This window comes from Taudactylus pleione, unplaced genomic scaffold (genome assembly GCF_031769625.1).
Source record: "Taudactylus pleione unplaced genomic scaffold, aTauple2 ptg000154l, whole genome shotgun sequence".
In the NCBI taxonomy this organism is placed as follows: Eukaryota; Metazoa; Chordata; class Amphibia; order Anura; family Myobatrachidae; genus Taudactylus; species Taudactylus pleione.
Window position 1 is genome coordinate 26,358,125 of NW_028284556.1, and position 144,179 is coordinate 26,502,303.

At 45.5% G+C, this 144,179-nt stretch overlaps 2 protein-coding genes across 2 annotated transcripts; both read right to left on the reverse strand.

Annotated features, from left to right (window-relative positions):
• Nucleotides 1-8,303: 8,303 nt before the first annotated feature.
• LOC148521959 (protein kinase C delta type-like) lies at nt 8,304-48,736 on the reverse strand. The gene is made up of 9 exons (XM_088474324.1): nt 48,685-48,736; nt 14,444-14,544; nt 13,457-13,597; nt 13,175-13,266; nt 12,278-12,340; nt 11,926-12,064; nt 10,147-10,419; nt 8,481-8,714; nt 8,304-8,369 (listed from the first exon to the last, which is right to left on the reverse strand). Exons 1-9 carry the CDS (start codon nt 48,734-48,736, stop codon nt 8,304-8,306), a joined length of 1,161 nt encoding a protein of 386 aa, XP_088330450.1.
• Nucleotides 48,737-48,805: 69 nt separating this feature from the next.
• On the reverse strand, nt 48,806-70,899 carry LOC148521960 (protein kinase C delta type-like). The gene is made up of 8 exons (XM_088474325.1): nt 70,506-70,899; nt 55,745-55,845; nt 54,738-54,908; nt 54,451-54,542; nt 53,556-53,618; nt 53,204-53,342; nt 50,429-50,695; nt 48,806-49,084 (listed from the first exon to the last, which is right to left on the reverse strand). Exons 1-8 carry the CDS (start codon nt 70,897-70,899, stop codon nt 48,806-48,808), a joined length of 1,506 nt encoding a protein of 501 aa, XP_088330451.1.
• Between the last annotated feature and the right edge of the window lie 73,280 nt (nt 70,900-144,179).

Sequence of the window (144,179 nt, forward strand, 5' to 3'; positions counted from 1 at the left end):
GGCTTTTTCATCCCACGGACAACAACTGTCTCCCCCGGAGCCTGATTTAAACAAACCACATCACCATCAGAATCCTCCTCGCCAACTTCCTCCTCAGCGCCAGCTACACCAGTATCCTCATCCTGTTGTACTTCAACAGTGACATCTTCAATTTGCATATCAGCAAGTGGACTGTGGGTGCTCCTTTCAGCACTTGCAGGGGGCGTGCAAATGGTGGAAAGAGCCACCTCTTCCCGTCCAGTGCTGGGAAGGTCAGGCATCGCAACCACCACCACACTTGGACTCTCCTTGGGGATTTGTGATATCTTCTTAGAAAGCACAGTTCTTCGCTGTGCTTTTGCCAGCTTAACTCTTTTGATTTTTTTAGTGGGAGGAGGGCTTCCATCGTCATGTGAAGCTGAACCACTAGTCATGAACATACTAGGGATCGACCTTAGCCGTTCCTTGCCACTCCGTGTCGTAAATGGCATATTGGCAAGTTTACGTTTCTCTTCAGCTGATTTAAATGTCTTTTTCAAGGTCATTTTCCTGAACTTTGCCATTTGGGATTGTATGTGCCCTCTACTATGACATTGGGCATCGGCCTTGGCAGACGACGTTGATGGCATGTTATCGTCTATGTCATGACTAGTGGCAGCAGCTTCAGCACTAGGAGGAAGTGGTTCTTGATCTTTCTCTATTTTATTTTTATCGGAGAAAGTTTGGTCCTCCATTTATGTTATATCGATTTGATATATACGTGCGGCTAAACACAGAAAATAATTTTTTTTTTGGTTTGGACTGGAGTGTACTTTGTGGGTTACAGCACCCTTTAACGGTCAAGCCAGCCGGCCCTTTACTTATGACACAGGCGCACGCTTGGCACTACTTTGTTGATGCACGTGCGGCTACTGCGCACACAATTCACAAACACAGAAAATAATTTTTTTTTTGGTTTGGACTAGAGTGTACTTTCGGGGGTTACAGCACCCTTAACGGTCAAGCCAGCCGGCCCTTTACTTATGACACAGGCGCACGCTTGGCACTACTTTGTTGATGCACGTGCGGCTACTGCGCACACAATTCACAAACACAGAAAATAATTTTTTTTTTGGTTTGGACTGGAGTGTACTTTCGGGGGTTACAGCACCCTTAACGGTCAAGCCAGCCGGCCCTTTACTTATGACACAGGCGCACGCTTGGCACTACTTTGTTGATGCACGTGCGGCTACTGCGCACACAATTCACAAACACAGAAAATAATTTTTTTTTGGTTTGGACTGGAGTGTACTTTGTGGGTTACAGCACCCTTTAACGGTCAAGCCAGCCGGCCCTTTACTTATGACACAGGCGCACGCTTGGCACTACTTTGTTGATGCACGTGCGGCTACTGCGCACACAATTCACAAACACAGAAAATAATTTTTTTTTTGGTTTGGACTGGAGTGTACTTTCGGGGGTTACAGCACCCTTAACGGTCAAGCCAGCCGGCCCTTTACTTATGACACAGGCGCACGCTTGGCACTACTTTGTTGATGCACGTGCGGCTACTGCACACACAATTCACAAACACAGAAAATAATTTTTTTTTGGTTTGGACTGGAGTGTACTTTCGGGGGTTACAGCACCCTTTAACGGTCAAGCCAGCCGGCCCTTTACTTATGACACAGGCGCACGCTTGGCACTACTTTGTTGATGCACGTGCGGCTACTGCGCACACAATTCACAAACACAGAAAATAATTTTTTTTTTGGTTTGGACTGGAGTGTACTTTCGGGGGTTACAGCACCCTTAACGGTCAAGCCAGCCGGCCCTTTACTTATGACACAGGCGCACGCTTGGCACTACTTTGTTGATGCACGTGCGGCTACTGCGCACACAATTCACAAACACAGAAAATAATTTTTTTTTTGGTTTGGACTGGAGTGTACTTTGGGGGTTACAGCACCCTTTAACGGTCAAGCCAGCCGGCCCTTTACTTATGACACAGGCGCACGCTTGGCACTACTTTGTTGATGCACGTGCGGCTACTGCGCACACAATTCACAAACACAGAAAATTATTTTTTTTTTGGTTTGGACTGGAGTGTACTTTCGGGGGTTACAGCACCCTTAACGGTCAAGCCAGCCGGCCCTTTACTTATGACACAGGTGCACGCTTGGCACTACTTTGTTGATGCACGTGCGGCTACTGCGCACACAATTCACAAACACAGAAAATAATTTTTTTTTTGGTTTGGACTGGAGTGTACTTTCGGGGGTTACAGCACCCTTAACGGTCAAGCCAGCCGGCCCTTTACTTATGACACAGGCGCACGCTTGGCACTACTTTGTTGATGCACGTGCGGCTACTGCGCACACAATTCACAAACACAGAAAATAATTTTTTTTTGGTTTGGACTGGAGTGTACTTTCGGGGGTTACAGCACCCTTTAACGGTCAAGCCAGCCGGCCCTTTACTTATGACACAGGCGCACGCTTGGCACTACTTTGTTGATGCACGTGCGGCTACTGCGCACACAATTCACAAACACAGAAAATATATTATTTTTTTAGCACTTGGGGGAGCACCCCTGATGGACAGAGCACCCCCTGGACAACACTACAGCACTCCTTTAGGACTGGGACACTGCACAGGACTTTGGAGTGGACACAGCCCCTATGGAGAACTGACTGCACAACACAGTCCAGCCAGCCCCTATGGACTTTGAAGTAGTGGACACAGCCCCTATTAACAACAGCAGCACAGCACAACACAGCCAGCCCCTATGGACTTTGAAGTAGTGGACAACAGCAGCACTACACTACACTACACTACACTACACAGCCTTAACTCCCACCCTCCCTCTTCACTGTCCACAGCCGAGTGAGAAAATGGCGCCGACGCGGGTACCTTATATAGGATCCAAAACCCGCGAGACTCGGAAGGCGGGATGATGACGTTTTGCCTCGATTTCAGATCCGAGTCAGGCGGGAAAAGTCGAGCCTGACTCGGATCGGACTCGGATCGGGGGGGCTCGGGGGGGTTCGGATTTCAGAAATCCGAACCCGCTCACCCCTAGTTTGTATATATATGTATATATATATATATATTTCTAAAAAAGGAGGTGAGAAAAGGCACTCTCTGGTGTAGTATTTCTAAAATACTACACCAGAGAGCGCCTTTTCTCACCTCCTATTTTAGAACTCTACTACCATTTGAGACGATACAACAACAGTCTCTCAGGAGAAAATTGGCGGCCACCTGTCATACGGGGAGTGTATTTTTTGAAAACTTCAATATAAAGGACATATACACAGATATTTTTTGGTGTAGCACTATATACAGTACCCTTGTTTTGCATATATATATATATATATATATATATATATATATATATATATATGTCTGTGTATGAATATATATATATATGTATAATATATTAGGGGCATTCAAAAATATTAATAATGGTGGAATTAGAGAATTAGTCAGAGCCTGGGGCATGATTTCATTATTTATATCAGAGCCATTAAATAATTATTAATACTGGGGACTAGATATAGCTTTTGGAGGGGCATATCCAAACTTAAATCTAAATTGTAGTCCATCATTTGTGAGCTACAGTACATGCAAAAGAAGACAGTATTTACCCTGCATGCAAGAAAAATAATGTATTTGCACCATTTGCATTTCAACATGGTATATCCAGGTGCAAAGTTACTACCAATTCAGAAACAGCCATTAAATGTTATACAAAATCCATTAATGCAATTTTGTACAGTAAAGTTATTCATTTGGGTTTGTATTTTTTGTCTTGCTACTTGTTTTGCTATTATGGGGTCTAATCATAGATCAGGGAAAAGCCCTGTTTTGCGGTAAACAGGGCATTTCTCTGTTTGGTGCTAGTCACAGAGCTGGTTACCATGGAGAAGTTTATTACGTCTCCAGCGGCACCCCCGCATCACTTTTGTATGGTGAGTGCAATTCATAGAAGCACAGAAAGCTCTGCTTTCCATTTCGCTTCACATAATCCATTTACTATCTTAGGATGGCAAATGGATTCTTGTTAGGGGAGAAGAGCATTGAAGACGGCTGTCTCCCTGCCTTCTCCCTGGTCTCTCCTCCCCCTTCTGTGCCAGCAGCCAATCATAAAGTCCCAGGGCATATGCCAGCTGACCTCCTGCTAACTGGCATTAGGGGGAGGTGTATGATTAGGGGTAGGGTTAGGGTACTTACCACTAGCTGTTGGCATTCTAACCCAGTCGGGATGTCAGCATCTGGATCATACTTACCGATGCTTAGGCTGCCCCCTCCAGGAAGGTTCAGCCAGGTCAGCTCTCTCCTCACAGCTGGTGGGCTGTGCGTGGGGTCCGGCTGCTCAATCGCGTCAATGTGACCCTGCCCCCTGCTGTACAGAGCCGATATTCAAGCACTGTTACCTAGGGGGGCGACGATGATGTGATTCAGTGCGAACCGCGTCATCACCCTCCTCGGACTGCCCACTTTTGCTCAGTGGAGGAAGGGAGGTGCGGGTGAACACGGTGGGGGTGCAGGTTGGGGCAGCCTGTTCCAAGAGACTTGCCTAGTCTTCCAGGGGGTCGGGACCGACAACTGATTTTCGGGAGCCTCCCGGCCATTTCGGGAGAGTAGGTAAGTATGGTCTGGATTCTGAACGCCCTGATCCTGAGCGCCTGCATCCTGTTCCCAACCCGTCCTCAAGCAAGAGGGTAGGAGCCGCTGGTGGTCATAATATACCAATTAGTTTTCATCTACAGGACTATTAACCAAACCCCAAATAATGTAACAAGCAATGCCAAACCAAACATTTTTTATATTTTGTATATTGCCATTCTGTAGGACGCCCATTATGCAGAATACTTATGAATTTACAATAATTAGTAACACAGATATGTACTGTCAATATTTTAAAATAAATGAAACAAAAACTGATGGTTTTACAATACTATGTTTTATTTAAAACCCGGCCTCCACCACCTTTAAATAGTCAGCCAGTCACACTGCTTTGATATTTTTATTATTATTGTAATGATTATTATTGGTTAAATAACAAGTTTATATTCTGGAACTAACATATCTAGTAATAAAATGACCTATTCATCTTCCTCCTCAATATCACTAAAACCTGGCTTCCTCCCTACCTCTTTGTCACTCTCTCAAACAGGTGATGGTGTGTTCTCCAAGGCCTTACTCTCCTTCATATCTTCCAACTACCAGTGTCTCATCGCCACCTTCTCTGCCCTCCCCCTCCTATAGCTCCTTCTCTATCTTCCTTTGTCTCTGTCACCTTTTCATCTCCAAAATAGAATCAGACAGGAAATCTCTACCTGCCAGACACCTTCTGCCCCTGTCTCCCTTCCTACTTCTTCTCCCTCTAGCTATTACTCTATTTGCTCCTTCATCCCCCATCATGGGGAACAAATCCAAGTTCTTCTCTCTTCTTCCCTGGTCCCCCTAACTCATCTCTCCCCTATTCAATCTATCCTTAATTTTAAGTAATATTTCTTTCATATGCTAATAATAATAGCAATAATAATAATAATAATAATAATTACACAGATATGTACTGTCAATTTTTTTTAAAATAACTAAATCACAAACTCTTGGTTTTACAATACCATGTGTTAGTTAAACCCCGGCCTCCACCACCCCTATATAGCCAGCCAGTCACACTCCTTTGATAGTTGTTATTATTATAATTATTGTTATTAGTTTAAATAATCTCTCTTCTCCCCTGGTCCCACCTAACTCCTATCTCCCCTATTTACTCTCCCCTAAACCCCTCTCTTCAGCAATAATAGTAGTAGTAGAAGTAATAATAATAATAATAATAATAAAACCTGGCCTCCACCACCCCTAAATAGCCAGCCAGCCACACTCCTTTTATATTTATTATTATTACTATTAGTTTAAATAAATCTCTATTCTTTCCTGGTCCCCGCAACTTAAACCACCCCTATTCAATTTCCCCTAAACCCCTCTCCTTATCAATAATGCTTGTAGTAGTAGATATAATAATAATAATAATAATAATAATAATAATAAAACCCGGCCTCCACCGCCCCCAAAATAGCCGGACAGTCACACTCCTTTGATGTTTATTATTATGATTATTATCATTAGTTTACTTAAATCTCTATTCTTCCCTGGTCCCCCAACTTATCTATCCCCTATTCTATTTCCCCTTAACCCCTCCCCTTATCAATAATAATAGTAATAATAGAAATAATAATAATAATAAAATCCGGCCTCCACCACCCCTAAATAGCTGGCCAATCACACAGCTTTGATGGCTATTATTATTTCTATTAGTTTAAATAAATCTCTCTTCTCCCTTGGTCCCCCCAACTTAAAACTCCCCTATTCAATTTTCCCTTAATCCCTCTTGTAGTAGTAGAAATAATAATAATAATAATAATAATAATAAAACCCGGCCTCCACCGCCCTCAAATAGCCGGCCAGTCACACTCCTTTGATGTTTATTATTATGATTATTATTATAAGTTGACTTAAATCTGTATTCTTCCCTGGTCCCCCAACTTATCTATCCATTATTCAAGTTCCCTTTAACCCCTCCACTTATCAATAATAATAGTAGTAATAGAAATAATAATAATGATAATAATAATAATAATAAAACCTGGCCTCCACCACTCCTAAATAGCCGGCCAGTCACGCTCCTTTGATGTTTCTTTTTTTATTATTATCATTATTTTAAAAACAAACCCCCTAACTCACCTATCCCCTATTCAATATCCCCTTAACCCCTCCCCTTAGCAATAATAATAAGAAAGATAATAGTAAAAATGAATAAAAATAATAGCAATAATAATAACATTTGTAATAATAATTATAACAATAGTAAAAATAATATCTAATGAATATTAAATTACTTCTAGAAAAAGTAGAAAATATTAAAAACATAAACATAAACTTTTCTTTGTCATTGCTCTGAAGTGCTGTACAAAAAAAGAAATAAAAAGACTTTAAAGAGAGTTTTTTTGGTAAAAAAGCAATATGGTATCTTATTCTGTTTTGTTGCTGTGTGAACCTGCACTATGGATGCAGAAGGCCTCCAACATGCATTGTCATCTCCTGCCAATATGTCTCATCTTTACAACCAGCACCTTCATCATGTTATTGTTCATGTACTCATTTAATCAGTATGTGAGGGAATATATTCCCTGTCCTGCATTACCACTTTTCACATAGACAGTAGGTGTGTATCCAAGTAGAATAGGCCATCCCGTTCCCCAAGTGCAGTCATACATTGTGTGGTTGCACAGTTTTTGGATATGACATCATCTTATACAGTAGCAAACTGATTGGTGGATGGTGCTGGTCATTCGCAAGACACAGTAATTGGAGGTCCCCATACTTTAATTAGTGAATGTCTTGATCTACCCACCAATCATAGTGCAGGATGCTGTCACATGGCCTGTACAATGCACAGAGACCACAGGAGGGGCAAGAAATTTAATTGTTTCATCCTACAGATATGTGGTCTATAGCTGGGTACACATTAGATGATATTTTGGCCGATCCAACATATTATCAAAATCGTCTACTTTGTACCCACAATGTCAGCAATTGCATGCTCCCGTGGTGTTGTCAGTCGCATCCTCAAGTTGGCATGCAGCTGATTCTGGCAATGCGACTGACAATCCCATGCAGCAAGATGCGGCAGGGGCTGACATATCAGATGGAAGGGCGCCAGATTGTCTAATGTGTACCAGATTCCCAATACAGTATGTTGGCCCGTCGGCGGGGGGTTATCAGTCGCAGGTAGGGTGGTGGTGGTCCCTTCCCTCTCCTGCACTGGTGTCCTCTGGAGTTTGTCAGTCACAAGCTCTACCCCCTAGATTACATGAGGAGCTGCTGCTGAAAGAAGCCCAGTAAGTTATCTCTGTGATGGCTTTCTGATGAGGAGAAAATATTGGTGAGTGTATGCCTTTTGTTACTCAGAGGATCTCAAGGAACATTTCAGTGAAGATCCGATCAAAATTGGTTCAGTAGTACTCAAGTGTATTGCGAACATACATACAAATGAACGAATACATATATATAGGTGGATTTATATATAATTATGCTGCTAGAGCTATATGGTCTCATTTAGCATTATTGCAGAGATTGAAGGATAGGGGTCTCTATATTAAAATGCCAACAGAGATCGTATGAACCATGGTTGTATATGAATCTAGTAATTAACAAACTTTCATAGAGGAGCTGACTTTAAAGACTCAAATAAAATTCAATGTTATTATCAGTATCAATCAACTGATTTGCTGAGTGACAGACATGAGTCCTTAGATGTATAAGTCATCCTCTTAGGATTTACCTTCTTCATCCAGCGAGAAGTCTAAACTATTCCTGCTGGGAGGTGGTGACATAATCTGTAGAGCACATCCTCAGAGGTGACCTCAGAAGAATAGAAAAGAATATGTGTTAAAATTATACTCTTAACTTATAAAGAGAATATACATATAAAATATAAACATGAGTACGAAAACCATCAGCTTAAAACCATCTTTTCGTTCCATAACCATCTTCCAGGTGTTAGGCCATCTCGCTCCATGCAGTTGGAAGGCTGGTGTTCTGGTGATGGTCCTCCAGTTGGAGCCCACATATGAGAACCCTCTGAACAGCTCCTGGTCCATTGAGCTCAGTGGTGTTATCTGAGCCTCTGCTGCTTCCATCTCCTCGATGTTATATCCTCGGGAGCTGTGTTCAATGGTGGGCTACAGGAAGAAGAGACAAATAAACATCCATGTACTAAAATCTGATTTCAAATTCATAAAAGCTAAAAGTGTTAGAAAAAAGTAAGATGTGACATGTATCTATGGATCCGCTGATAGCACAGACTAGTGTAGTGTGGTTCTGCTCAGTGGCCTCTCTATAAAGGGTGCGGGGTGTGCGGTGCATATATTGTAGGCTGCAAAGTCTACTGGGGCCCAAACCATACCAGGGCCAAAACTAGGATTTTTCTCACCCACGGGAAGGCAGTAATTTGGCCCCTACCCCCAAAAAAACAACAAAGAAGACATTTTTTTACGTGCAATGCATGTGCACTCCTGAAAAGGGTGTGTGGTTTCATGTATTACATTACGCCACACAGTAATGCCCACAACACATTATACCACAGTAATGTCCCTTACAAAGCATTATGCCACACTAATGCCCCTTACACATTATGCCACAGTAATGCCCCTTAAACATTAAGCCACCTTAATACCCCTTACACATTATGCCACACTAATGCCCCTTACACATTATGCCACAGTAATGCCCCTTAAACATTAAGCCACCTTAATACTCCTTACACATTATGCCATAATAATGCCCTCTTACACATTATGCCACAGTAATACCCTTTACACATTAACCCACCATAATGCACCTTACACATTTATGTCCCCCTTCCTTCCCCGAAGCCTCTCACCTTGTTCCCAGGATTTTAAGCCCCTCAGCCTAAAATTTGGAGCTGCACGCCGCATTGGCAAGCTTGCTTTCCAGCTAAGGATTTGGGGCCACATGTCTGTATTGGCAGGCAACCGTTCGCAGCCCTTGAGAGACAAACACCACCATCATTCTAATGTGACACCGGTCACGGGCCAATCAGAACTTGCAGACCAGCAGCCGCTGCTGATTTGCAGCTGGTCCACGAGCTCTTATTGGCTCTCGATTGGCGCTACATGAGAATGATTGCAGCTCTGTGTCTCTGCAGGGCAGCGGGCGGCTGCCTGCCAGTCCCGGCGTGCAGCTCCAAACCCACACTAACCATCAGGTACCAAGGCCCCCGCTCAGCAGCCTGTTCTCAGTGCCCCCAAGACCTGCATCAAGGGCATGTGCCCCCCTAGTAGCTGCCCTGACCATACACCCTGCACCCATGTTCAATACTTAGCTCTCCGGAGTTCCATGTTGGCAGTGGCAGGACTCAATATAATAATGTACATGAAATCACTTACTACATATGGGTGCAATGTGATTGCATTTATTTCACTAGCTAAATAAAGCAGGTAATGCCACAGTGATCACCATGTGGATAGGCTGAGCGATGTCCTCTCATCATAAAATGATAGTTGACCTTCATCTTTTTATTATATCTGTAAATGACCCTTATTATCTTTAAATGCATTAATTGTGCAAAACTGCTTTTTTTCCTATACTTACTGGGTCAGGGACATGTGGTGGTGGGAGTCTAAGGGCTTCCAGCGAGACCCAATCCATACGCTGGAACAAAGGATGCTGGCGGATGTTTCCGGTGACTCCCAAACGCCTGGATGGATTTTTACACAGGAGCTGCTTAATGATGTCTTTAGCCACAGCTTCTGCCTCGTGGAACCGTCTGGGATGGAAGCGACGGGTTCCGGTAATCATTTCATTAATGATGACACCAAATGAATACCAATCCACTCCAGCGTTGTACTCCTCTCCTGCCAGCATCTACCATAAGAGAGATATTATAGCACATTGTTACTCTATCATTATCTACTATATGCCATGTGTCTGTGTCTCATTGGCACTAGCTCTTTGCTATTATCATCCCACCTCTGTCAGTAGGTAACACTTTTGGCAGCATTCTATTAGCTGAGTCTTTGCTGCAAATTGCTTGAAGTGGCTCAAAACATCACAGGACTAGGAATGGTCATATAGGGCTTTCTATTGATGGTCACCTTCCATGGTGCCATCGATGATAACCATCGATGGTGCAAAACAAAACATCTATGGAAAACCATTAATGGTTTGCACCACTTGATGGCCACTGCTGCCTAGTAAATAGTGGGTCGCGGGCCAATATAAAACGTGGGGTGGGACTTAGCAGGCTACCAGGGGGCGCAGCTAAGCTCCTTGTCTCTCTGTAAAAGAAATAAACATTGAGCTCCATTGGCTCTCTGCAATCGATAGCAAAACCGTCACCCATCGGTAGTAAACCAGGGTGCCACAGAGTACTTCCCCAGCACTGCTGTCACACATGCTTGCTCCTGGGTAGGCAGGTGAGTGACACTCTTATTAAGAGTACAATAAAGGTATGATGGCACAGCTATGAACAGATGGAGGCCAGAATTATTATTTGGGGTAGGTCAGGGACATGTGCACATTCACTGATGATGATGATCACCAGCACTAGCGAACCCACTTGTCAATGAATGATGGCGAATGCACCACTTATGCTGACGGGACATATAGGGCCTGATTCTGAGTTGGACGCAATGCCGATGGTCACAGAGTTGGGCAATGTTTTGCTACTGCGCTTATCCGAAAATCCTTAAAACTCCTACGGCGCATGTGTTATGCAGTGTGTGCGCACAAAGACACTGATGAGCCGCACACCATCAGACATGTCTAGGAGAAGTGCTTGGCATTCCTGGGTGGTGACAGGGAGGTGGCTAAACAGATGCACAGAGATGGTCTGTCTTATGGGTGTGTCAGTAACGTGTTTGTGTACATGGGTGCTCAATCACTCACAGCGAGGCCATACTTGTATAATCTGCACCTGCCATAGGGCTGGTATAAGTTTCTATGGTGTGACCGATGGTGGTGACTACAGATGCACCAGGCAGTATTACAGTATCTACATATGCCCATAGTGACGTCTCAGTCCTTGCACACACAGATGTACACCAGGGAAGGGCTGTGTAGTGGCATTACATAGTATCACATACGGGCGATCACCAAAGACACAGTCACGTCTGCTCCCACCTCTGACTTAGGCCCATAATGTTTTATTTGTGTGTGGTGTAACCATTTTTTTCTCCATATGGAGAGTTTTTTCTATGTTTTAGAAAAGATTTTTACATTTTATGCCTAAAAGTGATGTATACACTGTATTTTGCAGTCAAAACAAATGGCAAAAAACATTGATTAATAATGTAATAAGTGTATGTGATATCTGCCAGGCGTAAGCCGGAGCATATGCTGCTGATAGTAATAATATATTATACCCCTCACCTCTGGTGCCATATATCCAGGGGTTCCAGCGTAGGCTGTGGCTGTCTGGTCACCAAAGATGTTATCGATTGCCAGGCCGAAATCAGCAATTTTCAGATGACCAGACTCTGCCATCAGGATGTTATCTGGCTTTAGGTCTCTAAAAAGAAAGATTTATAATAAATGAGAACTGTTTTGTCTAGTGAGAAATATATACTGTACATGAATTACCAGTAGTAATACAGGAGTCACATTTTGCAGACAGCGCCACCTAGTGATTACAGTGATTTCAGTTCTTACTTTAAGCGTAATAAGAAAGTGCACATCACTGTGACCTGATTATGTATGAAATTGGAATTATTAGTATAATTACCGATGGATGACACCCTTAGAGTGCAGGTGTTGTACACCACATGTGATCTCAGCTGCGTAGAACCTTAAAGAGAGGAAATGACTGTAACTTGTTGACATTAGAAAAAGGTAGAAAACCTGATATCCCCACTTACCCCCTCATGTCATAACACTGCCCCTGTCACATGACACCCTGTTATCACTGACACATTCTCACAACTATGCCCCCACATGATCAGCACATTGACATATATGCAAGACATTCCATGATCTAATAGGCCATATGTTAGCAGGGCTATCAAGACAATGGTGGGACCAGGAGATATATAGGGGGTGTGGTCAAATCCCCCTGAAAAAAATTAGTGGAAAATACTATGTGCACCTGCAAAGGGGGGTGTTTATCCCCCTCGACAGCTGGCCCAGGCACCCTGCCAAGCCCCTCAAACAAGTCCAGGCCCCGGTAATTAGTATCTGCTCCCCCTTCTCTCTGTGCCCCTGCATGTTATTCTATCCATACTCACATTCCACATAAAGACTAAATTAAGGTGATCAGACCGTACCTTAATGAAAAGATTACATTGAACATTTGCCATTCCCTGGAGAGGATGGCCCAGGTATATGGGATGGGGGCATGTACATTAAAGTCTGCATTTTATTTAAGTCTAACTCATTTCAATGCAGATGTAATGCAGCTCAAAACTGAGTATTATTATCTTAAACAAGCTCTATTGATAAGGACAAGGTACCCCAGTAATGTTATCTGCTGGGCCATCTAGCATCCCAGCTTTGGGTAAAGGTGTAGGGGTAGGAAATATTAAGGGGAACTTAGAAAAGGTGTACAACCCTTATACTGTCCCTATCTCTGCACACCCTGTTACAGTTCATTTCAGTACATGTCTGTTGTATTTGAGGTGCTTATGTTGCGCTGGTGATGTCCAAGCAGCCTTTCCTCTGCAGGAACTGGTATAAGTCCCCGCCACTCGCGTATTCCAGACCCAGAAATAGATGGTTCTGTTTGATTGGACACACACAATAGTCATATAATACATTTTATTAGGAGAACATGGCAACAACTCCAAGTGAGCCTACTGGCTCATAGTAACATTATTACCCAAGAAGAGATGAATCCTGTATTTATGTTAAACGTGTAAATATAAATAAAGAATCCTAACTAATGATCCTTGTCTAAGATACACTGTACCATGGTCTGGAAGGCAAGGTGACCATCGATGAGGAAGGCACTACCAGACGCAACCTCTAGCACCTTCAATAGCAGCTTTCTCTTCTTGATGACCTTCACTGCCAGTCGCTGACCAGTCAGAGAGTCCTCAGCCAGCAGGACCTACAGGTGATAGAGGCATACACACACAATCATATTTCTACTTACATTTTATTACCTCCACACGCATCCAGGTAGCTCCATATCTTTAGAGGTTAGCGGTATATTGTATTTCCAGTGTCATTAAAGTAAAAAAAAATGTCATTTTTAGATATTATTTGATTCTATAACAGAGTAGACTGTGGATGACGTTTCTGTAAATGACAATAGTAATATGCAGTCAGCCAGCACAGGAGTAAGGCCTACCCGGCTACTTTCCTGGAATGAGACTCCAGAATATTCCCAGATTAATGATGTGACTGAGGGGAATAGTGCCATTAAGTCCTGCCCCCACTGCAGGGCCGGATTAATGGGGGGGGGGCGACAGGGGTGGTCGTCCCTGGGCCCCACACATGGAGGGGCCCCCACACAGGATCAGTGTGACCCTGCCGAGAACAGGTGTCCAGTGACAGTGCCACTGCATACAGCTCAGAGCAGCTCCCGAGTCTTCTTCTCACCGGCGCCACGTGACACATTCCGTCCGTGACGCTGATTGGAGCACCAGGCAGCAGCTCTGCCGGGAGGAGGTCACGCCCGCACGCCATCACTCAGATAAGTCAGCGGCAGAGTCTTTGGGGGTAGGAGGGCAGAAGGCTTAGGGGAAGGGGCGAAGCTCCATGTGGCTTGAAGGGGCCCCCGCAATTTAAGGGGCCCCCACAAGCCTTAATCTGGCCCTGCCCCACTGCTTTATGGTGATGCTTAATGACGTACATGGAGTGAATGATAATATATTCATTATGCCTCCTTTACGACAATGTCTGAGTCACACAGTTGTTACCTGAGTTATGTATCCACAGTCACATGACTTACCTTCCCAAAGCTGCCCTGGCCCAGTAGATGGCAGAAGGACAGCCTCTTGATGTATGTAGAGACTGTTTCTCCAGGAGCAGCTTCCTGAACACCACTTCCTCCTTATAGTGATAAAAAAGTGAACAATGTAACATTAACTATTCAGAGTTAGGGCTCTATTTATTATCATTAGTTTTACTAAAATTAAGTGAAAAAGGGTGTTTTCACACCCTTTTCACATTATTTTAGTTTCACCTAAAGTTACTACAGGGCAATTGGAATAGAATTCGTAAAATTCTACTCCAACCCCTACGTATCATTTATTTTTAGTAATCAGATCACATTTCCCATAATTGTGTGCAAGTTACTAAAAATAAATTGTGAAAAATATACCTGGGGAGGCCCTGTGATAATAACGCCACCTGGAGGTGGCGTTATCCAGGGTCTCCCCCGGTTACCGGACTCCTGCTCCACTCTAACATGCAAAGCAGAGCCCGGAGTCAGCCCCAGTGATCAGCTGTGTGGTCTAAACAGACCACACGCTGATACACTGCAAAAAAAAACAAAGTAAAAAAAAACAATTTACTTACCTGAGTCCAGGGACCGGAGTTCGGGGCTCCGGTGATGTCCTCCCTCCCGTCAGCTGGTCTCCCTTACTGCACTGCGGCCCGGTCATCGAGTGACCGGGTCCCAGTGCAGTATGGGATGTCAGCTGACCGGAGTAATATCACACTACAATCTGCATTCCCAATGCGGATTGTAGTAAATAGAGCTCTTAGAGGCACATGTAAAATGCATGTACATTATTGTATTGTATTACACCATTATGTAACTACATAAACAGACAAATCTCAGGTGTACAACTCCAAATTGTTAATAATATATATAAATGCAATAACATTTTGCAATCAATAGAGGTTTTTAGCATAATCATGGCCAAGGTTATGGGCTACCCTCCATATCCAGGTAACCTCTTTAGGGTAGGTCCCTAACATACTAGGGTTCAAATGCAGAGCACAGGACCCCCCAAAACTGGCCCAGCCAAGCTGCCCCAGGGCACCACCATAGTAAGAAAAGTGCAGTGTAAAGAGATAGTTAGGAGCAGCTGCAGCTGCATATAAAGAATGAAAAAAAAAAAAAAGTGAAGTACATATATATTAAACACACACAGTGAAGGGTTAAAATGTGTTATAAAGGAAAATGTGTTATAATGCGGTGCCCTGAGATATATTAACCAATGCAATGCGGGGGGGCCCACACCCCAAAAATGAACCAAAGTTGCACTACAGTATATAACTTGTAGGACTTACCTAGAATTGTGCTTAATACAGTGTGCATATACATTACCATACTCCATGCTTTTAAACCAATAAGGAAGGGTGCTAATCCAGAATGGGGGTGTCTCCTTTCCCTCAGAAGTGCAATAAAGCACATTAAATGGAGTATATGGGAAAGATTTCTGGACTGCATAACCTGACTCTATATATGATGGGAGGTGCTACCTGATGAGACGAATTGCAGGCACAGAAACAGACAAATCTCAGGTGCACAACTCCAAATTATTAATAATATATATAAATGCAATAACATTTTGCAATCAATAGAGGTTTTTAGCATAATCATGGCCAAGGTTATGGGCCTACCCTCCATATCCAGGTAACCTCTTTAGGGTAGGTCCCTAACATACTAGGGTTCAAATCCAGAGCACAGGACCCCCCAAAACTGGCCCAGCCAAGCTTCCCCAGAGCACCACCATAGTAAGAAAAGTGCAGTGTAAAGAGATAGTTAGGAGCAGCTGCAGCTGCATATAAAGAATTAATTAATAATTAACCCCGATAATTAACATCATGAATAGGCCCAATAATGCTAATTGATAAGATGGTTGTTATACTGCTAAAAATAAATAATAGTAGCTCATCACCTAGTGCTCCAGCTTGTACTGAAGTGTCAATACAGCTATTAAATGTAATCTAAACTGAGGATAACCCCAATTAACTTTTTTCTTTCTTGTGGTATTAACAGCTTGGTGTAGATATCCTTCACGTATGTCTGCCCCAAGGGTGCCGTGAATAAGAGGTCAGTGGGCCTGATTAACAATGGATACAATGGCGATTATGGACGCAGATCAAGCTATTGTTTGCCATCGCGCATGCGTATAAGCCACACTACAGGTGCGCATCGATCGCATTGCAATTAGGGGTGCACAGATGAATCCATTGCAAAGTGAGTGACAGGCTGTCAGCATTTGGGGTGGTGACTGGGGGTGGTCCTGAAAAAACACAGACTTGTCCGTCCGTTTGAACCATGAAGTGGGTAGATAACAGCAGTAAATGTTACTGTTAATCCCATCAGTTACAGCTGCAGTTAAACATAAACACTGGGGGCAGAATTCAATTGTTTAGCTCCCCTACGCGCCCGACAGGAGCTATTCAATTGTTGCCCCTGTCAGGCACGATCAGCTACCGACACACCATTTCAGTTCGCACCCTCGGGGGTGCGAGCTCAAATGGGCGGAAAGTGACCTGTTTGGTCGCCCAAATGGCACTTTAAATGGGAGATCGGGCGTGCTAAAACAATTGAATCCCACCCTTAAAGTATAAGAATGTGTTTAGCCCTTTTCAGAAAAAGTGTGATGACCTCCCTCTTGCATCAGACAGTAAATGTAGAGTCTGTCCCTACCTTGCCCTAAACCGGATAATCTCTTTAGCACCTCAGCCTGTGTCCTGAAAGCTGTAATTTGCAGTGTGCTGTCAGGCATTTGCTTTCCAGAAGCTGTGGGGAACACAGAGGTAGCCTGGCAGCATGACTGCTTGCTGTATAGGCTGCTACAACAGCATGATGGGACATGTAGTTCTGCATATATTGATTGCCCTACAGGGATATAGCAACAAGACTACAACTCCCAGAATCCCCTGCAGAGCCATAAGCCAGGTAACTAGGGGGCAGAGTAGTCTAGCTGCTGCTGCAGTCCCAGCAGGGGAAGAGATAGATCCCCTTCCGTTTCTGTACGATGACGTTATCTGCCAGTGTCCAACGTCACTCCCTACCATCCAAGTGGGCATAGAGGGGGAATATAATCATGTGGCGAGCCACCGAGCCTGCAAGGGGGATAACTTTCTTATTTTGTGGAAAGTGTGGGCAGATTGTGGGGATTTATACTCTTCCGTCCCAGCAGTCCCCCCGTGATGGCGGCCCTGTGTGTATGTATCTGTGCAATGCTTGCCTACCCTCCAGAATGGCCGGGAGGCTCCTGAAAATCAGGTGGTGCTCCCAGCCACCCGGAAAGGTAGACTAGTCTCCAGGTTTTGGGACCACCCAACTGTGCACAGGAGGCTGATGATGCGATCACGTAATTATGCCTTGAGCCCTGCCCACCTCTGCTGAGCCCCGCCCACCTCCACCCAGTCCCCCACAGTGCCAACCTGGCTGCCCCCTCCCAAAGGAAGCAGCCAAAAGGTTGGCAAGTACAATCTGTGTATATTTATAGATGGAGATATATAGATATATATCTACAGTATATTATAAAATGTGTAAACATTTTTTAATGAAGATGGTAGAAGTATAAACTACAGTTTATATTTGAGATTAAAAATGGGTAAAAAACACTGAGGAGGAAATGTAGAGGCTATCTACAACTCTTATCTCTGCTCTGAATGCTGCCAAACAAATATATTTTCAATCTCTTATCTCTGCTCAAGCCTCTAACCCCAAGTGACTTTTTAATACATTTAAACTGCTTCTTACCTCTCCCTCACCCAAACCACCTGCTACTATCTGTGCGCAAGATCTTGCTTCCTATTTTAATGACAAGATTGATAAGATCCGATAAGAAATGGTGGGCTCTTCCTCAGCTAGTGACCTGCTCAATTCCCTACCTGAACCCTCTGGCCCATTCTCTTCATTTGACCTCACAAATGAAGATGAAGTATCTACACTCTTCTCATCCTCCTACTCTATTACCTCTCCTCTTGATCCTATACCCTCACAAATCAGTAAAGCTCTGGCTCCCGTGCTCATCCCAACCCTAACTAAAATCTGTAATCTCTCTCTCTCTACTGGCATCTTTCCATCACTGTTCAAGCATGCAGTGGTTACTCCCATTCTGAAATAACAAAATTCTGACCATAACAGACTCTCAAATTACCATCCTATCTCCCAGCTCCCATGCCCCTCCAATCTACTTGAGAGACTTGTCTACACCCGCCTCACACACTTTCTAAACTCACACAACTTATTGGATCTAGTTCAGTCTGGCTTTCGTTACCAACACTCCACAGAGACAGCACTGACTAAGGTAGTTAATGATCTGGTCACTGCCAAGGCTAAAGGCCATTACTCCTCATTCTTCTAGATCTCTCTGCTGCTTTTGACACTGTTGACCACTCTCCTCTCATACAAACACTACAATCCCTAGATCTTAAGGACACAGCCATTTCTTGGTTTTCTTCCTACCTATCTGATCGCTCTTTTACTATTAGTTTTTCTGATTCTGCCTCCTCTTCGCTACCTCTATCAGTTGGAGTACCACAAGGCTCTGTCTTAGGTCCTTTGTTATTCTCAATCTATACCACCTCTCTTGGCAAACTAATCCGCTCTTTTGGATTTCAGTATCATCTGTATGTGGATGATACTCAAATCTACCTATCCTCCCCAGATTTATCACCATCTGTATTGGTCCGTGTCACTGAATGTCTTTCTGCCACTACATCTTGGATGTCATATTTCTAAAACAGAATTAATTATATTTCCCTTGGCCAATAACAGTTACCAACCTGATCTCTCTATCACTGTTGATAACTCGACAATCCACCCTGCCCCACAAGCTCGCTGCCTAGGTGTCATCCTTGACTCTGAACTGTCCTTTGTTTCCCACATTCAATCTGTCTCAAAATAATGCTACATACATCTAAAAAACATATCCAAAATTCGACCATATCTCACACAAGACACTGCAAAAACTCTAATCCATGCACTCATTATTTCCCGAATTAACTATTGCAATAGTCTCCTTACTGGTCTTCCCAAAAACAGGCTATCGCCATTACAATCCATTATGAATGCAGCTGCGTGGCTTATCTTCCGTGCCAAACGTTCATCGTCTGCTGCCCCGCTCTGTCAGTCCCTCCATTGGTTGCCGGTTTTCTACCGTATTCAGTACAAAATACTTTTACTTACACATAAACATCTCTTCACACTACTCTGCTTTCTCACGCCCACTCTATAGCAAAGAGACTCCACCCCCTCCACAGACTCCAGCTCCCCATTTAGGGCTGCTTCCGATATTTCCCGGGCTGGTTTTCCATCCTAATACGCCCCTGGCAGGAGATCTTTTGCTCCTGGCCTGTTTCTTAGGCTTGGCTGCCTTCTTGGCCGTGGACTGTCTAGTAAAGGATTGCCCTTAAAATTTTCCTTGGGGACGAATGGACCTAAAAGAGGATGTTCGAGACTTTGAAGGAGCAGATGGCAGAAACGCAGATTTTGATCTTGCCAACGTGTCAACAATCTTGTCCAGGTCTGGAACAAACAAAATCTACCCATTATAGGGTAAGGCTTTTCTTAGAATCGGTATCTGCGCTCCAAGAGCGCAGCCACAGGGAAAGGCGAGCAGACACGGATGCGGTCGAGACCCTGGAGGTAACACTGTTACAGGGACGTGCATAAATTATCCACTGCAATGCCATACGCAGCTTGAGTACTCACAGCGTACGATGAAGTTAGCAATTTCTGATTAAGGTCAGAGCTTGGGCAACTGTGCATGAGGCTGCAGTGGTACTCGATGTTACCGATGGTTTTGCAGTCTTGCTAAGGATTATGGGTGTGTGTGAGGTAAAGTGGGGGCCCTTATGTAGTGCTGCAATGACATAGCGATCGCAATGGATTAGCATACTATCTGCGATGGCATAGCGATCGCAATGGATTAGCATACAATATCATGAGACTGCATGCGTAATCGCTATTGCAATCGCAGTTGCGATCCATAGTGAATCAGGCCCTATCTCTGTTGTTAGTTTGGCTGTATTGGACTCTAGAGCCGCTACTAGGTAATCGAATTTAGAAATTAGGGGCCTAATTCAGACCCACTCGCAAGCGGCTGTCCGCTCGCAAGTGGGTCGATGGTGTGCACTGCGCATGCGCACGACGGCGGGAGCTCCGTCGTGCGCATGTGCCAGATGCGACGAGCGAAGGACTTTCCTTCGCTCGTTGTGTCTGATCAAAGGGGACGTGCTGTCGATGTTGATTGACAGCACGCCCCCTTTGGTGGGCGTGCCAGGGGCGTGCCTCCCAGACGGGGGCGTTCCCAAGGGAACGCCTACCGTCAGAAGCCGGCCCACTGACACTAGTGATGTCAGTGGGAGTGATTTTGGCTCTGATAGAGCCAAAACCACTCCGGGCCTTGCGGTTGAGAAACTCAACCGCAGGCTTCGGCTCGCAGTGGCGATGGTCGCGATGGTCAAGACCATCGCGGCCATCAACCTGCACGCTCGTATAGGCTGTGGGTGGTGACCCACAGCTATACGAGCGTCCAGGAGGACGCTCCATAATTATGGAGGACGGCCCTCATTCAGAGCGTGCGCTCTGCTCAGAGCGTCCGGCTCTGAATGAGGGCCTAGATTCTTTATCTTAATACGCTGCCTACAGGGCGATCCACATCGGTATACAATTGGGAAGCCAGCTGCTGGAATCCCGACAGCCGGCTTCCCGACTGCTTTATCCCGGCGTGGGATAAATGACCGGCGTCTATATCTAGACGCCTGTCATTTCCCCTTGACGCCGGGAGACCAGCGCCCGGCATCCCGAACGAAGGGATGCTGGGCGCCGCGAGAGGACAGCCGCGGGTGGGGAGTGTTAGGTTTAGGGCACCCGGGGGGGACTTAGGGTTAGGCATCCCCCTGGGAGAGTTAGGGTTAGGCTAGGGGGAGGGAAGGTTAGGGTTAGGCACCCCCGGAGGGGACTTAGGGTTAGGCACCCCCCGGGGGAGTCTTAGGTTTAGGCAGCTGGGAAGGGGGGGTTAGGGTTAGGCACTTAGACGGGGGATTAGGGTTAGGCACAGGGGGGGAGGTTAGGGTTAGGCACCCCTAAGGAGAGTTAGGGTTAGGGGGGTTAGGTCAGATTAGTTGATACTTACCTTACCACGATCGGGATTTCCAGCGCTGTCGCGCTGCCGCTGCCGGGCTCTGCTGTTTTGTCTGGCTGCCGCTGCCGGGATTTGAACTCCCGGCCATGCGGCAGCCGAGATATCATACCGATTCCTCCACATCACATGCGCTGACAGATACCTGTGAATAATGAAATAAACACATTAAGCCTATAGTCCCCATGGCTCTATCTACGTACTCAGGATTAGAATTATCACCTGTATTAGTTGTGATCTTCTATAGCCTCTCACTCATCTCCATGCGAACTTCCATGTGGTATAATTCTCTGAGCCTCTCACCTTGATGAAACTCATGCTGGATGTTGCTGCTTTGTACATGCTATGTGCTGAACCAAACACAGGTTCTGTGTTTATTGATAACAGCAGGTGCAGGGTAATGCCGTGGTATACACACAGTGCTATAGGGGACATACAGTGGCAGCCTGAAGCATACAGGGTGTGCTGGGTATTGTAGTGCACCTGTGGCAGAATGTACCATCAGGCTACTTACTCACTGTGGGGTGGTACAACGTATGCCTGCAGTCCTTTGAGCCATAGCAGAGTTCAGAGAGCCTGAGGTGCGTCCGTGTCAATAGGGATACATTCACAGTGCAACTTAGATGCATGCATAGCAGCAAAAAATGGTGTCAAACACCATTAACATCCGCATTGAGTGCAACTCAGAATCAAGACTCCTAATGGTGAGGATGCCAGCGTGCATAGTATATCTAGGGCCTATTTCAGAGGTGAATGAAATTCGAATGCAATGCAGATGCTCACATGGTTGAGCGATTATTTGCAACAGCCGGGAGCCATTGTTTGCACTTCCGAGCACCCTATAAAATAAATAGAACACAGCACACAACATGAGCGTGAGCCCTGAGTCCACTAAGAAATATCACCTCCCCAACTCTCTCTCTACTTTTGAGAGCAATCAGAGTTCAATTTGGGATAAACTTCTGTGGTTGCCCTGTTTGCATGGAAGTAACTATGGGAAAAAAGTTTCCTTTGTGAGGATGAGGTATAGGATTGTTTTTTTTTGTTTACCCCACTTGGTTGAATTATTGTTTTCTTAAGTATTCATTTTAATTGAAGACTTAATTATCTTCATGAGATATTATAATGTCCCTTGTAAGTTAAATCAGTCATTAAGTTCAGTAGGTACAAAGGGATGCTATCCTAGCAAAATACAGAGCTTATATTTTCCTCTCTTATGTCCACCAGCCGTGGCCATGCAGTGTGAATTAGGCAGCATCTAGCATGTTGATTGGAGGATGATGATAGATATTTACCAATCAGAGTATCAGGAGATCCCCAAACAGATTGGTGAATGGTTGAAACTGTCCACTAATCAGTGTTAATAAATCTGTCTACTGGTGTGACATTGTCCCAGAACAGCAAAACCTGTTACCCAGCGTGCAGTGAGACCACAATGTGGTAAGTCATTTATTTGGGTCGCCATCATAGATCGAGGATTTGATTTTTACAGCAAGAGAATTTTTGGGCTTGTATTATAAAACCACCAGATATCTGACATTATTATGGTAAAGCCAGCATAGGTCGAAGTAGATGATAAGATAAACTCCAGAGATTGAGTTGGTCAGTTTTTAAAGCTATCAGAGGTATTGGGTCAGTATAGTACTGCCCCAGATGTTCGCTTGGTCTGTGTTTTAAAACAATTAGAGATTTTAGGGGTCTTCACTCTAACACCACCAGTGATTTGGAGGACCTGCATTGTAATGCCAAAGCAGAGTTTGGTGACCTGAATTGTAAACTAAAAATGCAGAATGATGATTGACATTGAGTAGGAGCTACAAGTATATGATGTCTTTTTATTAGCTGTCATGAGAATTTTCTGTTTATGGTATATTGGTCTATAGAAAGCTCTCTGTATTGTAAACCAGTCTGTAGAATACATTAGCCATAGGATGCTCTCTGTAAGGCTTATTGGTCACTAGAATGCTGTCTGTGTTGCCTATCAGTCATTATAATGCTGTTTTAAATTGCAAAGGAGTCACTAGAATAGTCAATGCATTGATTGTAGTCAGATGAGGCTGGTAAATGTTGTATTTGACTATAGTTTGAGGCGCTATTCATTTCATATTCCCATGCAACCCTCTCCCTCTTCTGCAGAGGGCTACCCCCTTTTACCACCAGAAACTAAAATAAAAAAGTGCTTTTGTTGCAAAGAGGAAAAGACATAATTTTAATCATAAAAATAATGCACCTAATTTGCAATAGTATTTTACTTGAGTTTTGACTAGCGACATTATGTACAAATTATCTGCATAGTTTAATATATTTTATTTACTATAGATCACCGTTCATATTTATAAGGAGTTTCATGTAAAGGTCTTAACAGAAGCTAATAATAACATGACTGTTTCTTTACCGAGGAATTCTATGCTATCTATAGAGACTATAATTATTGTAAGAAAATCCATATACTAATTCCCTGAAAGAAAATAGAAATAGGTCATTATCGTTTCACCTATTCAACCCCTAGATTGTAAGCTCCTAGGAGCAGGGTCCTCCTCCCCACTGTATCACAGCCTTCTTCTCTAGCACTTCTATGACAGCCTTCACCTTCCCAGCTGTATTGTGTATGGAGAATTGTGTTGCTAATTGTTACATGTGCTCTGTTCATAAGTTTGTTACTGTATTGTAATGTAATGTTCTGTGTACCCTTTACTGTATGTACGGTGCTGCAGACCTCTTGTGGCGCCCTATAAATAAAATGTAATAATAATAATCTGCAGTAGCAGGTGTAGTGCAGCATGAAGTAAGTACTAGTATGAGGAACAGTGGGGTTTACCTCTTATATAAAAGAATATGTAACTCATCAAATATTCAGCAACATGTAGGAGTTAGAGTGTAGTAGTTACTCTATTCTGAATTTTATTGGATCACAGAATTTCCAAATTGCTTATTAGTGTAACTCACTGCACTAATGGTGCATACACATGGGACGATCGTCAACGATTACGATATGGTTGAACGATCTCCTGGGTGTGCTGGTTGATAATCGATATCGATCATCCAGCACACCACCAACAATGGGCAACGACCCGCGATCAACAATCGCGGGTCCCTATAGTAACCTGGTCAATATTGACCAAGTTGGCCTGCATGCAAAGTCAATGGACAATATCTTTATTGTCCATACATGCCCACACATCACAGGCCGTTTGTGGGTTGGAGGCACCGAAAAATGCACGATATGAACGATAACGATATTATCGATAGCGTTATCGTTCATATCATACATTTTAATCGTACCGTGTGTACGCACCATAAATGTTATTGGAAATGATCAAACAATCATAAAGGACCTCGGTAGGAGAGTTTCGATAATATACTTTTTCAACACCCAGGACTGCAAGGTATTACGGATGTACGAAAGCGGTAGTGGGCGTCTCTATGCTGCCTTTGTGCTCTATAATCTACCTGAATGGGCCATAGATACTTGTTAAATAATGACCTTCTGTATCTGAATACACATATTATGTTACTTTATGAAACATAGCAACATGCACTAGAAGATACTAAACTCACAGAAATTAATTTAAATGGCTGTTTGAGGTGAACAAGGTGGGCAGTGTGAAAGATGGGAGTCAAATAAGCAGATCATATAGCACCACACCAGCCTCCACATGGCACTAATATACACCCATTTTCTTTTCTGAAGATTTGCAATCATCACGAAATGCATTGAAGTAGTCTGAGTGTCCAGCAGGATAGAAGAAGCTTTATTCTGCCCATTGGACAGCAGGTAAATGCTCCAATGTTTAAACTTTTAATTTGACTGAAGATTTATTCTGAGCCATGTGAATACAGATACTTATATTTACACATATATTTAGTTATTATTGCAGTGTTATTTTCATTGTTACAGAATAAAATAATATAATACATCTCGTGCCTTGATATTTAGCTGTACATTTTAATATGGACTATTTCATTCATATAATTAGGTATTTTTACACTTTGTACATTATGAAGGTTCTTCATTCATTTGAACACGTATCCATGTGATGGTTATTCCTAAATTGTGACTATCTCCTAGATCTTTATTGGAAATATCACAGAAAGGTTCCCGGAGACCCTCCTTCCTATGGGGCAGCTGCGCACATGTGTGAACTCAGGTCACACATGCACAGTTGGCCGGATCGGGCAGTGGTAAGTGTCACTGTTACTTCTATAGCAGTGATAGGGATCATGGGGATAGCTGCTTTTCAGTGCATCTGCCCCTGCACTGATACAATACTGAATTGCTCAGGTAGTTAAGTTTATGGCAAGTTGGATACATAATTATCGGGCTCCCCTCTTCTCCCATGATGAATAAGTCCATATATGTCCTAATGTTGAACATGCCCTCTTCATCCATTGTTTTCCCCTAAAACCATTAAATTTCAAGGTGAAGATCAACATTATGGCCCCTATTTACTATTAGGGGGCAAAAACACAGATTGTCTTTTGCAGCTCACCACAGTGATAAAATATCAGATACCTCCACAATTTATGATTATAATATCCTCAAAGCAACCCAGTGATGCTGGCTGGCAGCGGTAATGCTGGCCATACACTAGCACGATTTCGGGCGGCCGATTGCCCGATTTCCGACACGTTGTAAGATGAATCGTGTAGAAATCATGTATTTTTTTAACTAGGATATGATCCAATGCGCGCTCTCGCAGCTCCTAAAATGTATTGTATGATCAGATGTGCAGCCCATTTGATCCGTTGTATTCGTATGCTGATCGTGCCGTGTTTTTCACCATGCGATGTATCGTGCATCCGACCGCTGTCATTTCAGTGACGTTTTGAAGAATGATGATCAGTTTTTCAGTAGGCACACGATCGATCGTAACGTTAGATTGTATGTACATCGTGTGTATAAAGTGCGTTCGGGACTGCCAGGGAGCTGCCGGGGAGTTCAAGGGAAATCATAAGATGAATCTTATCTTATGATGGTCGTACTAGTGTATGGCCAACATAAGAGTACTGTTACAGCTTCACCAGTCAGTCCTGATGCTTCTGCAAATGAACTGATCAGTTTCAATTCAATTATTATTGGGCTTATTTGGGTACCATCACAAGAGGAAGTGTTTACTTATGACATTGCATAACAAGAAACAGGAAGTGAGTTATCACACAGAATACAGTTTGGAGTGTACTAGGTTAGTGCAGAGTCTCTTTGATTGCGATTATAGAAGATTTTCTATAAATGTAACGATTCCTGGAGGGAATCACCAAGGTTATGTAGAGTTCCTGATGACAGCCTTGAGGGCAGGAATGTATTGTACTAGTTGTGGCCAAGGGTTAAGGATTTGGTTGCAGCCTTTGGGCTGTTGATGCCACCTTGGGGCTGGTTTGCTTTGACTAGTTGTGCCGAGGGCAGGAGGTGCGACGCAGCCTTTGGGCTGTTGGAGCAGCCTTGGGGGCTGATTGTGGCCTTTATAGTCATGGCTAATGGAGTGAAGCAGCCTTTGGGCTGTTGCTGTACTGGGCTGGCTGTACTGATGCTGGCTGTCCTTTCACTGTAGATCTTATTTTATTAAATAAGAATTTTCTGCCAAAATGTATGGACACCCGCAGTGGGAGTATATTAGTCCTCTACTGGTATATAAACAAAGGTTAAATCATAAAGGATTCATCTGATAAATGAGCATTGTGACTTCATTGACACATAATTAATAAGTAATTACCCACTATAACAGTGCCAGGATTTCTTTTCAGCACTCTCACACGGCTGCAATTTTACAGACTTGCATACAACGCATACAGGTTATACTCACACACATAGACACATCCAGCATATTTCCCTCCTCCCAACCCCCCACCACCCCCCCTGACATATACCCCATTTGCTGTGCTGTATCAGACACTATAAAAATCTTTATGTATACTATTTATCGCTGTTTGACTTTATGACATGTACACATGACATCTTTCAGCCAATAGAGAATGTAATGGCGTGTTTTCACCATTACATACAATATTATTGTTATTTTATATTCTGATGGCAAAACCGCCACAAATCAGCATATTTGAAAATCATCAGCATAGTAAATACAGCCCAAGGACTCAAACAAATCATCACAAAAAAATCTCTAGAAATGATGTGTATGCCCCTGGACGGCATTCAGCAATAGACACAATTTATGAGCCGTATTCAATTAGAGACGAAAAGCCGTAATAGGCGAAAAAGTTTCGCATATAGACGCTTTTCGCCTGGTCAGAACTTATCTCCAAATTCAATTCCAGACGGAATTTGCCTAAATGGAAACTCAATGCAATGTACTGTAATAGGCAAAAAAGTTTCTCCAATGAATAGCAGTTAAAAAGAAGTGCAAAATCTTTATTTTGGGGTGCAAGCGTGAGGAAACAACCCAGAACCCTTGGGACAGTCCCCCAAAGGACAAATCTGGGGGGAAAAAAAACAAAAACCTAAGAACACCTCAAAAAAGTACTTTCATTTTTGGGGTGAAAAAGTAAAAAGTGGGGGGACAAGCATAAAAACTAGCGAAATAGACTTCTTGGGGGTCTGCAATGATGGGTCAGGTGTGTTTGGGATTGCAGGTGTGCTTTTTACATTTTTTAAAAGTTCATTTTAGAAACATTAAAATAAGCTAGCACCCATTTGCAAGTACCCCATATGTGACTGGACTACTTATTTTCACCAAAAATTACTGCTTTATGCCATTCTTCACCACTTTTGCAAAGACACTAATAAGAAGCAATTTAAACTACTTAAGTACCCCAAACACTTTTATTAGGGTTATTAGTACACATCTACAGTGATTCCCTGTTAGTGCATCTTTTTTTGGGGTACAGACTGATTTCCCCACTGCTGACAGTACTTTCGGCCGGTTCCGAATTCGCCGCTTTCCGTTTTGCCGTGTTTAGGAATTGAGTAGGGCGAAAAGCGGGGACACGCACGAAAAGTTTTCGCCTCTGAAACAGGCGAAGGAGACGGAAAGTTGGACAGGCGACACTTGTGTGAGAATCTGGATGTGGGTATATGGGGGCAGAGGGAGGCAAGTTGAAGCCTTGCCTAGTGTGCTGAAAAACCTTGCACCAGTCCTGCATATCCAAACTTAAATCTAAATTGCAGTCTGTCATTTGTGGACTACATGCAAAAGTAGACAGTATTTAACCTGAATGCAAGAAAAAAAAAAAAATAATTTCACCCTTAGCATTGCTTATGGTTTATCCAGGTGCAAAGTTACTACATTTATTATAAGGGCCCTTATATTAAGGCTGACTCGAAAAAAACTGAATTCTCCCATAGAGAACTCCTGAGGGCTGAGCTGGGGGGCATGGTGTTTAAGGGGTACACCTCAAAAGCTATTGGAGGTACCGAGCGGAAATTTGGCATGGATGGGTAGAACCGTCGCTCGGTGTTGCATGCCAAATTTCAGGGTTTTTGTTGTTGTTGTGGAACTACAGGTACTAGGGGTGAGCGGGTTCGGATTTCTGAAATCCGGAGCCCCCCCGATCCGAGGCCGATCCGAGTCAGGCTTGACTTTTCCCGTCTGACTCTGATCTGAAACCGAGGCAAAACGTCATCATCCCACCTTCCGGGTCTCGCGGATTTTGGATCCTATATAAGGTACCCGCGTCGGCGCCATTTTCTCACTCGGCTATGGACAGTGAAGAGGGAGGGTGGGAGTTAGGGCTGGGTGGGCTGTGTAGTGTAGTGTAGTGCAGTGTAGTGTTGTGCTGTGCTGCGCTGTGCTGCTGTTGTTCATAGGGGCTGTGTCCACTCCTTCAAAGTCCATAGGAGCTGGCTGGACTGTGTTGTGCAGTCAGTTGTCCACTCCAAAGTCCTGTGCAGTGTCCCAGTCCTAAAGGGGTGCTGTAATGTTGTCCAGGGGGTGCTCTGTCCATCAGGGGTGCTCCCCCCAAGTGCTAAAAAAATAAATATTTTTTCTGTGTTTGTGAATTGTGTGCACTGTGGCTGCACGTGCATCAACAAAGGAGCAGCGCCAAGCGTGTGCCTGTGTCCCATAATTAAAAGGCCAGCTGGCTTGTCCATTAAAGGGTGCTGTAACCCCCAAAGGGCACTCCAAACAAAATAAAAAAATATTTTTTTTTGTGTTTGTGAATTGTGTGCGCAGTAGCCGCACGTGCATCAACAAAGTAGTGCCAAGCATGCGCCTGTGTCCCATAAATAAAGGGCCGGCTGGATTGACCGCTAAAGGGTGCTGTAACCCCCAAAGGGCACTCCAAACAAAATATTTTTTTTCTCTGTGTTTGTGAATTGTGTGCACTGTGGCTGTACGTGCATCAACAAAGGAGCAGCGCCAAGCGTGCGCCTGTGTCCAATAAGAAAAAGGCCGGCTGGCTTGTCCATTAAAGGGTGCTGTAACCCCTAAAGGGCACTCCAAACAAAATATAAAAATATATTTTTTTGTGTTTGTGAATTGTGTGCGCAGTAGCCGTACGTGCATCAACAAAGTAGTGCCAAGCGTGCGCCTGTGTCCCATAAATAAAGGGCCGGCTGGATTGACCGCTAAAGGGTGCTGTAACCCCCAAAGGGCACTCCAAACAAAATAAAAAATGTTTTTCTGTGTTTGAGAATTGTGTGCACTGTGGCTGCACGTGCATCAACAAAGGAGCAGCGCCAAGCGTGCGCCTGTGTCCCATAAGTAAAAGGCTGGCTGGCTTGTCCATTAAAGGGTGGTGTAACCCCCAAAGGGCACTCCAAACAAAAAAATATATATTTTTTTTGTGTTTGTGAATTGTGTGCGCAGTAGCCGCTCGTGCATCTACAAAGTAGTGGCAAGCGTGCGCCTGTGTCCCATAAATAAAGGGCCGGCTGGATTGACCGCTAAAGGGTGCTGTAACCCCCAAAGGGCACTCCAAACAAAATAAAAAAATATTTTCTGTGTTTGTGAATTGTGTGCACTGTGGCTGCACGTGCATCAACTAAGGAGCAGCGCCAAGCGTGCGCCTGTGTCCCATAAGTAAAAGGCCGGCTGGCTTGTCCATTAAAGGGTGTTGTAACCCCCAAAGGGCACTCCAAACAAAATAAAAAAATATTTTCTGTGTTTGTGAATTGTGTGCACTGTGGCTGCACGTGCATCAACAAAGGAGCAGCGCCAAGCATGCGCCTGTGTCCCATAAGTAAAAGGCCAGCTGGCTTGTCCATTAAAGGGTGCTGTAACCCCCAAAGGGCACTCCAAACAAAATAAAAAAATATTTTCTGTGTTTGTGAATTGTGTGCACTGTGGCTGCACGTGCATCAACAAAGGAGCAGCGCCAAGCGTGCGCCTGTGTCCCATAAGTAAAAGGCCGGCTGGCTTGTCCATTAAAGGGTACTGTAATCCCCAAAGGGTACTCCAAACAAAATAAAAAAATATTTTCTGTGTTTGTAAATTGTGTGGGCTGTAGCTGCACGTGCATCAAAAAAGGAGCAGTGCCAAGCGTGCGCCTGTGTCCCATAAGTAAAGGGCTGGCTGGCTCATTTCTTAAAGGGTGGTGTAACCCACAAAGTGCACGGACCAAACTTTCTCCAATAAAAATAAAATAGGGAAAGATCAAGAACCACTTCCTCCTAGTGCTGAAGCTGCTGCCACTAGTCATGACATAGACGATAACATGCCATCAACGTCGTCTGCCAAGGCCGATGCCCAATGTCATAGTAGAGGGCACATACAATCCCAAATGACAAAGTTCAGGAAAATGACCTTGAAAAAAACATTTAAATCATCTGAAGAGAAACGTAAACTTGCCAATATGCCATTTACGACACGGAGTGGCAAGGAATGGCTAAGGTCTTTCCCTATGTTCATGACTAGTGGTTCAGCTTCACATGACGATGGAAGCCCTCCTCCCACTAAAAAAATCAAACGAGTTAAGCTGGCAAAAGCACAGCGAAGAACTGTGCGTTCTAAGAAGATATCACAAATCCCCAAGGAGAGTGCAAGTTTGGTGGTGGTTGCGATGCCTGACCTTCCCAGCACTGGACGGCAAGAGGTGGCTCTTTCCACCATTTGCATGCCCCCTGCAAGTGCTGAAAGGAGCACCCACAGTCCACTTGCTGATATGCAAATTGAAGATGTCACTGTTGAAGTACAACAGGATGAGGATACTGGTGTAGCTGGCGCTGAGGAGGAAGTTGGCGAGGAGGATTCTGATGGTGATGTGGTTTGCTTAAATCAGGCTCCGGGGGAGACAGTTGTTGTCCGTGGGATGAAAAAGCCCATCACGGTCATGCCTGGGCAGAAGACCAAACATTCCACCTCTTTGGTCTGGCAATATTTCTATCCAAATCCGGACAACAACTGTCTTGCCATATGTAACATATGTAAAGGTGAAATAAGTAGGGGTAGGGACGTTAACCACCTAGGAACATCCTCCCTTATACGGCACCTGCAGTGCGTTCATAAAAAGTTACTGTCAAGTTCAGAAACTTTGGCTAAGACCGTAAGCAGTCCAGGGACACTTAAATCCCATTGTCCTGTTGTATCAAAGCGCCTGCAAACCACACCGTCAACTCCCTCCTCGTCAATTTCATCTTTAGTCAGGATCGGAAGTAGTCGTGCAGGCAATGTCACTGGCATGACTGACTCTCCTATCCGGGATTCCTCCGGAGGATCCTGCATTGCTACGCCTCCTGCTGCCGCTGCTGCTGTTGCTGCTGCTGGGAGTCGTTCATCATCCCAGAGAGGAAGTAAGAACACCACTACTTTTACTAAACAATTGACCCTCTAACAGTCCTTAGCAAGGAGGATGAAGTACGACAGCAGTGATCCTGAAGCAAAACGTATAACTGAGGCCTTGACTGCTATGTTGGTGTTAGACGTGCGTCCGGTATCCGCCATTAGTGCAGTGGGATTTAGACAATTGATGGAGGTAGTGTGTCCCCCGGTTCCAAATCCCGTCTAGATTCCACTTCACTAGGCAGGCGATACCGAGACTGTACAGAAACGTCAGAAATGTGTCCTCAGTGTCCTGAAAAATGCCGTTGTACCCAATGTCCACTTAACCACGGACATGTGGACAAGTGGAACAGGGCAGACTAAGGACTATATGACTGTGACAGCCCACTGGGTAGATGTATCACCTTACGCAGCAACAGCAGCAGCGTCACCAGTAGCGGCATCTCAGAAACGCTAGCTCATTCCAAGGCAGGCTACGCTGTATAGCACCGGTTTCAGTAAGAGGCACACTGCCGACAACCTCTTAGAGAAACTGAGGGAAATCATCGCCCAGTGGCTTACCCAACTTAGACTCTCCTGGGGATTTGTGATATCAGACAACGCCACCAATATTGTGTGGGCATTACATCTGAGCAAATTCCAGCACATCCCATGTTTTGCTCACACAATAAACTTGGTGGTGCAGAATTTTCTGAAAAGCGACAGGGGCGTGCAGGAGACGCTTTGGGTGGTCCGAAAAATTTCTGGCCCCTTTCGCCATTCAACGACTGCGTGCCGAAGACTGGAGCGCCAGCAAACACTCTTGAACCTGCCCCGCCATCACCTGAAGCAAGAGGTTGTGACGTGGTGCAACTCAACCCTCTATATGCTTCAGAGGATGGAGGAGCAGCAAAAGGCCATTCAAGCCTATACATCCACCTATGACATAGGCAAAGGAGGGGGTATGCACCTGACTCAAGCGTAGTGGAGAATGATTTCCGTGTTGTGCAAGGTTCTCCAGACCTTCGAACTTGCCACACGTGAAGTCAGTTCAGACACTGCCAGCTTGAGTCAGGTCATTCCCCTCATCAGGCTTTTGCAGAAGCAGCTGGAGAAAGTGAAGGAGGAGCTAAGACGAAGCGATTCCGCTCGACATGTGGGACTTGTGGATGAAGCCCTTCATTCGCTTTGCCAGGATTCCAGGGTGGTCAATCTGTTGAAATCAGACCACTACATTTTGGCCACCGTGCTCGATCCTAGGTTTAAAGCCTATGTGGTGTCTCTCTTTCCGGCCGATACAAGCCTGCAGAGGTGCAAAGACCTGCTGGTGAAAACACTGTCAGCTGAAGCGGAACGTGACACGTCAACAGCTCCTTCTTCATTTTCTCCCGCAACTGGGGCTGCCAGGAAAAAATGTAGGTATCCTAAGCAACCCGTTGGCGGTGATGCAGGGCAGGCAGGACCAAGTTTGGACATCTGGTCCGGACTGAAGGACCTGGCAACAATTTCTGACATGTCTACTGTCACTGCATATGATACTATCACCATTGACAGAATAGTGGAGGATTACATCAGTGACAGCATCCAAGTAGGCATGTCAGACAGTCCGTACCTGTACTGGCAGGAAAAAGAGGCAATTTGGAGGCCCCTGTACAAACTAGCTCTATTTTACCTGAGTTGACTCCCCTCCAGTGTGTACTCCAAAGAGTGTTTAGTGCAGCCGGGAACATTATCAGCGAAAGGCGTAGGAGGTTGCTTCCACAAAATGTGGAGATGATGTTCATAAAAATGAATTATCAACTCTTCCAGGGAGACCAGCCTCCAGAACGTACAGAGAGACCTGTGGTGGTGGATTCCATCGGGGACGAGTTAATACTCTGTGAGGATGAGGATGTACACAACACTGAAGAGGGTGAGGAATCGGTGGATGAGGAGGATGAGGACGACATCTTGCCTCCGTAGAGCCAGTTTATGCAGGGACAGATTAATTGCCAGCTTGTTTTGTGGGGGCCCAAACGAACCAATCATTTCAGCCACAGTCGTGTGGCAGACCCTGGTGCTGAAATGATTGGTTTGCTAAAGTGTGCATGTCCTGTTTATACAACATAAGGGTAGGTGGGAGGGCCCAAGGACAATTCCATCTTGCACCTCTTTTTTTTCTTTGCATTTGCATTATGTACAGTTTGGGGCCTAGTTTTTCAAACTGCCATCCTGTCTGCCACTGCAGTGCCACTCCTAGATGGGCCACGTGTTTGTGCTGCCCACTCGTATCGCTTAGCATAGTCATCCAGCTACCTCGGTGCAACCTTTTGGACATAAAAACACTATTGTGAGGTGTTCAGAATAGACTGGAAATGAGTGGAAATTAAGGTTATTGAGGTTAATAATAGCATAGGAGCAGAAAAACCCACAAATTCTGTGATTTTAACTGTTTTTATGCTTTTTTAAAAAAAAAATACAGATCCAAAACACAAAACCCAGAACCCAAAACACGGAAGGGTGGTTTTGGCAAAACCAATCCAGATCCAAAACACGAAGAAAGATCCAGATCCAAAACCAAAACACGAAAAGTGGCCGGTGCACACCCCTAACAGGTACCAGTGGGCCCGTAATGTGCATGGGAGGCTTGCTGGGACCTGTAGTTCCACAGCAAAAGACAATAACTCTTTCACATGCACCACACTACATCAATCAACCCGGCACCCACCGGCCAGGTGTGCCGCGGTTAGCGCCGGGCTATCAGCCTAGGCCTGGGGTGCCCTGGAGAGGGGGACCACTTTATTGGGGGGGTCCCCAGCTCCCCCTAGCCTGGGCTGACTAGCTGTCAGGGTTAATGCTTCAGCTGGGGGACCCGGTGAAAGGGCTCCCCTGATTGTGGCATTAGCCCCCCACTAGAAAAAGTCCGGTGCTGGTTCTGGAATTACAGGGGGACCCTACTAACTTTTCCCCCTGTATTTCCAGAACCAGGACCAGATCAGAGCCCGCTGTTGGTTGCGCTTAAATACAGGGGACCCCTAAGTTGTTTTTTCCCCGTATTTTGCACAACCAGCCCTGGGTGCCGCACGCTGCTCTGGAGACCCCAGAATCAGACCCCGCCACTTACCTTTACGGGCGCTGACCCGCGCTGTCTTCCGGCTCCCATGCCGTACTCCTCTCTCAGGGCGGTCTTCTCTTTTGTCTTCTGGAGGGTCCCACTGCTGGGCTGCTTCCACGCTGGCTCCTGCTGATCACTGGTCCCCGCTGGTTACATCCAAGAAGCGCTGTCCTCTGGTCCATGGGCGCGGCCATCTTGGATTGCCCATGTGACTCCATTCTACCAATGAGGAATCTTCTCCTTCTGTCTCAGACTGTCAGCTCTCAGCGTCTACTATAAAAGGATCCCCAATGCTGACACAAGTTGCCAGTGCAACTAGTTTCTTAGTTTTACTAAGTGAGCCTTCCCACTGTGCTCCAAAGGTGTTTCCTGCTACCCAGCTGCTCCACGTAGAATCCCAGCTACCAACGTCTCCACACGGCTACCCAGCCGCTCCACGTAGCGTCCCAGCTACCAACGACTCCACATGGCTACCCAGCCGCTCCACGTAGCGTCCCAGCTACCAACGTCTCCACACGGCTACCCAGCCGCTCCACGTAGCGTCCCAGCTACCAACATCTCCATACGGCTCTCCAGCCGTTCCACGTAGCCACCCAGCTACCAACGTCTCCACACGGCTACACAGCAGCTCCACGTAGCCACCCAGCTACCATCGTCTCCACACGGCTACCCAGCCGCTCCATGTAGCCACCCAGCTACCAACGTCTACCCACGGCTCTCCAGCCGTTCCACGTAGCCACCCAGCTACCAACGTCTCCACACAGCTACCCAGCCGCTCCACGTAGCAACCCAGCTACCAACGTCTCCACACGGCTACCCAGCCGCTCCACGTAGCCACCCAGCTACCAACGTATACCCACGGCTCTCCAGCCGCTCCACGTAGCCACTCAACTACCAACATCTACCCACGGCTCTCCAGCTGTTCCACGTAGCCACCCAGCCACCAACGTCTACCCACGGCTCTCCAGCCACTCCACATAGCCACTCAGCTACCAACGTCTACCCACGGCTATCCAGCCGTTCCACGTAGCCACCCAGCTACCAACGTCTACCCACGGCTATCCAGCCGCTCCACGTAGCCCCCCAGCTACCAACGTTTACTCACGGCTATCCAGCCACTCCACGTAGCTTCTCAGCTCCTAACGTCCACTCAAGGCTATCCAGTCTTTCCAAGTGGCTTCCAAGCTACCACGCTACTTCTACACTACTCAAACTCCCCATCAGTTCACTGCTCCCTCTCATGCGGAGGAACTTTATTAAGCCAAGTCTCCTCCAGCGAGCGTCTGCGCCAACTAGTACAGGTTCAAGGCCCAGTCTGGGAACACAGCCTCTAAATCCCACGATTGTGACACTGGGTCACTAAAAGCCCGGGGCTCGTTGCTCTTTTAAGTGGGAGGGTCACGTCATTTTTTTTTTCATTTTACACAGGTTTTTAATTTTTAGGCATAGATGCATGCATCTGTGTCTTGATGCTTGCAGCATGGATCTCCCTGATCCATGCCTACAAGCATCATATGCGGATCCGAATGACATATTGTACAGGCATAAACACTGAGTGATATGCTGCTGGATCGTGTACAAGATTGGTGGATCTTGCTCAGGGCCGTAACTAGGGTAGTGCGACCAGTGCCATGGCACATAGCACCGCAGGGGGCACTGTTTGGGCCTGTTAATTTTCCTGTTTATTATCATTCTCACTTGTAGCTTACTCTTCTTTTATCCCCAGCAACTCCTAGCCTACTCTATCTCTTCCCTGGCCCTTCCCCATAAGGCCATGACCCTTTTTCAGGTGCACTTTCTTATCTCCCTATTTAAAAAATGCAATCTCTGGCACAGGGCACCAAAAAATATAGTTACGGCTCTGATCTTGCCTGCTGTAGGCAAGATCTGCAGATGTGATGTACGACCTGTGGGAAAGCGCATCGTGATCATGAGTGGACACGATTTTGACATATTTTACATGATTTGACGTTCCAATGCGTCACAATCGGGCAAATTGTGCAAAATATCATCTAGTGTGTACGCACTTTAAGGACAGTACTACCCGAATGACGGCTTAGTGGCGGGATTTCACTGATATGAAATGTCAGAAAAACCTACTGCATTTCTTCTACTCAAACCTAAAAAAGCAATGAAATTCTGATCATTAAGGCTGATGTCTTGATGGACGTGTTCCTTGCGCAATACAGATATGGTATGCCATCACACCTTGTGGTTAACTGTAGATTCAGCACTCTCACAGAGTGAGTTTGCTGTCACTCACAAAATGGTAGAGCTGCTAATTCACAGAATGGCATGCTCATTGGAATACACACATGCAGTCTATGCAACTGAGGTCTGAGCAGAAGATAGAGCTGCACAGATGGAATAAGAGTGGAGTGGATGAGGGAAGAGACAGAGTGTTGTGGATGGGAACAGATAGGCATGGAGAGGGGGGAAGATTAAGCAGCACATATGGAAAGGTGCCAAAGTGATGCAGATTGGGTGGAAAACAGTGTGGCAAAGTTATGCAGATGGGTGGAAAACAGTGGTGTGGATGCAGGGTAGACAGATTGGCACGGTTTGGGTGAACAATGTGACATGGATGGGGATAGAGATGGCATGGATTTGGGAACACAGAGCAGCACAGATGGGTAAAGACAGATTGGTATGAATGAGGGAATACAGACTATGGGAGAACACACATAAATAGGGATTGGGGAAGACAGATTGGTGCAGATGGGGTGAAGACAGAGGGCCTGATTCAGACCTGCTCGCGAGCGCTGAGCACTCGCAAGCAGGTCGATGGTGCCCTAGTGCGCATGCGCACGATGGAGGGAGCTCCGTCGTGCGCATGCGCGAGACCCGAATAACGACGTGGTAGCTGTCGTTATGGGTCTCGCACCAAAGGGGGTGTGCTGTCGATGGTGAGCGACAGCACGCCCCCTTTGGAGGGCGTGCTGGGGCGTGGCTGCCAGACGGAGGCGTTCCCATGGGAACGCCTACCTTCTGGGTCCGGTCCCACTGACATCACTAGTGATGTCAGTGGGAGTGATTTTGGCTCTGATAGAGCCAAAATAACTCCAGAGCTTGCGGTCACCGAGACCCTATCGCAGGGTCTCGTCGCAAGCCCGATGGTCGCGATGGTCTTGACCATTGCGACCATCATCATGGACGCTCGCATAAGCTGTGGGTGGTAACCCACAGCTATGCAAGTGTCCAAAAGGCCGGACGGGAAAAAAAAAACACGCCCTTATTCAGAGCTGGCGCTCGTTCAGAGCATCTGGCTCTGAATCAGGCCCAGATTGCCATGCTTCGGTGGGCAGAGTGGTGCAGATGGAGAAAGAAAGAGTGGCAGAGATGAGGGGAAGACAGAGTGGTGTGGCTGGGGGGAAGGTAGTGGTGCATTTGGACAGGGTTGGACTGGCCCACAGGGGTACAGGGGAAATCCCCGGTGGGCCCCACTGCCTGGGGCCCACCCCCTCCTCTAGGAGTCATGTTCCACACTGTGTACTGAATTGTACATTTTTACTGTATTAGATGGTCAGTTACCTTGTGGAGCAGGAACATGGATGAACATCAGTTATTGGTTTGCTTCTATAGAAACTATACCAAGATTTGCTTGATAGTTAGCCAAGCAACTGTGGTGGCTGGCCACACCCCCTCTGGTGGATGACCACACCCTTTAAGCATGGGCTCCTAACACTGCATTCCCCTGGTGGGCCCTTTATGCCAGCAGTAGGGATTGGGGATGATAGAGCAGCATAGAGGTGCAGATAGTGTAAATGTATAGACAGAGTATGATAGTTTTAAAAATTAGGGAGCTGAATATGTATTCTGAATGAGATGGATGTATGGAGTGAGAAGGATGTTGGAACCCACTGGGATTGTTGTGGTAAACGAATGGGAAGATTGTGGGCACTGAGTGGAATGTGTGTGCCACATAACTGCTCAGACCTCAGTTGTATAGACTGTATGTGTGTTTTCCAATGAGCACACAAATCTGTGAATTAGCAGCTCTACCATTTTGTGAGTGACAGCAATCTCACTCTTTGAGAGTGCTGAATCTGCAGTTAACCACACGTGTCATGGCATACCATATCTGTATTGCGCAAGGAACACGTCCATTAAGGCATCAGCCTTAATGATCAGAATTTCATTGCTTTTTTTACTTTGAGTGTCAGGAATTCAGTAGGTTTTGTGAAATTTCAGATCATGTCTAATGAAGCTTTAATGGGACATGTGATACCGTAAGGTTTTTTGTCTATGGAATTTATTTATTATTTTTGCTGTTTTGCTCCAAAATCAGAAACAGCCCCTAAATGTTATAAAGAATCCATTAATGCTATTTTGTACAGTAAAGTGATTAGTTTGGGCTTGTGCTTTTTGTCTTACTACTTGTTTTGCTATTATGTTTTTAATAATGTATTAACCTTGTTTTAAAAATATAAAAAATGTCGGATTGGACTGCATGTATGGAAGATCAGATGATGCGACCAATGACCCCACAGGAGTGCGCACTGCACACAATATAGTGCATACACACTGGGCGATTTTAATGATTTGTCGTTCCGATGCAACGGAATCAGGTCTAGTGTGTAGGGGCCTTTACAATGCATTAAAATAAGCTTAAACACTTTATAAAGCTCTACTTAGAAGAACATACTTTTTATAGTAGTCACAAGTAGCACTTTCAGTGGTCATATTACACCATTTAGTTCTCATCTACAGTCGGGGGCAGGGTGGCATCTGCCCCCTGGCCGATACACTTTTAAGGATTTAGGGGCACGCCCATGAGGCAGGCAGAGGATGCTCCCAGGCAACAATTAGAGCTGACAAGCAACATTCTCTGCCTTTCTACCGGCATCTGTCATGTCCGGACTTCAGTCCAGAGTCTGTCAGACTGTTACCCTAGGCACACGCAGCGAATCAGCGATGCAGCCTGAGCGGCTGCCGCATCACTAAACTGTAAGCTACTAGTATTATTGATTGGTGGATGGTGCTAGCCATCCACCAATCACAGTTGTGGGAGTATCTAAATGCTGATTGGTGGATGGCTGGAGCTATCCAACAATCAATGGAAACTACAGTGCAAGTGGCCAATCAGGCTCAGGTTAAGAGCCAGAAACAGAAGAACACAGAAGGGACTGCAGCAGCAGGAGCCTGTACTAGGGTATGTAGATGTATTGGGCAGTCCCCATAGAACTGAGGTCTCATTTAATATTGATCTTTTATCAGCAGTTGGGGCATGATTTTAATTGAGGGGGAAGAGGGGTTGTCACTTATAGGGGTGTTAATTGACAGGATTTCAATTGACAGAGAAGGGGGAGGTTGTTAGGTCTGCGGGGGGACAGTGTAGAATATGATTGTAATTCTAGGGGAAGGGGTTGTTATATTTAGGGGCAGTTCTGGGACATGATTTTAATTGAGGTAAAAGAAGGGGTTATCAGGTTTAGGAGAGGCAGTTATTTGACATGGTTCGGGGCTCGACTTGGGGGGCATTTCTGGGGTATTATTTACATTGAGGTAGTTGTCAAGTTTGAGACTGATTATAAAGTAATTGAGGAAGGAGGGGTGATTGTAAGGTACAGGGTATGTTTGCAATTGAGGTAGAAGGGTTGTCAAGTTTGGGGTATGATTATAATTGGAGGAGTGGGGGAGGTTGTCAAGTATGGGGTATGATCATAATTGAAGGAGTCTGTGTGATCTGGGGTCTAATTTTAAACTAGAGAGGAAGGGGAACTGACCTGTCAGATCTGGGAACTAATTTTTAATGAGGAAGGGGTGGTGTCAGATTTGGGATCTACTTGTTAATGTATAAAAAATTGGGAATGATCATTTATTTCTTTTACCAGTAATATACTTATTTATTTTTACCTATAGGGGTCGATTCAATTAGCCATGAGGTGGCTTGCCCCGCGAGTAAGTGCAGCTATATAACGCAGTTTCGGTGGCTCTGAACACGCAGCTTTTGTTTGCAGCGCTGTGTACAAAAAAATTGAAGTCTGGGGCGGTAGTGAGCCGGGACTGGGCAAGTTTAGCTGCCATTGCTGACATTTCTACACCATTTCAACTGAAGCTTTCTTCTCTTGCGACTAATTGAATTGACCCCATAGAGTGGCACTTTACTAACTCCATGTATTAGTCATACTATTAATTATTTGATTTGTCCTTGTTTGTGTTAGTGCCAGCGCTCACGTTTGTATGTTGTACATCTTGTGATTCACCTGACCACTACGCATTTGTTTAGCTTTTGCTAATTATCATCATCGTACATCAGACTACACTTGTTGCAGAAGATGCACCAGGCGTATTTACACTTAGGACCAACTCAGTGGCTGCAGTTCCATCAATACACCCTCACTGAACATTATCTACATGAAATTGCTCATTACAGCCCAGTTATGCCTCCTCAGCCATTAGTGGAAATTCACTTGAAATGAGTACTACCCTGTGTCAGTTACACTTGCATATGCCTGGTTTGTGCCTATTTTTCTTTTGCCGTACGCTGGTAGAAAGCCAGGGCCACTTGCTTGTATTTTCCCCCAGGCTAAAAGCTGCCAGACCCTGACTATTACCATTCACCAAATAATGTAACAAGCAATCCCAGACCAAACATTTTTTTGTAATTGCCATTCTGTAGGACTTCCATAATGCAGATTACTTGCAAATGTACATTAATTAGTAACACAGATATGAAACATAATACACAAGAAAAATAAAAGATTTGTCTAATATTATTGAACACTTGATTGGAAAAAAGGAGAGAAATTCCTCTTAAAATATAACCTTTATTGATACAGTATAAAACATCATACACATTAAAATATTAAAAATATATAAACACGTAAAAAAAAGTGATCCAAAGTTGGAAATGTGAGGTAATAAAATGTCACATTGAATGCTGCTATTTTTGTATTAAATTATACAGTACTGTACTAAATTGTTTCAGTAACCATGACTATAAATAAAGAAATCCCCAATAAAGTATATAATAAATAAAAAAAGAAAACATATATATAATTATAAGAGAGATAGAGATCATATATGGTTTATATACTGGAAATAACACAGTTTAAACTTATAGCTAATAATAAAATGGCCCCAATTCAAGATGTATTTATCTTCCTCTTCAACATCACTAAAACCTGGCTTTCTCCCACAGCTCTCTACTATGGTGACCTCTTTTCTACTCACTCAACAGGTGATGGTGTGTTCTTCAAGGCTTTCATCTCCTCCAAATCCTCACACTACCAGTGTCTCATCACCACCTTCTCTGCCCTCCCCCACTCCTATATCTCCTTCCCTATCTGCCTATATCTCCTCCCCTATCTGCCTATATTCCTTCCCTATCTGCCTATATCTTCTCCCCTATCTGCCTATATCTCCTTCCCTATCTGCCTATATCTCCTCCTCTATCTGCCTATATCTCCTCCCCTATCTGCCTATATCTCCTTCCCTATCTGCCTATATCTCCTCCCCTATTTGCCTCTATCTCCTCTCCTATCTGCCTATATCTCCTTATCTATCTGCCTATATCTCCTCCCCTATCTGCCTATATCTGCTCCCCTATCTGCCAATATCTCCTTCCCTATCTGCCTATATCTCCTCCCCTATCTGCCTATATCTCCTCCCCTACCTATATCTCCTCCCCTATTTGCCTATATCTCCTTCCCTATCTGCCTATATCTCCTCCCCTATCTGCCTGTATCTCCTTATCTATCTGCCTATATCTACTTCCCTATCTGCCTATGTCTCCTTCCCTATCTGCCTCTGACTGTCATCTTTTCACCTCCAAAATAGAATCTATCAGACAGGAAATCTGTACCTGCCAGACACCTTCTGCCCCTGTCTCCTATCCTAGTTCTTCTCCCTCTAGCTATTACTCCTTTTACTCCTTCATCCTCATCATAGGGAACAAATCCAAGTTCTTCTCTCTTCTCCCCTGGTCCCCCTAACTCATCTCTCCCCTATTCAATCTACCCTTAGGGCCATATTCAATTGCCAGCGAAAAGCCGAGATCGGCGAAAAGTTCTCACTGGTGATGTCATTTCGCCAGGCGAGAACTTTTCCCTGTATTCAATTCTAAAGACTTTTTGCCGGTGCGAAAAGTCTGTGCCTTGTAACCAGCGGAAAAGATTTGCCTCTGAATGGAGGCGGAAAAAAGTGCAGAACTGGGAGTTTGGGGTGCAAAGTTGCGGGAACACACCTTCAGCCTGTGACAGTCCCCCAAAGGTAAACTGTGTCCAAAAAAGCTTAAAAAATATTTTGTTTTGGGGGCGAAAAAAACTAAATTTGGGGGACAAACTTAAAAACTAGTGACATAGACTCCAGGGGGTCCCCCAAGTATTCCCCATGTGTTTTTTGGATTGCAGGTGTTTGCTGAAGGTGCATGTTTTATATTTTAAAAAAAACGCACTTTAGCGATTTTTAACCATGCTTGCACCCATTTTCACGTACCCCAAATTTGTAGGGACTACTTATTTTCTCCTTAAAAACCTGCTAGATGCTATTCTTCACCACTTGTGAAAAGACGCTAAATAGCACTAATTGAGAGCATTTAAGCACCCCAAATACCTTCATCAGGGCTATTCGGGGGGATCCATAGTGATCCCCCATGTCAGTGCATCTTTTGGGGGGTGTCAGGATTATTTCCCCATTTCTGACAGGACTTTTCGCCAATTTGAGTTTCTCCGGGATGCGTTCTCGCATATTTTGCAATTGAATAGGTCGAAAAGCGGTAACGAGCGTGATACTTTCCCGGAGGCAAAGCAAGCGATGACGGCAAAATCTCCGGCATGCGAAAAGTCCGGGACTTTTCGCTGGCAATTGAATACGGTCCTTAATGTTAAGTAATATTTCTTTCAGATAATAATAATAATAATAACAGTAACACTGATTTGTACTGTCAATTAAAAAAAAACTGTAATACAAACTGTTTTATAATATCATGTTTTATTTAATCCGGCCACCACCACCCCTAAATAGCCGGCCAGTCACACTCCTTTGATACTGTTATTATTATAATTATTATTATTAGTTTTAATAGCAGGTTTATATACTGGAAATAACACAGTTTAAACTTGTAGCTAATAATAAAATGGCCCCCATTCATGACCTATTCATCTTCCTCCTCAACATCACTAAACCTGGCTTTCTCCCACAGCTCTCTACTATGGTGACCTCTTTTTTACTCACTCAACCAGGTGATGGTGTGTTCTTCAAGGCTTTCATCTCCTCCAAATCCTCCAACTACCAGTGTCCCATCACCACCTTCTCTGCCTTCCCCCACTCCTGTATCTCCTTCCCTGCCTATATCTCCTCCCCTATCTGCCTCTGACTTTGTCATCTATTCACCTCCAACATAGAATCTATCAGATAGGAAATCTCTACCTGCCACCTTCTAACCCTGTCTCCTATCCTACTTCTTCTCTCTCTAGCTATTACTCCTTTTACTCCATCATAGGGAACAAATCCAAGTTCTTCTCTCTTTTCCCTTGGTCCCCCTAACTAATCTCTCTCCTATTCAATCTACCCTTAACATGCGGTCATATTTCTTTCATATGCTAACAATAATAATTGCAATAATAATAGTAATAACAATAATGACAGTAACAGAGATATGTACAGTACTGTCAATTTTTTTGTAAATGACTAAAACACAAACTGTAGGTTTTATTTTTATATGGACACATCTGTACCATGTTTTAGTTAAAACCCGGCCTCCACCACCCCTAAATAGCCGGCCAGTCACACGCCTTTGATATTTATTATTATTATTATTATTATTATAGTTATTAGTTTAAATAGTCTCTCTTCTCCCCTGGACCCCCTAACTTCTTTCTGCCCTATTCATTCTCCCTTTAACCCCTCCCTTCAGCAATAATAGCATTAGTAGTAGTAATAATAATAAAACCAGGCCTCAACCTCCCCTAAATAGCCGGCCTGTCACACTCCTTTGATGTTTATTATTATTATAATTATTATTATTAGTTTAAATAATCTCTCTTCTCCCCTGGTCTCCCCTAACTCCTCTCTCCCCTATTCAATCTACCCTTAACCCCTCCCTTCAGAAATAATAGCAGTAGTAATAGTAATAATAATAAAACCCGGCCTCCACCTCCCCTAAATAGCCGGCCTGTCACACTCCTTTGAAGTTTATTATTATTATAATCATTGATATTAGTTTAAATAATCTCTCTTCTGCCCTGGCCCCCCCTAACTCCTCTCTCCCATATTCACTCTCCTCTTAAACCCTTCCTTCAGCAATAATAGCAGTAGTAGTAGCAATAGTAAAAATAAAAACAATAATAAAACCCGGCCTCCACCACCCCTATATAGCCGGCCAGTCACACTCCTTTAATGTTTACTATTATTATTGTTATTAGTTTAAATAATCTCTCTTCTCCCATGGTCCCCCCTAACTCCTCTCTCCCCTATTAACTCTCCCCTTTAGCCCTCACTTTAGCAATAATAGCCATAGTAGTAGAAGTAATTATAATAATAATAAAACCCGGCCTCCACCTCCCCTAAATAGCCGGCCTGTCACACTCCTTTGATGTTTATTATTATTATTATAATTATTGTTATTAGTTTAAATAATCTCTCTTCTCCCTTGGCCCCCCATAACTCCTTTCTCCCCTATTCACTCTCCCCTTAAACCCTTCCTTCAGCAATAATAGCAGTAGTAGTAGTAGTAATAATTAAAATAATAACAATAATAAAACTCGGCCTCCACCACCCCTATATAGCTGGCCAGTCACACTCATTTAATGTTTACTATTATTATTGTTATTAGTTTAAATAATCTCTCTTCTCCCCTGGTCCCCCCTAACACATCTCTCCCCTATTCACTCTCCCCTTAACCCCTCCCTATAGCAAAAATAGCAGTAGTAATAATAATAATAAAACCCGGCCTCCACCGCCCCTAAATAGCCGGCCAGTCACACTCCTTTGATGTTTATTATTATTATAATTATTGCTATTAGTTTAAATAATCTCTCTTCTCCCCTGGTCCCCTAACTCCTCGCTCCCCTATTAACTCTCCCCTTAAGCCCTCCCTTTAGCAATAATAGCCATAGTAGTAGAAGTAATAATAATAATAATAAAACCCGGCCTCCACCTCCCCTAAATAGCCGGCCAGTCACACACCTTTGATGTTTCTTTTTTTTTATATTATTATTATTATTAATATTAGTTCTATCCTAACTCATCTATCCCCAATTAAATCTCCCCTTAACCCTTCCCCTTAGCAATAATAATAGTAGTAATAATAGTTAAAATGATAATAAAAATAATAGGAATAATAATAGTAATAACAATGAAATAATAATAATAGTAATAACATCTAATGTATCTAAATTATTTGTAGAAAATGTAAAAATACTAAAAATATAAACATGTTTTAAAAATTCTAAAAACATAAACATGTTCTTCTTTTCTTCATCATGGTTCTGAAGTGCTGTGTAATAACAAAAAAAAAAGTAAGACTTTAATGTGTGTTTTCTATGGTAAAAAACACACACACTACAGTATCTTATTCTGTTTGTTGCTGTGTGATCCTGCACTATGGATGCAGAAGGTCTCCAACATGCATTGTCATCTCCTGCCAATATGTCTTATTTCTATACCCAGCACCCTCATCATTAGATCTCTCATATTGTGACTATTCATGATATTAATTATCGGGGTTCGGACCCCGATAATTAACATTCTATCTCGATGCAAGCGCCGGAGCAATTCATCATTGCTCCAGCGTGGAGACAGCTGATCCGAAAATCAGCTGTCTCCCCGAACTGTTTCACTGTTCCTTTCAGACCTACAGGTCACCTATGCGCACAAGAGCCCCATCATCTAGAGAAGGGAGTCGAACAGGGGTGAAGGGATCCGAAAGAACCCTCTTCGCTATCCGGGACTGTTGTAAGGCTGGAGCCGGAGCACTTGTCATCTAAAGATGGCGAATGCTCCCGCACTCAAGCCCTGAAAATATTGATTAATTCTGACCCCATACTAGTGTATGGGGACAGTGGCCCATTCAGCAAGAGGAAGGTAAGCAGGAGATATCACAGATACCTTCTTGATGAATGGCCCGATAACTTAATTTCTACAATTGCAGTTGGAAATGTTCATTTTCCCCTGCTTTTGTAGAAATTAAGTGATGATGAATAGGCCCCTATATGATGAAACAAGGGATGCACAGGATGTTATTGTTCATTTACTCATTTAATCAGTATGTGAGGTAATATATTCCCTATCCTGCATTACCTAATATCACATAGACAGCAGGCGCGTTACCAAATGGGATAGGCCATCCCTTTCCCAAGTTCAGTCATACATTGTGTGGCTGCACAGTGACTGGGTATGAGATCTTCTTACACAGTAGCAAACTGATTGGTGGATGGTGCTGGTCATTCACAAGATGGAGTAGCTGGAGCTCTCCATACTTTAATTAGTTAATGTCTGAAACTATCCACTAATCAGAGTGCAGTCTGCTGTCACATGGCCTGTACAGTGCACAGACAGACAGCAAGACACCACAGGAGGGGCAAGTTATTTAATTGTTTCACCCTACAGATATGTGATCTAATTCCATAATAATTATACCAATAAACTTTTGGGAGTGGGCTCAGTCCAGGGGCGTATCTATAATGGGTGCAGGGTGTTTGCGGGGAACATGGGCCCCTGGGTCCAAGGGGGCCACGCACCGCACACCCTGCACCCATAATATTACGTACCTCTCCGGAGTCCCACGTCGGTGCGGGGGTCCTGCGCTGTAAAACGACTGGAAAATGGCCACGGTGGCCATTTTCCCGTTGTATGCGCATGCGCAGTACAGGCAAAATGGACGCCGCTGCAGTGCCCAGAGTCTATAACTCCAGCGCTGGCCGCGAACAGCTCAGTGCGCTGCCGGCCGCCGGGCGGAGAGGAGGGGGCCCGTGTCGGAGACTGCACACGGGCCCCCTCCTCTCTAGAAAACGGCCCTGGCTCAGTCTCATAATTATTTCAGAGATCTGATTTTATATTATATTATATAGAAGGTAGATTTAAATTATATTATGCTGTATTATATTATGTATATTATATTGTGCTGCTAGAGATCTACGGTCTCATTTAGCATTACTGCAGAGATTGGTAAGGAGGGGAATATTCTACATTATAATGTCATCAGATATATGGTGCCTGATTTTGAATTACAGAGATTGAAGTATGGGGTACTCTATATTAAAATGCCAACAGAGATCTCATGAACAACCATGGCTGTGTATGAATCTAATAATTAAGACACTTTCATAGAGGAGCTGACTATAAAACTCAAAGTTCAATATTATCACCAGCATCAATCAACTGATTTGCTGAGTGACAGACATGAGCCCTGAGATGTACAAGTCACCCTCTTAGAATTTACCTTCTTCATCCAGCGAGAAGTCTAGACTATTCCTGCTGGGAGGTGGTGACATAATCTGTAGAGCACATCCTCAGAGGTGACCTCAGAAGAATAGAAAAGAATATGTGTTAAAATTATACTCTTAACTTATATAGAGAATATACACATAAAATATAAACATGAATATGAAAACCATCAGCTTAAAACCATCTCTTCGTTCCATAACCATCTTCCAGGTGTTAGGCCATCTCGCTCCATGCAGGTGGAAGGCTGGTGTTCTGGGGAAGGTCCTCCAGTTGGAGCCCACATATGAGAACCCTCTGAACAGCTCCTGGTCCATTGAGCTCAGTGGTGTTATCTGAGCCTCTGCTGCTTCCATCTCCTCGATGTTACATCCTCGGGAGCTGTGTACAATGGTGGGCTACAGGAAGAAGAGACAAATAAACATCCATGTACTAAAATCTGATTTCAAATTCATAAAAGCTAAAAGTGTTAGAAAAAAGTAAGATGTGACATGTATCTATGGATCCGCTGATAGCACAGACTAGTGTAGTGTGGTTCTGCTCAGTGGCCTCTCTATAAAGGGTGCGGGGTGTGCGGTGCATATATTGTAGGCTGCAAAGTCTACTGGGGCCCAAACCATACCAGGGCCAAAACTAGGATTTTTTTCACCAGTGGGAAGGCAGTAATTTGGCCCCTCCCCCCCAAAAAAACAACAAAGAAGACATTTTTTTATGTGCAATGCATGTGCACTCCTGAAAAGGGTGTGTGGTTTCATGTATTACATTACGCAACACAGTAATGCCCACAACACATTATACCACAGTAATGTCCCTTACAACACATGCCACACTAATGCCCCTTACACATTATGCCACAGTAATGCCCCTTAGACAGTAGGCCACAGTAATGCCCCTTACACATTATGCCATAATAATGCCCTCTTACACATTATGCCACAGTAATACCCTTTACACTTTAACCCACCATAATGCACCTTACACATTTATGTCCCCCTTCCTTCCCCGAAGCCTCTCACCTTGTTCCCAGGATTTGAAGCCCCTCTACCTAAAATTTGGAGCTGCATGCCGCATTAGCAAGCTTGCTTTCCAGCTAAGGATTTGGGGCCTTATGCCTGCATTGGCAGGCAACCGTCCACAGTCCTTGAGAGACAGACACCACCATCATTCTAATGTGACACCGGTCACGGGCCAATCAGAACTTGCAGACCGGCAGCCACTGCTGATTTGCAGCTGGTCCACGAGCTCTGATTGGCGCTACATGAGAATGATTGCAGCTCTGTGTCTCTGCAGGGCAGCGGGCGGCTGCCTGCCAGTCCCGGCATGTGGCTCCAAACCCACACTAACAGCCAGGTGCCTAGGCCCACGCTCAGCAGCCTGTTCTCAGTGCCCCCAAGACCAGCGTCACTGGCATGTGCCCCCCTAGTAGCTGCCCTGACCATACACCCTGCACCCATGTTCAATACTTAGCTCTCCGGAGTTCCATGTTGGCAGTGGCTGGACTCAGTATAATAATGTACATGAAATCACTTACTACATATGGGTGCAATGTGATTGCAGTTATTTCACTAGCTAAATAAAGCAGGTAATGCCACAGTGATCACCATCTGGATAGGCTGAGCGATGTCCTCTCATCATAAAATGATAGTTGACCTTCATCTTTTTATTATATTTGTAAATGACCCTTATTATCTTTAAATGCATTAATTGTGCAAAACTGCTTTTTTTCCTATACTTACTGGGTCAGGGACATGTGGTGGTGGGAGTCTAAGGGCTTCCAGCGAGACCCAATCCATACGCTGGAACAAAGGATGCTGGCGGATGTTTCCGGTGACTCCCAAACGCCTGGATGGATTTTTACACAGGAGCTGCTTAATGATGTCTTTAGCCACAGCTTCTGCCTCGTGGAACCGTCTGGGATGGAAGCGACGGGTTCCGGTAATCATTTCATTAATGATGACACCAAATGAATACCAATCCACTCCAGCGTTGTACTCCTCTCCTGCCAGCATCTACCATAAGAGAGATATTATAGCACATTGTTACTCTATCATTATCTACTATACGCCATGTGTCTGTGTCTCATTGGCACTAGTTCTTTGCTATTATCATCCCACCTCTGTCAGTAGGTAACACTTTGGGCAGCATTCTATTAGCTGAGTCTTTGCCGCAAATTGCTTGAAGTGGCTAAAACCGTCACAACCGTGACTAGGAATGGTCATATAGGGCTTTCTATTGATGGTCACCTTCCATGGTGCCATCGATGATAACCATCGATGGTGCAAAACAAAACATCTATGGAAAACCATTGATGGTTTGCACCACTTGATGGCCACTGCTGCCTAGTAAATAGTGGGTCGCGGGCCAATATAAAACGTGAGGTGGGACTTAGCAGACTTCCAGGGGGCGCAGCTAAGCTCCTTGTCTCTCTGTAGAAGAAAAAAACATTGAGCTCCATTGGCTCTCTGCAATCGATAGCAAAACCGTCGCTCATCAGTAGTAAACCTTTAATGCTTGTTAAATATCGATGGTCGATGGCCATCCTTAGCCGTGACTTCCACGGACAGAACTCACAGTGAATCTGCCACTCAGTGATGTCAGGGCCGCAACTAGGGGGGGGCTAGAGGTGCACATGCACCGGGTGCCGGAATGCAGGGGTGAAAAAGGGATGACTCACAGTGGCTTGGGGGCTGGAGAGTCAGAAAACGGCCATCCAAAAATGGCCGCCGCCTCGGAGGAGGCAGATGCTAGAGGTCCTTACTGGACCTCTAGTGTCTGTTAGGCCAGAGCAAGTGCCAGGAGAAGATGCTGAAAGCTGCATCTTCTCCCATGAAACCCCCTGGCAACGAGCATAAACCCCATGGCAATGAGCATGTAACCCCTGGCAACGAGCATAAACCCCATGGCAACGAGCATAAACCCCATAGCAATGAGCATAAACCCCCTGGCAACGAACCTGAAACCCCCTGGCAAAGAGCATGAAACCCCCTGGCAACGAGCATGGAACCCCCTGGCAATGAGCAAAAACCCCTGACAACAAGCAGGTAATTTTAAAGTAATTAGAAGCCTTTCTGTGGGGTATAAAATGGTGTCGGGCAAATATGTAAGTGGCACTTTGGTAATAGGCATTATAGTGTGTGGCATAATGTGTAATGCGCATTATTGTGTGTGGAATAATGTAAGTCACTATACCAGGGACGTTTGACTAGTGCACTGCCTTATGGAGGAGCAAGGACAAAATCCAGGTATGGGAAGGGAGGGGGCGCAAAAGTACTACCTTGCACCGGGTGACAGATATCCTAGTTTCGGCCCTGGTGATGTCAATAGGGAAGTGTGAGCAGTGTCATTGTGCAGGGACCTTGGTATGGCACTGTCTCTGTCCCAGGCTCCTGTATTTGGCTTGCAGGGTGCCTGGTCACTACAAACACACACCCTGCAGCCTGTAGAGCTGCCTGGAGTGTCGTAACACCATGAAGTCACATATTCAGGGGCGGGGCTGGCACAGGGTGCCACAGAGTACTTCCCCAGCACTGCTGTCATACATGCTTGCTCCTGGGTAGGCAGGTGAGTGACGCTCTTATTAAGAGTACAATAAAGGTGTGATGGCACAGCTATGAACAGATGGAAGCCAGAATTATTATTTGGGGTAGGTCAGGGACATGTGCACATTCACTGATGATGATGATCACCAGCACTAGCGAACCCACTTGTCAATGAATGATGGCGAATGCACCACTTATGCTGACAGGACATATAGGGCCTGATTTTGAATTGGACGCAATGCCGATGGTCGCAAAGTTGGGCAATGTTTTGCTACTGCGCTTACCCGAAAATCCTTAAAACTCCTACGGTGCAAGTGTTACGCAGTGTGTGCGCACAAAGACACTGATGAGCCGCACACCATCAGACATGTCTAGGAGAAGTGCTTGGCATTCCTGGGTAGTGACTGGGAGGTGGCTAAACAGATGCACAGAGATGGTCTGTCTTATGGGTGTGTCAGTAACGTGTTTGTGTACATGGGTGCTCAATCACTCACAGTGAGGCCATACTTGTATAATCTGCACCTGCCATAGGGCTGGTATAAGTTTCAATGGTGTGACCGATGGTGGTGACTACAGATGCACCAGGCAGTATTACAGCATCTATATATGCCCATAGTGACGTCTCAGTCCTTGCACACACAGATGTACACCAGGGAAGGGCTGTGTAGTGGCATTACATAGTATCACATATGGGTGATCACCAAAGACACAGTCACGTCTGCTCCCACCTCTGACTTAGGCCCATAATGATTTATTTGTGTGTGGTGTAACCATTTTTTTCTCCATATGGAGAGTTTTTTTCTATGTTTTAGAAAAGATTTTTACATTTTATGCCTAAAAGTGATGTATACACTGTATTTTGCAGTCAAAACAAATGGCAAAAAACATTGATTAATAATGTAATAAGTGTATGTGACATCTGCCAGGCGTAAGCCGGAACATATGCTGCTGATAGTAATAATATATTATACCCTTCACCTCTGGTGCCATATATCCAGGGGTTCCAGCGTAGGCTGTGGCTGTCTGGTCACCAAAGATGTTATCGATTGCCAGGCCGAAATCAGCAATTTTCAGATGACCAGACTCTGCCATCAGGATGTTATCTGGCTTTAGGTCTCTAAAAAGAAAGATTTATAATAAATGAGAACTGTTTTGTCTAGTGAGAAATATATACTGTACATGAATTACCAGTAGTATTACAGGAGTCACATTTTGCAGACAGCGCCACCTAGTGATTACAGTGATTTCAGTTCTTACTTTAAGCGTAATAAGAAAGTGCACATCACTGTGACCTAATTATGTATGAAATTTGAATTATTAGTATAATTACCGATGGATGACACCCTTAGAGTGCAGGTGTTGTACACCACATGTGATCTCAGCTGCGTAGAACCTTAAAGAGAGGAAATGACTGTAACTTGTTGACATTAGAAAAAGGTAGAAAACCTGATATCCCCACTTACCTCCTCATGTCATAACACTGCCCCTGTCACATGACACCCTGTTATCACTGACACATTCTCACAACTATGCCCCCACATGATCAGCACATTGACATATATGCAAGACATTCCATGATCTAATAGGCCATATGTTAGCAGGGCTATCAGGGACAATGGCGGGACCAGGTGATATATAGGGGGTGTGGTCAAATCCCCCTTCAAAAAATTAGTGGAAAATACTATGTGCACCTGTAAAGGGGGGTGTTTATCCCCCTCGACAGCTGGCCCAGGCACCCTACCAAGCCCCTCAAACAAGTCCAGGCCCCGGTAATTAGTATCTGCTCCCCCTTCTCTCTGTGCCCCTGCATGTTATTCTATCCATACTCACATTCCACATAAAGACCAAATTAAGGTGATCAGACCGTACCTTAATGAAAAGATTACATTGAACATTTGCCATTCCCTGGAGAGGATGGCTCAGGTGTATGGGATGGGGGCATGTACATTAAAGTCTGCATTTTATTTAAGTCTAACTCCTTTTAATGCAGATGTAATGCAGCTCAAAACTGAGTATTATCTTAAACAAGGTCTATTGATAAGGACAAGGTACCCCAGTAATGTTAGCTGCTGGGCTATCTAGCATCCCAGCTTTGGGTAAATGTGTAGGGGTAGGAAATATTAAGGGGAACTTAGAAAAGGAGTACAACCCTTATACTGTCCCTATCTCTGCACACCCTGTTACAGTTCATTTCAGTACATGTCTGTTGTATTTGAGGTGCTTACGTTGCACTGGTGATGTCCAAGCGGCCTTTCCTCTGCAGGAACTGGTATAAGTCCCCGCCACTCGCGTATTCCAGACCCAGAAATAGATGGTTCTGTTTGATTGGACACACACAATAGTCATATAATACATTTTATTAGGAGAACATGGCAACAACTCCAAGTGAGCGTACTGGCTCATAGTAACATTATTACCCAAGAAGAGATGAATCCTGTATTTATGTTAAATGTGTAAATATAAATAAAGAATCCCAACTAATGATTCTTGTCTAATAAGAAATACACTGTACCGTGGTCTGGTAGGCAAGGTGACCATGGATGAGGAAGGCACTACCAGACGCAACCTCTAGCACCCTGCGCTCCACAAACACCAGCTCCGGGTCCTTCAATAGCAGATTTCTCTTCTTGATGACCTTCACTGCCAGTCGCTGACCAGTCAGAGAGTCCTCAGCCAGCAGGACCTACAGGTGATAGAGGCATACACACACAATCATATTTCTACTTACATTTTATTACCTTCATACGCATCCAGGTAGCTCCATATCTTTAGAGGTTAGCGGTATATTGTATTTCCAGTGTCATTAAAGTTAAAAAAAAATTCATTTTTAGATATTATTTGATTCTATAACAGAGTAGACTGTGGATGATGTTTCTGTAAATGACAATGGTAATACGCAGTCAGCCAGCACAGGAGTAAGGCCTACCGGCTACTTTCCTGGAATGAGACTCCAGAATATTCCCAGATTAATGATGTGACTGAGGGGAATAGTGCTATTAAGTCCTGCCCCCACTGCAGGGCCGGATTAAGGGGGGGGTGACAGGGGCGGTCGTCCCTGGGCCCCACACACGGAGGGGCCCCACACAGGATCAGTGTTACCCTGCCGAGAACAGGTGTCCAGTGACAGTGCCGCTGCATACAGCTCAGAGCGGCTCCCGAGTCTTCTTCTCACCGGCGCCACATGACACATTACGTCCGTGACGCCGATTGGAGGACCAGGCAGCAATTCTGCCGGGAGGAGGTCACGCCCGCACACCGTCACTCAGATAAGTCAGTGGCAGAGTCTTTGGGGGTAGGAGGGCTGAAGGCTTAGGGGGAAGCTCCGTGTGGCTTGAAGGGCCCCCCGCAATTTATGGGGCCCCCACAAGCCTTAATCTGGCCCTGCCCCACTGCTTTATGGTGATGCTTAATGACGTACATGGAGTGACAATGATAATATATTCATGATGCCTCCTTTACTACAATGTCTGAGTCAGACAGTTGTTACCTGAGTTATGTAACCACAGTCACATGACTTACCTTCCCAAAGCTGCCCTGGCCCAGTAGATGGCAGAAGGACAGCCTCTTGATGTTTGTAGAGACTGTTTCTCCAGGAGCAGCTTCCTGAACACCACTTCCTCCTTATAGGTATAAAAAAGTGAACAATGTAACATTTACTATTCAGAGTTAGGGCTCTATAATCATTAGTTTTACTAAAATTAAGTGAAAAAGGGTGTTTTCACACCCTTTTCACATTATTTTAGTTTCACCTAAAGTTACTACAGGGCATTTGGAGTAGTATTCGTAAAATTCTACTCCAACCCCTACATATCACTTATTTTTAGTAATCAGATCGCATTTCCCATAATTGGAATGGGAAATGCGATCTGTGTGCAAGTTACTAAAAATAAATTGTGAAAAATATACTTGGGGAGGCCCTGTGATAATAACGCCACCTGGAGGTGGCGTTACCCAGGGTCTCCCCCGGTTACCGGACTCCAGCTCTAACATGCAGAGCAGAGCCCGGAGTCGGCCCCAGTGATCAGCTATGTGGTCTAAACAGACCACACGCTGATACACTGCAAAAAAAAAAAGGTAAAAAAAAATGTACTTACCTGAGACCGGTGTTCAGGGCTCCAGTGATGTCCTCCCTCCAGTCAGCTGGTCTCCCTTACTGCACTGTGGCCCGGTCATCAGGTGACCGGGTCCCAGTGCAGTATGGGATGTCAGCTGACCAGAGTAATATCACACTACAATCTGCATTCCCAATGCAGATTGTAGTAAATAGAGCCCTTAGAGGCACATATAAAATGCATGTACATTATTGTATTGTATTACACCATTATGTAACTGTAATGCAGTCAGAATACTGTTGTGTACAGAGAGAGCACATAAACTCAGCCATACAGAGGAAAGTGGGTTATAAATTGCTACTGTTGGAAAAATGGTCAGGGATGGGCTGTGGAGGGGTATTTGCACCTCAGGTTGGTGTCAAATTGCATCACCTTGTGCCGGTCAGTTGCTTAATATTATTTATATAATAGCTGGATGGGCTGACCATCAGTGTATCTGGGATATCCTCAGTGGGCCCCATTGCTTAACCATTTAATTGGCTAATATTTTCCAAAAATGACCCCAAAATTGTTGATTTTTTTTAAATGATCAAATTATGTAAATAACTATTTACACCTGATTTGGTAAAACGCAGTTAATAAATATGTAGATTATTAATGACATTATATTGAATAAGGGTAATAGTTCTTACTTACATAATTTGATTATCTAATAAATCAATAATTTTTGGAACAATTTAGAAGAAGAGTTTTATACAGGTAAAAAAACTTTATAGTGATATATAGTGTGTGTGTGTATATATATATATATATATGTATATATATATATAATTTTCATAACTGTATAAAACATAATTTTACTTACACTTATCAGCCCTGTAAAAAGCCAGCAGCAGTGAGTGGGCAATCCTGCGGGGCTGGCCAGGTGAGCAGTGCATGTAAACAGGCCCGGACTGGGCTGCCGGGGATTCGGGGAAATCCCCGGTGGGCCCCGATGATTTGTGGCCACGCCCTCTATTTCAGGAAGGCGTGGCCTAGCCCCTGTAACCTGTACCCTTTCACATGAGGTGGCCGGCTTCTTCTCACACCACACATTCCGTAAAAGGAATCAGCGGTGACGCCACGAGGGAGGAGTTTACCACAGGCTCCTCGCTACTGTAGACGCTCACTTCAAAAGATCTGCTGTGCTTGTGACTGTCCTGGCTGGGGGGGTGGTGTTGATGCGATTGGGCAGGCAGCGGGCTGTACATTAACAAACTGTTGAACAGCAGCAGCTGCACTACGCTGATCCAGCGCTGTGGTGATGTCATCGGGGGCGGGGCTGAGAGGAGTGGGCTGACCTCAAGTGAAAGAGAGCAGCTGCTGCACATTACACTAATTCCAGCGTGGCGTCAGCGGGGGGAGGAGCCCAGACACAGAGACAGAGGAGCCTGGAAAAGAACATGGATCCATCGAGCCTCATCATCTGCACCCGGCAGCCTGAATAGATAACAAGCCTATAAGGTTAGTGATTATGGGAATAAAGAATGGACTCAGGAGAAAATATTTGATTTTAAATGTATTTGGCTAGTTACAAAAATAAAAAGGCAGTGACTGCCTTAACAGTCTGTCCCCTCTCATCCAGCCTGCCCCCCTCTCATCCAGCCTGCCCCCCTCTCATCTAGTCTTCTCCCTCTCATTCCAGCCTGACCCCTCTCATCCAGTCTACCCCTCTCATTCCAGCCTGCCCCCTCTCATTCCAGTCTACCCCTCTCATTCCAGCCTGTCCCCTCTCAGTCCAGCCTGCCCCCTCTCATTCCAGTCTACCCCTCTCATTCCAGCCTGCCCCCTCTCATTCCAGTTTAGCCCTCTCATTCCAGCCTGCCCCCTCTCATACCAGCCTGCCCCCTCTCATTCAGTCTGCCCCCTCTCATTCAGTCTGCCCCCTCTACTTGTGCAACACATCCTCACTACTTCATTAGTCCACTCCCACTCTTCATCCAGCAGTACCCACTTGGTAAAATATACATTACAGCTAGCACTGTCCTGTGTATATTTTAAAGTATGTTCCATGTTAATGGGAGGCACCGACAACACGTTAAAATTGTGTGCTGTAAATGTGCACTTGCAGGGGGACCCAGAGAACAGGGTCTGTGCTCTCTGTGTCCTTCTCTTATACTGGGTACACACCTAGTGATGTGTACCTGGACAAAATATATATCATACCGCAGATAATAAACTATGCAGGACGGCCGACCAGACGATATCGCATGTGACCACAGGAGCGCGCAGATAGTACGTACACCCTGGACGATCCAGCTAATATGTTGTTCTGATTCGGCCAGAAACAACATATCGGGCCAACATCGTCCTAGTGTGTACCCAGCCTAAATCTGGCTCTTGGTCTGTAGATATCGTAGGTAAACGGCTCTTATTTATTTGCACATTAATAACAATAAATAGATGATTGTGATAAGATTATTTTCTAGAAATATGAAGGGCCATCTGAAGCATGACTGCAACTTAGGGGCGTCTTAAGAGAGGAGGGGGCCCGTGTACACTCCCCAGGCAGGGCCCCCTCCTCTCTACCCGGTGGCCGGCAGCCGACTGATGCGGCTGGCCAGCCACCGGAGCATTAGTAGACTCCGGGCACTAGAATGTGCCCAGAGTCTACTGCGCATGCGCAGAATGCCAAAAAAATGGCAGCTGCGCCCATTTTCCGGCGTTCTGTGCATGTGCAGTAGACTGCGAGCACACTCCAGTGCCCGGAGTCTACTAATGCTCCGGTGGCTGGTCAGCCGCATCAGTTGGCGGTGTTCTGAGCAGTGTTCTGAGCAGCGCTGACACCAGACGCAGGACCACGGACAGGTGAGTTTAAAATAATATGGGTGCAAGGTTTGCAGGGCCCCCCTGGACCCTTTATAGATACGTCACTGCTGCAACTGTATAAAAATATCTTACAGAATACACACTCTTATCAGTGAAACTGAAGGGGTTGGGGCCGTTACAGTGCCTAGAAGTTAAGAGGCCTCTGGAAAAGTTGCTATCCCGAAGCCCACCCCCAAAGTCGCCACTACCCCTGTGTCTTCATCATTACTTTGTGACCTGACTGTGACAATACTGTTCTGCCCATGCACAATGTGTATCCCCACACTGTTGGGGATAGAGATAAGAGGAATTATGTAATCAAAATAAGTGCTGAACGCATTATGTCAGAGCTTGTGCGTGTATGTTAGACCTAACATGCAGGTGGCCTGATTCAGCGTTTTACGCTATGCTTATGTTTTCGCCAATGCAGTGATTTTTTTTTGCAACTGTTCATGCGTCTTAGTGGTACTGTTCATGCGTCTTAGTGGTACTGTTCATGCGTCTGTGTGGTACTGTTTATGCGTCTGTGTGGTACTGTTCATACGTCTGAGTGGTACGTCTGAGTGGTTCATGTGTCGGAATGGTACTGTTCATGCGTCTGAGTGGCACTGTGCATGCGTTTGAGTGGTACTGTTTATGCGTCTGTGTGGTACTGTTCATACGTCTGAGTGGTTCATGTGTCGGAATGGTACTGTTCATGCGTCTGAGTGGCACTGTGCATGCGTTTGAGTGGTACTGTTTATGCGTCTGTGTGGTACTGTTCATACGTCTGAGTGATAAGTCTGAGTGGTTCATGTGTCGGAATGGTACTGTTCATGCGTCTGAGTGGCACAGTGCATGCGTTTCAGTGGTACTGTTCATACGTCTGAGTGGTACGTCTGAGTGGTTCGTGTGTCGGAATGGTACAGTTCATGCGTCTGAGTGGCACTGTGCATGCGTTTGAGTGGTACTGTTTATGCGTCTGTGTGGTACTGTTCATACGTCTGAGTGGTACGTCTGAGTGGTTCATGTGTCGGAATGGTACTGTTCATGCGTCTGAGTGGCACAGTGCATGCGTTTGAGTGGTACTGTTTATGCGTCTGTGTGGTACTGTTCATACATCTGAGTGGTACGTCTGAGTGGTTCATGTGTCGGAATGGTACTGTTCATGCGTCTGAGTGGCACAGTGCATGCGTTTGAGTGGTACTGTTTATGCGTCTGTGTGGTACTGTTCATACGTCTGAGTGGTACGTCTGAGTGGTTCATGTGTCGGAATGGTACTGTTCATGCGTCTGAGTGGCACTGTGAATGCGGCGCACACGGTGAGTATTTATCTGCAATGTGAGTGACAGGCAGGAAGCTTTTGGGGGAGGCAACGTGTAGTGTCAGATAAAAACGAAGGCGTGTCTTGACCATTTCAGGGGCATCACCATAGACTTACTGGACTGGAGGAGTCGATGTTTGAATGATCTGCGTCCGATATGTGTACGTAGTTGAAGACAGACTGCCATGACTCAATTGGGCTTCTTAGTACAAGTCCCAGCCACTGTTGCATTAGCATATCTACAGCTACAAAAATTGCAGCAGCAATAGCGTACAATTCTGAATCAGGTACCTGGTGCGAACTCGCCTATATACAGTAGGATCCAGATTTCAGTAAAAAAAAGAAATACAAAATGCTTCCTTGCTCCTATACTGCTCAAACCAGTGAGTCTCTTCTACAAGCTCCTGACCAAGTTATAAATTGAGGGGCGGGGGAGACTGTCAGAGAAAGTTGCAGAAAAAGGTTGAAAAATATGGAGATGGGGGGGCTTATGTTATAGGTTGTGAAGTGCACCTGCTTCGGAAACTCCTGCGAGTTTTCCCGTATTATAAAAGCGGCAATCATTTTAAGTGCACAACCAGCTTGGTTTTGCCTTTAAAAGGATTGCCGCTTTAAAAATATGGGAAGACTTGTAGGAGAAGAGAAAGGGAGACACTGGAGAGAGGAGGAGGGAGAATAAAAGGAAAGACAGAGGGGACAAAAAGCCAGAAACCACCTTTAATTTCTTTATATTTGTGACTCAACAATTTATAGAGATATTATGCTGTTATGTTGCACAGAATGGACACGTAATAAGAGGAAACGGATGCCTTCATTTCAGTTCATGTAATGTGCTAGTGGCAGGGAAAATATATTGTAAGCTCTACTAGGTTAGGAACTGATGTGTCTAAATTATGATACTCATTGAAATATTAAAAATGAGCAGTCCAAATAGTTGACCAGGACCATGTATTGTGTTGCAGCGGATAAAAAGGCCAGAAATCAAGGGACTACATTTTTATTTTTGAGCTCCCGTCAAAGGCCATAATGTTGTAAAGGAAGAATAGTGAAAACAGAGAAAGGTAGAACAGTCCAGACAGGCTCAGGTCTGCCCACCGGGTTACCACCGGGTCCTATCGCATATGGGTAGGGTCAGACTAACACAGAGATGTACAAAGGAAATCCTGTGTGGGACTGACACTCTCGTTTATTCATCAGGTTGCAGATAATTTATACATTGTCACTCTGTTAGATAGTTAGGTACCTGGTGGAGCAGGAACATGGATGTATATGGGTGCTTGGTTTATTTCTATTGAAATGATGCCAAGATTCGCCTTCCTACCAAACTAACATTTAAAATATAGCATTTTGCAGACTATGAATGAAGTTCTAAAAACAACACATTCATCCTAGTAGTAATAACTTCAATTGTTAAACCATTGTATAATGACATGTGTTTGGCCTTTACTAATGCAGTTTTTATTGAGTTTTAGACACTGGCTGGTGTATACGATGGTCTCCTGTAATATATAGTGTGTTAATGTGCTATATATAGACAGGATCACCAGCACAAGCTTTATTATTATACATATGTAACATTATACAGCTTTCCCAGGACTATGGTATATTTACTCTAGTGCATAATCTGGTACATTGTCATGCATGCACTATCAGTATTTATTATATATATTTATAAAGGGGCCCTAGACCTTGCACTGTAGTATTCATGTTGTCTGCAGGCTTTGTCCTTTCTAATGTTTGGCCAAGGCTCTGAAGTGATTGGCCACACCCCCTGCAGTGGCTGGCCATACCCGATAAGGTTGGGCCCCTACCACTGCATTCCCTGGTGGGCCCTTAATGCCCCAGTCCGACACTGCATGTAAATGGGGAGAGACGAGAATACACAGCATCCCTGAGCCCCTTGAGCTCAGGCTGCAGGAAGACTTTTTAAAGCAGGGGACTGAGCTATTTTATTATTATTTTGTGGGTTAGTAATTTAATGTTATTGGATAGAGGACTTGGCTATTTATTAGTGTGGAGTTATTATTTAATGTAATGGGGATGTGGGCTGGGCTATTAATTTATTGGTGTGGTGGGGTAATCATTTAGCAGTGGATGGGAACTGTTTATTTAATGATGAGGGATATTAATATAATAGTGGCATCTTGGCAATGTCTATTAATTTAAGGTGGGGATGAGGGTTATTTATTTAATATTGATGTTATTATGGGCTTTATAGGATGGAAGGTATATTTATTTATTGGGGATGGCTACATGGGATCAACAGTGGTTATGTTTATTATGTTGATCCCAGAATGGGAGATATGAAATGATTGAGCAGTGAGCGCTGTATACCGTGATCACTCGCACCGCCGGTATTCTGTGCTGACTGCCCCAAGTCCTGACAATGCGCCTGTGCTGCTGCGCAGTGTGTAACTTCCCGTATCCCCATACAACTGCATGCCTGAAAACTCTCTGTAACCCTGGTTGTCTCTAGAATATGTGTTATTTATTAATGGCAATGTGAAGGCACAATTGTCCCGTGGGCTATATTGCACTTTATACATTATATTGTGTAGGAATAATGTACTATAACTGTGAGGGAGGAGTGCTAGTCCCTTATTTTGCCAGGGGCCATCGCCATATAAACTGTAGGTGGAGCCAGGGGTGTAACTAGGTATTTGAAGACCCCATAGCAAAAGTTTGAGAAGGCCCCTATGTAGCACCCAATGGAAGTGTAGGACTGGCCCACAGGGGTACAGTGGAAACCCCTGGTGAGCCCCACTGCCCAAGGGCCTACCCTCTTCTCTAGTGCTCAGGTTCCAAACTGTACACTTAGCATTCCTGCTAGGAAGGCTGGAAGGCAAAAAGCGCCCTGCCCTCCAGAAGGAGGGCAAAAAGCGCCCTGCCCTAACAGCCTGCGGGAGCCGCCTTCACCCGAGGGTCGCAGTGTCCCGCGGGTGAAGAAATGTGCGGTGACCCGGTCACCCCCGGAGAATATAGACGCCGGGCTCACTGTCCTTAGGGCTTGGGGGCTGCCCGGCGTGTCCGTAAGTTTACTATATAGATTCTTTAAGGGACCCAGACCATGCACTCTTAATGGTTAGCCAAGCCTCTGTGGAGGCTGGCCACAACCCCAAATATGGGCCCCTATCACTGCATTCCCCCGGTGGGCCCTTCATGCTCCAGTCCGAGACTCCCCAATGGTAAAAAATATAACACATATAACTTTGACAAGGTAGATCAGCCCCCATCAGCACTGGGCCCTAAAGCAGGTGTACCCCTTGCACCTATTGTAGTTAGTAGGGATTAGCACAAGATGAGAAGTCAAGGCTAAAGCAACATGCAGGGCCGGCACGAGGCATGCTCAACCATTGCAGTCGAACAGGGGCGCCACCCCATTGAGGGCATACCCCTTCCAACCTTCCGGATTTTCAGCGGGACAGTCCCGTTTTTTGGGCACTGCCCTGCTGTTCCACCCGCGGGCCGAAGTGTCCCACTGTTGGTCGGCAGGTTGGACACTCCCACCGCCGCAGCTGTGCCAACCCCATAGAAAAGTAATGGACAATTCAGTGCAGGAAGAGGGCTGGGGGCAGCCCAGCTACTGAAGGAGTGCTGGGCTTGCCCCCAGCCTGATGTTAAATGGGAGACGTGCCATACAGGCATGTCCCCAATTAGCGTCACTTAGGGGGCATGGTCTACGATAATTAGGCCACGCCTCCTCTTTGGGCACTCACGACTTCACTGAGTGCAGGGTGAGGGGCATCGTATTCCCTCTCCACACAGGGCGTGACTCCTCCTAGAGCCGGCCCTGGTAACATGCAATAGTATGTGGAGTTGCAGCAACTCAAGGGGGAGCATATTACAGTAAACAGACCTAAATACATAAAAAACGCTATAAAGTATTCAGTTATACCCCATGTATTTCATTAATGTAGAGGTCAGATTGTATGCTGTGCTCCATTTTGTTATGGCTAAAGAGTATTGTCATTTAAAATACTCCCTGGAACTACAGTGAAACATCTTACAATGGAATTGTTTCCTCTATGAGTAACAAGTAGATATAGCTTATTAGGAGCATCTCCACATAATTGTGGTCTATGCAGGGATTGTGCATATGTGTAAATACACCTGTATATTCAGGTGGATCTTTTGCACCAGGGAAAGGGCTGATGCAAGTGAGAACTGAAAATAATGACAGCTATGAAGCCAAGCATACAGATTGTAGCAGTCCAGTCACAAGGATGCATACAACTCAGCGTGTGGGTGATATCTGTATTTAGGGCCTGATTCATTACAGATCACTATTGTGATCGCAGCTGCGATTATGCATGCAGTTCTGCTGTGAAATATGCTAATGTTTGTAACCACTCAGCCAGCATAGAGATGCCCACTACCGCTTTCTCACATCCATAATACCTCTCAGTCCTGCGTATAAATCGGTAACAATGAGTAACATCAGCCCCTCTAACAGAATTACAGCAGGTCTGACCTGTCCCAGGAATTGAAACAAACAGATCTCATGTGCATAATTACTAATTATATATAAATACATTTGTAATCAAATTTTGCAATTGATAGAGGTTTTTAGCATAATCATGGCCAGGGTTATGGGCCTACCCACCATATCCAGGTAACTTCTTTAGGGTAGGTCCCTAACATACTAGGGGTCAAATCCAGAGCGTAGGACACCCCCAAACTAGCCCAGCTAAGCCGTCCTAGGGCACCGCCATAATAGGAAAAGTGAAGTCTCAAAGAAATAGTTAAGAGCAGCCACAGCTGCATATATATATATATATATTCAGGGTGTGCAGTCCAGGAATCTTTCCTATATACTGAATCTTTCCTGTCTCAGGAATTGCAGGTTCCGTTGCATGCAGTGAGTACTCAGGCTGCATATGTCGTCACAGTAGCTAATGTATGCACACCCATGTAATGGCGTTCAAACGGACAGGCACGCCTGGGTTTCCCTACCACTCCCTCGTCACCACACCCAAACACTGACATCCCATCACTCACTCTGCGATGGCTTTCTATCTGCGTGTGTAAATGCAATGCTAACCTTCACATGCGCATTGCGGTGCATACGCATGCGCAGTATGCACCATTGACCGATATGCGTATGCAGTTGCAATTGCGATCCATGCTGTTTCAGGCCCTTAGTTCCATATATGCAATGCTGGAGCTATTATGGCCAATTCGCATTGCACTCTGCATTTAAAAAACCCAGACACATGATCATTACCCAGCTGCATGCAGTCAGCTGTTATCATGCTTGTAATTAACCAGTTTATTTAAGGTGGTAAAAGATTATGGTTTTACAGATGCAGCAAAGTTTGTTGCAGCAAACAGAATGTATTATGCTATTTATTCATATAACCCGGGTTACTGACAGCTTAACTCAGGCCCTCCAACGCATACTTGTCTACTCTCCCGGAACTCTCCCGATAATCGGGTGCTGCTCCTGGCACCCCGCAAGACTAGGCAAGTCCCCCGGAATGGCCTCCGGCACCTCGCAAACCCGAAAAAGTGGGCGGTCCAGGGGTGCGATGACGCGATTCACGCTGAATCTCGTCATCGTAGCCCCGCCCCCTGCTTTATAATGCCAGTAATATTGGCATTCTAAAGCAGGGGGTGGGGCCACTATGATGCGATCATGTCGGAACACCCCCGCTCCACCTACCTGAACCGCCCCCACCCTCCCTGCTGGATGGACCTGGCAGTCCCCTCCCAAAGCCCCCTGCAGAAAAGTCGGTAAGTATGCTCCAACGTGACCATTCCATTAGGAATAAAATGCTCTGCTCCTGGACTTCCCTCTTAATTTATGATTGCAGACACCTGTGCTGAAACACCTGTCTCATCAATTACCTAGTTCAGCACAGGTGACTGCAATCATACATTAGGCTGCACTAAATCCTGCCCCATATGTAAATAACTGGATAAAACCACATACTCTTCAGCAGTAAACATATACCTATTGTAGTCAGCTGTAAGGTGCCCATGCAGGAGAGCACAATCTCTTTCTCATAGTAACTATGCCTGCTGCCCCTTTACATTAAGCATCCTATTTCCATAGCCATGTAACAGCACTGGGTGTGGTTATCATCATCTAGTCCCCTATGCCCGATATCCCCTAACAATGCATGATAAAAGGGAAATGCTGCATTTTCCATCTAGAAGGAGTAATCACCCCCTCCCTCGGACACATAGTGATTGCATTATGGCTGGTGGGGCAATTTAAGGCTTGGTGGTGCTAGGCAGCTGCAGAGGTAAGAGGACTGCAGATGAATAACATAGGGATAAATCACATACCTACAGTATAACCTAAGGCCATCAGGCTGAGGGGGAGGATATACAGATTAGGGGGACATGACAGCAGAAAAGAAGCTACAGAAGGTCACTAAGGGTATATCTTCAGTTGAGCCATGGGCAGGTCCGCCAACAGAAATCTTGGGGCCTGGTACACTGATATCTCTGGGGCCCCCCTTGACCACACATATCTCCCCTGCATTTGCCAAAACATAAGTTAAGGCCCCCATACATCAGAGATCGATTGCAGCAATCGTGCAATTTGCAATCGATTGTGTATAAAAATCTTTCCCTTTTTCAATCGATTGCGGCATCTCTGCAATCAGCAATCGATTGAAAAAGGGAAAGATTTTTATACACAATCGATTGCAAATTGCACGATTGCTGCAATCAATCTCTGATGTATGGGGGCCTTTACAGCTATACATTGAACAGAGATACCCCCATACATATTACAGAGACAATCAGCCTTTGTCACCCCTGTATTGCCACATAATGCCAACACCACTACTGCAAGTCATGTGTTGCAGAAGTAACCACATTATCATCTATAACTTGCCCAGGACACCACGATAGACAGATAGATAGATAGATAGATAGATAGATAGATAGATAGATAGATAGATAGATAGATATGAGATAGAGAGATAGATATGATAGATAGATAGATAGATAGATAGATAGATAGATAGATAGATAGATGTGACATAGATAGAGAGATAAATATGATATAGGAGACATAGATAAATAGATGAGGCAGATATGATAGATAGATAGATGCATACCTCCCAACATTCTAACTTAGCTAGGTGTCTATGGAAAATAGCCTCGCAACTTCCCCCGTTATCGTCACTTTGGGGGACGTGCTTGGGGAGAGCGGTTTGTGGTCTCCCCAACTTCCCCCCCACCGTGGGACACTACGGCCCGCGGGTGGGACAGCGGGACAGTCCCAGAAAAACGGGATGTCCCGCATTCGGTTGGGAGGTATGTAGATGTGATATAGATAGATAGATATGAGATAGATAGATAAATATGAGTTAGATAGATAGATCGATAGATACTGTAGATAGATAAATATGAGATAGATAGAGTAGTTACTGTAGATAGATAGCTATGAGATAGACAGATAGATATTATATAGATAGATTTGAGATAGATAGATATTAGATAGATAGTTATGAGATAGATAGATAGATATGAGATAGATAGATAGATATGAGATAGATAGATAGATAGATAGATATGAGATAGATAGATATGAGATAGATGAGATAGATAGACCATTTTAAAGCCACCCTCTGCTTACACCCATTTTTTATATTATATATATTTGGCAGTAGCAGCACAGCGTTTTTGTTTTAAATAATATCCCATAATATTCTATATGTAAATCCAATGCAAAACTAATTAAATTACCGCATCTCACAGTTAGTGCGTGTTTCAGTCAGCTGCTGCGCTGCCATTCAGTGACTGTCAGATGCTATGGACTGGTTGGGACTGCCAGCCAGGGAGGGTCAGGTGTCATAGATAAGTGTCATAGATAGGATTCTGTAGTGTGGGGGGACTGGAGTGGTGGTGCTGCAGGGCTGCATATGGACAGTGCATATGGATTAGTTTTGCATTGGACACCATTACTGGGGGGATAGCTACTACTGGGGGCACCATTACTGGGAGGGGGGCTACTACTACTGGGGACATCATTACTGGGGGGGGCTACTACTGGGGGCACAATTACTGGGGGGGGGCATGTACTGGGGGCACAATTACTGGGGGGAGCTACTACTACTGGGGACACCATTACTGGGGGGGAGCCACTACTACTGGGGACACCATTACTGGGGGGGAGCCACTACTACTGGGGACACCATTACTGGGGGGGACCTACTACTACTTGGGGCACCATTACTGGGGGGGAGCTACAACTACTGGGGGCACCATTGCTGGGTGGGAGCTACTAATACCGGGGACACCATTACTGGGGGGGAGCTACTACTTGGTGCACCATTACCGAGGGGGCTACTACTGGGGGTACTGCATCGGGAGGGGGAACCTCTACTGGGGACTACTACTAGGGGGAAACTACTACTAGGGGACCACTACAGGGGGCACTAAATAGGGAAAACCACTACAGGGGGCCCTGTACAGGGGGGATCGCTGGGGGGGGCCTGCATAAGGGGGACCACTACTGGGGCCACTGAATAAGGGAAACTAATAAGGGGCTGCATAAGGGGGACCACTACTAGGGGCATTGCATACTGGGTGTACTGTATAAGGGGAACTAATGGGGGGGTGCTTAAGGGGGACCACTACTGGGGGTACTGTAAAAGGGGTACTACTATGGACCTGCATAAGAGGGACCACAACTGGGGACATTGTATACTGGGGTTACTGTATAAGGGGCACTACTGGGGTTAAGGTGCATATGGAAAGGAATGGTCAGAGTGACGATAAAAGGGTGTGTCATGTTGACACGCCCCATTTTAAGTGACCACGCCCATTTTCCCGCCATTTTTAGCCTTCCCGGTGCTTCTCTGGCTTGAATACATACTGCTTATCTTCCCAACATGCTCCTCCGTCTCCAAATTGGAGTTTCTATAGAGGAGTGTATAAAGAGGCGCAATATGAAAAAGCTCAGGGATGGGCTATATATAGATATATATGCATTTTTTACAAATCTGTGTCATTATACTGCTGGGAACGGCTACAGGGACTGATTGTACAAGATCCCTCTATCCTGGTTGTTTTCAGGCTGAAAGAAGGATTTTTCTTCATATGACACTATTCTGAGATGACATTATATAAAATAAGCGTCTACACCTTTATTTAATGTTTTGATGCTTGATGAGTTGCAAAAATGTTAAAGAACTGTAGGGAGCAATGGCTTCCGCTCTACAGTGTGATACTGTGCGAGCTGATATTAATGGAGAAGATAATTGCGTTATCTTCTCTGGTAACACTTTGCTGTATAGTGGGAATAGTACTGAAAAATGTGGTAACACTCATATCCGCATTGTTTAGTAGAAATGTGTTTGCTGAATAGAGCCCCAACTGTGATATTTTTAGGAAAAGCAACAGAGATCATTATCTGCGTAAAAAAAGACTAATAACAGTCAGTCCCAGGTAGTCCCTTGAACAGCAAAGTAAATTTTTTGTATTTATTAATGCATATGTTTATCCATATAAATTAAGGTTGTTTATTGATTAATACACATTTCATCACTGTAGTTCTTTTTCATAGAATATATGAAACTCTTTTTCTTTATATACTACACTTTAGCATTAAGCAAGTTCTCGTTGGAATTACCACAACCCCACTAACGGCAGTATATTACCTCACTACTGGTTGGCCTTACCCCTAAGTGGGACCCATGATTACATTCCCTTTAGGGGCAGTAGATGTAGTCTTGGACCATGCTAACATGAGCAAACAGTTAGATACCCAAGAGATGGAAAATAACAGATAAAGAAGACTTATAGCCAAATGAAACACATATTTCTAATTATATTCATAATTTCAGCTGCAAATCCTAATATTGTTATACTGCATGTGATGGCCATAAATGATTACCTCAGATAATATTGAATAATTACTTCATAAAGGTTATCATATTTACCACCAGGCAAAAGGTACATAATTTGTTGGATGTGTGATTCTCATAGGAAATGGGTGTGGTAATTGTGGATAATGGGAGTGGTCTAAACTGTCCAGATTGTTTTTGTTGTTTTCTTGTAAGGTTTGTATTATTCCAAGTCTACTGGTTGTCATGTCTTATATATTGATACGGCATACCTGCTCGTTCCTGTCTCCTTCTAGAGTCACCATAGCGAATTAACTCCCCAGATGTTTTCCTTCTCTTCCTGTCTGCAATCATTCCACTGTCTATGCCAATTTCTTCTATCTGATCCTCTCTCTTCCTCCTCTTATCACTCTTTTGGTTGGTATAATCCATAGAAAAAAATTCCTGGCTCCCATCATCAGAGCTGTTTTCCACATGCAGGCACTTCTTCCTTCCTTTCGTGCGAGACTCGGTGGAAATCCTCTTTCTGGCCTTCTTGATGGCCCAAAACTCCTCCAAACTGTCAGATATCTTTCTTTTCTTCAAAGCCATCATCTTCTTTCTTCTCTTGTAGATAGAAAACTCCTCATCCTCTGAGCTCCTGGCTTCCTCCAGATGTGACGCCATCCTGCCGACAGTCCAACTGTCTCTGACTCCCAACTGCCACTCAGAGTTTTGAAAGTAAACAGCAGCAGGTGATCATGTGACAGCAGCATGACAGCTGATGATGGCACCAGCTATGCTTTACCAGACAGCCCACCACCATAGATGATGCCCATCTCATGTAGCTAACTTGTAGCTGATACTGTTACTTCTCCTATTACAATCAATTGATGTTGACAAATGCTTGAAGTTACAAATCAGGGTCATTAAAAAAAACATTAATTCATATACATTTTTGAACTTGGAAGAGGGCCTCTGTGGCATCACTGACAAATCTCCTTGCTGGACTGACGCAGATGGTGTTTCGCTTGTATCTTTTATCATGGATGCTGTTTCATGCTGATTAACTATAGAAGGCTAGCTTGTATAGTAAGGAATTTAACCTTTCAGACCTAGAAATTTTATAAATTATAGAGGCTTAAGTAGAAATACGTATCAGCAACAGCATGACGCACAGTCACAGTGTCCTCTTTAGGGCCATATTCAATTTGAAGAGAAAAGTCCGAGGTCGGACTTTTCGCCATCATCGCCGTTTTTTGGAGGGAGAAAGTATTGGGCGCGTGCCCGCTTATCCCCATATTCAATTTGGATCCGGCGAAAACTGGACCCGGCGGAAAGGTAAGTATCGAAAAGTGCTGTTTGTTTTTGGGGAAATCATGCTGTCAACCCCCAAAAGATGTTCTAACATGGGGGATCACTTTGGGTACTCCCGATTTGGCCTGCTGAAGATAGTCGGGGTTTTTACATAGCCGTGGCAGGTGCATAAATGCGCCTGTGAAGAACTAGTGAAGAATAGCACTTAGCTTTTTTTGGAGAGTAAAAATAACAATGCCTAGTAAATTTGGGGCACATGAAAATGGGTACAAGCATATTTTTAAGTCCCTAAAGTTATTTTTTAAAATTCTTCAAAAATGCACCTGCCGCTACCAGCCGCATTCTAGAAAATGCACCTGCCGCTACCAGCCGCATACATGGGAAACCCCCCTGAATCATTTTCAGTAGTTTAAAACTTTTTCCCCAATATTTTTTTTTTTGCCCCCAAAATGAAAGTATATTTTTTGGGGTGTCCTGAGGATTTCTTAAAAATGTTTTTTGACACAGATGACTTTTAGGGGACATTAAAAAGGCTGCAGGCTATTTTCTTTTATTCTGCACCCCAAAACCCCAATTCTGCACGTTTTTCACCATGTATTACATGGAGAAAACATATACCCATTTTTTTTACAAAGACTTTTCGCACCAGCGAAAAGTCTTTGAAATTGAATATTGGGATAATTGAAACAGACGAAAATGACGTCATCAGCGATAAATTATCGCCGATGACAGACTTTTCACCTCATATTGAATATGACCCATAGTTGTTGGTGGTGGTGGAGTTTTAGAACTATTCTGCTGGCTGCACCTGAAAAACTCTTGAACACAAAGGGTTACCCGGCAGTCATTTCTCATCCCAAGGGTCTTTTTCCTCTAATATTGATGACAACAGTTATTTTGTAAATAGCCTATACAGTAGTTATTATATTGCTCATAAACATTTGACCTTCAGTTACCAGTGGTGAACGCAGGGTGGTGCTTATGAACACCCAAAACTGTAAGACCCGAGAGCGGGTATCATATTATTAAGCCCTGGACCAATATGATGTGATTCCTTTCCTGCTAGGGAGAGGAGCCTAATGACATGGTGCCTGGACCTGTCTTCATCTACAACCCACAGCTGCTGCAAGGTATGTGTGTGTGTGTGTAATGCATATGCATGTTTGTGTTTAGATATATATGTGTGTATGTGTAATACACTGTACACATGTGTGTATACACATATGTATGTTTGTATATATATATATATGTCTGTGTATGAATATATATATATATATATGTGTGTATATATATATTATATATATATATATATATATAACCATATGTGTGTGTGTATGTATAATATATACTGTACATGTATGTGGGTATATATGTCTGTGTATGAATATTTATATGTATGTGTGTATGTATACAGTATATATATATATATATATATATATATATGTGTGTAAACTGTGTATGGAACAGCCCAATTCAGGAGCAGACCTACTTATTAGAAAAGACCACTCTTCTCTGTATTCTGAAAACGTCATCTGTACCAATATAAATAATAGCATCGGGGTCTATGCCACAGAAATTAGTTTGATAAGTGAAACTGATTTAAGCGACTAGAGTGTCTTATGTATAATGGCGTTTTATAACCCACTGGGTCAAGAATGAAGTGCAGTAGTGTTCATCTATATATATGTGCATAAATCTTGTAGCAAAGTGTAGTAAAGTGCTTTGTGAAAAAAGTGCAGTGTGTGCAAAGTGTGCTACTAAAGTGCTGAAATAAACCAATAATTTAACCATTTAAAATGACCCCATCAAAATGGGGATGGTAAAGTGCTTCATAAATACCAAAATATATACCTGTGATATGAACAGAGGCCCTGATTCAGAGCCAGACACTCTGACAGAGCGCTCGCTCTGAATCAGGGCTGGCCTTCTTGTTTTTTAGAGCGGCCTCCTTGCCGCTCGCATCGCTGTGGGTCACTTGTGATGTCAGTGGAGCCGGCCCCAGATGGTAGGCGTTCCCCCCGGCCCGCCCTCCAAAGGGGGCGTGCTGTCACTCAACATCGACAGCATGCCCCCTTTGGTACGAGACCCGGAGCGACGGTGTGCGCATGCACACTGGGCCACCATTGACCTGCTTGCGAGCGCTCAGCACTCGCGAGCGGGTCTGAATCAGGCCCAGAGTGCAATAAAGATATATATAGCAATTTATTTATACATGAGCAAAAATCCAAAACACAGCCTAGCAATGATCACAACCTCTAATCAACCTTTAATGGGTTACCAGGTGGATACATTGCACTTTATTATCCACCTGGTTACCTCATTCTGATGGGGTAATTTTAAACGGTTAAATTATTGTTCCATTTCAGCACTTTAGTAGCACACTTTGCACACACTGCACTTTTTGCACAAAGCAGTTTACTACACTTTGCTACAAGACTTAAGCACATATATATATATATATATATATATATGCATATATTTATATATATATAAAACCGTGTTCTCCCAAGGCTCTATTTAAAGGGCGGTCCGCCCGGCAAAATTATATTGCCGCCCGGGACCTGCAGGACGTGCTGTTTGCGCAGCGCCGCAGAAACCAATAACAGCCGGCGGCATCTTCTCAACCAATCGCCGCCGGCAGATTCTCTTCACTACAGCTCCGAGAATCACCCTGGCGCTTGCAGCTCCTCCTACCTCTGTGTGCGCCTTCTGCAGCTGCCGCCCGCTCATTGCTCTGTGTTCCTGGCTTACTCAGCCTCACTCCGGTCCCTCTCCATCACACGCTGCTCCCGCCACAGCCACTCTCCATTCACTGTGCCTCAGTGGGGATGTTGGACCCGGGCTGGGGAGGTGTGCATACCAGTTGCCCAGGTGTAAACGGTGCGGGTATAGGAGCACCCTGAATGGTAAGGACTCCTGTCATTGGTGTTACTGGCTGGCTTTGTGGCCCCTGTCACTCCCCAGCTGTGTGGCTCCTGTCCTTACCCCTAGCACTGCCTGTCCCTAACCACCTCCTTGTCCACAATAGTGCCCTAGCTATCTACCTTTGCCCCCTCCCAACACCCAAGCCAGGCATAGTGTGCAATAAGGGGCCATACTGTGTGGGCATAATGTGCAATAAGGGGACATACTGTGTATATATTGGGCAATAAGGGGCATACTGTGTACATCATGGGCAATAAAGGGGCCATATTGTGTGGGCTTAATGTGAATTGGTACTATTGTGTTGCCACGCCCCCTCCATGAAAAGCTACGCCCCTTTTTGCACGAAGGCTGCCACCCTGCTGCTACTTGATGCCACCCGGCTGCCAAAATTTTTATCCAAAAAAGGATTTTACTCCTGTGGTCAACATTTCAATGAGTTAACATTTTCGTCATAACAAAGTATACAACATAAGCTCACCTTTCCTTACTTCTATTATTGTGGGTCTGGAGTCCGGACGTACATGTGCAGGCAACGGGGTGCAGTTTGTATCTTTTCAGTGAGTGCCGGATCCCCTTGGAATATATAAATATATATATATATATATATATATACAGCGGTATTTTTCAGCAGGAACAAGCAGGAACACTGGAGCTGATTCAGACCCAGACGTAAAGAAGTGTTCGCTCGTAGCTGGCCGATGTTTGCATTGTGTGCATGCGTATGCATCGCAGTGCACGTGCGCAAACCAGTGCGAAAGATCAAGAAGCATTCGCTCGCCCAGTATAGACAGCCCAGCAGAGTGAGTGACAGGAGAAGCCGATTGTGGGTGGTAACAGGGGCAGGGCACTAGAAACGGGGGAGTGTAGATGTGAACGCAGTCGTGTCTGACCGAAATATCGCCGTTTCAGAGGTGCACATAATTAACAGGCAGCGTCATAGTACACATCACCTGGTTGTATTTCACACTGAAGTGATCGTAGTGCTTGAGGTAGGGTATAGTCTACCTCAAGCACTGCGTTCGCTTCCGATGGTACACGATGTACCCATGCTTGCATACACTTACTGAAGATGACGTGCATTAGTGGGCGGCTTAAGACAGGCTGGTGAGCGTGTACATACACAAAGTGATCACATGCCAGAACATAGTGGGCATGCTTAAGCCTTGCCGTGCGATTGCCTGCCGTGCCATCACTTGGCCAAATTTGCATACGCTGGGAGCAAAAGAACGCATCTAGCGAGTGGGTCTGAATGAGCTCCTTAGATCCTGATCCTCTCATTGACTATGACGTAATGTCCTGGGGCCAAAATGTATTTTCCATTAGAGGAGCCTAATGACATGGTCATGTCTTCATCTATAACCTGCAGCTGCTGCAAGGTAAGTGTGTGTGTGTGTGTGATGTATGTGTGACATATACATGTCACACATACATGGTCAAAGGGGGCGGGGCCCAGCAGCTGATGCGGTGTTGGGGGCGGAGCATGGGGGCGTGGTAGCGCAATCGCGTCATCATGGCTCCGCCCCCTCTTCACAATGCCGTGATTAATGGCATTGTGCAGCCAGAGGCGAAACCACGATGACTCGAATCGCGTCACCGGCCCCCCTGCTGCCGGGGTTTTTCCTTACAAGCGCGGGGGGGTGCGGACACATCGCCGGGGGCCGGGAGGATAGCCTGCCTTCCTGGGAGGTTGGGAGCGGCACCCAATTTACGAGAGGCTCCCGACCAAATCGGGAGGGTAGGCAAGTATGCATACATACACACATACATAAATACACATACATACATACACACATACATACATACATGCATACATACACACATACATACATACATACACACATACATACATACATACATACACACATACATAAATACATGCATACATACACATATGAATTCTCACCAACAAGACATTGGGCAGCAGCTCCTCATGTAGTGTAGAGGGGCGGAGCTTCTTTTGTGATTGACAGGCTGGGAATCCAAGGGTAGGAGGAGAGGACTTCAGGAGACGGAAGGGGTGGCCTCCACACTGCCTGCATGTTCCATGTCAGTGAATGCATACACCTGACAGCCAGGAAGGTTCTTCTGATAACCCTCCAAATCTCCCCCTGACACGACACTGCACTGCTCTGCACTCTGCATTCAATGACATGGAACATGCAGGCAGTGTGGTGGCCACCTCTTCCTTATCCTTAGCACACAGCAGCACAGCACACATCACAGCTGAGGCTGACAGCCTGGGTGGCCACGGCAGAGACTTGCTGGCAGCCTGGAGTGAAAAGGTCATACAGGAGTTGGGGCAGATAGCGGCGGCTAATTAGACCAGCAGCCATCACCAGAAGGTTCTCTATTTCAGAGACATCCTGTTTTTGTTTGGTGGACTCAACAGCGCCATCCAGGGGCTGGCACTTTTAGGCAGCTGCCTAAGGCAGGGTACACATCAGAACGACCTGGGCATTATAGTGAGAGCCTGTATGTAATAGTGCAGCAAGCTGGGGATATGGGGCTTATATACTGTATGTATAGGACTGTACCTGACTTGCGCTGCTGAGATATCTCTGGGACTTGTAGTTTAGCAGCAATTATCTGTCTACTTGTTCTAGATGGGATAGGCCTAGCATTATTTTTGCCTTTGTGGAACTACAGGTTCCAGCATTACCTTTAGAAACTAGAACAGAACCACACAATCAATAATACATTGTTCTTGTGTATAATTTCCTATTGACTGTACCTACTATACATATTGTATGCAGGGTCGGCAATAGAAATCTTGGGGCCAAGTACACTGATGTCTCTGGGGAGCCCCCCTAGAACACGCAGACACCACCACCCCTGAACCCACCACGCTTGACCCAGCACCAACACATCCCTCCCCTGCGTGTGAGGGAGGCAGGGACAGAATTACCGGGGGAGGGGCAGCATTGCGTGTAATGTCACCGCTGCATCATTCATGAATCAGGCCCTTAGACCCATCTTCTATTACAAGACTTGACAAATTTTTCTAAAATCTAGGAGCCAGGATGAAAGTGTAGGAGCCAGATCACCGTCCCCCCCAAAAAAATTACAGGAGTGAGTGAGGAGCACAGCTCTGTGTGTTATGCAACTGTTATACACACTATACTAGTTCACAAAATGGTTGCAGTTGAATGGATACAGTAACATGGAGGCCCCCTCACTGCTCTGCACAGCTCCCTTGCTCCACCCCCCACCCTCCAGTAATAACGGACCACATTTCATATAAAACAATGGTGCCAGAAAGTACAACAGAACCCCCATCCCCTCGTGGTCACACCACTATCCCTCTGAAGCTGCTCCGCAATCCCTGGCCACGCATAGACCCTACTACCGGGGAGCTCTATGCAGCCAGAAATAGGCGACAGTAGACAGCCGGGACATACAGGAGGATCAGCGTAGACTGAGACAGACAGCAGGGATCAGAGCAGGACAGGAGGAGTCAGTGCAGGATGGGACAGATAGGAGGAGTCAGCGCAGACCAGGACATACACAGGCACAGTAGTCACCGCAGGCGACACTCGACACATGCAAAATGAACGCCTCAGTACTACAGGCACAAATCTCTGCGGGGGCTGATGAGGATCTGCTTCCTCCCTCACTGCAAAATCTGGTAGCCAGGCAGCAAAATCTGGTAGCCATGGCGACCTGGCCCCTCGGATTTGTCAAGCCCTGTTCTATTAGATAAATACTATGTGGGCAGATTGAATTGTATTAGTGGTGTAGTGTAGTGTATTAGCGGTAATGCAGCAGATGGGTGTGTATGTATTTTTTATCTATAGCACCCATTGGAAAACAATTCCTATTTTCTGTCAAGGTGGTTATCTGGCATTAATGGCTGGCTGGTAATGGCCGCTGTGAATTGAACTATTTGTTATCCCAAGAATATTTAAAATGAGCTGATATTTGTACATAATACACGTGCACTATGGGCCTGAATCAGAGCCACAAGCAAAGCCAGTGTTCACGTAGTTAGGCAATTTTTTTGCTACTGCACCTGCATACAAATCACTAAAATCGTGTACAGTGCATGTATTACACAGTGTGTACGCATAGTGACGCTGTTGTGATTGAGGCGCACAGTATCAGAAATGTCTTGGAAAAGTGCCGGGCGTTCCTGGGAGGTGGCTAGTAATGTGTGCAAAAAAATGGTCTGTCTTATGGTGGTCACTAAACTGTTTTCATACACAGGTGCTTCTTTATTCACATCATTCACTCTTCAACTTGCACATATGCTGGTGCCAATCTTCTTAGAAATAGAATAAATGTGGGTGAGGTTTGTATAAATAAAGACATCCAGGATGGCACTCAGAAGCGTTGCTGTCAGCATTTTTAATATATATATATATATACACTTGGCTTATTGATACAATCTGGCATTACTGCTTTGAATAAGTTCGTGGGGTTAATGTCCCATGATGTGTATCATTATTGTTGCTTAGTGTTGCCTGGTGACGGGCCTCACGTGGTGCGCGACGAGCAAGGAATTCCGATGACGTCATTATCAGCAGATGGACGTGACGGGCGGGAGTCGAGGGAGTGTCATTTGGAGCATTCACTTTGGGTGTTGGTGATGGGCTATATAAAGGTATGTGTTTGTATATTGTGTTTATTCTGAAGACAGTTACATAAAACTGAAACGTCAATAACGTCACTAGCAGCGTACTGTGTCTCTATGTCCGTGAGTGCCGCACCTTGTGAATTTATATATATATATATACATATATATATATATATATATATATATATATATAGCCTTGAGCTGGTATCTATCTAGTGCCCCATGAGGTCTTTGTTCCCTTAAACATTGTGCCGCCGTGGGCCCAAACAATAAAATTCCCCTGGTGGCCCCCTCATACCCCAGTCCTCCAATGTTCATAACCATAACAAAATAAAATTAAAGCACATAATTAGCATTTTGTTAACAAACCATAGTTTGTGAGTTTTTATTTACATTTTTTATTCAGTGATCAATAATATAACAGGCGGTGTAATGCTTCATATAAGCAAAGAGGGTGATAGCCACACCCCATGGCACAGGCCACACCCCCATGTACACTCATCAGCTGGTCACACCACCTGCAGCAGCACGCAATAGGACCTTCATAAAGGTCAGCTCCAGGCCCATGTGGACCTTAATCTGGTACTGAACAGATACCTATTGTAGTCAGCTGTAAGGTGCCCATGCAAGAGAGCACAATATCTTTCTCATAGTAATTTTGCCTGCTGCCCCTCTAAATTAAGCATTCCACTTTCCATAGTCATGTAACAGCACTGGGTGTGGTTTCAGGTCACTAATAAGCTGGGCACACACCTCAAAGATATATCTGCAGATCGACTGATCAGCATGGTGAGCTGATATATCTGCATCGGCTGTGCAGCACGGAATGGGTATGAAGTCCGGTTGGCTGTATAGGGAGCATATCCAGATGCTGGCAGCCCGAAGGGAGAAGATCCCGACAGGGCAGGTAAGTACCATATCCCTACCCCTCTCCCCCCCGTAACCCTCCCTTACTGGTGCCTAACCCTAACCTCCTCCTTAGTGCCTAACCCTAACCTCCCCCCGGGGGTGCCTAGCCCTAACCACCCCTTACTGCACCCTAAACCTAACCCACCTGGGTGGATGCCTAACCCTAACCTCCCCTCGGGGTTGCCTAACTCTAACCATTCCTCCTAGTGGTGCCTAACCCTAACCTCCCCCCAAAACCTAACCCTAACCCTGTTACGCTACCTAAAACTAACCCACAGCTAACGCTAAGGGTGCCCGGGACGTACCTCGTTCGGTCTGGCGTCCTTCGGCATTCCGGCGTCGAGATTAAGATAGGCATTGGTATTTCAATGCCTAACTTGAGTCCCTTGTCAGGATTCAGATGTCGGTATTGAGATCCCGTGCAGCACAGCCGATGCGATATGTCTGTGAACAATGTCATTCACAGGCATATCACTGGTACACACTAGCCTATGGCTTGCTCTCTACAGTGTGATACTGTGCAAGATGGGTATTAACAGAGAAGATAATAGCATTATTTGCTCTATTAACACTTTGCTGAATAGTGGGAATAGTACTTTGGGAATAGTAAATAAAAAATTTGGAAACGCTCATATCCGCATTATTTTAGTAGAAATTTGATTGCTGAATAGAGCCCGGAGCTTTCCTGTTATCTGCCCGTCACTATTCCTAATTAAGGTAGCATTGTCACTTTCCCCACATGGATTCCACTGACTGGTTGTGGGGGCACCTGATTTACCCGCAAATGTAAATAATCTTCAGATAGACGGTTGTATGCTCACCATTTGTCAGATATTATTGTAGTGCAAGGGCAAATATACTGTTTAGTAATGGATATTAAAATATTGCTGGCTCTGTATTAAAGCTGTCTCTGAGGTAAAATACTCTCTCTGTAGTGTGACCAGGGCTGCCATCAGAAATTGTGGGGCCCGGGACTGTTGAAATAAGCAGGGCCGGGCCCCCCCCTCATCCTGCACAAACCCCTCCACGCAACCTCCCCCCCTCACACAACCACCTTTCCCCTGCTACTTTACTCATACACACTATATATATATATATATATATATATATACATATGTGTATATATATATATATATATATATATATATATATATTGTGACACAGTCCGGTTAGGGGGTCCCTCTCCTGGGTAGAGGACTCCTTCCTTACCCACACACAGCAGCTGGGAAACAGTACGCCAGACTGGATTCGAGAACAAGCTGGTCGGCGCCAGTCTTTATTGTACAATGTCAGAAATAATCAGAAAGAAAACAAACATAAATCCTAGCCCTGTCGGGGCACTAACTTCACAAGTGACTTCCCTCACTACAAGAACCTGGCAGGGCCTAATGCCCTCGCCAGCATCAAAAGCACAGCACAGCACTTTCAAATGGGTTTTCAAGTGTCTCTGAGCAAACTCCCTGCCTGCTCTCCCAGGTGAGACACTCAGCCCTAAACACACTAGGCTTATATTGGCCACTCTCAGGTGGAAACCTTAACAAGCCTGTTACCAGGTTGCAAGGCCCAAAACCTGGAGTGGCCGTGGGTGGAGCCCTCCCTCTCCTCTCACCCACAACCCCCAGGTCCCAAACCGGCTTTTCAAAAAGCCGAGACTCAAGCCTGCTACACTGCAGACTTTCTCCTGGGGGTTTAGAACACATAAGACAGGAATCTGGGACAAATGTACCTGCCACAAAACACTTTACCAGTGATCCTATCACATATCCCCCCCTTTGTTTCGACCTGTGGGGCGGAATAACTGAAGCCCCCAAACAATGAACGCGTGACAACGCGTCTGCATTGGCCAGCTGGCTTCCTGGCCTGTGTTCCACTGCAAATTTAAAAGTTTGTAACGCCAAGAACCATCTCGTAATTCTCGCATTACTGTCCTTATTTTCGGACATCCACTTCAAAGGGGCATGGTCAGTGATCAATTTGAACTTTCTTCCAACCAAGTAGTACCTGAGAGCCTCTAATGCCCACTTTATGGCCAACGCCTCCTTCTCCACTGTGGCATAGTTTCTCTCATGTACATTCAACTTTCTACTTAGATAGAAAATAGGGTGTTCCTCACCCTCCTTTTTCTGGGACAGGACCGCTCCTATACCTACTTCTGATGCATCGGTTTGTACTATGAATTCCCTTTCAAAATTAGGAGTCATCAGGACTGGTTGGGAACACAACGCTACTTTCAACTCCTGAAAAGCTTTCTCTGCCTCAGGACTCCATTCTACCATGACTTTTTGTTTGCCTTTGGTCAGGTCAGTCAGTGGGACTGCCATGGTTGCAAAGTTGGGTATAAACCTCCTGTAGTACCCCGTAATTCCCAAGAAGGCTCTCAGCTGCTTCTTATTCAGAGGCCGTGGCCAGTTTTGTATGGCATCAACCTTATTGAGCTGAGGCTTTATCAGGCCTCTGCCAATGGTGTATCCCAGATATTTTACTTCCTCCATGCCTAGACAACACTTTTTTGGGTTGGCTGTCAAACCTGCCTTATAGATGGAGTCCAACATTGCCTGTACCCTGGGTAAGTGAGACTGCCAATCAGGACTATGAATGACCACGTCATCCAGATAAGCAGCCGCATACCGTCTATGGGGCCTTAGAATCCTGTCCATCATTCTTTGGAAGGTAGCAGGTGCCCCATGTAGCCAGAAGGGCAACATCTTGTACTGAAACAAGCCCTCTGGCGCTGAAAAAGCTGTCATTTGTTTGGCGCTCTCGGTTAACGGTACTTGCCAATACCCTTTGGTTAGGTCAAGAGTGGTTAAATACCTTGCCGTCCCTAGTCTCTCAATCAGTTCATCCACTCTTGGCATCGGGTAGGCATCGAATTTTGAAACACTGTTCAACTTTCAGAAGTCATTGCAGAAACGCACACTCCCGTTGGGCTTTGGAATCAACACAATGGGACTTGACCATTCACTATGTGATTCTTCAATAACCCCTAACTCTAGCATATTTTTAATTTCTTTCAACACCGATTCTCTTTGTGCTTCTGGTAACCTATAGGGCTTTAGATTAACTTTAACCCCTGGGTCAGTGATGATGTCATGTTTAATGACCGAGGTTTTCCCAGGTACGTCAGAGAACAGCACCCTATTTCTGATCAGAAACTCCTTGACCTCTTATTGTTGAATTGCCGACAGGGTTTTTGCCACTGTCACTTCGGGAACTAAGGGCCCTGGATTTACTGGAGGGGCTCGGACGGCCGACAGTACCGTTCTATCTTTCCAGGGCTTTAACAGATTTATATGGTATATCTGTTCCGGCTTTCTTTTCCCCGGCTGGTAAACTTTGTAATTGACCTGCCCCACTCTTTCTAAGATTTCAAAGGGCCCTTGCCATTTAGCCAAAAGTTTATTTTCCACAGTGGGAACCAATACTAACACTCTGTCCCTAGGAGCAAAGCTGCGTAACCGAGCATTGCGGTTGTATACCCTCTGCTGTGCCTGTTGAGCCTGTTCCAGGTGCTCTCTCACTATCGGCACTACCGCAGCAATTCTCTCCTGCATTTGAGAAACATACTCAATCACCGTTTTGTAAGGACTAGACTGCCCCTCCCATGTCTGTTTGGCAATGTCTAGTAACCCCCTTGGGTGTCTCCCATACAACAAGTCGAAGGGTGAAAACCCGGTGGAGGACTGGGGAACTTCTCTTATGGCCAACAATAAATACGGCAATAAGTAATCCTAATCCCTACCATCCTTGTCGACCACTTTCCTAAGCATGTGTTTTAACGTCTTGTTAAACCTCTCAACCAGCCCATCGGTTTGGGGGTGATAAACCAAAGTTCTTAACTGTTCGATTTTGAACAGGCGGCATAACTCTTTCATGACTTTTGACATAAACGGTGTACCCTGGTCAGTTAGTATCTCCTTGGGTATACCCAGCCTGCTAAAGACATGAACTAGCTCTCTGGCAATGGTCTTGGTTGACGTATTGCGCAACGGGATTGCTTCCGGGTACCTGGTAGCGTAATCCATTATGACCAGAATATACTGGTGTCCCCTGGCAGACTTCATTAAGGGTCCAACCAAATCCATCGCTATTCTTTCAAACGGCACCTCTATAATAGGCAATGGAACTAGTGGACCCTTAAAATGTGGCCTGGGAGCATGATACTGACACTCAGGGCAGGATGCACAAAAGTCAGACACCTCTTTATGAAGCCCGGGCCAGAAAAACCTCTGCATTATTCGCTCAGTGGTTTTCTCTACCCCTAGATGGCCTGCCGTTATATGACCATGGGCCAGATCCAACACTGTTCTTCTGTAGGCTTTGGGAACTATTAGTTGTTCCACAACATCTTCCCCCTTCTTAGTCACCTGATATAACAAATCCTGACACATTGCCATGTGGGGATAGGACAAAGGACTATCAGGGTCTACGGGTTTACCATCAACTACTTTTACATTCTCCCTGGCTTTTACCAAAGTAGGGTCATTCAACTGCTCCATGGCAAAGACCTCTCTTCTGACCTCTAAATCAGGCAGACGATCACCTGGCCCAACAACACTTCCCACCTCAATGGGAGGCACATCAGTTGGCGGGCCACCGTCACGTTCCGCATTCTCTAGTTCGCCAACCATAGTAGAAAAAGGGAATAACTCTGACTCAGAAGAAACTCCCTCCTCCACTACATCGACAACCTTCTCAAATGGATCGGGGTTGTTCACCTCTGGAACAAAACGGCTTTCCCACAACTTCCAGAAGTGAGCAAAGTCTCTCCCCAATATTGCATCGTACACCAGACCATGCACCAAACCCACAGAAACTATAGCAGAGCCACATGGTGTCTCGATGTTCACCTCGGCCGTAACATAATATCGAGTATCCCCATGTATGCAGGTCACACCAACAGTTTTCCCTGTATGCCTCAAGGGGTTCACCAGCTCAGCTTTTATAAGTGTCACCAAGCTACCAGAGTCTAACAGTGCCTCTACTCGGTTGCCATCTACAGTGAGTACACACATGTGCTTATCAGTCTCAGCCTGCCTGTCAGCCGTACAGGCTGTCTGTGCAAAGAAAGACCCCCTGCAGTAGACATGAGCAGTTTCTACTTCAGGGTCCATAGGGTATCCACAGGATACCTTGGGGTATAGGTGATGACGTCAGTCTTCAGGCACCACAGAGTTAAAGTTTTCAGCCTCCCAGGATGCATCTGGGTCCCTCTCCTATACCCCGCCCCCGGGCCAAGGCATCTCAGTTTCGTCGGTGCCTGGCCGGAGTCGGAGGCACTGTGCAGAGGGGGGCTATGAAGAGCCCCTGAAGTTTCTTTTAAAGGCAGCGCTGGCTGCACATCTGGGAGTACAGCATGGACAGTCAGTACTGACGTCCATGCCGTCTCCCCTACACCCCGCCGGTACCAGAACGCCGGTACTGATCCGGGGATGCTGGTAGACATCTGGGGTCACGGCTAGCGGTGTCCCCAGATGTTTTGGACCATGGCCGGATCCAAGGGGATGCAGGTAAGCAGCGGGGTCCCGCGGTGGGTCCCTGCTGGTCACATGGTCCTGAGTCCCCAGGCAGGGGGCTCCCTGGGGACTGGCTGCAGCGTGGAGCCAGGCGACCAACCTGCGCTTCCACTACCCCCTGGGACAGCGGGCCGCTGCTGAGCGGCATGCGCTGCGGCGTCCCAGGGGTTAAATGCATGCCAGGGGAGCGCACTTTCCCTGTCTCACAGCCGGCGCCTCCCCTGCTGCACACAGCCTCTCTGCTCTGCCTGATTGGCCACAGTGTGTCAGCTGTCCTCCCCAGGCCGGCCTCCTTCATCTTCTGCTCCTCGGTGGCCATCTTTAAAGCATGGTGAACACTGCTGGAAGCCTGTGAGCGGTGGCATTGCGGTCTGGGTCCCCCAGCATACCTCTCCTCTGTTTGTCACAGGTCAGTGTATGCAGCGCTGAGTCCTACCAGCCTGAGGGTCTGAGTAGTTGAGAATCAGCGCTAATAGTGCAGGGATTTGTTTCTTCTGCATTGTATGTGACTGAACTGCTAGCCTGCTGTCTGTACTTTCACTTTCTACTGTCAGCTTTATTACTGTCCCTGATCTTGCTCTGCTCAAAGCCCTTGCGGTGCGCGGTGTGCAGGGTGTTATTCACACTATACCAATACATATAGGTGTGAGTGTCACATACTTACCATCATGTCTGAGACTGATTTTCCTCTCCAGCTCATGTGTACTAAATGTAAGGTACCAATAGCGGAGGGAGAGGGTAACGCGGAGGGGTTATGCCCCCAGTGCCTGGCACTGTCACGGCCGATTATGGTCCCGGTACAGGAACCTCCCTGGGCTTGTTTCGCTAAGGCGCTTACAACCCTTGTGGGCCAGCTAGCTCCGCCACCTGCGTTTACCCAGACGGGTTTGTCCCAGCAGTCAGTGGTGTCGTCACCCATGCGGGAGTTCCCGAGACAATTGATGGTACCCCACAGTCTCCCTGTCCCTTCCCAGGTTTCTCCGGAGCCTGCGTGGGTTAATACTCTTAACTACATCGGTTCAGCATTTGTCCGATGTTTTACAGGGGGAGTCTGTGTTGCGGCCTCATAACGGCCGGTGGCGTCTTTATCTGCTCCTTATGGGGATGACGATGAGACGTCAGATCATGGGGAGATTCTGGATCTATCTGACCAAGAACCTCTCCGTACCAAAGAGCCGGACGCTAAGTCCAAGGTGTATATCCCTGGTCTTATTCGAGCGGTCCGCTCGGCTTTAGTTATTGAGGATATTGATCCTTTGGTGGCCACATTCATATATGCCTTTTTAAGGATATTAAGGGTGAGGCTACGGTGTTCCCTCTTTCTGATCAATTAGTGGATCATTTAGAGGAGGCGTGGAAAAATCCAGGTAAACGGTTCAGCCCCAGAGACGCGTAGCCGTGGCTTATCCGTTTGCGGTCAATTATTTTTCTAAGCGGGAATCCCCTACGCAAGTGGATTCACATGTCACACGCCTAGTCAAAAGTGCCACATTGCCTATGCCTTCGATGTCATCCTTGAAGGATGTCACTGACCGCAAGGTGGAGATCTGCCTCAAAGCCGTTTATTCCCTTGCAGGGAAGCATCCAGACCGGCTCTGGCCGTGTGTTGGGTAGCCAGAGCTATGGAGCGCTGGGCGGATAATTTGGAGGCGTCTTTGGACTCTGACTGTTCGGCTGAACAGACCGAGTTGGTGGGCAATCTTCGAGACTCGGCCACTTACATTAATGAAGCGGCCTTAGATATTTGTATACTCACCTCTAGGATCTCCTCTGCAGCCGTGGCTGCTCGTCGCACCTTATGGTTGCGTTCTTGGAAAGCGGACGCGGATTAGAAGGTCTGGACAGGTACTATTTGGTCCAGATCTGGACAAAATTGTAGTTACGTTGGCAGCAGCAAAATCTGCATGTCTTCTGTCTGCTACGATTCTTTCTAGTGCTGGTGGGTCGTCCTTTTGGCCTCACAGGGCCCAAGGTAGGCCTAAAGTACAGTCCTGTCCATGGCAGGCTGGGGCCAAGAAATTGTCCAAGCCCAAGAATCAGGTCTGGAGTACCAGATGTCCGGCTCCTAGGTCAGATAACAAACCTGCGGCCTGACGGTCCAGGCCTCCTTTTGGGGGACCCCAAAGTGGGGGGCGCCTGCTTCAGTTCGCCCGGTGCTGGTCGCAGTGCATGTTCCAATTTCCCAGAGGGGCCTGGGTTTCTATTCCATTCTATTTTTGGTGCAGAAACCCAATGGGTCTTACCGTTCAATACTAAACCTAAAGGCCCTCAGCAAGTCCTTGAGGGTGCCTCTGTTTCGGATGGAGACCCTGCGGTCCATTATTCTGGGGACTACATGGTGTCATTGGACATCCAGGACGCTTACCTACATGTCCCTATTTTTTTGCGCCATCAGCAGTTCCTCAGATTGGCAATCTGCAACGAACATTTCCAGTTCCGGGCACTGCCTTTTGGCCTGGTGACTGCTCCACGGGTATTCACCAAGGTCATGGCGGTCATGGCGGCTCTCCTGCGGACGCAGGGAGTCCGACTGTTGCCTTATCTGGACGACCTCCTGTTGATAGCGGGGTCTCCAGAGTTTCTTTTACACCATCTGGATCTGACGATTGCGGTACTGCAACGTCACGGCTGGTTGACAAACTGGCAGAGGTCCACTCTCACCCCGTCTCAGAGGATCCTGCACCTCGGGGCCTTATTGGACTCCAGGCAGCAGTGGATCTTTGTGACGGAGGAAAAGATCCTTGCTTTGTAGTTGAGGGTGCGCAGTTGTCTGCAGTGTCGTCGAGTGTCGACACACTTGGCAAAGAGATTATTGGGCTCAATGGTGTCGGTATTCGACATGGTGGAGTACGCCCAATTTCACTCCAAACCTCTGCTGCTATTGATCTGGTCCAGATGGAATGGATTGCCTCAGTGTCTCAAGTCCCAGACGTTGGGGCTCACTCCGGATGTTCGCCTGTCTCTAACCTGGTGTTTGCAGACGCCCGTTCTGGGTGGCGAACTGGGTCCTGTTAACAACGGACGCCAGTCTCCGGTGCTGGGGAGCTGTCACGGGTCCACACTTGTTTCAGGGCAGGTGGACTCGGGCGGTAGCGGAGCTTCCAATAAACATTCTGGAGCTCCATGCGGTGTCAAGAGCTCTCCAGCGGGCACAGCCGGTTCTCCAGGGTCACCCTGTGCAGGTCCCGTCGGACAACGCCACCACGGTGGCCTATTTAAACCAGCAAGGAGGAACCGGGAGAGTGGTCTTTATACCAGGACGTCTTTCGGAGTCTGGTGGACAAGTGGGGTCTTCCAGAGATAGACCTCATGGCGTCCCGGCACAACAACAAGTTGCCGGTGTACGGGTCTCGAACATGAGATGAAAAGGCGTCTCTGGTGTATGCCCTGTCCGTCTAGTAGATGTTCCAGTTTGCCTACCTTTTCCCTCCGTTTTCCCTTCTTCCGCGGGTATTACGGAAATTCAAATCAAGAAGGAGGTACGCTACTGTTGATAGCTTCCGAGTGGCCCAGACGGCACTGGTTCTCCAACCTCCAGAGTCTGTCAGTAGACGTTCCTCTGAGGTTACCATTACGACCGAATCTGCTGTCATAGGTTCCTTGTCTTCACCCGGACCTGACTCGGTGTGGCTGTTGAAACGGTCATGCTAAGGTCCAGAGGGTTTTTCTAGCTCCGTGGTGCAAACCATACTAAGAGCTTGTAAACCTTCCTCGGCAAGAATCTACCATCGTGTGTGGCATACTTTCTTCCGGTGATGTAGACCTAGAGGTTATTCCCTTAGGGAGTTCCGCCTGTCTAGGGTGTTGGCTTTCCTACAGGCTGGACTGGATCATGGGCTTCGCCTGGCTTCTCTGAAAGTGCAGGTGTCTGCCCTGTCAGTCTGGTTTCATCGTAGGATTGCTGCGCTCTCTGATGTGCACACCTTTATGCGAGGTGTTCTTCGCATTCAGCCACCTTTTGTTCCACCGGTGGCGCCTTGGAATTGGGCTGTGGTCCTGAGAGTTCTCTAGGGACCGCCGTTTGAACCACTGGACTCAGTGGACTTTAAATGGCTTACAGTTGAAACCATATTCCTTCTGGCCATTGCCTCGGCCAGACGGATGTCGGATTTAGGGGTTCTCTCTTGTAGACCCCCTTTTCTGAATTTTCATAGGAATAGGGCGGTGCTTCGCACTCGTCCGGGATTCCTTCCCGAAGTGGTATCCAGTTTTCACATCAATGAAGAAATTGTTGTGCCGGCTTTCAATTCACCTGGACTTTCAGTGGGTGACGCCACTTGGGATGTTGTGCGGGCATTGAGAATTTATGTTGATCGCACTTCTTCTTTTAGGAAGTCGGACGCCTTGTTTGTCCTCTATGGCTTCCGTGAAAAGGGTTGGCCTGCTTCAAAGTAGACTTTGGCAGGCTGGATTCGTATGGCAATTTCAGAAGCTTATCTTCATGAAGGTCTTCCAGTTCCCTCCTTGGTGAGGGCTCATTCCACTAAGTCTGTGGGTCCTTCGTTTGCAGCTAGACGTGGTGCCTCTGCAGTTCAGATCTGCAAGGCTGCTACGTAGTCTTCTGTCAATACCTTTGTGAGGTATTACGCTTTTGACATCTTTGCCTCTCAGGATGCTTCCTTCGGGCGGCGGATTCTCCTCTCAGCACAGGAGCGTCCCCACCCTTAAAGGATACTGCTTTGGGACATCCCCAAGGTATCCTGTGGATACCCTATGGACCCTGAAGTAGAAAATATGAGATATGGTAAGAACTTACCCTTGTTATCTCTATTTCTACGAAGTCCATAGGGTTCCACAGGACTCCCGCCCTGTCGCACCTGTACTGCAGATGGGCTTTATTCTGGTCACCGTTTTTTCCGTCTCCCTATGGTGAGAATGTGATTCTTGTGAGTGTCCAGATTTTTTTTTCTTCTCTCTCTTTCTTCTCCTCCTCCGGCCTATGGCTTGTGACGTAACTGAGATGCCTTGGCCCGGGGGCGGGGTATAGGAGAGGGACCCAGATGCATCCTGGGAGGCTGAAAACTTTAACTCTGTGGTGCCTGAAGACTGACGTCATCACCTATACCCCAAGGTATCCTGTGGAACCCTATGGACTTCGTAGAAATAGAGATAACAAGGGTAAGTTCTTACCATATCTCATATTATCACATTGCATAGGTTCAGTTGTAAGTGAACAATTAGCGGCAATATGGCCGAAGCCACCACATCGGAAACACTGAGTCATATTAATGTCTAGTCGTTTATGGGGCAAGAACCTTCCTGGCCTGGCAGGCCTGTCTCCAGGTTCTACACCCTCAGTCTTAGGTACATTCCACCGCCCAGCACCCTTCTCCCCAGGAACAGTCTTACCAGTGTCTGTGGGAGTTCGCCGGTGTGCCATCGGGGCTCGGTGGGGCATACTCATCAGCTCCTCAGCCGCCACGTACCTCTCCACCAGCTCGACCAACTGGTCCGCGGACTTAGGGTCTGCATGGCTCACCCACTTGCGCAGAGTCACAGGTAATGATCGCAGGTAACGGTCCATCACGACCCTTTCCACGATCTGTGGTCCCTTCAGCGTCTCGGGCTGTAGCCATTTTGAGGACAGATAGACGAGGTCATGCATCTGTGAACGTGGAGGCTTGTCCCTATGGAACTCCCAGCGGTGGACCCATTGGGCACGAACAAAGGTGGTGACTCCCAAGCGAGTTAGGATCTCCTGTTTTAGTTTTTTATAGTCCTTGGCATCAGCCAGGCATAAGTCGAAATATGCTTTTTGTGGCTCCCCAGACAAAAAAGGTGCCACCAGACTTGCCCACTGCTCCTTGGGCCAACTCTCCCTTTCGGACGTTCTTTCAAATGCGGCGAGATAGGCCTCCATATCATCGCCCGAAGTCATCTTTTGAAGAAAGTGACTGGCTCGTACGGAGTGAGAGGGGGGGGGGGAGGACCAGTAGCAACATCTCTGGGCCGGGCGACCAGGTGCTGTACCACCTCTTTTATGGCCTGGCAGGTTTCCTCGATGGCGACCTGTTGTTGCCTCTGGGCTGTCTCCAAGGCCAACAGTTGCACCCTGGTGGATTCCTGCTGAGCCCAGGTAGCTTCCTGCTGAAGTTTGTTTGTCTCCTGCTGAGCTGCTGTAGCTAGGAGCAAGGCTTTAATAATGTCCTCCATTTTGTCCTGTAGGTTGGAAGCTGAACCTTGCCTCTCTGAGCATTGGCTGACGCCTCCTCTATGGGACTCCAAGGACACAGTGTTATCTCCACACTCACAAATTGGGTGTCTGTCCCTTTAATTTTTAAACGGAAAGTTTTACTCTCGCTGCAACTTCAGTGTGTGTGAATGCCCGCATTCTCCACCATATTGTGACACAGTCCGGTTAGGGGGTCCCTCTCCTGGGTAGAGGACTCCTTCCTTACACACACAGCAGCTGGGAAACAGTACACCAGACTGGATTCGAGTACAGGCTGGTCGGCGCCAGTCTTTATTGTACAATGTCAGAAATAATCATAAAGTAAACAAACATAAATCCTAGCCCTGTCGGGGCACTAACTTCACAAGTGACTTCCCTCACTACAAGAACCTGGCAGGGCATAATGCCCTCGCCAGCAACAAAAGCACAGCACAGCACTTACAAATGGGTTTTCAAGTGTCTCTGAGCAAACTCCCTGCCTGCTCTCCCAGGTGAGACACTCAGCCCTAAACACACTAGGCTTATATTGGCCACTCTCAGGTGGAAACCTTAACAAGCCTGTTACCAGGTTGCAAGGCCCAAAACCTGGAGTGGCCGTGGGTGGAGCCCTCCCTCTCCTCTCACCCACAACCCCCAGGTCCCAAACCGGCTTTTCAAAAAGCCGAGACTCAAGCCTGCTACACTGCAGACTTTCTCCTGGGGGTTTAGAACACATAAGACAGGAATCTGGGACAAATGTACCTGCCACAAACCACTTTACCAGTGATCCTATCACAATATATATCTATATTAGGGGTGTGCACCGGCCACTTTTCGTGTTTTGGTTTTGGATCTGGATTGGTTTTGCCAAAACCACCCTTCCGTGTTTTGGGTTCTGGGTTTTGTGTTTTGGATCGGTATTTTTTTGAAAAAAAGCATAAAAACAGCTAAAATCACAGAACTTGTGGGTTTTTCTGCTCCTATGCTATTATTAACCTCAATAACATTAATTTCCACTCATTTCCAGTCTATTCTGAACACCTCACAATATTGTTTTGAGGCCAAAAGGTTGCACCGAGGTATCTAGATGACTATGCTAAGCGACATGAGTGGGCGGCACAAACACGTGGCCCATCTAGGAGTGACACTACAGTGGCAGACAGGATGGCAGTTTGAAAAATTAGGCTCCAAACAGTACATAATGCAAAGAAAAAAAAGAGGTGCAAGATGGAATTATCCTTGGGTCCTCCCACCCACCTTTATGTTGTATAAACAGGACATGCACACTTTAACAAACCAATCATTTCAGCGCCAGGGTCTGCCACACGACTGTGGGTGAAATGATTGGTTCGTTTGGGCCCCCACAAAACAAGCTGGCAATTAATCTGTCCCTGCACAAACTGTCTCTACGGTGGCAAGATGTCGTCCTCATCCTCCTCATCCACTGATTCTTCACCCTCTTCAGTGTTGTGTACATCCTCATCCTCACAGAGTATTAATTCGTCCCCGCTGGAATCCACCACCACAGGTCCCTCTGTACGTTCTGGAGGCTGGTCTCCCTGGAAGAGTTGATAATTCATTTTTATGAACATCATCTTCTCCACATTTTGTGGAAGCAACCTCCTACGCCTTTCGCTGACAAGGTTCCCAGCTGCACTAAACACCCTTTCGGAGTACACACTGGAGGGGGGCAACTCAGGTAACATAGAGCCAGTTTGTACAGGGGCCTCCAAATTGCCTCTTTTTCCTTCCAATGTAATCCTCCACCATTCTGTCACTGGTGACAGCATCATATGCAGTGACAGTAGACATGTCAGAAATTGTTGGCATGTCCTTCAGTCCGGACCAGATGTCCAAACCGGCCCTTGACTTATGACACAGGAGCACGATTGGCGCTGCTACTGTGTTGATCCACGTGCGGCTACAGCGCACACAAGTCACATATACAGAAAAAAAATTGTTTTTTATTTTTTGGAGCACTTTGGGGTTACACCACCCTTTAACAGACTTATGGGACACGGGCACATGCTTGGCGCTGCTCCTTTGTTGATGCACGTGCAGCTACAGTGCACACAATTCACAAAGACAGAAAAAAAGAAAAAATTTTTGTGGTGTGTACTTTGGAGGGTACACAACCCTTTAACAGACAGACGCATGCTTGGCGCTGCTGCTTTGAGGATGCACGTACAGTGCACACAATTCACAAACACAGAAGAAATTTTTATTTTTGTTGGAGTGCACTTTGGGGGTTACACCACCCTTTAACAGACAGATGCACACTTGGCGCTGCTGCTTTGAAGATACAGGTGCAGCTACTGCGCATACATTTCACACACAAACACAGAAAAAAATATTTTTTTTATTTTTGTTGGAGCGCACTTTGGGGGTTACACCACCCTTTAACAGGCAGATGCATGCTTGGCGCTGCTGCTTTGAGGATGCATGTACAGTGCACACAATTCACAAACACAGAAGAAAATGTTTTATTTTTGTTGGAGTGCACTTTGGGGGTTACACCACCCTTTAACAGACAGACGCATGTTTGGCGCTGCTGCTTTGAGGATGCAGGTGCGGCTACTGCGCATACATTTCACACAAACACAGAAAAAAAGAAGATTTTTTATTTTTGTTGGAGCACACTTTGGGGGTTACACCACCCTTTAACAGACAGACGCACGCTTGGCGCTGCTGCTTTGAGGATGCACGTACAGTGCACACTATTCACAAACACAGAAGAAAATGTTTTATATTTGTTGGAGTGCACTTTGGGGGTTACACCACCCTTTAACAGACAGACGCACGCTTGGCGCTGCTGCTTTCCCAAGTTCCCAACTTTTAGTGATGTTGTTCCCAAACTTTAGTGATGTTGTTCCCAAATTTTAGTGATGCTGTTCCTAACTTTTACTGATGTTGTTCCCAACTTTTAGTGATGTTGTTCCCAACTTTTAGTGATATTGTTCCATTTATTATTGAATATATGCAAAAATAAAAGAAGAATTGTGCTGTAATTTCCCAGTGTTCTACTAAGACTTCTAGTACATACATACAGAAAATCAATACGGGGAGATTGTCAGTTCCCACTTGGGACCTGACACTTCGGGATCGTTGTGATTTGTCGGACCGTGTCCACAGTGAGGTGGTTACAGGTATCCGGAAACCCTGAAATACCCCCACTTTTTTCCAGCAAGGAAAGTATTGTTATCCCTTACATAACTGACCTAAGTGTGCATCATACTGGCGATGCTATACGCCTGTTGTTTTATTTGGAATGTGAGTGCAATACTTTAATAAATTGTTGTTGATTTTTACCAAACAATATTTGCACTATTTTCCTGTTCTTCTATATCCTTTGTGAGTCATGTTGTAGAAAGAAGAAAAAAAAAGACTAATCTGATAAGAGTGGCTTAGTGCAGGTGACCTGGTCATTATTGGGAGCACACGGCCACAAGAGATTCCGGTCAGTTGGATAAAGTAGGTAACAGTTGTTGTCTTTTCAGGTAGGTACCTCTCTATGGGTTGTGACATTCCTAATGTACTGTGCAAATTGTGTTTGTTTAAATTTATAGCATTATGGATTATGGAGCTGTTACTCAAATGGCAGCATATGCATCCAAAAACTGAGCTAAAATTAGTGCCCAGATGTACGCAATGTAGATGCATCCAGCTCTGTATCCGTAGCATGCTAGAGTTATTTTAATTACTAAAACAAAAATTCATTATACATTCACTTTTTTTTAATCCAGTAGATATAATATACTATAATGAGTATGATTTTTTTAAAATGCTTTCAAAAAAGCATATGATATGGGCATGATCAATGAGGATAGCAACTATCCGTTTCAGATGTGAATTTCTATCGGCCAATTAGAAACCACTAGCCATTGTTGGCCAATGTTATTGTCACCATCGTGTGTATTTGAACCATCCCCCAGGTGCACACAGTTTATTCCTCTACTTCCTGGTGTACAAGTGCCTCTGTGCACGTCTGCTCATGTGCACAATTACCCCCCTGACTGTACCCAGGAAACGTTACTCCTCCCCTACGCTCTTCTCTAATCACACACTGGACCATGTCCATTTCATCATCAGGCCCTTTGGATGAGAGGACCATTCTGTGACAACCGACATCACTGCAGAAATCCCACCTGAGCAGTTTGGCTTATCTCTGCAGAGTTTAGCTGTAGCATGGGGGTCTGATCATCAGTCCCCCTGACTCACACTCTGCTGTGCTCTGTATTAGGGGGGAGGAGCATAATGAAAGTGGTGACCACATTTTGCCACAGATTTGGGGGGTGGGAAGATGCCCCTCCAAAGTGTTATGACACCCCCAGGACTCGGGTGGGGATGACACCACTTTGCAAAAAAAAAAAATCAATTACATTTTTTTAAAAATGACAATTTGGAAGTGTTTTTTTGGAAAAAAAGTTAGGCAGTTAAGTGGTTAATTAAAAATCAGGCATGCATCTGGGGGAGTAGTCATATTAGCCTAGATCATTTTTGGGTAGACCCCCGCACCCCTGAAAGAGTATCCGGATCTCCTGCATCCCGCCCACTTCCTAGTGAAGTGGGCAGAATGGGGAATTAATTGCTGGGAATCACGGCTCCATATGGAGGGGACTGGGCTAAGTGATGCGAACATGCGTCATTTAGCCTTGCGGTCCCACGATTCGCAGCAGCGTGCTGTGAAGGGAGCGAGCCTAATTTTTTATTTATTACCAGTTATTTATTTACAGTCAGGTGCATAAATATTGGGACATTGACAGATTTTTCATATTTTGGCCTCTATTCACCACCACAATGGCTTTGAAATGAAACAAACAAGATGTGCTTTAAGTGTAGACTTTCAGATTTAATTTGAGGGTAATTACATCCAAATCAGGTGAATGGTGTAGGAATTACAACAGTTTCTATATGTGCCTCCCACTTTTTAAGGGGCCAAAACTTATGGGACAAACTAAACAATCCTAAATCTAACTTTCACTTTTTAATACTTTATTGCAAATCCTTTGCAGGCAATTACAGCCTAAAGTCTGGAACGCATAGACATCACCAGACGCTGGGTTTCATCCCTGGTGATGCTCTGCCAGGCCTCTACTGCAAATGTCTTCAGTTCCTGCTTGTTCTTAGGGCATTTTCCCTTCAGTTTTGTCTTCACCAAGTGAAATGCATGCTCAATCGGATTCAGGTCAGGGGATTGACTGGGCCATTGCATAACATTCCACTCTTTAGCCTTAAAAAACTCTTTGGTTGCTTTTGCAGTATGCTTCGGGTCATTGTCCATCTGCACTGTGAAGCGCCATCCAATAAGTTCTGAAGCATTTGACTGAATATGAGCATATAATATTGCCCGAAACACTTCAGAATTCATTCTGCTGATTTTGTCAGCAGTCGCATCATCAATTAATACAAGGGAACCAGTTCCATTGGCAGCCATACATGCCCTCGCCATGACACTACCACCACCATGCTTCACTGGTGAGGTGGTATGTTTTGGATCATGAGTAGTTCCTTTCCTTCTCCATACTCTTCTCTTCCCATCACTCTGGTACAAGTTGATCTTTGTCTCATCTGTCCATAGGATGTTGTTCCAGAACTGTAATGGCTTTTTTAGATGTTGTTTGGCAAACTCTAGTCTGGTCTTCCTGTTTTTGTGGCTCACCAATGGTTTACATCTTGTGGTGAACCCTCTATATTCACTCTTGTGAAGTCTTCTCTTGATTGTTGACTTTGACACATATACACCTATCTCCTGGAGAGTGTTCTTGATTTGGCCAACTGTTGTGAAGGGGTTTTTCTTCACCAGGGAAATAATTCTTCTGTCATCCACCACAGTTGTTTTCCATGGTCTTCCGGGTCTTTTGGTGTTGCTGCGCTTTCTGGTGCGTTCTTTCTTTTTAAGAATGTTCCAAACAGTTGATTTGGCTACACCTAATGTTTTTGCTATCTCTCTGATGGGTTTGTTTTGATTTTTCAGCCTAATGATGGCTTGCTTTGATAGTGACAGCTCTTTGGATCTCATATTGAGAGTCGACAGCAACTGATTCCAAATGCAACTGTCACACCTAGAATCAACTCCAGACCTTTTACCTGCTTAATTGATAATGAAATAATGAGGGAATATCCCACTCCTGTCCATGAAATAGCTTTTGAGTTGATAGTCCCATTACTTTTGGCCCCTTAAAAAGTGGGAGGCACATATAGAAACCGTTGTAATTCCTACACCGTTCACCTGATTTGGATGTAATTACCCTCAAATTAAATCTGAAAGTCTGCAGTTAAAGCACATCTTGTTTGTTTCATTTCAAAACCATTGTGGTGGTGAATAGAGGCCAAAATATGAAAATTCTGTCAATGTCCCAATATTTATGCACCTGACTAGAGCACACACATATTCCACTACACTTTACAGAGAATATTTGGCCATTCACATCAGTCCCTGCCCCAGTGGAGCTTACAATCTATATTCCCTATCACATGCACACACACATATACACTAGGGAAGTACCCAGAGTACCCGGAGGAAACCCACGCAAACAAAGGGAGAATATACAAACTCCACACAGTTAGGGCCGTGGTGGGAATCGAACCCATGACATCAGTGCTGTGAGGCAGTAATGCTAACCATCTGTGCTGCCTAATGACATGACCTGCCCCCAAAGTAGGCCAGAGAGGAGATATTAAATGTCGGCAAGTATGGCCTAGATTCACCATATAACTTACAGAGCATTATGATCATACACTGGTAGAGAAAAGAAACCGACAGGAGTTGAACATATTGTAAGTGAACAGTAAATAATGAGATGCGCTCGCAACCGGGTCAATGGTTAGCCCTGCGCAGCGGCCGCACTGCGCATGCGCAAGCCCCGAAGCGAGAGAGAAACTCTCTCGCTCCGGAGCTCTCTACAAAAGGGGCGGCTGTTGATTTTGATCGACAACTCGCCCCGTTTTGTAGGCGGACCGGGGGGGTGGATTCAAGAATGGAGGCGTTACTTAAGGAACGCCTACCGTTTTGTGGGCGGCCGCCCTGACATCATCAGTGATGTCATTGGTGAGTTTCCTGCTCTATCAGAGCAGGAAGCTCCCTGGGGCTTGCGGTTGCCGAGACCCAACCATAGGGTCTCGTCGCAAGCCCCGATGGTCGCGATGGTGTTCACCATCGCTACCATCAACCTGGTCGGCCGCTAAGCTGTGGGTGGTAACCCACAGCTTAGCTAGCGACCAGGAGGCCGCACTAAAAAAAAGGAAGCGGCCGCCCTCATTCAGAGAGAGCGATCGCTTCTTGCGACCGCCTCTGAATGAGGGCCTTTGTCTTATCAGGACACATTTTATTTCTTCGTCTTAAATGCAAATGTCTCATATCAGCAGTTTAAATGTAGCAATATTGAATTATTAGGTATATTTTTTATGATTTCTACATATAAAATTACATATCTAATTAAGCACAATTCCATAGGTAACTACATATTTAGAGCAGTTCTTCCTGTTTATATCCATTCTACAGTCTACATACACCTATCCTCATATCATGACAAATATCCCCATTTGGCCCACCATACACTTTGTGACTAAGCCACATCATGCGCCTCACCTCAGGCTTCTTCATCAAATATGCATCTTACTGTAGCTGCATTGCTAAATGACAGTGCATGGGTAGCATGGACACAAGAGCTGGCATTACATGCTGTGTGTGTCTCATACGCTAACCTGGGTAAAAAGGCAAATGACAGAGGACCGATATGAGTGAGCTGCTCCATGTTTCACGCCACATAACATTGTGTTTAATCTGCAACTTTATACTCATTCATTTGCAACAAATATTATAATCCTAAGTGCCCAGGACACTAAGGGGGTGATTCCATTAACCATGAGGAGGTCGAGTTGGCGTAACAACTGGGTGGAAATGCCGCCAACAGCACCCTAACCCTATGGGGCACCGTAAGTGCTGCATATAGCCGTGAGTAATTAGCTAATTGAAGCAACCACTATAAGTGACTTTGTATGCGGCTATGATGTGAATAAGATGCTAAATTTAAAAGTACGAATGTTTGGTAACCGCTACCCATGGTGAAGCGTTTAGGTCGCACCGTGCATCTTGTGCCATATATCCCAATAAGGATAGGTGTATAATTGGTATGTAGCCAGGAAGCCAACGGTCGAAATGCCGACCGCCAGCTTCCCGACTGTCAAATCCCGGAAGGGGGTCTAATGACAGGCATCGAAATCATGACGCCTATCATTATCCCTACGCCGGGAGCCCAACGTCTGGCATACCGAACGAAGGTAAGCTGAGTGAAGGGCGTGGACAGCTGCGGGGGGGAGCTTTAGGGGCTCCCGGGGGGGACTTAGGGTTAGGCACCCCCTGGGGAGGGTTAGGCTAGGGGAAGGGTAGGTTAGGGTTAGGCACTAGGGGAGAGGTTAGGGTTAGCAACCACTAAAGGAGGGTTAGGGGGGGAGAGGGTTAGGGTTAGTTAATTTAACCCCGTCGGGATCTTCACTTCCGGTCAGGATTCCGTATGATTATAAGCTTGTGAGCAACCTCTATGTCCGTCTGTCATTACCCAGTCTTGTTTTATTACTGTTTGTTCCCAATTGTAAAGCGCAACGGAATATGCTGGCGCTATGTAAGTACCTGTCAATAATGAGGACACATCTGTACATAACAACCCAATTTCTTGTCATAGAATCGCTCTTACATTCCACTAGATGGCGCCCAGGTCATAAGCTATTGCTGACTGCAGCATTTTCACCATATACCAGAGGTTCCCAAACTTTTTTGAATCACGGCGCCCTAATGCATCAGCATTGTTTTCACGCCACCCCTAAGCCAAAAGTTTTTTATTGTAACTTCAGAAAAAAATGTAGTGAAGTAGTACAGTGAAGTAAATTGTGCTTAATTGTCATCCTTAGGTTTGGTTACAGTATATGGTGGACAGGTTTGTGCTTTTGTTTGTCCACATATTTACATTACATTGACCATAAAGAATTTGATTTGCTGCTGGACCACCAACCTGAGGCACCCCTGCAAGTGTCCCGAGGCACCCCAGGGTGCCGCGGCGCACAGTTTGGGAACGACTGCCATATACTACAAAGTAACCCTTTAGTTACCAGATACAGGAACACCAGGAAAGTATTAAAAAGTGACCCTAGTTACACTTATGCTACAGCCATGCGTTATAAAGCACAAATAACCTCCCCATTCTGGGAAAATACACCAAATGATTATAAATTCAAGAGCATAATTATTTATTCATTATTTTTTAGACTCTGGGCCTGCAGAGCCGAACACAAGCATCTGTGCAATTCTGTGCCCCTGAAATGCAATTTCAGCAGGAGGTGTCAGACACATCCTTGCTGCAATTGCGATCCCAGCACTGTGTCCGAGGACGCAGACTGGAATCATCATCGCTGAAGCTTCCCACAGCCTGGCCGGATCCTGGTCACTTGAGAGGCCAGGAATCTGCGTCCACTGAAGCCAGTGCCATATTAAGATTCACATGGGCCTGGAGCTGATATTTATGAAGGGCCTATTGAGTGCTGTTGCAGGGAGTGTGACAATCGCTGTGGTGATATAACTGATGATGAGGTCTACACAGGGGATGTGGCCTTTGCCATGGGTGGTCATAGCTAGCATCTACCTTCAACCACTTTATGGTTTAAGTGGTACCTGTCATGTTTATAGATAAAGTAATTTACTAGTATTTTTGTAATTATTATTATTATTATTAGTGGAGCTAGCTAACACATTTTTTGTGTTACCTTTTATGTTTATTGCTAAGCAAAAGTATGTCTTTGAAAAATCAACCCCTTGTACTTTAAAACACAATGGGGGAGATGTATGAAGCCTAGAAGCAGTATCAGCGCACGTTATGTGCGCTGATATCGCTTCTCCCCGATGTATGATCGGGGTCTGGGCGGTAAATGACAGGGGCGCTATGCGCTCCTGTCATTATCGGCGCTGCTATCTACAAGATAGCAGGGCCATGTACAAACGGTCATACCGCATGACCATTCGGCCGGCTGTAGCTGTCGTTATTGACAGCTACAGCCTGGTGCTAGCTTATCCCCACTGCAGGGACAGCGCTGTCCCTGCTGCGGCTGCTGCCGGGTCCAGGCTCGCGTGGTGATCTCGCGAATCTTGTGATACGTTAAGTGCCGCTATCATACATCTACCCCTTTGTTTTTAAATGTTCTTAACTTGCAATCTTTGTATGATTAAATATTTAGGGCTCTATTTAAAAAGCAAAGCGAAAAAGCAGCATTAAAACTTTGCAGCTTTTCACTTTCCCAATTTCACCATAGGAGGAGATAAAAGAGCCCATTGCCATCATTCACAGAGGCAAAAGGCACGTACCCTGTGTGTATGCGGCCAGGGCCAGATTAACAATGGGGCGGATGGAGCTACAGCTCCAGGCCTCACATAAAAATAGGCCCTTTGTCATGACAACATGATGTTGACTGGCCATCTGCTCTCCACACAGTCGGCCATAAATCATAAGTAGTAAAATTGTATTTCTATTTACCTCACAAAATGAAGCATTTTTTTCTTTAATATATTTAGGGATACACTGGGGCTGAGAGTATAGGGGGTACACGCCCACATGGCACTGGCCACACCCACACAGCACTGGTCACACCTCCTCTCTTCTCATAATAGGCCCTTGGTCATTTTCAGCTCCAGGCCCATGTGGCCCTCAATCCGGCCCTGTATGCGGCTCCAAGCCGAAGAGGCCGGGGAGGGGAAGCGCTATACAGTATGGAAGAGAACAGGAAGAGAATGGTCTCTTCCTGCTTATCTAACCTGAGAGTGCACATAATGCTATCCTAAAATGGTGTTATGTGTTAGAGACAAGCTTCACTTCTCTTATTTTATTAAATACAGTTTGTGTGAAGCCCGGAAATTGAAACCTAGGGGAGCTGCAGCACTGTTACTAGAGAAAAGAAAAGAAGGAGAATTCAGTGATTTCTCCACACTTATCTTTTTTCTCAATAATGAGCAAAAAATGAAAGGATATAGGACCTCATTCAGAGCTGGTCGCACAGCGCGTGCGGGTGGTCTGAATGAGGGGAGGACCTCTTGAATTTTCAAGACATCCTCCTTTGTGGTGGTAAGGCTTACAACCGCCTAAGGTGATGGTCGCGATGGTCAAGACCATCGGGGCTTACGACGAGACCCTAGGGTAGGGTCTCCCTTGTCGTAAGCCCCGGAGAACTTTCGGCTCTGTCTGTGCTGGAAGCTCTCCACTGACATCACTAGTGATGTCAGTGGGGCCTCCCCCAAACGTTAGGCGTTCCCCGTTTGGGCTGCCACCCCCCCGGCCCACCTTCCAAACGGGGCGAGCTGTCAATCAACATCGACAGCTCGCTCCCTTTGGATCGAGACCCGCTACGACCGGCGCTGTCGGTCATAGCGGGTCTCACGCATGCGCACGACGGCGCTGTCGTGCGCATGCTCTGTGGGGTGCCATCGACCCGGTCCGAGCGCATCGGCGCTAACGACCGGGTCTGAATGACCCCCATAGTGTTTATGGTCTACTGTACACCAGATTTTTTTTGAGAGTGAGCTTCCATCTGCCCAGGGACATATCTATAATGAGTGCAGGGTGTGCAGGGAACACGGGCCCCTGGATCCAGGGGGGCCCCGCACCGCACACTCTGCACCATACTTGCTGACATTCAGCTCCCTCCTTCCGGGAGGGAGCTGAATACCTGCATACAGTGGGAGGCGTGGCCGGGCAATAGGTCTGTATTGGGGGCAGGGCCGCATGATCACGTCATCGTGGCTCCACCCCCTCCTCACAATGCCAAAAATAAAGGCATTGTAAAGCAGGGGGTGGAGCCATGATGACGCGATTCAGGGCGAATTGCGTCATTGGGCCTCCCCCCGTTGCGGGGGTTTCTAGTAGTAGTCCGGGGGGGCAGGCGGCAGTCAGGAGGCTTGCCTGCCTTTCCGGGGGGTCAAGAGCGCACCCGATATTCGGGAGGCTCCCGACCAAATCGGGAGGGTAGGCAAGCCTGCCCTGCACCCATAGAATTACTTACCTCTCCGGAGTCCCACATCGGCGCGGGGGTCTGGCGATGTAAAAACGACTGGGAAATAGCCGCTGTAGCCATTTTCCCATCGTATGCGCAGTACAGGGAAAATGGCCCCGCGGCCATTTTCCCGGTGACCAGCGCATCTTCTATAGACTCTGGGCACACTCTAGTGCCCAGAGTCTATAACTCTGGCGCTGGCCGCGCACAGCTCAGTGTACTGCTGACCGCCAGACAGAGAGGAGGGGGCCCGTGTCGGAGACTGCACATGGGCCCCCTCCTCTCTAGAAACTCCCCTGCATCTGCCCCTGATGATGCATGCATAGGCTAATGACCACAAATGTGCAGTACACATGTGCCGGAACCTGTGTTACAGAACAAAATTTTTCCTAAATTTGTGTGAAAATTTTCATTTTCAAATTTAAGCAAAATTATCATATGCCATCCACATGTGGGATATGATAAATCAATCTCTTAGCGACAACAGTCACAGCATATCACTGCCAATTACAGATACATCTTGCAGTTCTATAACACCCTACACTATGACCAGATCCCTCCTACCCTGGCATATATACATTTTCACACATGAATATACATCTTATTTAAAATATATAGGATTTATTGGAGATATTTATATGTATGTGCATACAAACATATTATATGTACACATGCATATAAATACAACATACATAGAATACATAAATGTGCCCTCCAGAGCTTACATATTATTTATAATTATAAAAAACCTGACTAGAATTCATCTACTTCACTCTCAACTCTCTCAGGTAACAGGGCTCAGTCAGTCAATATATACACACATGCATATATGTTATGCATGTGGGCATATATGTATATACAGTCAGGTGCATAAATATTGGGACATTGACAGAATCTTCATATTTTGGCCTCTATTCACCACCACAATGGCTTTCAAATGAAACAAACAGGATGTGCTGTAACTGTAGACTTTCAGATTTAATTTGAGGGTAATTACATCCAAATCAGGTGAACAGTGTAGGAATTACAACGGTTTCTATATGGAGTGGAATGGGCAATAATTCTGGCGGCCAGTAATATAATGGTCGAGGCTTCAGACTCAGAATGATGTGGAGGCGATAGAAAAATATATATTTTTTTGTCTACAGTGCAGTGAGTCTTGTGGGCCTATTTTCATGGGGAGGCCTGGAGCTGCAGCTCCACCCGCCCCATTTTTAATCCGGCCCTGACTGAAGCAGATCCTGGCCTCGACCCTCCAAGAAAAGGCGGGCCACACGCCATTTCCGGGAAATGTGACCAGCCACTCCCACCAAACACCCCATGTCAATTATGCTGCGGCTTGGGGGGGTCTGTGAATGTGAGATCCTCAAACATCGGAGATGTGCGCTAACAATCAGGTAAGCGTACATTTCTGAATCAGGTCTGTAAACTACTGAAAAATATAGAAAGAATGAGATGCGCTATTACGAGAGCTGCTGATAAAAGGGTTGTCACTCCCTATATAAAAGTGAAAAACAAAAAGAGAAAGAAACCAGCGCTAAAACAATGTATTGATACTAGATGGATGGTTTTAAATGTAAAAAAGTAGCAATTGGTAATTTATTGTGCTAAAATAAGCATTTAAAAGAATGCAATGATGTAAACATTCATGTAAAATCATAAAGTGTATCAATATACAGACAAACATAAACCCAGATTAATATATTATGTGTATCCACCAAGGACCGATAAGGGCAGGTAGGCACAAATTAAACTCCCTCTGAATAGTCCCAAAAGAGTCAATGGTTGCAACCCCACATAGGCAATAAGTGGCTGAGTTGATATAGAATGTTCTGTGATGTCCCGCTCAGGGGAATTGCATAACTGAGCCAATGGTTAGAGTAATAGCTGCACAACTTTACCAGTTCTTGGTTGAAATAGCCTGGTGGAAAGTCCTCTGGCATCCAGCGAAGATAGAATCCGAGATGAAACAGTATGTACAAGGAGGCGTCCACGGCTGCAGGGGTTAGTCCAAAGCTTGTATCCGGGGGGGTGAGGTATGCTGGAAAAATGACTGTTAGAGCCCAAAAGTCCAAGTGTCATATGGTGGAGGGTCTCAACGCTTTTCGCTGTGGGCAATGGTCGCTCAGCTTCGTCAGGGGTATGGAGTGTGGATCAGAGAGTAGCCCTTATATACCCCACATATAATGAGACATTCAAAACACATGAGATTAATCAGTGAAAAATAAAAAAACATCCATCGGTGTGTAAATCTTGAAAACAATTATAGGAGGCAGTCATACTAAATCACCTATGTATAAGGAATGTTGGTAAATCAAAATATAAATAAAAGTTCACAAAGGATTACCTTCTAAGGTTGTAAATATAAATTTGAGTTATTCCGTGATTTCGGACTCCCGATCACGTGATCATCAAGGATCACGTGGTCTGGTATTGTCCGGTCAGAAAATAGTAAATAGAACACATCACCGAAGCACGTGTTGGAGCACTATGGGTTCCGTTCACGTGTTCAGATTAGTTTACGTGAGGGAGAATCCCTATTACGTCAGGGAAAATCAGCTGGTAAGGAGATATATATGTATAAACTAAAGGGTTATCACATACAGTACTAAAAAAAATGTTCATGCTGCTGGATAAGAGTGTTCAGAACATTATGGGCTGATAATGTCCGATCAGAGAATAATTAACAGTGTGCATCACCAGAGTATATGTTAAAACACTTTCTGCAGGTGGGTGTTTGTAACAGAACCAGTACATGATATTGTTGAACTGACAGGTGAATGCAGGTTGGAGGTGTAACAGAACCAGTACTTGATATTGTTGAACTGACAGGTGAATGCAGGTTGGGGGTGTAACAGAACCAGTACTTGATATGGATAAATTGACAGGTGAATGCAGGTTGGAGTTTGTAGCAGAACCAGTACTTGATGCAGTTGAACAGGAAGGATAAATCCACAGGTACACGCTGGACTAGACACAAACTGGTGGTAACACAAAAGGTAAGCTGGAGTGTCTTGGCAAGACACAGGCACAGAGTAAGGATGGACACAGGAACAGGGCAGAATCCAGCAGGACACAGTGGACTGAGACTGGGAGCAAAGGGATACAATGGCAGGATACAGGACACAGGAACAAAGGTAAGGAAGCGAGGAACTGCACAGCATGCAGCGACCACGTGAACATCCACTAGGAACGAAACTAGTAATATCACCGGCAGGCAGGAACAGACTCGAATCCTTAATGAAGGGAGAGGCCTCCTGTGATTGGTCAGGTAACGAGACTACCAACAGGTGAGTAACTGCACGTAGCAGCCAGAGTCCAGGTAGTTATATAACCACTGAGAGCCAATCAGGCAGAGAGCCGCAGCGGCACATTTAACAGGATCCCTCTTCTCAGCAAAACTTTTAGCTTCATCATTGTGACAGATCTCTGTAGTGTAATATACCAGGCCCTCGGATGTGGTTGCTAAAGTGATGAATACTTCTTCTCACCGAAAGCTGAGACAGAGAGGCAAGTTGAATGTTTGAACCCCTTTTTTGTAGACACAGAGGTTGGGACAGAGGCCCTCATTCAGAGGCGCTCACAAAATGCGAGCAGTCGCTCTGAATGTGGGCGGCCGCTTGGGTTTTGAAGTGCGGCCTCCTGGTCGCTAGCTAAGCTGTGGGTTAACACTCACAGATTTAGCGACCGACCAGGTTGATGGTCGCGATGGTCAAGACCATCGCGACCATCGGTGCTTGTGACGAGACCCTAAGGCTGGGTCTCGGCAACCACAAGCCCCATGGAGCTTCCTGCTGTGATCGAGCAGGAAGCTCCCCACTGACATCACTGCTGATGTCAGTGCGACCGCCCACAAAACGGCAGGCATTCCTTAAGGAACGCCTCCGTTTGTAAAACCACCCCCCGCCACGCCTACAAAACGGGGCAAGCTGTCGATCAGCATCAACAGCCGCCCCTTTTGTGATGAGCTCCGGAGCGAGAGAATTTCTCTCTCGCTCTGGGGCTTGCGCACACGCAGTGCGGCCGCTTTACGTGCGCAGGGCCTAAACATCGACCCGCTTGCGAGCGCTCAGCGCTTGCGAGCGGGTCTGAATGAAGTCCAGAGATTCTTCGAAAAAACAATAATTTGCTTTATTTGAAAAAGGAATGGAAACATTCACAGCACTGTAGCAACAAATAGTCTCAGAAATTTTGTACACTTAGACCCTGATTCAGAGCCGCTCGTTAACAGCAGTACGCTCGTTGCGTTCCGATGTTGACTAACCGCGCATGCGTCGGTGTTACACTGCGCATGTGCGTATGGCAGATTGCGAGCTTATTTTGTCTCGTTCGTCAAATAGCGTACAGGAAGTGACATGTCAAATGTGATTGACAGAACAGGGCGTTTTTGGGTGTTGACGGGGGAGGAGATGGAAAAACGCAGGCGTGGCGAGGCGTTTTTTGGGCGTACATACATTAACAAATGCGAACGTCAAATGTGTTCGTACCAACTCATACGTCACTGGATGATCCTCTTTCCCTTCAAAATGCTCGCACAGCTTAGGGGCTGGATAACTCGACCACAGTGGCGATGGCCTTCTCCTCCGTCCCGGCACTCCACGATGTAGCATCGATTAATCACGGCTTGTCAGAAAATCAATTAGTGTTGGATTGAAAACCGGCTTGGTATGTGTTTTGAAAGCAGTTTTTTTGGACAGCACAAAACCGAACGCAGGTGGAAATCATAGCTGTTAATGTCTGGATTACACAATCAATTAGCGTACATTTGTGGGGGTGTATTTTGGCCGCAATGTGTTTTTTTTTGGACTATTGTAACAATAATGTCATCATGTTTAGGTTTGGTGCCTCATTTTGTGTTTGCAAGGTGATTTTTCCTCCTTAGGTAATGTTTTAAACGTTCCTTAACGAGCCCTTTTTTTCCAATGTGTAATTTTTTAGGTTGAACGTTGTTGGCTTGTGGGCCCGGATTAAATGTTACCCATTTTTACAATAATGTCAGAATACAAAATCGTACATTTGCTGTAAATTTTTTGGTATCCCCAAAAAAATGAATGCACATATTTAACCAAAACATTTTTGGCAGTGTTCATTCCACAATATTTATTAATTGTGCAAACAATAAATTGTTGTTAAACGTAAATGCAAAAATTAAAAACAATTCACAAGAAAGGAGAGGGAAGTTTTGGCCAGAAAGGAATATGAGGCAAGCACAGAAGGAGTGTGGGAAAAGTAGCCAATGCTGTCACCATTTTTTCGGCCGTTTGGCTGGGGGAGGGAGGGCGCCAGACCGGGTCCGGGATGTCATCGGGCTGGCCTGTCCAGAGGCAGATGTTGTGGCCTCTGGACTAGGCACAGGGCTAGGCACATTTGGAGGATTGGCTGATGTTGTGCCAGAGGTGGAGGATCCTGATGTTACGGCAGGAAGGGAGGTCGGCTCCACCATGTGCTGGCGAACGAGCTGCTCCAGGGCATTGGCGATGCGGATGTTGGCCCTGGTATTTTCCGCCAGGGCCTGACCAATGGTCACGTTGGCCGCAGCATTTTGCTCCAGGGCCTCAGCCACCCGTACCAGACTGGCGTCCATCCTCTGCAGAATCTCTGTATGGAAATCCGATTTAAAATTGAGTTCTGTGAGGAGGGACACTGCCTGCGAGGGGGATTGCCCAGGACTGGCTTCTGCAGGGTCCTCAGCCGGATGTACTGGTTCATCCCCTGCAGAGCCTGCCGAAATTCTGCGGCCAAGGCTCCCCTCTGGAGCAGACTCATCTGCCTGTGTCTCTGTTGGAAAAATGAGAAAAGACTCATATTAGAATCTACATATTGGCACACTAACATTTCAGAGTTGGTGACATCACAATATTTACCTGGGACAACATGAGGAGCCGCAAAGTCTGGCATGTCCGTATCCATGTTGGACACGCCAAACACCTCCACAGCCTGCACACACCCCTGTGCCAGCTCTTCTAAATCAGTCAACTCCAATGACACAGGGGTGGGACCTCCACCTGTCCCCCTTGCATGCCTAGCCCTGTCCGCCATTTTTTGTTTCAGGCGATATTTGAAGTCGCCCCATATGTGGGTGAAAAAGGAACCATTATTTTTTATTTTATTTTGTTTTTTGTTTTAGGGTGGTCAAGTGTTTACTTACCGCCGTTTGACATCCCTATTGACCACAACGGCTACCTCTTCCCACATTCTCCACTTCTGGCTTGAACTCATATTCCTGTCTGCCTGTGGCAGGATGTCCACACACTTCTGAATCAAATCCTCCATCTCCTTTCATGTGAATTGTGGCTGCCTTTTCTTTTTGGCAGCTTTGCCCGGAATACTGGGCCCAGCAGCCTCTTCCATGTCATCCTCCTCACCTATTTGGGTAAATTTAGAGAATTCTCAACTTCACAACTTGCACAATATTATGTTTCTAATTAATCATTGAGTCAAAATGCCTGAAATACTTACCGCCAGACTGTTGTCCATTGTTTCCCTGGTCTGTAGCCATGTCTGAGCTCCAAACAAGAAATACACCAGAATGTTTTTTTTGTCTCGTGACGTATTTATACATACGTCCTTATTTTGCGTCCGCATCATTGATTGTGCGTTCCTATGATCCCTCCTTAATTTGTGCGGGAAACGAAACACTATTTATGGCTTGGGGCGTCTCGATTCGAGGTGGCGTTTTTTGAATGTTGGAGGTTACGTTGGTTGGAGTTGATTGTTGGTTGGTGTAGGAGTTTGTGTTTTTGGAAGTAGTTTTTTTGGATAAATTCGTTTTTTGATTTCCGTTCGTTTTTTTTCGGTTGTAATTTTTTTGGTCGTTTCCAGTCTTGGGAAGTTTTGGGAAGTCTAACTTTGGGTCAATTTGTGTCTCCTTCTGTTTAAGAATTTTCTAATTTTTGGTTTCCGTCATTTCATCTCTCTTAAGTTTTATTTTGGCTCTGCCCCAAAGACCTTTTGATCCGGATTCTTATATATTATCTCTTGGTAAGTTCATTTGTTAAATTGTTTTGTAAATGTTCTTGTTTGTCTTTACGCAACTTTGGTTGGCCTTACACATGTAACCTTTGTTTTTCCAAATCCGAAATCTGTGTTTATTTTTTGTTTATTTTAGCTGCGTTTTTTTAACTTGTATTTACGAACTAATTAGCACATTTTTATTACTTTCAATTGTGACTTGTCTTTGCGAACTAATTAGCGCATTTTTATTACTTTCAATTGTGACTTGTATTTGCGAACTAATTAGCGCATTTTTATTACTTTCAATTGTGACTTGTCTTTGCGTACTAATTAGCGCATTTTTATTACTTTCAATTGTGACTTGTATTTGCGAACTAATTAGCGCATTTTTATTACTTTCAATTGTGACTTTTCTGGGTGAACTAATTAGCGCTTTGTGAAATGCTTATTCATCCTGTAAAATTGTTTGTGTTTTCTCTGGAGCATTTGTTGCTTACATTTGGCCTCAATTTGGCGTAGTGTGCGCAATGTCGTTTTGCTCTTTGCCCAAATGTGTGTTTCTCCCCTTTTATGTTTGGTCTTGCTTAAAATTTGGAATCAGAAATGGCCAGCATAAAATGATGTATATTTATGTTGTGATTATTTCCAGTTTGCACATATCATGACAATACCTCGCGTGTAAGCATCAATGGATGGTATCTTCAAGCTAAGTAAATTTTTAAATTTTTGGGGGGGTTAAAAAACCTGACATTCAAATCTTGCCATTTCAGGTTGATCAGGGTCGGATTGTCCTGGCCATGCTCCCGGAAGCCAACCAACCTCAATCTCGTTCCAGGCGTAGGCATCGTAGGCGTGCAAGGCCCCAGATATTTCGAACACGTGTCACCCTTTTTGGAATGCCCGATGATGAGGTTTTAAGACGCTACCATCTTCCTCCAAAAATCATCATAGACACTCTCTCATTAATAGAGAGTGATCTTGAGCGGCAAATTGACAGTCCTACAGCAATACCACCACTTACGCAATTTATGGCGGTGTTACATTTCTGTGCCTCAGGATCGTTTCAAACAACGGTGGGAATAGTGGCGGGAATCTCACAATCCTCCTTTTCCCGGATCCTGAGGGCAGTGATGGAGGCACTTTTCAAGCACCTCCATCATTTCATTAAAATGCCTTTGGATATGGGTGCCCTTAGTGTGGCCAAGGCCAATTTTTACCAAATAGCTGGCTTCCCACACATCATAGGGGTTGTGGATGGTACTCACATACCACTTCAGCCTCCAGCACGGCTGGAGGCAATATTTAGAAACCGGAAACACTATCACTCCCTCAATGTAATGGTGGTATGTGATGCCTCCCTCCAGATCCTGTCCCTGAATGCAAAATTACCCGGAAGTGCACATGGCTCCTTCGTCATCCGGCAATCAGGGATATGGCACAAATTAACCAACCTACAAGCTGGTGATGCGTGGCTTCTGGGTAAGTGGAGACCTTTACTACATAACAATGTTAAGCTTCATACAGAGTGATCCTGATGTTGTCTATTATTTTTCACAGGAGACAGTGGCTACCCTTGCACGCCCTGGCTGCTCACTCCTTATTTGGCTCCCACACCAGAGCCACAAAGTGAGTATAATTTGCACTTACAGCCACCAGGCAAGTGGTGGAGCGCTGTATCGGCCTTTTAAAAGGCCGATTCAGATGCCTCCACCGCTCTGGTGGCGAGCTCATGTATTTGCCGGATATGGTTTCGAAAATTGTGGTCCTGTGTGGGATATTTCACAACATCGCCATAAGGAGTGGTGTCCCAATGCAGTCAGAGGATGCCTTACCTGAGGATGGCCCCCCCGAGGTTGGTCGGAGGTCAGTATGTGGGGGGGCCATACGCGATGATGTGGTGGCCAGATTTTTTAGGTAATTATTGACAAAACAACAGTGTTTATACCTAATGTGGTAGGGTTTGTTTGAGAACATCTAATTATTTATTTTTATTTTCTCCATCTTCTGTTTTTTCACATAATCTTTGGCACTCCAACGATGACTACTTCCTGCTACCCTTAAAAAACCTGTATGTGGACATTTTGGGGATATATTATGGAACCCATATTGCAACGCCATATTTGTGGAATCATGTTGGCATGGTCCTTCGTCAACCAGTTCTTGATTTGTTGTTTTTTTATTTGGTTTGGTTGGTATATGTTGTATTTGTGATTATCACTGTGTGTTTTGTTTGTGAGTGACCACTTTGATTTTTCAGTTATGTTGTGAATAAATGTTTTGCGAGTGAAATTTTGTACCTTTTTTGGAACGTTACAAGCAAGTGTAACCAGGTTCACACACGTTACATTTGACTAAGGGGGAATCCAGTACTGATGCCAGTTGAGCTAAAATGTAATATGTTTTCAGGGTCCAAACCAACACCCAAAGGAATCCTGTACAATCATTGGCTTCGTAATATTGGCCTAAGCAGCTTGCACCCCAACTAGGAACCTGTAAAATGTAGTAATATCTAATTGTGACTACACGAAAAAAGGGAAATGAGATTGTTACTGTTAGGTGTTTCTTGTGGCTGTTTTACATAAAAATACAACACACAATCTTAGTGTCAACAATTGGTAATCCTTGCAGGAACAGTCTACTTATGTCAGGGTAAACAATCTGTGATTTAGAAAAAACGAATGAGCCAGAACGTTACTTAGAAAATAACACTTTATTTATAAAATGGGCAAAAAACAAAAAAAAACTAGTCCATAAGGAGGACCGACATATGGTCAAGGACCACCAGCACACCGATGATATTGTGGCGCATCCGGGCCACACAGGCGGCTAATTCTGCCCGACGCCTCTGTTCCTCTGTGGGTGAGAAAATTGTGGGGATTAATACAACAATAATGAAACCATATTAAAAAACAAGCCAAAACCAAAACCCAACAAAAAAATAAATAAAAAAAATTACCATAATTACACCATTAAAACACATCAACCAAAAATGTTGTAGGCCAAAAATACAAGGCCAATGTACAAATTCCGACAGGTGTGATATGTGTATGTTTAAATCAGCAGTAACAGGTAAAGGCAATCGGCAAAATCCCCAAAAGTCTAGCAAAAAACCCCAAAAAAGGAAAGACACATGATTACATACAAACAGTTTGTGTCGAAAAAAACCCCCAAAGAAACACATACCGGAAGATAAAACGCCAGCTCCGGAAGGCCCTCCATCGTCCTCCTCGGAGGTGCCTCCATTCCCCAACGATCGGGGTGGGGTAATTACTGACTCCGGGGAGGGGGTAATTCGAAGAGGGGTGGTTGGAGGAGAGGGGGAATTGGGACGGAGGGGAAGGAGCCCTGAAATTTCAACCAGAGGGTCTTGGAAGGCTGGGGAGGAGTGGGGAATAGGGGAATTAGTGGTTGTGAAGTGTTGGCTGGGGGTTGGAGAGAGTGGCCGTGAGCGCCGTCTGGCCGGACGATGACGGCGTAGTCTTCGCTGGGCCCCTAAAAGATGTGAAACAAATTGTGGTTAGTTTCAACACAAATCCGCGAAAAACACCATTTTCTAATCCCCCCCCCAAAAAAGGGCCATGCAGATATGAGTACAATGAATAAATATGAACTACATGGAAAACATGGCCATGCAGATATGAGTACAATGAATAAATATGAACTACATGGAAAACATGGCCATGCAGATATGAGTACAATGAATAAATAGGAACTACATGGAAAACATGGCCATGCAGATATGAGTACAATGAATAAATATGAAATACAGGGAAAACATGGCCATGCAGATATGAGTACAATGAATAAATAGGAACTACATGGAAAACATGGCCATGCAGATATGAGTACAATGAATAAATAGGAACTACATGGAAAACATGGCCATGCAGATATGAGTACAATGAATAAATATGAAATACAGGGAAAACATGCACACGCAGTTAGGGCCACAAAGACAAACATGAAAACCACAGTCCATAAAACTTACTTTCGGCGATCTGCATGCAAAAGCATGCCAGCAAGCGGGGCGTCCGCCGTTGCAGGTCCGACCACCTGCGCTCCAGCTGCCCGATCTGGCGGCGTGAGCCGAAGGAGCGCAGGCGGGCCCGTACCTCCGCATATGCGGAACGCTTTTTGCGGTTGGTGATGGGTGGAGGCTGGCTGGTGATCCGCCTATCCATGACCTCCGTTAGCAACAGCAGCTCGTGCCTGGTGAATGCGGAGGCTCTCATGATGGCAATGGTGTATTTGTTAAAAATCATTTTTAATAAAGTGCCCAAAAAATTTTTGATTGGCTAATGTATTTGGGTAATTAACAGGACCAATTCTATTGGTTAGTGTATGAGTCATGTGTTCGACAGGGCCAGAAATCTCTTGAGACTTATGATAGGCTTGATGCAGTGACATGCGTAAGCAAATTTAAATAAAGAAATGAACTCCGTGAAATATGCGGGTAGAAAAACAAATAGAACAATTATTTAATTGGGGCTAACATGTATTTTGACAATTAAAAGCGAATGTTTAAGCCGTACGTATTCTGCGGGTAAACACAAACACGGACGTGAATAAAGTTTATTGCATTGTGTTACAAAAAAAACAAAAACAATTAAGCTAATTGATATATTGATTGGCATGATACGATTGAGGGAGGTAGGCAGAATAAACGAGCAGTTAATCGAAATCTGACAGTCCAACTTCCGGGTAGTACTTGTGCGTGCGTTCCCTTCAAGCCACTTCGGGGATGTACGCTCGCTATTTGGCACGCTCGTTAGTTAGAGGAGGGGTCGCTTGAGTTTGGGGAGGATGTTTGGCTGCGAGCGAAAATACAAGCGAGTGCTTGAATTTAAATATTTTTTACATACGCCGAACGTACGAACGGCCACTTGCGTCCGGGTCTGAATGAGGGCCCTAAGGCCCTCATTCAGACCCGGACGCAAGTGGCCGTTCGTACGTTCGGCGTACGTACAGAATTATGTTAATTCAAGCGCTCGCTCGTAATTTCGAACGCAGCTAAACATCCTCCCCAAACTCTACCGACCCCTCCTCTAACTAACGAGCGTGCCAAATAGTGAGCGTACATCCCCAATGTGGCTTGCAGGGAACGCACGCACAAGTCCAACCCGGAAGTGGGCCTGTCAGATTCCGATTACCTGCTCCTTTATTCTGCCTACCTCCCTCAATCGTATCATGCCAATCAATATATCAATTATCTTAAGTGCTCGTCAATTTTTTTTTTTTTTTTTTGAAATGCAATAAACTTTACTCTTGTCCGTGTTTGTGTTTACCCGCAGAATACGTACGGCTTAAACATTTGCTTTTATTTGTCAAAATACATGTTTGAGCCAATTATCCATTTGTTTTCTTTGTTTTTAACCACGCATATTTTACTGGGTTCATTTCTTTATTTAAATTAGCTTACGCATGTCACTGCATCAAGCCTATCATAACTCGCAATAGATTTGTGGCCCTGTCGAACACATGACTCATACACTAACCAATAGAATTTGTCCTGTTAATTACCCAAATACATTAGCCAATCAAATTTTTTTTCGGGTCTTTATTAAAATTGTTTTTTTTTAAATACACCATTGCCATCATGAGAGCCTCGGCATTCACCAGGCGCGAGCTGATGGTGTTAACCGAGGTGATGGACAGGCGGATCACCAGCCAGCCTCCCCCCATCACCAATAGGGAAAAGCGTTCCGCATATGCGGAGGTACGTGGCAGCCTGCGTTCCTTCGGCTCACGCCGCCAGATCGGCCAGCTGGAGCGCAGGTGGTCCGACCTGCAACGACGGACGCCCCGCTTGCTGGCATGCTTTCGCATGCAGATAGCGGAAAGTAAGTTTTTTTGACTGTGGTTTTCATGTTTATCTTTGTGGCCCTAACTGCATGTGCATGTTTTCATGTATGGCCTATTTATTCTTTGTACTCATATCTGCATGTGCATGTTTTCATGTATGGCCTATTTATTCTTTGTACTCATATCTGCATGTGCATGTTTTCATGTATGGCCTATTTATTCTTTGTACTCATATCTGCATGTGCATGTTTTCATGTATGGCCTATTTATTCTTTGTACTCATATCTGCATGTGCATGTTTTCATGTATGGCCTATTTATTCTTTGTACTCATATCTGCATGTGCATGTTTTCATGTATGGCCTATTTATTCTTTGTACTCATATCTGCATGGGCATGTTTACATATTTTGGGCGTAAAAAATTAGCGTTTAACAAGGTGATGTTCTAAAATAACCACAATTTGTTTTCCATCATTTAGGGGCAGAGCGAAGACTACGGCGTCATCGCCGTCAAAGACGGCGCTCTCGGCCCCTCTCCCCAACCCCCAGCCAAACATCCTCACCCCAAAATACCCTAAATTCCCCCTCCTCCCCAGCCTGCACAGACCCTGTGGCACATCCGTCTGGGCTCCTTCCCCTCCATCCCAATTCCCCCTCCCCTCCAACCAAACCTCTCGTAACTACCCCCTCCCCTGAATCCGAAATCACCCCTCCCACCTCGTTGGGGAATGTTGCCACCTCCAAGGAGGACGAGGGAGTTGGTTCTGGGCCAGGCGTAATTTTGAACGGTATGTTTCCCTTTTATCCTTTTTTGTGTTTTAAAATGTTTGGATCTAATCCTGTGTCTGTGCCTTTTACTTTTTTTGGTTTGTCAGAAGTTTGGGTAGATCTCTGTTTGTCTTTACCTTTTACTGCTGATTTCCCCATACACATATCCCACATGTCAAAATTTTTTTGTTTTTTGTGCAATTTTTTGGTTGTCCATTTTTGTGTCCTTTGGTTTTTTGGGTTAAATGTGCTTTTGGTCACAATATTGTCATTTTTGGATACCTTTGTTTGGCTTGTTTTTTCAGGGGGTTTCATTAATTATGTATTAAGCCCCACACTTTTCTAACCCACAGAGGACCAGAGGCGTTTGGCGGACCTAGCCGGGTGCGTCCAAGTGATGCGGGGCCACGTGATCAGCCTGCTGATGGTCCTTGACCGTATGTCTGGGATCCTGCGTCCATAATTTTTTATTTTCATTTACAAATATTTTTCGTAATAAAAATTTTAAACTTAGCGTTCTGTCTCATTCCTTGTCTCCAAATCTTAGATTGTTTACACTGACATAAGTAGACTCTTCCAGCAAGTATTTGCAATTAATGTCACTAAGATTGTGTGTTGTAGATTTTTAGGAAACAGGCACATGAAACAGCTAACAGTAACAATCTGCTTGGGCTTTTTTGGTGTGTTACAATTTTTATATTACTACATTTTACATGTTCCAATTTGGGGGGCAACCTGCTTAGCCTGAGATTACAAAGCCTACTGATTGTACATAATACCTTTTGGTGTTGGTTTTGACCCAGAAAGCATATTTAAATTTAGATCAAATTGCGACATTACAGGATTAACCCTTAAGCAATTTTAACGTGGGTGAACCTGGTTACACTTGCTTGCAATGGTCAATAAAATTTACAAAATTACACTCTCAAAAAATTTATTCAAAACATAACTAAAAAACCAAAGTATTGGCTCACAAACAATACACACAGTGATAACAAAAAATATAACCCATCAAACACCATATGAAAAAATTAAAGAAAAATCAAGAACTGGTTGGCGAATGAGCATGCCAACATGATTCCACAAATGTTGCATTTCAATATTGGTTCCAGAATATATATCCAATGTGTCCCCATGAAGGTTTGTTTTGGGTAGCAGGAAGTAGTCATCGTTTGAGTCCCAAAGATTATGAAATCAAACAGAAGATGGGAAACAAAAAACAAATTAATTAGATGGTCTCCAAAAATCCTTAACACATTGTGTCAAAGAACTTCTTTTGTGCCAATAATTACCTAAAATATCTGGCCACCACATCATCGCATATGGCCCCCCCACATACTGACCTCCGACCAACCTCGGGGGGCCATCCTCAGGCAAGGCATCCTCTGGCTGCATTGGGACACCACTCCTTATGGCGATGTTGTGAAATATCCCACACAGGACCACAATTTTTTCGAAACCATATCCGGCAAATACATGAGCTCGCCACCAGAGCGGTGGAGGCATCTGAATCGGCCTTTTAAAAGGCAGATACAGCGCTCCACCACTTGCCTGGTGGCTGTAAGTGCGGAATTAAAATTACTTTGTGGCCCTGGTGTGGGAGCCAAATAAGGAGTGAGCAGCCAGGGCGTGCAAGGGTAGCCACTGTCCCCTGTGAAAAAGAAGTGACAACATCAGGATCACTGTGTATCAAGCTTAACATTGTTATGTACTAAAGGTCTCCACCTACCCAGAAGCCACACATCACCAGCTTGTAGGTTGTTTAATTTGTGCCATATCCCTGATTGCCGGATGACAAAGGAGTCATGTGCACTTCCGGGTAATTTTGCATTCAGGGACAGGATCTGGAGGGAGGCATCACATACCATAATTACATTCAGGGAGTGATAGTGTTTACGGTTGCGAAATATGGCCTCCAGCCGTGCTGGTGGCTGAAATGGTATGTGAGTACCATCCACAACCCCTATGATGTGTGGGAAGCCAGCTATTTGGTAAAAATTTGCCTTGGCCACACTAAGGGCACCCATATCCAAAGGCATTTTAATAAAATGATGGAGGTGCTTGAAAAGGGCCTCCATCACTGCCCTCAGGATCCGGGAAAAGGAGATTTAGGAGATTCCCGCCACTATTCCCACCGTTGTTTGAAACGATCCTGAGGCACAGAAATGTAACACCGCCATAAATTGTGTAAGTGGTGGTATTGCTGTAGGACTGTCAATTTGCCGCTCCAGATCACTCTCTATTAATGAGAGAGTGTCTATGATGATTTGGGGCAGAAGACGGTAGCGTCTTAACACCTCATCATTGGGCATTCCAAAAAGGGTGACACATGTTCGATATATCTGGGGCCTTGCACGCCTACGATGCCTACGCCTGGGACGAGATTGAGGTTGGTCGGCTTCTGGGAGCATGGCCAGAACAATCCGACCAAGATCAACCTGAAATGGCAAGAATTGAATGTAAGGTTTTTTTGGCCAAAAATAATTGAAAAATTACTTAGCTTGACGATACAATCCAGTGATGCTTACATGCCGGGGTATTGTCATGATTTTCCCAACCTATAAATAATAACAAACAAACAATGCAACAATTTAGGGTGGCCATTTAGGAATCTAAATTGGGTGCAAGACAAAACATAAAAGGGGAGAAACACACATTTGGGCAAAGAGCAAAACGACAGTGCGCAGACTACCTCAATTTGGGCCCAAATGTAATAAAAATTTGCTAAAGGGAAATCACAACCAATTTCAAGTAAAAAAATAAGCAGATAAAAAAAGCACTAATTAGTTCGCAAATACAAGACAAAAAATAAGCAGATAAAAAAGCGCTAATTAGTTCGCAAATACAAGACAAAAAAGAAGCAGATAAAAATGCGCTAATTAGTTTGCAAATACAAGACAAAAAATAAGCAGATAAAAAGCACTAATTAGTTCGCAAATACAAGACAAAAAATAAGCAGATAAAAATGCGCTAATTAGTTCACAAATACAAGACAAAAAATAAGCAGATAAAAATGCGCTAATTAGTTCGCAAATACAAGACAAAAAATAAGCAGATAAAAATGCGCTAATTAGTTCGCAAATACAAGACCAAAAATACGCAGATACAAAAGCGCTAATTAGTTCATACATTTCGGAATCACAAAGCCAAAGGTTAAAAGTGTAAGCTCAAACAAAGTTGCGTTAAAAAAAACATGAACATTTAATAAACAAGTGAAAAAAAAAACTTACCAATAGAGGATGTATAAGTCACCGGATAAAAAGGTCGTTGGGGCAGAGCCAAAAGAAACCTAACAAAGGAGATTTTGAAAAAAATTAACGACCCAAATTTAACAAAAAGAAGGAGACACAAAGTGAACAAAAGTAAGACGGGCAAAAACTTACCAAAAAATAACACGACAAAGAAAACAACCACACCAAAAAAAGCAAACGGAAATAAAAACTCCAAAAAGACAAACCAAAAACAACTCCAAACAACGCCAAATACAAATCCCGCCAACAATCCACTCCGACCAACGTAACCTCCAACAACCAACACCCGCCACCTCGACTCGAGACGCCCAAAGCCATAAATAGTGTTTCTTTTCCCGCTCAAATTAAGGACGGATCATAGGAACGCCAGTCTGGTACGGGTGGCTGAGGCCCTGGAGCAAAATGCTGCGGCCAACGTGACCATTGGTTAGGCCCTGGCAGAAAATACCAGGGCCAACATCCGCATCGCCAATGCCCTGGAGCAGCTCGTTTGCCAGCACATGGTGGAGCCGACCTCCCTTCCTGCCGTAACATCAGGATCCTCCACCTCTGGCACAACACCAGCCAATCCTCCAAATGTGCCTAGCCCTGTGCCTAGTCCAGAGGCCACAACATCTGCCTCTGGACAGGCCAGTCCGATGACCTCCCAGACCCGGTCTGGCGCCCTCCCTCCCCCAGTCAAACGGGGGAAAAAACGTTGACAGCACTGGCTACTTTTCCCACACTCCTTCTGTGCTTGCCCCATATTCCTTTCTGGCCAAAACTTCCCTCTCCTTTCTTGTGAATTGTTTTTAATTTTTTGATTTAAGTTTCCATACCTTTTATGTTTGCACAAATTATAATTTTTATTGGAATAACACTGCCAAAAATGTTTGGGCCAAAAATGGTCCAGAAAATGTTTTTAGTTTCCAATAAATTTAGAAAAAATGTTCGACATTGTATTCTGACATTATTTTAGAAATGGTTTACAGTTAATCCTGACCCACAAGGCAAAAATGACCTCCCAAAAAATTAAAACGAAAAAAAAAAAAAGGGCTCTTTAAGGAACACTTTAAAATTTACATAAGGATGCAAATTCTCCAGACAAAAGCAAAATGGAAAAATACACACAAACATGATGACATTATTGTTACAATAGCACAAAAACCAAATACAAACCCAAAAAAACATACCTACAAATGTACGCTAATTGATTGTGTAATCCTGAAATTAGCAGCTATGATTTCCACCTGCGTACGGTTTTGTGCTAACCAAAAAAACTGTTTTCAAAACACATTACAAGCTGGTTTTCAATTCAAAACTGATTGATTTTCTGACAAGCTGTGATGAATCGATGAAACATCGTGGAGGGCCGGGACGGAGGAGAAGGCCATCTCCAATGTGGTCGAGTAATCCAGACCCCAAGCTGTGCGAGCAGTTTGAACGGAAAGAGGATCATCCAGTGACGTATGACTTGGTACGAACACATTTGACGTTCGCATCAGATATAGTATGTACGCCCAAAAAACGCCTCGCCACTCCTGCGTTTTTCCATCTCTACCCCCGTCAACGCCCAAAAACGCCCTGTTCTGTCAATCACATTTGACATGTCACTTCCTGTACGCAATTTGACGAACGAGACAAAAAAAACCTCGCAATATGCCGCACGCACATGCGCAGTGTTACACCGATGCATGCGCGGTTTCTCAACATCGGAACGCAACGAGCGTACTGCTGTTAACGAGCGGCTCTGAATGAGGGCCTTAGGGCCATATTCAATTCCAGGCAAAAAGTTCTGTACTTTGTGCATGCAGGACTTTTGGTCGATATCACTGGTTTTGAATGCAAAAAAGTATCGCGCACATGCCAGCTTTACCCCGTATTCAATTAGAAATCGGCAAAATCGGGACCTGGCGAAACTCTTAACATGCGAAAAGTCATCCCCTAAAAGATGCACTGACATGGGGATCACTTAGATACCCCCGAATAGCCCTACTGAATGTATTTGGGGTACTTAAATGTTCTCAATAGCTGCTATTTAGCGTCTTTGCATAAGTCGTGAAGAATAGAATTTAGCAGGTTTTTTTGGCAGAAAATAAGTAGTCCCAGCAAATTGGGGTACATGAAAATGGTTGCTAGCATATTTTTAAGTTGCTAAAGTGAAGTTTTAAAAATCGTAAAAAAATCCACCTGCCGCAAGCACCTGCAAACGTAAAAACACCTGGGGCATACTTGGGGACCCCCCTGGAATCTATTTTGTTAATTTTTAAGTTTGTCCCCCAACTTTGGTCTTTTTCATCCCCAAAATGAAAGTACTTTTTTGGGGTGATCTACAGATATTTTTTTTTTTACTTTTTTTGCAGTTTACCTTTGGGGGACTGTCCCAAGGGTGTTTGGGGGTTCCCGCAGCTTTGCACCCCAAAACCCCAATTCTGCACTTTTTTTCGACTGCTATTCATAGGCAAATCTTTTTCGATGGTTCCAATGCACTGAGTTTCCGTACCGGCGATCACTCTTTGGAATTGAATACGGTGGAAATCTTTTGCATGGCGAAATGACGTCACTCGCGATACTTTTCCGCAGAAACTGACTTTTTGCACTTAATTGAATACAGCCCTTAATGCAGAGGCAATAGCAAACTTACAACGTTACAATACACTGTTGCTCAAAATGAATTCAGCATTAATATAACACTAAGGGCCTGATTCAGACCCACTCGCGAGCGGCTGTCCGCTCGCAAGTGGGTCGATGTTATGCACTGAGCATGCGCACGACGGAGGGAGCTCCGTCGTGCACATGCGTCAGACGCGACGAGCGAAGGAAAGTCCTTCGCTCGTTGTGTCCGATCAAAGGGGGCGTGCTGTCAATGTTGATTGACAGCACGCCCCCTTTGGTGGGCGTGCCGGGGGCGTGCCTCCCTGACGGGGGCATTCCCACGGGAACGCCTCCCGTCAGAAGCCGGCCCACTGACATCACTAGTGATGTCAGTGGGAGTGATTTTGGCTCTGATAGAGCCAAAATCACTCCGGAGCTTGCGGTTGAAAACCTCAACCGCAGGCTCCGGCTCGCAATTTCGATGGTCGCGATGGTCTCGACCATCGCGGCCATCTCAAAGCACGCTCGTATAGCCTGTGGGTGGTATAGCCTGTGGGTGGTGACCCACAGCTATACGAGCGTCCAGGAGGACGCTCCATGAAAATGGAGCCCGGCCCTCATTCAGAGCGTGCGCTCTGCTCAGAGTGTACGGCTCTGAATGAGGGCCTAAATGCATACCGGTAGTATAATTAACTGTTTAGATCTTCAGCCCGTAACAATATTCACCCAGTTAATTTCAATGGGTTAAACTAGAGTTAACTTTTGCATTAAATAAAAACAAACATATAGCAGGAAGCAACCCATGTGAAACACATTAATACTATGGTGAATAGCAATTGCAATACTTGTTGTGCACCGGCTGTATTAGCAGAAGACAGTCTATGCAGAATGAAACGACTTCAATGAGGAAATACACATGCAGGCTGTAATGTACTTTAGTACCAGTGACTGTTAATTACGCGCTATAGCATGTATTTACGCGCTACAGACAGTGAGGGACTCACTTTTAAAAAATTAGCTGGTTCTGCAGGACGCGCTGTGTAGCAGCCAGGTCAATAACCTCAGCGTCTCCCCGAGTCCACAACCAAGCAACGGTGGGGGCAGCATCTTCTTATCTAAGACCTCCGTCTCCCGGTCACGTGACGCCGGATCAAGTGCCATTCATCCCAGTGGCGTCCTTACCTTACATTGCACCCGGTGCGGGAAGGGACGGGGAGCCTGTATTCTGTGCGCCGCAGCCGCGCGAGCTGGCAAATAAGGGGACGTGGCCTCATGGGTGGGGGTGTGGCCCCGCGGCCCGAACACCCCATTTTTTTTAAAACCGAGGGTGTTGGGGGTGCAGGCAGACCCTGGGTACCAGCCTGTGTGAAGTGCCGGCTCCCTCACTGTGGTAGGAGCCGAGTGCTCCTGTCACTGACGGGGAGCTAGCACTTTGGTGTCACTCCTCGGCTGGACACACGGGTGTGGCCCGCACCCCCCCTTGTGACGCCAGTGATTTATCCCCAAGCCTAGAGTCTGCCTCTCTTTCCCCGCACTACCACTAATATGTCACACTGCCGACTTTCACCGCACTTTACTGAGGCAGCTCTCAGCAAGTACAAGTCAAGACCGGGGTGTGAGGGTGACCGGGAAGAGGGTGGGGGGGTGGGGGGGTTTGAGATTGTGCTTGTTTGATGGGGCATAAATTAACATTCTCTTTGAGAATACATTTTTTCACTCCCTCCTCTGTAACACAAATGCCCCTGTACTTAACACACTTCTCCCTCCCCCTAACGTAACACTCTTTCACCCCACATGTAGCACATTTTTTCCTAAAGCTGGATACGCACTGACAGATATATTGGCCGATCAATTGATTGGCCAATATATCTGCCACCTGTCGGCCAGTGTGTACCCGCGATATATCAGTGAAAGTCGTCGTTCACCGACATATTGCATTGGCTGTGCTGCAAAGCTGATGGACAGATATGTCTGCAGACAAATCTGTCCATCAGCAAGTGTGTACGGGCGGTCTGTAGACCACCCGTACACACACAGCGGCAGCCGCAGGGAGAGGGACGGGGCACGCTGCCGAGACCCGCGGCCAGACATAGATTGTGACTATTCAGTGTGTTCAAACGACCATCAGCTGCAAATCACTTGATTCATTTGGATTCACAGTCAGACTGTCTGACAACACTGTCACAGTCTGCACTCCTGCAGCTGCTATAAGATCCAGTGCAAATATTGCTGCTGTTTTACTTCTGTACTGCCATCCTATGTACCCTTGTGCCTGTCTTCGGGTGGTGTTTGTGTATGTGTCAGCAGGGTGTGGGAGCACTGTGCAGCCCCTGGGTGTAGGGAGTCCATTTAAATTAAAATAGTTTAGTTTAGTTGTGTAGCAGCAAACCAGACTCCACCAGCTGTCACCCACTACCTCTCCCTTCCACTGCCACCCACTGCCTCTCCCTTCCACTGCCACCCACTGCCTCTCCCGCTGTGACCCGAGGAAATTGCTCCATATTGAGATGCTGCGACCCTGTACTGACAAGACTCTTGTACCATTAATAACGTTGCATCCTGGTGTCTTCAGAAAGCCTGTAGAGCCATCCAAATGGACTGCATCAGCACCATATCTCTTCTCCTGTGACACCGACAGCGAGCGCTCTCTGCTGCAGTACTAACCCCTTCACTGAAGAGCTCTTCACACATACATACAGCACATATGCATACTGTACAGATGCCCACTGCAACCTACCCTTGCCTACTGCCTGCCCCTAGCCTCCTCCTTGCCCCCCAACACTGTCACAACTGCTGTCTGCACTTACTCTTTCCCTAACCCCAGCACTGCCTGCCCTTACTCCCCTCTACCCCAAGCTCTTCCCCAATTTCTCCCTGCTTTTACCCCCAGCTCTACCCCAACTGCTGCTTGCCCTTAATCCCCTCTACCCCAACTGCCTCCTGCCCTCACCCCTCATAATATGTGGTGAAACACAGAAGCGGTGGAGTAGGACTCCAATTTTTTCAAGTAAGGGGTCCCTTGGACCCACAAATGTTTTGCTCTGTTGCGATCACTGAGCGCACTGGCTATATTAGCAGAAGACACACTATGCAGAATGAAATAGCTCCAATGAGGAAATACACATGCAGGCTGTAAAGGTACTTGTAGTGCACCAGTTATATGAGCAGAAGACAGTCTATGCCAGGCATGTCAAACTCAAAATACCAACCGGGCCAAATATTCAAGGTCTAAGAGTGTGTTGTGCTGCAACAAAAAAAGTCTTGTATGCAATTTTGAAAGGTTTATTATTAATAAAAACCAATGCAGTGCCCCAGTAGTGCACCTTATGCAGAGCCCCCTCCCAGTATAGAACAGGCCCCTGTCACCTGTGCAGTACTTACCTTTCTTCACGATGGCCGCTGGGCACCGCTCCAGTCCACACTGTCATCACTCCCACCGTCCCGTGTAGATGCTGACTGGATCTAATTAGATCCAGAGCGGCAGGCGCAGGCTCCTCTCATCATGTGAGATGCGGATGACGTAGCTCAGGAGTGAGCTCCGTTCCTCCAGCTGCCGCCGGGGGGACAATGGAGCCAGGTGCCCCCTTAAGGGCTGGAGCCCGGCGGCAAATGACTCCATTGTCTCCGGGAGTTCCGCCACTGCTCAGCAGGTCCGATCAACAGTGGGGCAGGCTCACCCAGGAATACAGTGGCAGCAGCTCCTCTCTCCTGCACGGGGTCCATCCCGCGATACTGGTGGGGAATAATGCCCGTCAGCCTCTTTCTGGTGGCGGCTCCTTCCCCGCCACGTACAGCAGCACTAGGGGACAACCTCCGCTGTCCTTTCCTTTAGATTCCTCTTATCCACTGGTCTGTGGCTGGGTCATCCTTCGATCTCAGGTCAGCCCCTGCATTCTGTGGCCCACGTTCTCCATAACAGCCGGCCCCCGATATAATTTACCCTACCACCTGGGGGACCAGTGATGGAGGGGTCCTGTTCCCGGGATGGTGGGTTGCCGGCTGAGTCACCATCTTCCTTGGGTATGCGCAGGCTCAGCAGCCTCAGGGAGGTGCAGGGGTCAGAAAAAGTTCACTGCTGCTGGCCAACTAAATTCATTGGGGCTGCTAAAGGTCCCTTCATAAAAAAGAATAAAAATGTGGGAACCCAGTTGTACACATATGGGGTAAAACAGTAGTTTCCAGGAAAGCCTAAATGGAGCTGGGGTCCTATTCCAACATATCTGTGATTATAAGATGCAATCTGGGAGTAAAACTGTTTATATTTTTTATCTAAAAACAAGTGGTCACCATAGTGTTTGAACAAATATTTAAAACTTTGTGGCCCAGTGCGCATGCGCACGACGGAGGCGGCTCACTCGTGCGCACGCGTGAGACCCGGATAGCGATGGGCAAACCGTCATTCCGGGTCTCGTACCAAAGGAAGTGTGCTGTCGATGTTGAGTGACAGCACGCCCCCTTTGGTGGGCGGGCCGGGGGCATGGCTGCCCAGACGGAGGCGTTCCCATGGGAACGCCTACCGTCTGGGGCCGGCCACACTGACATCACAAGTGATGTCAGTGGGTGGACTTCTTGCTCTGTAAGAGCAAGAAGTCCACTGGGACTTGTGGCAACGAGACCCTACCACAAGGGTCTCGTCGCAAGTCCGATGGTCGCGATGGTCTTGACCATCGCGACCATCCTGGCCACTCGCACTAGCTGTGGGTGGTTACCCACAGCTATGCGAGCGGCCAGGAGGCCGCTCTAAAAATACAATAGGCGGGCACTAATTCAGACCGAGCGCTCTGAAAGAGCGTCCGGCTCTGAATCAGGCCCTCTGTTCAATGATGTAACTCAGGGGTCTTCAACCTTTAAGGCAATGTGGGCCACATAAAAAAATTAAATGAAGCCAAGGGCCACTAAGCTATACTGCGGTATTTAAACTCTGCCCCCTCCTCACACAATTATGACCCATAACTGCCCCCTCCTACAATTTTAATTATGTCCCATAACTGCCCCCCTATGCAGTGGCCCCAGTAGTGGTCCCCATTATGCAGTGCCCTCAGTAGTAGTGCCCCCAGTAGTAGTCCCCCCTATGCAGTGCCCCTTATATAATGCCCCCAGTGGTAGTCCCCCTATGCAGTGCCCCCAGTAGTGCACCTTATATAATGCCCCAGTAGTGGTCCCCTTTATGCAGGCCCCCAGTAGTGCCCCTTATACAGTGCCCCCAGTAGTGGTCCCCCTTATGCAGGCCCCCAGTAGTGATGACCCCTATGCAGTGCCCCTTATACAGTGCCCCCTGTAGTGGTCCACCTTATGCAGGCCCCCAGTAATGATGCCCCCTATTCAGTGCCCTCAGTGGTGGTCCCCCCTATGCAGTGCCCCTTCTATAGTACCCCCAGTGGTGGTCAAACTCTATGCAATGCCCTCAGTAGTGCTATATATAGTGCTGTCAGTAGTAGTCCAATGCAGGTCCCCAGTAGTGGTCCCCCCCAGCAGTGCCCCAAGTAGTAGTCCCCCCCTTCCCCAGCAGTGCAGGTAAACACACACGTAAAGAAAAAAAACCCACTTACCTGAATTCCGGCTCCTGCCACTGTCTGCTCCTCTGTCCTCCTGGGCCAGCCCGCTCTGAATTATGAGAGTGGGTCACGACGTCTCCCATTACCCACTGCGGGAGCTGGAAGACGGAGCTCATGAGTGAACTCTAGCCCGGCTCCTGCAGTGGGCGCAGCAGCCAATGAGAATCTGTCTGACTCTCATTGGCTGGCTGTCAAAACAAACACACTTCTGCCGGCGCCAGCGGCAGTGTAATTGTTTCTGTCTGCAGTGCAGACTGCACTTACTGCGGTCTGCACTACAGTAACCATCGGCGGGCCACGGGGAATGGCTCCTCGGTTTGAAGACCCCTGATGTAACTAATTTTTATGGTGCTTACACATGGTCAGATAAACTTGACAATTTAAACAATAACAATCTTAACGTTATCGTTCAAAACGTCAAGTTTATGGCCCCCTCAAACGATGGTCGATGCACGGACACGAATAGTCCATAACGATATCGCCCATGCATGCAGGCCAACATGGTCGATATAAAAAATGTTAGCCTGTTACTATAGGGACCCTCGATCGTTGAGGTCGTTATAGTATTGGGTGTTTGGGGCATGTGCTGGATGTTCGATCCAGCACATGCAGGACGATCAGACAATGGCCCTCATTCAGAGCCGCTCGTTAACAGCAGTACGCTCGTTGCGTTCCGATGTTGAGAAACCGCGCATGCGTCGGTGTAACACTGCGCATGTGCGTACGGCAGATTGCGAGCTTTTTGTCACTTGTTCGGCAAATTGCGAGCAGGAAGTGACATGTCAAATGTGATTGACAGAACAGGCCGTTTTTGGGCGTTGACGGGGGTGGAGATGGGAAAACGCAGGCGTGGCGAGGCGTTTTTGGGGCGTACATAAATTAGCTCATGCGAACGTCAAATGTGTTCGTACCAAGTCATAGACGTCACTAGCTGATCCTCTTTCCGTTCAAACTGCTCACACAGCTTGGGGTCTGGATTACTCGGCCACAATGGTGATGGCCTTGTCCTCTGGCCCGGGCCTCCTCGATGTTTCATCGATTTATCACGGCTTGTCAGAAAAACAATCAACTTTGTATTGAAAACCAGCTTGTAATGTTTTTTTTTTTTTTTTCCTTTGGAATAGCAGAAAACCGTACGCAGCTGAAAATCTCTGCTGCTAATTTCAGGATTACACAATCAATCAGCGTATTTTTGTAGGAATGTATTTTACAATTTTGTTAGTGTTTTGTGATATTGTAACAATATTGTCATCATGTTTGTGTGTATTGTAACCTTTTGCATTGGTCTGGAGTTTTTGGGTTTTTTTTTTACAAAGTGTTCCTTAAAGTAGCATTTTTTTTAACCCTTTATTTTTTGGAAATCAAAAGCTAAGATTTCGTTTTTTCCTTGTGGTACAGGATTAACTAGAAACCATTTTTCAATTAATGTCACAATACAGTTGAGAACAATTTGTAGGTCTTATTTTCAACACACATTTTTAAACAAATCATGTGCATTTTGACATACAAGTTTGGGGTCATTGTTACCCACTAATATTTGGTACATTTGTCTTTTATAAATTATAATTTTTGTTCAAAAAATACGAAAAAAAAAAAAACAATTCACAAGAAACTAAAGGGAAGTTTTGGCCCTTAAGGAATATGGGGCAAGCACAGAAGGAGTGTGGGAAAAGTAGCCAGTGCTGTCATCGTTTCTTTCCCCGTTTGGCTGGGGTAGGGTGGGCACCAGACCGGGTCCGGGATGTCCTCTGGCTGGCCTGTCCAGAGGCAGATGTTGTGGCCTCTGGACTAGGCACAGGGCTAGGCACATTTGGAGGAATGGCTGTTGTTGTGCTTGTTGTGCCAGAGGTGGAGGATCCTGATGTTCCGGCAGGAAGGGAGGTCGGCTCCACCATGTGCTGGCGAATGAGCTGCTCCAGGGCATTGGCAATTCGGATGTTGGCCCTGGTATTTTCAGCCAGGGCCTGACCAATGGTCACGTTGGCTGCAGCATTTTGCTCCAGGGCCTCAGCCACCCGTAGCAGACTGGCGTCCATCCTCTGCAGAATCTCCGTATGGGAATCCGATTTAAAATTGAGTTCTGTGAGGAGTGCCACTGCCTACGAGGGGGATTGCCCAGGACTGGCTTCTGCAGGGTCCTCAGCCGGATGTACTGGTTCCTCCCCTGCAGAGCCAGCAGAAATTCTGCGGCCAAGGCTCCCCTCTGGAGCAGACTCATCCACCTGTGTCTCTGTGAGAAAAAAGAGAAAAGAGGAACAGTACAATCTACATATTGTCACAATAACATTTCAGAGTTGGTTACATCACAACATTTACCTGGGACAACATGAGGAGCCGCAAAGTCTGGCATGTCCGTATCCATGTTGGACACGCCAAACACCTCCACATACTGCACACACCCCTGTGCCAGCTCTTCCAAATAATTAAACTCCAATGACACAGGGGTGGGACCCCCACCTGTCCCCCTTGCATGCCTAGCCCTGTCAGCTATTTTTTGCTTCAGGCGATATTTGAAGTCTTGCCATCTGTGGGTGAAAAAGTAGGCATTATTCCTGCATTATTTGTCCCTTTTTTTTTTGGGTGGTCAAGTTTTTACTTACCGCCGTTTGACATCCCGGGCTAGATGGACATAATCACCCACCCTATTGACAGCACTGGCTATCTCCTCCCACATTCTCCACTTCTGGCTTACACCCATATTCCTGTCTGCCTGTGGCAGGATGTCCACACACTTCTGAACCAAAACCTCCATCTCCTTTCTTGTGAATTGTGGCTGCCTTTTCTTTTTCCCAGCTTTGGCTGGAATACTGGGCCCAGCAGCCTCTTCCATGTCATCCTCAACACCTATTTACATTTAAATTGATATATTTTAGATGTCAAACTTTCACTATATTCTGGCTCAAAATAATCCTTGAATAGAAATGCGAGAAATACTTACCGGCCGCCTCTTGGCCATTGTTTGGCTGGTCTATAGCCATTTTTCTGGTCAAAACAAGAAATACACCAGACCGTTTTTTTTGGTCGTGACGTATTTATACATGCGCCCTTATTATTCAACTGCATAATTGATTGTGCGTTCCTATGATCCGTCCTTAATTTGAGCGGGAAAAGAAACACTATTTATGGCTTTGGGCGACTCGAGTCTAGGTGGCGGGTGTTGTTTGTTGGAGGTTACGTTGGTCGGAGTGGATTGTTGGCGGGAGTTGTATTTGGCGGTGTTTTGTGATTTGTTCTCTGCGTTTTTTTTTTGTTTAACTTTCCGTTCACATTTTTTGGTGTGGTTCTTTTAGTTGTGGTGTATTTTTTGGGTAAGTTTTTTACCGTCATCCTTTTGTAAAATTTGGCTCTCCTTTTTTGTATTTTTGGTACCAACAATTTTTATTTTTTATCCTTTTGTAGGTTTATTTTGGCTCTGCCCCAACGACCTTTTTGTTCTGTGACTTCTATATCGTGTATTGGTAAGTTTGGATTTTCACTTGTTTGTTAAATGTTCTGGATTTTTTTTACGCATCTTTTGTGGACATTACTGATTTTTTCTGTGTTTTTGTGGATCATAAATGTGAGAACTATTTTGCGCATTTTTGTAGGCTTGATTTCTCTAGTTAATTTGTGAACTATTTTGCGCATTTTTGTAGGCTTGATTTCTCTAGTTAAATTGCAAACTATTTAGCGCATTTTTGTAGGCTTGATTTCTCTAGATAAATTGCGAACTATTTAGCGCATTTTTGTAGGCTTGATTTCTCTAGTTAAATTGCGAACTATTTAGTGCATTTTTGTAGGCTTGATTTCTCTAGTTAAATTGCGAGATATTTACCGTTCACAATCTGGGTTGTTGTTTGGGGCCCAAATTGTGGAAGTCGTCGAAATGTCGGTTTGCTCTTTGTAGAAATGTGTGTTTATCCCCCTTTTTTTTTTTGTCTTTTACAAAATCAAGCTTGCAAAATGGACAACCCAAATTTTGTCCTTTTTATGGTCTTTTGAATTTTAGGTTTGGGAAATCATGACAATACCCCGGCATGTAAGCATCTTTGGATTGTATCATAAAGATAAGTATTTTTATGTCTTTTTTGGGGGAAACAAACCTTAACTTCAATTCTTGCCATTTCAGGTTGATCTTGGTCGGATTGTTGTGGCCATGCTCCCGGAAGCCGACAACCTCAATCTCGTCCCACCCAGATATATAGAACATGTGTCACCCTTTTTGGAATGCCCGATGATGAGGTGTTAAGGCGATACCGTCTTCCGCCCCAAATCATCATAGACACTCTCTCATTAATAGAGAGTGATCTGGAGCGGCAAATTGACAGTCCTACAGCAATACCACCACTTACGCAATTTATGGCAGTGTTACATTTCTGTGCCTCAGGATCCTTTCAAACCACGGTGGGAATAGTTGCGGGAATCTCCCAATCTTCCTTTTCAAGGATCCTGAGGGCAGTGATGGAGGCCCTTTTCAAGCACCTCCATCATTTTATTAAAATGCCTTTGGATATGGGTTCCCTTAGTGTGGCCAAGGCCAATTTTTACCAAATAGCTGGCCACCCACACATCATAGGGGTTGTGGATGGTACTCACATACCACTTCAGCCTCCAGCACGGCTGGAGGCCATTTTTAGGAACCGAAAACACTATCACTCACTGAATGTAATGGTGGTATGTGATGCCTCCCTCCAGATCCTGTCCCTGAATGCAAAATTACCCGGGAGTGCACATGACTCATTCGTCATCCGGCAATCAGGGATTTGGCAAAAATTAAACACTTAACAATTAAAGGTGGAGACCTTTAGTAGATACCAATGCAAAGCTTGATACACAGTGATCCTGATGTTGTCACTTCTTTTTCACAGGAGACAGTGGCTACCCTTGCATGCCCTGGCTGCTCACTCCTTATTTGGCTCCCACACCAGGCCCACAAAGTGATTTTAATTCCGCACTTACAGCCACCAGGCAAGTGGTGGAGTGCTGTATCAGACTTTTAAAAGGCCGATTCAGATGCCTCCACCGCTCTGGTGGCGAGCTCATGTATTTGCCGGATATGGTTTAAAAAATTGTGGTCCTGTGTGGGATATTTCACAACATCGCCATTAGGAGTGGTGTCCCAATGCAGCCAGAGGATGCCTTGCCTGAGGATGGCCCCCCCGAGGTTGGTCGGAGGTCAGTATGTGGGGGGCCATATGCGATGATGTGGTGGCCAGATTCTTTAGGTAATTATTGATACAAAATAAGTTAGTTGACACAATGTAGAAAGGAAATTATTTTTAAATCAAATTAATCATTTTTTTATTTCCCATCTTGTGTTTTATTTCATAATATTTTGGAATGAAACGATGACTACTTCCTGCTCCCAAAAAATGTCTTCATGGGGCCACATTGGATATATATTCTGGACCCAATTTGGAAACGCATCATTTGTGGAATCATGTTGGCATGCTCATTCGTCAACCAGTTCTTGATTTTTAGCTTAATTTTTATTATGGTGTTTGCTGTTTTTTTCAGTTTGTTATCACTGTGTGTATTGTTTGTGACCCAACACTTTGTGTTTTTAATTTTTGGTGAATAAATTTTTGGTTATTTGAAACAAATCATTTCTTTTCGACATTACAAGCAAGTGTAAGCAGGTTTACCCAAGGAAAAGTTGCTTAATGGCTAATCCTGTAATGTGTCAATTTGCTCATTTTTTAACTATGCTTTGTGGGTAAAAACCAACACCAAAAGGTATTATGTAGAATCAGTATGTTTTTGAATCTCGGCCTAAGCAGGTTTACCTAAAAATTTACAAATTTAAATTAAAACAAAAACAAAAAAAAAATCTGGTAACTCTCCAAACCTATTGTTAGTGTTAGGTGTTTCATGTGCCTGCTTTAAAAAATCAGCATAACACAATCTTAGTTACATTAGTTTCAAATACTTGCTGCAATAGTCTACTTATGTAAGTTTAAACAATCTAAGATTTTCAGACAAGGAATGAGACTGTATTCAAAATTAAAATTTTTATTTTAGAAAAATAATTCTGGTGAAAACAAAAAAAATGAGTGGCGCAGGATCCCCAACATCCTATCCAGGACCACCAGCAGGCTGATCACATGCCCCCGCATCATTTGGACCCACCCGGCTAGGTCCGCCAAATGCCTCTGGTCCTCTGTGGGTTATAAAATTGTGGTGCTTACTAAAATGAATCCATAATTTATGAATCTAAAAAACTACTCAAGCAAAATAGACTTTTAGTGTTTCAAAAACCACAATAAAAAAAAAACCTTGAACAATTAAAAAAAAAACCAAAAATAAAAACCTTAAAAATCTGGCTACCGTAAACAAGAGATACAAGTTTGAGTGTTTTGACATGTGGGATATGTGTATGGAGAAATCAGCTGTGAAATGTAAATACAAACAGATATATAACCAACCTTTTAAATTAATAAAAAATGGAAAAGGCACAGACAAAGGATTACATCAACACATTTTCCTTAAAAAAAGGATAAAAGGGAAACATACTGTTGAGAATGACGGCTGGCCCCCAAACCACTCCATCGTCCTCCTCGGAGGTGGGCAAATTTCCTAAGGAGGTGGGGGGTGTAATGACAGACTCGGAAGATGGGGTGGTCAAGAGAGGGGTGGGTTGAGGGGAGGGGGAATTTGGATGGAGGGGAAATCTCCAAGAGGGATGGGCGACAGGGTCTGGGCAGGCTGGGGTGGAGGGGGAATTTTGGGAATTTGGGGGAGAGGAGGTTTGACTGGGGGTTCGGGAGAGGGGACGAGGGCGAAGTCTGCGCCGGCGATGACGCCGTAGTCTTCGCTCGGCTCCTAAATGATGGGAAACAAATTGAGGTTAGTTTAGAACATCACCTTGCTAAACGCTAATTGTTTAACAAACAAAAAGGAAAACATGCACACGCAGATATGTGTGAAAAAAAGAAACAGGCCAAACAAGAAAACATGCACACGCAGATATGAGTGAAAAAAAGAAACAGGCCAAACAAGAAAACATGCACACGCAGATATGAGTGAAAAAAAGAAACAGGCCAAACAAGAAAACATGCACACGCAGATATGAGTGAAAAAAAGAAACAGGCCAAACAAGAAAACATGCACACGCAGATATGAGTGAAAAAAAGAAACAGGCCAAACAAGAAAACATGCACACGCAGATATGAGTGAAAAAAAGAAACAGGCCAAACAAGAAAACATGCACACGCAGATATGAGTGAAAAAAGAAACAGGCCAAACAAGAAAACATGCACACGCAGATATGAGTGAAAAAAAGAAACAGGCCAAACAAGAAAACATGCACACGCAGATATGAGTGAAAAAAAGAAACAGGCCAAACAAGAAAACATGCACACGCAGATATGAGTGAAAAAAAGAAACAGGCCAAACAAGAAAACATGCACACGCAGATAGGGCCACAAAGATAAACATGAAAAACAAACAAAACATAACTTACTTTCCGCTATATGCTGGCGAAAACATGCCAGCAAGCGGGGCGTCCGCCGTTGAAGGTCGGACCACCTGCGCTCCAGCTGGCCGATCTGTCGGCGTGAGCCGAAGGAACGCAGGCGGCCGCGAACCTCCGCATAGGCGGCACGCTTCTCCCGATTGCTGATGGGGGGAGGCTGGCTGGTGATACGCCTGACCATCACCTCTGTAAGAACCAGAAGCTCCCGCTTGGTGAATGCAGAGGCTCTCATGATGGCAATGGTGTATTTTTAATAAAACAGTTTTAATAAAGGCCAGAAAATAATTTTGATTGGCTAATGTAGTTGGTAAATTAACAGGAAACATTCTATTGGTTAGTGTATGAGTCATGTGTTCTACAGGCCAAAAAATTTATTGTGAGTTATGATAGGCTTGATGCAGTGACATGCGTAAGCTAATTTAAATAAAGAAATGAAACCAGTAAAATATGCGTGGGTAAAAACACGGAAAACAAATGGATAATTGGCTCAAACATGTATTTTGGCAAAAGAAAACCATTGTTTAAACCGTACGTATTCTGCGGGTAAACAAAAACACGGACAAGAGTAAAGTTTATTGAAAAAAAAAAAAAAAGGAAAACATGTGAAGAGCAATTAAGCTAATTGATATATTGATTGGCATGATACGATTGAAGTAGGTATGCAGAATGATCGAGCAGGTAATCGGAATCTGACAGACCCACTTCCGGTTTGTACTTGTGCGTGCGTTCCCTGCAAGCCACATTGGGGATGTACGCTCGCTATTTGGCACGCTCGTTAGCTAGAGGAGGGGTTGGTAGACTTTGGGGAGGAAGTTTAGCTGCGTTCGAAATTACGTGCGAGCGCTTAAATTAACATATTTCAGCACGTACGCCGAACGTACGAACGGCCACTTGCGTCCGGGTCTGAATCAGGGCCAATGTTCGTTATTGTTATCTGACCATTGAGCAGTCTGACCATGTGTGTGCTGCATTACGCTGGGTACACACCATACAACAGTGCAACCCAGTGATACAGCAAGATACATCGCACTTTCCGTCCAGTATACGACAGCGCAGTGTATCATCACATGCTGCATGTAACAGCACCACGTCGTTCATTGCATCATCCCATTTGACATGCAAGACAGCAGATGAGATTATGCAATGAATGGCGGATTGGGCGTACACACTATATGATGTCTACGATATATCGTTCCGATCAACGACAGAATGATATATCATACGATATGTCGTTTTGTGTGTACCGGCAGCGGATTTTATCTAGGGGCTGTGGTACTGCAGCCTTCCCCCGTCCCATTAAAATCCACCACCCACAGGAACTGCCTAGCAGTGGCAGTGACTTCCCATTGGAAGCGCTCTCTATGCCAATCACAGCAGGACAGGCATCTCAGGGGGAGGTGTTTTTTTCTCCCTGTAACTGTCGTTCCCGAATGCAATTAGCAGAGAGCTCCTCCAATAGGAAGCCATTCCTCTGCTATAACGACAGCCCTATCTGGCTTCTAGGGACTGCAGCAGATCCACTCCCTAGTAGCCTGGATTGCTTGTCAATTTGGGTGCATGTGCGGGATCATGATCTTGCGCATGTGCATAAGCCATATTAGATATTAAAACTGATTGGTTTGTTATATTTACGAGTTATTGTAAAATATATGAAATGGAGTGGATGAATACAGGGGCCGGATTCAGAGACTCATGCTAATGTGATCGCAGTTGCGATCTCGTACGCTTTGCAATTGCGAAAATATGCTAATGGTTGCAAAGCTCAAACATAAGGGCGCCCACTGCTGTCTTCTCATATACGTACGTCGCTTACGTGCATTAATATCGGTAACATTGACGGATATCGAGCAGCCATCTTGCCCTTGCGGCAGGGAGCTCTAATTTATACATGCCAATGAAACGGCGTTCAAACGGACAGGCACACCTGAGTTTTTCAGACCACCCCCCCGTCACCACCCCCAAACGCTGACAACCTGTAATTCACTCAGCGATGCATTCCTCTGTGTGTGCGTGGTCACAATGCGATCGTTGCACAAGTGCAGTGAGACTTATTCGCATGTGTGATGGCAAACAATAGATTGATCTGCGTGCATAATCGCCTTTGCGTTTAGCTCTGAATCAGGCCCATAGATCCAAAACCAATTACATAGAAAGTTGAAATCCGCATTGATTTTTTCCCTGTAAGGAGGCATTTAATTTCTTACATAGTGCTGGTTGTTCATTAATAGCTGCCTAGGCTGATCATGTGACTGACTTACATCATAAGCTGCCTTTGTGATGTCATTCACCTTTGGTGTATAGATACCTGCTCAATATAGAACAGTCAGTTATCAGCTGAGTGTAAGCTGTATATTACAGACACATATATACTAGGGGTGAGCGGGTTCGGATTTCTGAAATCCGAACCCCCCCGAGCCCCCCCGATCCGAGTCCGATCCGAGTCAGGCTCGACTTTTCCCGCCTGACTCGGATCTGAAATCGAGGCAAAACGTCATCATCCCGCCTTCCGAGTCTCGCGGGTTTTGGATCCTATATAAGGTACCCGCGTCGGCGCCATTTTCTCACTCGGCTGTGGACAGTGAAGAGGGAGGGTGGGAGTTAGGGCTGTGTAGTGTAGTGTAGTGTAGTGCTGCTGTTGTCCACTACTTCAAAGTCCATAGGGGCTGGCTGTGTTGTGCTGTGCTGCTGTTGTTAATAGGGGCTGTGTCCACTACTTCAAAGTCCATAGGGGCTGGCTGGACTGTGTTGTGCAGTCAGTTCTCCATAGGGGCTGTGTCCACTCCAAAGTCCTGTGCAGTGTCCCAGTCCTAAAGGAGAGCTGTAGTGTTGTCCAGGGGGTGCTCTGTCCATCAGGGGCGCTCCCCCCAAGTGCTAAAAAAATAATATATTTTCTGTGTTTGTGAATTGTGTGCGCAGTAGCCGCACGTGCATCAACAAAGTAGTGCCAAGCGTGCGCCTGTGTCATAAGTAAAGGGCCGGCTGGCTTGACCGTTAAGGGTGCTGTAACCCCCGAAAGTACACTCCAGTCCAAACCAAAAAAAAAATTATTTTCTGTGTTTGTGAATTGTGTGCGCAGTAGCCGCACGTGCATCAACAAAGTAGTGCCAAGCGTGCACCTGTGTCATAAGTAAAGGGCCGGCTGGCTTGACCGTTAAGGGTGCTGTAACCCCCGAAAGTACACTCCAGTCCAAACCAAAAAAAAAATTATTTTCTGTGTTTGTGAATTGTGTGCGCAGTAGCCGCACGTGCATCAACAAAGTAGTGCCAAGCGTGCGCCTGTGTCATAAGTAAAGGGCCAGCTGGCTTGACCGTTAAAGGGTGCTGTAACCCCCAAAGTACACTCCAGTCCAAACCAAAAAAAAAATTATTTTCTGTGTTTGTGAATTGTGTGCGCAGTAGCCGCACGTGCATCAACAAAGTAGTGCCAAGCGTGCGCCTGTGTCATAAGTAAAGGGCCGGCTGGCTTGACCGTTAAAGGGTGCTGTAACCCCCGAAAGTACACTCCAGTCCAAACCAAAAAAAAATTATTTTCTGTGTTTGTGAATTGTGTGCGCAGTAGCCGCACGTGCATCAACAAAGTAGTGCCAAGCGTGCGCCTGTGTCATAAGTAAAGGGCCGGCTGGCTTGACCGTTAAAGGGTGCTGTAACCCCCAAAGTACACTCCAGTCCAAACCAAAAAAAAAATTATTTTCTGTGTTTGTGAATTGTGTGCGCAGTAGCCGCACGTGCATCAACAAAGTAGTGCCAAGCGTGCGCCTGTGTCATAAGTAAAGGGCCGGCTGACTTGACCGTTAAAGGGTGCTGTAACCCCCGAAAGTACACTCCAGTCCAAACCAAAAAAAAATTATTTTCTGTGTTTGTGAATTGTGTGCGCAGTAGCCGCACGTGCATCAACAAAGTAGTGCCAAGCGTGCGCCTGTGTCATAAGTAAAGGGCCGGCTGGCTTGACTGTTAAAGGGTGCTGTAACCCCCGAAAGTACACTCCAGTCCAAACCAAAAAAAAATTATTTTCTGTGTTTGTGAATTGTGTGCGCAGTAGCCGCACGTGCATCAACAAAGTAGTGCCAAGCGTGCGCCTGTGTCATAAGTAAAGGGCCGGCTGGCTTGACCGTTAAGGGTGCTGTAACCCCCGAAAGTACACTCCAGTCCAAACCAAAAAAAAAATTATTTTCTGTGTTTGTGAATTGTGTGCGCAGTAGCCGCACGTGCATCAACAAAGTAGTGCCAAGCGTGCGCCTGTGTCATAAGTAAAGGGCCGGCTGGCTTGACCGTTAAGGGTGCTGTAACCCCCGAAAGTACACTCCAGTCCAAACCAAAAAAAAAATTATTTTCTGTGTTTGTGAATTGTGTGCGCAGTAGCCGCACGTGCATCAACAAAGTAGTGCCAAGCGTGCGCCTGTGTCATAAGTAAAGGGCCGGCTGGCTTGACCGTTAAGGGTGCTGTAACCCCCGAAAGTACACTCCAGTCCAAACCAAAAAAAAAATTATTTTCTGTGTTTGTGAATTGTGTGCGCAGTAGCCGCACGTGCATCAACAAAGTAGTGCCAAGCGTGCGCCTGTGTCATAAGTAAAGGGCCGGCTGGCTTGACCGTTAAGGGTGCTGTAACCCCCGAAAGTACACTCCAGTCCAAACCAAAAAAAAATTATTTTCTGTGTTTGTGAATTGTGTGCGCAGTAGCCGCACGTGCATCAACAAAGTAGTGCCAAGCGTGCGCCTGTGTCATAAGTAAAGGGCCGGCTGGCTTGACCGTTAAGGGTGCTGTAACCCCCGAAAGTACACTCCAGTCCAAACCAAAAAAAAAATTATTTTCTGTGTTTGTGAATTGTGTGCGCAGTAGCCGCACGTGCATCAACAAAGTAGTGCCAAGCGTGCGCCTGTGTCATAAGTAAAGGGCCGGCTGGCTTGACCATTAAGGGTGCTGTAACCCCCGAAAGTACACTCCAGTCCAAACCAAAAAAAAAATTATTTTCTGTGTTTGTGAATTGTGTGCGCAGTAGCCGCACGTGCATCAACAAAGTAGTGCCAAGCGTGCGCCTGTGTCATAAGTAAAGGGCCGGCTGGCTTGACCGTTAAGGGTGCTGTAACCCCCGAAAGTACACTCCAGTCCAAACCAAAAAAAAAATGATTTTCTGTGTTTGTGAATTGTGTGCGCAGTAGCCGCACGTGCATCAACAAAGTAGTGCCAAGCGTGCGCCTGTGTCATAAGTAAAGGGCCGGCTGGCTTGACCGTTAAGGGTGCTGTAACCCCCGAAAGTACACTCCAGTCCAAACCAAAAAAAAAATTATTTTCTGTGTTTGTGAATTGTGTGCGCAGTAGCCGCACGTGCATCAACAAAGTAGTGCCAAGCGTGCACCTGTGTCATAAGTAAAGGCCCGGCTGGCTTGACCGTTAAGGGTGCTGTAACCCCCGAAAGTACACTCCAGTCCAAACCAAAAAAAAAATTATTTTCTGTGTTTGTGAATTGTGTGCGCAGTAGCCGCACGTGCATCAACAAAGTAGTGCCAAGCGTGCGCCTGTGTCATAAGTAAAGGGCCGGCTGGCTTGACCGTTAAAGGGTGCTGTAACCCCCAAAGTACACTCCAGTCCAAACCAAAAAAAAAATTATTTTCTGTGTTTGTGAATTGTGTGCGCAGTAGCCGCACGTGCATCAACAAAGTAGTGCCAAGCGTGCGCCTGTGTCATAAGTAAAGGGCCGGCTGGCTTGACCGTTAAAGGGTGCTGTAACCCCCGAAAGTACACTCCAGTCCAAACCAAAAAAAAATTATTTTCTGTGTTTGTGAATTGTGTGCGCAGTAGCCGCACGTGCATCAACAAAGTAGTGCCAAGCGTGCGCCTGTGTCATAAGTAAAGGGCCGGCTGGCTTGACCGTTAAAGGGTGCTGTAACCCCCAAAGTACACTCCAGTCCAAACCAAAAAAAAAATTATTTTCTGTGTTTGTGAATTGTGTGCGCAGTAGCCGCACGTGCATCAACAAAGTAGTGCCAAGCGTGCGCCTGTGTCATAAGTAAAGGGCCGGCTGGCTTGACCGTTAAAGGGTGCTGTAACCCCCGAAAGTACACTCCAGTCCAAACCAAAAAAAAATTATTTTCTGTGTTTGTGAATTGTGTGCGCAGTAGCCGCACGTGCATCAACAAAGTAGTGCCAAGCGTGCGCCTGTGTCATAAGTAAAGGGCCGGCTGGCTTGACCGTTAAGGGTGCTGTAACCCCCGAAAGTACACTCCAGTCCAAACCAAAAAAAAAATTATTTTCTGTGTTTGTGAATTGTGTGCGAGGTAGCCGCACGTGCATCAACAAAGTAGTGCCAAGCGTGCGCCTGTGTCATAAGTAAAGGGCTGGCTGGCTTGACCGTTAAGGGTGCTGTAACCCCCGAAAGTACACTCCAGTCCAAACCAAAAAAAAAAATATTTTCTGTGTTTGTGAATTGTGTGCGCAGTAGCCGCACGTGCATCAACAAAGTAGTGCCAAGCGTGCGCCTGTGTCATAAGTAAAGGGCCGGCTGGCTTGACCGTTAAGGGTGCTGTAACCCCCGAAAGTACACTCCAGTCCAAACCAAAAAAAAAATTATTTTCTGTGTTTGTGAATTGTGTGCGCAGTAGCCGCACGTGCATCAACAAAGTAGTGCCAAGCGTGCGCCTGTGTCATAAGTAAAGGGCCGGCTGGCTTGACCGTTAAGGGTGCTGTAACCCCCGAAAGTACACTCCAGTCCAAACCAAAAAAAAAATATTTTCTGTGTTTGTGAATTGTGTGCGCAGTAGCCGCACGTGCATCAACAAAGTAGTGCCAAGCGTGCGCCTGTGTCATAAGTAAAGGGCCGGCTGGCTTGACCGTTAAGGGTGCTGTAACCCCCGAAAGTACACTCCAGTCCAAACCAAAAAAAAAATTATTTTCTGTGTTTGTGAATTGTGTGCGCAGTAGCCGCACGTGCATCAACAAAGTAGTGCCAAGCGTGCGCCTGTGTCATAAGTAAAGGGCCGGCTGGCTTGACCGTTAAAGGGTGCTGTAACCCCCGAAAGTACACTCCAGTCCAAACCAACAAAAAAATTATTTTCTGTGTTTGTGAATTGTGTGCGCAGTAGCCGCACGTGCATCAACAAAGTAGTGCCAAGCGTGCGCCTGTGTCATAAGTAAAGGGCCGGCTGGCTTGACCGTTAAGGGTGCTGTAACCCCCGAAAGTACACTCCAGTCCAAACCAAAAAAAAAATGATTTTCTGTGTTTGTGAATTGTGTGCGCAGTAGCCGCACGTGCATCAACAAAGTAGTGCCAAGCGTGCGCCTGTGTCATAAGTAAAGGGCCGGCTGGCTTGACCGTTAAGGGTGCTGTAACCCCCGAAAGTACACTCCAGTCCAAACCAAAAAAAAAATAATTTTCTGTGTTTGTGAATTGTGTGCACTGTGGCTGCACGTGCATCAACAAAGGAGCAGCGCCAAGCGTGCGCCTGTGTCCCATAAGTAAAGAGCCGGCTGGCTCATTTCTTAAAGGGTGGTGTAACCCACAAAGTGCACTACTCTCCAGCAAAAATAAAATAATATTTTCTGTGTTTGTGTGCGCTTTAGCCGCACGTATATATATCAATATAACATAAATGGAGGACCAAACTTTCTCCGATAAAAATAAAATAGGGAAAGATCAAGAACCTCTTCCTCCTAGTGCTGTTGCTGCTGCTGGGAGTTGTTCATCATCTCAGAGAGGAAGTAGGAACATCACTACTTTTACTAAACAATTGACCCTCCAACAGTCCCTAGCGATGAGGATGAAGTACGACAGCAGTCATCCTGAAGCAAAACGTATAACTGAGGCCTTGACTGCTATGTTGGTGTTAGACGTGCGTCCGGTATCCGACATTAGTGCAGTGGGATTTAGACAATTGATGGAGTTAGTGTGTCCTCGGTTCCAAATCCCGTCTAGATTCCACCTGCATCCTCAAAGCAGCAGCGACAAGCGTGCGTCTGTCTGTTAAAGGGTGGTGACACCCTCAAAGTGTGCTACACAAACAATTAAAATATTGTTCTTTTTTCTGTCTTTGTGAATTGTGTGGGCTGTAGCCGCACCTGCATCCTTAAAGCAGCAGCGACAAGCGTGCGTCTGTCTGTTAAAGGGTGGTGACACCCTCAAAGTGTGCTACACAAACAATTAAAATATTGTTCTTTTTTCTGTCTTTGTGAATTGTGTGGGCTGTAGCCGCACCT

What these genes read in the sequence shown, in the direction of transcription:
- LOC148521959 (XM_088474324.1), bottom strand. Translation starts at nt 48,736, where the DNA reads ATGTCACCACCTCCCAGCAGGAATAGTCTAGACTTCTCGCTGGATGAA. An exon ending in GCCAGGGCAGCTTTGGGAAG is followed by an intron (nt 13,598 to 14,443) that starts GTAAGTCATGTG and finishes TATCACCTGTAG; the next exon opens with GTCCTGCTGGCTGAGGACTC. An exon ending in ACCTTGCCTTCCAGACCATG is followed by an intron (nt 13,267 to 13,456) that starts GTACAGTGTATC and finishes CCAATCAAACAG; the next exon opens with AACCATCTATTTCTGGGTCT.
- LOC148521960 (XM_088474325.1), bottom strand. Translation starts at nt 70,899, where the DNA reads ATGGCGTCACATCTGGAGGAAGCCAGGAGCTCAGAGGATGAGGAGTTT. An exon ending in AAGGAGACAGGAACGAGCAG is followed by an intron (nt 55,846 to 70,505) that starts GTATGCCGTATC and finishes TATACCTATAAG; the next exon opens with GAGGAAGTGGTGTTCAGGAA. An exon ending in CTGGATATATGGCACCAGAG is followed by an intron (nt 50,696 to 53,203) that starts GTGAAGGGTATA and finishes CTCTTATGGTAG; the next exon opens with ATGCTGGCAGGAGAGGAGTA.